This window comes from Rissa tridactyla, chromosome 5 (assembly GCF_028500815.1).
Source record: "Rissa tridactyla isolate bRisTri1 chromosome 5, bRisTri1.patW.cur.20221130, whole genome shotgun sequence".
Lineage (NCBI taxonomy): Eukaryota > Metazoa > Chordata > Aves > Charadriiformes > Laridae > Rissa > Rissa tridactyla.
Genome location: NC_071470.1, coordinates 1,630,122 through 1,759,545, shown reverse-complemented (window position 1 = coordinate 1,759,545; position 129,424 = coordinate 1,630,122). Strand labels below are relative to the sequence as shown.

General features: G+C 42.4%; 2 protein-coding genes and 1 long non-coding RNA gene across 7 annotated transcripts; 1 reads left to right on the top strand and 2 right to left on the bottom strand.

Annotated features, from left to right (window-relative positions):
- Positions 1-34,497: 34,497 nt before the first annotated feature.
- Positions 34,498-41,297, bottom strand: LOC128910178 (uncharacterized). Of its 2 annotated transcripts, none has more exons than XR_008466641.1 (4): positions 39,839-41,297; positions 39,573-39,660; positions 36,636-36,827; positions 34,498-34,596 (listed from the first exon to the last, which is right to left on the bottom strand). It is a non-coding gene; the product is annotated as an uncharacterized LOC128910178 (long non-coding RNA). The 2 variants fall into 2 exon arrangements; XR_008466640.1 differs by lacking the exon at positions 34,498-34,596 and adding an exon at positions 34,770-35,118.
- Positions 41,298-63,458: 22,161 nt separating this feature from the next.
- On the bottom strand, positions 63,459-78,526 carry CEP44 (centrosomal protein 44). Its single transcript, XM_054202294.1, has 11 exons — positions 78,403-78,526; positions 74,750-74,897; positions 74,001-74,148; positions 72,903-73,049; positions 71,868-71,975; positions 70,299-70,430; positions 69,705-69,914; positions 66,863-66,932; positions 64,687-64,811; positions 64,388-64,425; positions 63,459-63,618 (listed from the first exon to the last, which is right to left on the bottom strand). Exons 2-11 carry the CDS (start codon positions 74,836-74,838, stop codon positions 63,561-63,563), a joined length of 1,125 nt encoding a protein of 374 aa, XP_054058269.1. The 5' UTR covers positions 74,839-74,897; positions 78,403-78,526; the 3' UTR covers positions 63,459-63,560.
- A 53-nt stretch (positions 78,527-78,579) lies between these two features.
- On the top strand, positions 78,580-97,657 carry FBXO8 (F-box protein 8). Of its 4 annotated transcripts, none has more exons than XM_054202296.1 (6): positions 78,580-78,725; positions 83,279-83,615; positions 85,739-85,865; positions 93,079-93,197; positions 94,789-94,985; positions 95,761-97,657. In XM_054202296.1, the coding sequence occupies exons 2-6, from the start codon at positions 83,287-83,289 to the stop codon at positions 95,946-95,948; spliced, it is 960 nt and encodes a 319-aa protein (XP_054058271.1). In that variant the 5' UTR covers positions 78,580-78,725; positions 83,279-83,286; the 3' UTR covers positions 95,949-97,657. The 4 variants fall into 4 exon arrangements, with proteins under 4 accessions (XP_054058271.1, XP_054058273.1, XP_054058270.1 ...); XM_054202298.1 differs by having other exon boundaries at positions 78,582-78,725; positions 83,276-83,615; XM_054202295.1 differs by lacking the exon at positions 78,580-78,725 and adding an exon at positions 78,852-79,119.
- The last annotated feature ends 31,767 nt before the right edge of the window (positions 97,658-129,424 follow it).

Below are 129,424 nucleotides of genomic sequence, written 5' to 3'. Positions count from 1 at the left end.
TGATCTATGGTTGCCGTGACTGCTTTTCTCCGTCTCTACCTCCCTGCTGCCCCAAAAGAAATACCTGTTAAAGAGGTTGAGTTTTCCAAGGGATCAATGAAAGAATATATAATTTAAGATTGTTAGTAATAAAAGGCCAGAAGTCCAATGTATGCTCCCTGGAGGAATTAAACCAGAAAGAAATTTAAAGTGAATTAGAGGCAATCACTTTAGACATTGCACGATGAACTCGTGGTATCGCACGGGTACAAAATTCTAATTCTGTGAATTGGCAGTGTTCTAAGAATGGATTCCATTTATGTGGTATATCAATAGTCACACACGGCAAAATTTGATTAATGTGCAATTAGACTCCAGGACACCTGGAAAATCTGAGCCTATATCTGGGAAAGAATTAAAGCCATATCTTTCCTGTCGCTATAGGTCTTTTATTCTGGATTATTTTTGTAACTCAAAGACAGATGTTTTCAAATCAAAGCCATTCAGAAAACCTCGTGAAAGGCAGAGACTGCATTCACTTCCATCTGATAATCCGATAAGGAAGTCTCAGAATGCAATACATGCTCATTTGATCAGATAAACATTTATACTAAGATAAATCTCAAATTATTAGTACATCTGGAACCCACCAAAAGAAACAAGGAAGTAACAATGAAGTAAAACTCTTGGTGCAAATTCTAATAGGAAAAATAGCCATCAAATTTCTACTTTTTAATTAAAAAAAAAATGCCCCAAACCAAATGTTTCAGTTAGTCTGAATTAAAACACGTCTGTGGGTTTTATCTTCACAAGAAGAACAAGTCCTAAATATGTTTTGGAAAGGTTTCCTGTAAGACTTCCCTTCAACCTTTGGAGGGCTTCCAGGAAACGAGAAAAAGAGCGTATGTTTGATTTACGGACAGAAGCAGCCAGAGAAGCAGTAGGTAGAAAGAGGAGTTAAAGGGAGAAAGTGAGTTTCATTTCTGCCCAGGGATTGTTTTGAAATTTCGTCTTCAGTTAAAAGTCTTGACAGGATTCCAAGACTTCATTTATTTTGCCTGGGAGATCATCATTTTTAAGACAACTGTTCCAGTTTTGTAGGGAAACGCAGCCAAAAGGAAAAATAAATATTTTAAATGAGAGATACTGATTGCCAAGAACATAAAATGACAAGTAATAATCTAGACTCATCTAATGATCATTATTTGTAATGAACATTCAGTTCCGTGTGACCTGAGTTTACTTTTCAGCGGGTCTTTACAGTTTCGAATAGGAATCTTTTAAGGGGAAAGAATAAATATTCCTAGTGAAATCCATTTTTTCAGTGCTTATGATCCTACATGAAAGCCCAAATCATAAGGCATTTCAACCGCGTTGGGACACGACAGCGTTACTTGATTTGTGTTAACGCCTCGATTCAAGGAAATCTTTTTGAGAAGGTGCATAACCGCAGTCATCAACGTAACTATGTGGATAACACGTTGTATTCTGAACAGGTCAGAAGGACCTGGGATTGACTCGTATTAGGCGTATCATAAAATCGTACGGGTATCAATTTTAGTATTGAGGGGGTGACCCATGCAGTTACAAGTCCTCCTTGGAATTTCCTTAAATTAGGGAATAATTTACAGTAGGAGAGACTGGACCTCTTCCTCTTGTTTGGAACAGAAGTTCTGCAAACAGCAAACCAACAATAAACTTTCGTCTGGTTTCCACTGAAATCGTCAACATGAGCCTCATCTTTAAAGGACCAGCATTAGATACGTAACGCTAAGGCTTTGGGGCAGGACAGATAACGATTTCCTTCCTCCAGCGTTGAACTGCTCAAAACGTTCTACAGGATGATTCTCCAGCCTGAACTTCCCTTTTTGCTCAGTCTATTTGCTTTGCATCAAGAGATGTTGACAGTTTTCAGCTTTGGCTCCAGGAGTCCAGATGGTTCAATGAAAGTGAAGGATAACACCATATGACTTGGGGTTTTTTGTTATTTTTTTTTTTTTTCCTCCTCCTCCGGTACAAAAAAACCGAACAGCTTAATGTCAGGTCAAATTTGTAATTCAAACTGAGAGGGGCAGGAAACAAGAAGAGTTATGCTCTTACTCTGAAGAGGACAGTAAACAGGAAGAGAACAGGTCAGGTAAAAATATATAAGGTGCAAAGAGGCTAAACCTAAAATGGCTTTGAAATGAGTAACTTAATCCCGTTGTTTTTGTGGAAGGCCATTATTATGAACCGTGGACCAAATCTGAACCTGAATGTTGTATACGGAGACAGTCTAACACGCTATTCTCAGGGATCCAGAGAATTAAATGAGGATCTTCACAGTAAAAATCAACCTTAATGAAAAAAAATCATTAATCTATTTCAAGCAATCATGCTTTAAGCAGTGAAGCATTTGCAACAGTCACATATTCAGCTCCTCTTATTCTCCCCCAAACTCTGGGCTAATTCACTGCTGGCATCTGCTGGGCAAACCTTACAGAGGTGATTACCGCTGCAGGGGCAGAATTAAGTTTTTGCTACAGAATTGCACTTTTTCAGCTTTTACTTTCAGGGGAGGGTTTCCAGCCCCCCTGCAGAGAGGCCAGGACAGGACAAGCACCCTTATCACTCTCTACAGCTCCCTGAAAGGAGGGGGTAGCCAGGGGGGATTGGGCTCTTCTCCCAAGGAACAGGTGATGGGACAAGAGGAAGCGGCCTCAAGTTGCACCAGGGGAGGTTTAGGATGGATATTAGGAAAAGCTTCTTCTCGGAAAGGGCTGTCAAGCATTGGAAGAGGCTGCCCAGGGCAGTGGTGGAGTCGCCATCCCTGGAGGGATTTCAAAGCCGGGCAGACGTGGTGCTGAGGGACACGGGGTAGTGGGGGTTTGGGCAGTGTTGGGTTCATGGTGGGACTTGATGATCTGAAAGGTCCCTGCCAACCTAGACTATCCTATGATTCTGTGATCACCTGGTGACAGGTCTGACATCTTCTCCAGGATTTCTGGATGGTTTAAGGCTCCAGATTTAGCCTCATCAAGCGGAAATTCATTGTAGTGACACCCAAGAAGAATGCAAAAGATCCATTTAATTCCCTTACCTATTGCCCTGACCTCACCACCTTCTTCTCTGCATCTTTCCCCTGGACTATCTTAAACCCGAGCATTTCAGCAGTGACTTACACACCAGCTACACCAAAAACCCACTGTGCCTCTCCAGCAGCCACCAAGAACAAATTGACTGGAGTTATCGCTCATTTCACCGATTTCAGACAAACTGTGAGGCCAGTTTATTAGCTCACATGATGCTCCAGCTCCACAGAAGCGGCCCAAGCTATCTCAGCAGCATTTTTCTCTTTGCAATGCGAGATTTCCTCAGCAGATGCAATCTTGAAGATCAGGAAGAAATAAAGAAGTGTAGGAAATAAGGCTCTAAGTTACACAGCTTTGAACTCTTCACTATAGGAGAGGAGAGCGAGCACACTTCTGCCTGCTTTCGGAAAAAAAAAAAGCCCAAAGACAACTTTGAGTGCACTTTCCCACAGCTGTAAGCAAAACCCACAGAAGAGAAGAGGAAATAAAGATATTTTTGGAACGGAGGAACATAAAACTCTTCAGAAAAATAGTTGGAGTTTAGCTCATCTAAGCCATTCCTATTTACATAAATGACTAACGCTTCAGAATCTTGTACGGCGTTTGACCTTGAGGACGCGTTGCTGCAATTACCACTACAAGCAGTCAACCTCCCTTACACACCAACGTTCCCAAAGACCCACAGATGGGCAGAAAACACTCACATCTCCGCCACCGATTCTGGAGCAGCTGCTACAAAAGTGAATCATCTTCCTTGGACAAAGTGCTTCTGGCAAACTCACTTCAAACAGATCGAGTGTTCCTTTAGGGAGCTTTTTTTTTTTTTTTCCTTCTCCTCTGCATTTGAAAGGCTGTTTGGATACACAGCCCTCAGCAAGGCTTACAAATTAGCTGACACTTATCGAAGCCACTGCTGCTGTTTTGATTTAAGGGAGTTTCTTGCCTTGGTATATATTAACACAAGGCTAGAGAAAATGCAGCTAAACCTAGTTATTTGTGCCTCCCAATGCTACGCCAGCACTTCGTCTTACACTCACATTTCCCTCGAGGAAGAACAGTATTGACTTCATACAAGGACTACGACACTTTCACTTTTACACCCTCGGTACGTGACTATTTTATATATCTATACACACACACACACACACATCTCCACATCTATGTATCTATATATTTACACATACAATAGAAATTCTTTTGTTCTAGGCTATTATTTATTCTAGATATATAGATAAAATATCTGTTCTATTATTTATTCTTATTATTGTATTCTAGACTATACACGATTTACACATGTACCTGAAGCTAGTGACTCTTCTAAAACTCATAAAGCATTATTTTTCAGTGATGTTCATCTGCCAAAGATGTTCCGTGAAGCTCATGGAATATGCTTAAATCTATATAAACAACATTTCATTGAGCAGGTTTTACCTACTCTAAGTCCAATTTGCAATTTCATTTTTCTTCTCAGTTCCTGAATGATACCAAAATTAGATTTGCTTATATCAAAATTAGATTTGCTCTTTCATTTAAACACTCACACATTAAACGATGTAGTATCTTTAACATATTATGTATGTCTCAAATTCCACCTGCTGAGGCAAATCTATTGCCTAACCTGTGATAATATATACTATTTTATATGTTATCATAGATGTATCAACTTCACAGTCACTGAAATACTTGCGATTCTATGTGCTGGACATTTCCCAAATACTTCATGACAAAGTCTTTGTGGCAGGAGGAATTTACTTTTTTTCATATGTTTTTTCCTCCTCCTGGTGTCTGAGCTGCGAGCGTAATTTTTCACTCGTAGAAGGGGAGGGAAACAAACCAAAAACCCCAAACCCCTCCAAAGAAACAACTTCCCTTTGAAAGCTACCCATCCAAAGAATAATGCCAAGCAAAAAAAAAGCAGAAGAAAGCAAACATTGCCATTGCATTTAATGAACAGAACTGTTCACTGAGTGCAACAGTGAGTTCTGCCTTAAAAAATAAATAAATAAAAATATTGTGTTACAGCGTGGCCAAAACAAAACAAAAAAAATGTGTTCAGGAGGCCCATCTCTGGGACTGTGCTCCTTGAAAAGTCATCAAATATATCATCTCAGTAGCCTCATTATTCCTTGTCATTCCTCATTCTGTCTAATATGTCAACCATTCAAAGAAAAAAACAAACAGAGAACAAAACGTTTCCATAAATTACAAAGTTTGTCCTACTGAGCTGCACTGAAGATAAGGAGGTGTTTCTTCCAGTCTCGATGTTTGTCTATGGCACCTATGTGGTGCAAACTCTGTGGCTAAAAGAATAAGATTCATTTTACGAACATCGAAGGGTCTGTATACATATTGGTATGAATAGTAAGGTGGCTTTTGGCCACTAATTTTCCCTCAAGTTGTCATCACACCATAAACAGTTGGAAAAAAAAATATTTATACAGCCTAAGGAAGAAGAATGGTTCCGTAATCACTCTACACGCTGGAATGAAATTCAAACTTCTTTTCCAAAGAGAGCTTCTCAGAACGTTTGACCATGAAGACACATTGGGTGCATAAATTAAAATACTCCAGGGTGCCAACAAAGATCTGTGGGGTCTGTTCCACAGACACAGGGACTGAAAGCATATTAAAATTTGCTAATGGCATTTTCAATTAGTGATACCTTGAAAAGTAATCCTAGCTGTTTAAATGAACTATATATGTTCAGTTTCTATACATTTCAAGCCCTGGTGCTGCATTTACCTTGGTGGGAGGTGTCCCTGCCCAGGACAGGTGGTTGGAACTAGGTGATCTTCAAGGTCCTTTCCAACCAAAACCATTCCATGATTCTATGATTTACACCAAAATATTTTTGTTCTCAAATTAAATGGAACTTCGGCACGGAAACATTAGTCATTTTGCAGGAGCATCTGTATGTAAAGCAATAGTTGAAAACGCACACTTACCTTCAGGGAAACGCGTAGATCCCATCCACGTCAGTGAGCCAAACCGGTGTGGTGGTCGCCCAAATCCGAGTCCAGCTCAGTGCTATAGGCAAGGTTTTGAGACAATGTATAGCACTGAGGCATTAACCACATACAGGTCCTGTGGGCGCCGGGCTTTCCCTCTTTGCCAAGCTGTCCTGTGAGGAATAAGGATTTGGGGCAACTCTTGTAGTCAGGGAAGGCGAGAACTGTGCAAGAATCCCCCAAAGGCACCAGTTGGAATCTTCTGCCTCACTCCAAAGCCTCCTGCGTGACATTGCTCTCCGCCTCCCGGAGAAAAGTGGGCTGCATTAGCTGTCTTAGTTAGCTCTCTGCCTCCAGCTTCCCTTAATTTCTGGATATTCAAAGAAACATTCAGTTAAAAAGTCGGTTTTGGCCTGTCCCGGAAAACTAAAGTTCATCTCCAAATGTGTTGGGTCACAGGTTCTGAGCTGCCCAACTCCAGAAGAAATGCAGAAGAAAGTGTTAACTTACATGGACTTGGGCACTAACTAACGGTAAACGCTGCTCCAGAGCGTGTGACAAACTGTCAAGATTCACTAATGGGAGTTGAAAATATGCATAAACTGAGATCTCATGTGCAATTCCTAAATGAAATGCCAATGTCCAACCAAACTGACCACAAATACTCTTTCCCTCCTCTCCAGGGAGTGGTGACAGAGTCCCCAGTTCCGGAAAGTCAACAAATGACATTCTAGAAGAAATGAAAAGAGAAAGGAAGAGCCATCACGAGACTTTACAGTCACAGGTGCAGATCAGCCCAGATCTGCCTATAGAGAGTCCAGAATTTTGGTATAGGAATCATGCTAAGTTTTTTAATATTTATAGGGATTTGGTTCAGGGGGCTTGCTATCAATCAAGGAGGCAGTTTTATGCTAGCAAAGGTATCCTCAACAAATATTAACAAACACTTAACGCTCATTGCTATCAAACTTTGGAGTATAAATAAATTTTATACTTTTAGAAACTGGCAAATAGCAGTTAATAAGCAGCATCTCTTGGAACTTGACTACCTCTATAATGTAACTGTAAGGAAAGATCTGACCTGCAGAATCATAGCTATTGCTTTCTAATTATTTACTTTACTTTTTTTTTCCCCCTGGCACGCTGTTATTTTTTGTATATTTTAAAACACTCAGAACGTATGAACAGGCCCTTAATCACCCACAAAGCAACCTGCGCTACTGGATCCTCAATATTTGTCCGACATTCGAACTCGGGTTTTGTAGGCCATCAGCATCGCTGACAGTGGTGTTTGGCACGGGAGTCAGAGTCCTAAAGCAGAAACGTAAATTACAGCCGTACAGAAAGAGAATGTAAATCTTTGCTTTAGATTTAGCACGTATTCATGTCTGATTAAAACTCAGAGGCTGAAACGCAACCGTTATAACTGGATTCCTAAAGCCTCCTCTAGTTTTTCAACTCAATTAGTAATTCACGCGTTTTGATCACATTTTCACTCTCTAGTAATTCTTTAAAGCCGATCTTTGAACGTGAGCTGCGCAGCACGTCTTGTGATCAGACAGATCCGACCCAATTCAGTAGCTTTGTTTATGGGGCAGCTGCCAAGCCCTGAGTCACGGAGTCAGCCTGCGACATGCCCGCTTGTATAACTTGTATTCTTTGGCAGCATCTGAGGCCTCCGCATGCGTGGTGTTGGATGCATAACTCCACTCACGTATCAAAAAAAAAAATTAAATGGAGTGATAAATTTGTATGAAATTAGTTTTAAAACTGTACTCATCAAACCCAGCGGAGACCAGCGTATGTTTTTACATCCCGCACCACCCTCTTACCTGGTGGCCAAGGAAAGGAGGAAAACTTGAAGCTGGTGAAAAGCAAACCTCCTGCCAGGCACCGCGTTTTTCATTAAAAGAACAACTGTAAATTGCACCAGGACACCGCCTCCTCTCTGACAGCACAACCTGGCAGATACACCAAAAGTAAACTCAGTCAATTTATCACACGTACCATCGACTTCAGCCTGCTGCAGACCAAGAGCCGCCTCCACGGGGAGGGAGGAAGCCCAGCATCTGTCTCACGCTCTCTTTCCACCTATTTAACCGAATTTGGGCAAGGACAGGGGAAAGGGCTGTAAACATCAAGTACATTTGTCTGCTTTTTAAAAAAGCTAAAGTTGAATGCAACCCTGAAATCATCGGTCTCCGCCATTCAGAGATCTGTTCCACTATCGTGCTGCAGATTTCCTACCTCCACGAGTTGTTTCCCAAGTAAACAGCTCAAGAACAACAACAACAAACCAATAAATGTTTCGGGAGATGATTTGCTGTGCTTCCGCTAATGTCCAGCAAATAATTAGGCTTTTTAAACCATCACCTTTTAGTCACACAGACAGCATTTCAGTTCTGGATTAAAAGAGTTTCTAGTCTGTTATGTTTTTCCTCCTAAAACGGAAGTTTGATTTAACAGAACAGACAGATAGATTTAACAGAACAGAACAGATAAGAGTTAGTTGGAACAACCAATTCTTATCAATTTGATGACTCCAGCATCCTCTTTAGGTGCTATGGTACAATCCAATTTCATATCAGATTTTAAAGCTTGTCAGAGCTTGCTTAGCTGTTCCTATTTATCTTTCTCTGGAAAAGAAAGGAAATGTTTTGTTTGCTTTCTTGTCTCATTTTGCCTTTGAGGATTTCAGTGGCCCAGGTTGAAATCCAGAATATTAATTACCTTGTATAGCATTACATCAACGTGATCTGGAGGAAACAGATTTTTCTGGGTTTCCTGTTTTAAATGATGTGGGTTAGAGTCAGGCAGAACATGTGCTAGTTGAGGACGGGGGCCTCTACATGCAATCAGTTCTTCCTCACCTAACAAAGCATTGTTTTTCATTTCATGCTCTGTCAGTGGCGGGCTGAAATGAAATTACATTATTATTTTTCATATTTGACCTTTCCACACCTACAACTTCATGTTTTTGAACTTTGAGGTAGGGTGTCTGATGGTCAAGGATGAGAAGGTGAAGGTAGTCATTAAGGAAGGGAACCTGTAGAGCCTGAGGTCACATTAGCGGACACAGAATCGGAGCATCTCCCCCCATGTTTAGGATCAGACTGCTATTGGGCTAGTTTCACTTGAATTCTGGTAAAACGCAGTCACCAAATGACTAAACGTAGAAGAACTTGAAGAGAAATTTGTCATCCACTGGCTGGAGATCAGTTCAGAGCCTGAGAGACAAAGTGTCAAAACTCCTATGGGGGAAGAACATGAACCAGCTCCAGTGAAGAGAATAAAGCACAAGGAGACAGACAAGAATCCACCCAAGCCGCAGGAAACCCTTGTTAGAGGCATCTCCTCTTCAACAGAGGACTCTATGATGTTCTAGATCATCTAGATAGATAATCTCATCTAAGCTCCCTGTCCCATGAAAGGTTGGACAAGGTGATCTTTCAAGATGCCTTCCAACCTGGCCTGGTCTATGGTTCTGCACATTACTTTACTCCCCTCTACATGGCCCATACTATGGTGCTCCTGCAACTACTCACTTGCAGACCGACCACCAGAGCATCCCACCACCAGCCTGAGCTCTCCTCTGTTGACAAACTGCTCATGGCAAATGGCAGCAAGCAACGGCATAGATAAATATCCACCGTACAGTGGAGGGCTAGGAATTTCCTTCCTAAAAGAAAGTAAACTCTAGGCTTTGGGTTAGAAGGAAGAGAAGGGCAAAATGCCCTTTGGATGCAAAGTTCTTGCTTTCTCTCACAATCACTGAGTGTGGCTGCAAAGTTCCACTTCCCATGCCAGATCCAGAGGTTTGGAAATTAGACACAGAAGAATGGGCTGTGGGATTTTATCTCCTACCAAGTAACCGATAACAACGGTGCTAACTGTAGTGTAACAGGGGACAAAACAAAAACAGAGACAAACAAAAAAAAACCAACACAAAACAACACAAAAACCTGAAACCAGTTGTGAGGTTGGGCCGCTGCCTGAAACAGTAGAGGTCTTGCTTCCGTGTGCACGTCCTGATGAAGGAAGGTAAACTTCTATTTACGGTAGAAGAACACCCAAACGAGTGCTGGTAGCAGCATGAGGACACCACGCACAGTGTCGTCATTGTTTCCGAGTTACCCCTGCAGGACAGAAAGAACACATCTAATTCAGACCGACGTTTTTTTTCCTAAGCTGGCCTGGAATTGATGTGAAGGGGAGATATCTAAAGGGCTTCCTAGGCTGCTACATTAAGGAAACACCAGACTTGACAGATTGGAGCGGAGTAGATACCTCCAACATCAGCTCAGCCCAGGAGGAGGTCCGTGGACTTTACCACACCTGCCTTCCTCTCCCTTCCTTGGCTCACGCAGCAGCAGGAACTGATCCACCGATCTGGAGGATGGAACAAGTGCATCCTTGGCTGGTCCTACTTCTGCAGCTTGTAAATCGTGGTGAAAACACGGCTGCGAGCTCAGAGAGCAACCCAGCAAAAGGGGCTGAAAGGCCAAGGAGGGAACTTGCACTCACGGGTCCCTGCTGCAGCATTTACTGAGATACAGCACTTTCTGGCTTTGCAAAAGCAGACAACGTTCAAGATGGAAGGCCAAATAAATGAGATTACTGTAGTAAGGCAGCTTCCTCACATACAAAAATCAAATTCTCAATTAGTAAGATATTCTCACACCGCTAATTTCCTGTCATCTCATTTCTCAGAAGACACTGCTGGCTGCGCTAGCATCATGTTCAAAAGGCTTTTAATATTTTCTAGCATTAAGGGGAAAAGCAGACGTTTCATTTTATCCAAAAGATAAAAAAAATGCTCTATACAAAAATTTTATTGTCAGTGATAAACACAACCCTGAACTTCCTCAGTCTGTTCGAGACTGGCGGTACTAGATGCACTTAGGTTATTTTCCATGGCAGGTAGGGAGCTCAGGGCAAAAGCTCTATTTCCAAGACTTTTGATGCTGTAACACCATACATTGTATTTCCAGTGTTACTGGACCAAACTCATATCATTTATTCTCAAGAATCCATGACCTGTTTGGAACTGAAACTCCCTTTGACCCTGCGTAAGTGCGTGCTGCGACGACCCCATTGTGTAGGGGTAGCAATTCTAATTTTTTTAGCTAGTAACTGATATTCAAATATGATTTCTATTTTCTCCTGAACACTAGTTGTCACACATTCATCACACTATCGCAAACAGATTAGGCTTCAACATACAGTGTATTTTAGAAGGGAAGAAACTGATTGGGGAAAGAGTTGAAAGATCCTTTCTTTCTATTAATACTTAAAACCAGGTACATAACAGAGCACACCGTACCTTCCTTACGCTCTTGTAAACACTTAAAGTGGCCAGGCAGGTTTTTGAAGGTCACATTGCGCTATTATGGGAAAAGCTCCAGAAAAAGGCTGAATTACAATGTTTCTGCTATCATATGTGGCAATCTGTATTAACAAGCCTGTGACCTGTACCACCGACCCTCATATTCATAAGTTTTTGAAAAAAGAAACATTATTTAGATAGCTCCATGTGTGCATTTGTTGGTTTGGGTGGTTTTTTTTTTCCAGCTTACGCATAATCACTTTTTCTACACAGGCTTCAAAAGAAAAACTGGAACAAACGTGCGCTACCTCCTGTTTCCTTGGGTAAAACAAGAGTAACGCAACTAAGTTTATTGAAAAGCTACAGCTTTGGAGGTCATGGTTAAATCATAGAACTATAGACTGGTTTGGGTGGGAAAGGACCTTAAAGCCCACCCAGTGCCACCCCCTGCCCTGGGCAGGGACACCTCCCACCAGCCCAGGTTGCTCCAAGCCCCGTCCAACCTGGCCTTGAACCCCTCCAGGGATGGGGCAGCCACAGCTTCTCTGGGCACCCTGGGCCAGGGGCTCACCGCCCTCACAGCCAAGAATTTCTGCCTCAGATCTCATCTCAGTCTCCCCTCTGTCAGTGGAAAACCCTTCCCCCTCGTCCCACGGCTCCCCTCCCTGCTCCAGAGTCCCTCCCCAGCTTTCCTGGAGCCCCTTGAGGGACTGGAAGGTCTCCCCGGAGCCTTCTCTTCTCCAGGCTGAACCCCCCCAGCTCTCTCAGCCTGTCCCCACAGCAGAGGGGCTCCAGCCCTCCCGGCATCTCCGGGGCCTCCTCTGGCCCCGCTCCAACAGCTCCGTGTCCTTCCTGTGCTGAGGACTCCAAAGCTGAACACTAGACTCAAGGTGGGGACTCACAGACAGGGCTGAAACTTCGGATGACAGGTCAGGAGGGAAAAGGAAGCGGAATCTGTCTGTGCCCACGCTATACCCATTTGGTCACAGGCTTTCTCAACGAGCTGCTCCTGTAAACCAGCCAGATGCTGATAAAGCGGCACAAGGAATCCAAGAGCTCCTCCACAGCCTTTGTACCTCACAATACGTGAGTGACTCAACTCTCAGAAGGTTGACCCAGTTCACACCACTCACGAGCACTGGCAGGGGATGATGGAGGCAGGGGGATGACTAGCAAGCTCACATCATGGCCATGTGGGAAGAGAGAGGTTCATGAGTACATGACCAGGCTTGCACCTTCTGCTTTTCTGTCTTACACTTGGCCTGAGGAGGAAAGCCTCCCGGATTAACTTTTAATAATATTTAATTTCTAAACCACAGAGGGCACTTGCCAACATAGAGCTGCTGAAATTTTTTGGGAATTAAACTGTGCATTTATAATTTTCTCTCTTTTGGCTTCATGGGTTTTCTCTGTCGTCTAGCTGTGTGCTGCCATGTGTCCTTGGTTCCCAAACAACTTGTGATTGCTGGTATGCTGCAAAACTGTTAATAAATATGAATGTCCTCTCTCTTGCTAGAAACCTTGCACCAGCCAATGTTAAAGAAGAACAGGAAAGGCCTATGAACCAAATGTCAAAAGAAGAAGGAGAAAAGAATTGCAAGTAAAATGCCTTGTGAAATTTCTACTTCATGAGACATTTCCATGTGAAATTTATACTCAGTACAGTGGAAATTCAGTAGCCCTAATTTAAGTAAAAAACATTTGCTGCAGAAAAATGACATTCATTATACGATCTAACTTCCTGCTACAAGGAGGTTTGTAGACATGGGCTTCTTAGAGTGTGTTGGAGGGGCGGGAATCAGGGAAAACTGATGAATTACAAACTGGTTGATAGGCAGAGTGCCCTTTCTTTGTCTTCTCCCAGCAAGCTCTTCTCAGCAAAAGATAGGAAAAGAACCCAAAAAATGGTTTGTGTTTTTGCAGGCAGGTAATGCTGAACCTCATTCCTTCTCCTCCTCTTCTTTGCCAGACCACACTCAAGTGCCTTGTTCATCCAGGAGCTTATCAGAGCCTCTTACTCCCTCCTTGGGTCTACCAAACCCCTGGCCTTGATCCTAAAACTCTTTCTCAAACTGCCCACGCTGAAGAAGAGGAATTTTCAAAAGTTAAGAGTACCCAGCCGATTCTGGCTGGGATTGGCAAAGGGATTTAAAAATCAAACTGGAAAACTAAGAGTGAATAATGAAGGTCGTAATAAATAAAACTGAAATTCCAAATAACACAAAAAGCTTACACAATGCTTTCTGTTTTCATCTCTCTTACTCAGCTCTTGGTTTGACCTGCCCCCTAAACATTTACATGAGTAATACCACAGCAAAACCCAAAATCTTTCCCAAAACGCTTACCGAGAACCTCTCTCAGAAATAAGACTTTTGCTGAATCTGGGTAACGCAGGTGAGCTTCTTCTAGCAAAGGCAGCCTGGAGGAAAAAACCAAACCTTTTCATGAGAATTGTGGTGAAACTTGCAGTGATGATTTTCCAGTCCTGAGGCAAGTTACCCAAAAGGTAGCACCATGGGCTAGTTTTCAGAAGACTCCTCACTGCTTCACAGAATCACAGAATCTTCATGGTTGGAAAGGACCCTTAAGATCATCGAGTCCAACCAAACAACCTACAATCTCTACCACTAGAAGGTTTCAAGGATTCAAGGTCTTCCACAAGACCTTGAATAACTTAACTTTAAATTGACGTTGTTATAGCTAGCAATAGTCAATCTTGACTTAAAGCTGCGTTGTAAACTACATCATGTCCTTTAACATCGAGACCGGAATTACATTTTCCCCAGAGAACTTGAGAGGGCTAAAATGCCAGTATACTAAATGCTTGGAAAACGTGCATGAATTTTGTCACCTTTTTTCTTTGGAAAAACATTTATAAATTATGAAAAAAATATTGAAATGAAACTTTACGAATGTAAGTTTAAACATTTCCTTTCAACAAATCTAAGTTGGTTTTTTTTTTAATTTAAATGCTTCAACTTAAAATAAAACATTTTTCTTCCCTTCAGACAAAAATTGTCAACCGTCAGCTTTTGTTTATATTCTGATCAACATAATTTCTAACCACTAATGAAATGAAATATGCAATACTTAATTTGCTTGCATGCTTGCCTCCAGAGTCCGCTGTATGATTCTTGGAATGCTGATTACTTCACAGTTTTTCTCTGCAGTGACTATAATCCTGCTGGGAATTGAGACAGAGAGAAAATTAAGCAAAATTAAATAAATTATAGAAAGCCCAGTCTTGCAATCACATTCTGCGCTGTTATCTTACGTTTCACTAGAGTTCCCATTCTCACATTAATAAAGGATATTCTTCATTTTGAATGCGTGATCGTGCAGTAAAGAACGACTACAATCTACAAGGGAGGGGGTGAAACAGGAAGACATTAAAGGCCTGATCCTACCTTCAAGAAGTCTACCTGCTTTCACAATTTTCTGTAACGGAGACAGATTTTTGCGTGGCAAAATTCATCCAGGTGCTTGACACCTCACGGGCATTGAAAAGAACTTCTGGGTAGTTCTTTAACCATTTGTCCTTTTTATCCAAACCAGTGCCGCCCTTTGCATCTAGCAAGTATTTAATTAGCAGAGGAAAGAAAAAGAACGCTTTTTCTCGGGAACACTAAGAAATGAAACAGCCTGAAAGATTTCCACCAACCCCAACCCCATTCCCAGCTACCCCACAGAAGACTATGTCGCTCCAAGTGCTGAATTTCATATTCTAAGAACTTAGATTTGCAGATTGAATTTTAAAGGAAGAGTTCCTGTAACGTGCATACTCTGCTTATCTCACTAAACCTTCATTTCTGTTTGTTCTGGAAGGTGCTCGTCTGAATCTAAAGTGAAAGCAACTGGGTTTGCCCTCAGGGTTCAGTACAAAGCAAAGACGAATGCAGAGTTAGTAGTAAAGGAAGAATATTTGCAGGTAAAATTTCATTTTTCAAAACATTCAGGAAAAATCAGTGAACCGCAGGAAATACACAACTGGAAAACGAGTTGGCCAGATAAGCAATAAACTATATTTTTTTCACTGAACATGGTACCAGTCCAAATTTTCAAGAATTAACTGTGAAACGCAACACGAAAAACATGTGGTTGAGTCAAAAACCCAATAGCAAGATACTGAGCTAAACCTTAGCACCAAAAAAGTCCTTACAAAGAACACATTTGTAGAGGCGTTAAAGAGTATGCGTATAATGTACACATACAAATCTTAATGAAGTGTCCTGAGAAAGCAGTGAAAGTTCTGCTGGTTGAATTGCAAATAAAAGCTGTAAATTACCTATTGATCATAGAAAATAACACATATAGAGAGAAATAAATACTGCGCATGTAGAGATAAACATATACGCTATTTGATCCGTACTAAAGAAGGTAAAGTTCAGGAGATTAAATTGTTTTGATTTATTATCTCAGCACAGTTAATTTGTTTCAAGGAAAAACTTCTTTACGGTGAGGGTGACAGAGCCCTGGAACAGGCTGCCCAGGGAGGTTGTGGAGTCCCTTCTCCGGAGGCTTTCAAGACCCGCCTGGATGCAGCCCTGAGCAACGTGCTCTGGGCAATCCTGCTCTAGCAGAGGAGTTGGACTGGATGATCTCTAGAGGTCCCTTCCAACTCTGAAGATTCCGTGATATACATGGTGTTTATCTGGGGTTTTTAATCAATCTAGACATTTCTCCAGTTAATTATTAAAATGCCTAAAGCTTCCGCATGTACTTCTTGTAGCTGACATAATGGAAACAGAAACAAAGAGCTTTTCTACGCAATTCTGTGAACATACTGTTCAGAGCACAAGAACAGGGACATCCTACCACATTATTTGACTGTTAAGAAAGGAAGTGCTGATAAATTATGTAATTCCGTCTCAGATGCCGGCACATTAGCGGTAAGGTCCTAAAAGAATTAAGAGTTATGAATTCATATACATGCAAACAAAAATCACCCATCCTTTCGAAAGCTCTTGTTGTGCCAAAATCTGGGGATACCTCCACCCTCTGGCCCAGACCTTTAGATGACTTTCCAGTATCTCCCACGCACTGTACTACAGTCACCAGACTTTTATTTTGCTCTTATATTTAAAAAGGATCCAGGAGGAAAATAACTTCCTGCATTTATGGCCACAAGTCACAATAGCCCCGAGCTACGTTCGTCACAATCTTGGCTCCTTTTGTTTGCTGGGCTTTTTGGGAACACTTTGTATAGCAATTACTCTAATCTCGTTCTTTTTCCTAAAACACTTCCACATTAAAGAAAAATGGATTGCGATGCAGGAGAATTAATTTATACTATTAGAAACAAATCCAATAAACGAGGAAAATCTATCGATTTCAGTCACCGCAAAGAGGGCAGGTCCCGAACCCCAGTAAAGACTACAGTCGGGCAGACGACCTAAGTGGGAACGTTCAGTAGCTGGTTACAGTGTTTGGGTTTTTTTAACAGAAAAACAGGGATCAAAATGGTTATGAAAGCCCCCAAAGTGGGACAGCATAGCCTTTTCTGTTCCTTCTGCCTGCAGGGCAAGGAAAGAAAGTTTAATTAAAAAGTTACACGTTTGAAAGGCATCAGCTTCTCCTGCATGCGTTATGAAGTTCTGCTCTGGCACACAGGCTTTTCATTTCATCTTTTTGGAGCTGCTTTCTCCACTAAAAGTGAAAGCAACGTAGAGTGAAAGTATTTCCCTCTGCTTTATGTAAACAGTGAACGTATTGGAGAGTACACAGGAATTGTCAGCCTTCCATATCCCCTCTCTGATAGCAGCCACCATCGTGGCCAGGAGAAAGCAGGCGGCAGAAATGAGATATCCCTATCAACATGGGAAGCTGCTCCCACCATCTGGAATTGATTCATGCCTAGAAGATATCCATCCCCAAAATGACTGGGAAAAGTATGAATAATCTTGCTACCTCTGCAAAGCAGCAGGCTGTTCTTTAGTTTAGTCCTTTGCCTTTGAGGGTACATATAAATTCTTGACCGTCTGATGTATTTCCAAGAAAACATCTCGTTTCTCCACCCCAGCACAAGATCCCATCTCTTGCCCAATTCTGTTGCCTAACGACAGAAGACAGAAAGGTTCTTTTTCCCAGCCGAGACACGCACTCCCAGTGCAGGATTGCCAATGGCAGCAGAGACAATTTGTACAAGGTTTCTACTCTCAAGATACCTACCCTCAAGATATAGCAATGAGATTCAAATTATGCAACATGTTTGGTCATCATTAAAATTCAGAATAAATCATTACACAACTTCCTACAGAAACGTACCAGCCATATCAAAGTAGTTTCCCTCCTATTCTCTACCTTATCAGTGACTTTCTGCAGGCCTTTAGTGAACCTAGTGCTGCTTCTCAGCATCAGGCAATGTAATTTGGAAAAGTCATTCTGACCTTCCAAAAATGCCTCTTATTTTTTAAGGCATGTTGTGAAACCAATCAAAAGAACAATTTTTTTTTTTTTTTCCAGAGCTCAGTTTTGGGGCCAGTTTTGTTTAATATCTTTATTGATGATGTGGATGAGGGGATTGAGCGCACCCTCAGTAAGTTTGCAGACGACACCAAACTAGGTGAGAGTGTTGATCTGCTTGAGGGTAGGAAGGCTCTACAGAGGGACCGGGACAGGCTGGATCCATGGGCCAAGGCCAACTGACTGTATGAGGTTTAACAAGGCCAAGTGCTGGGTCCTGCGTTTCGGTCACAACAACCCCAAGCAACGCTACAGGCTTGAGGGAGAGCGTCTGGAAAGCTGCCCAGCAGAAAAGGACCTGGGGGTGCTGGTGGATGGTCAGCTTAACATGAGCCAGCAGTGTGCCCAGGTGGCCAAGAAGGCCAACAGCATTCTGGCTTGCATCAGGAACAGCGTGGCCAGCAGGAGCAGGGAAGCGATGGTGCCTCTGTACTCGGCACTGGTGAGGCCTCACCTCGAGTGCTGTGTTCAGTTCTGGGCCCCTCTGTACAAGAGGGACATTGAGGTGCTGGAGCGTGTCCAGAGGAGAGCGACCAGGCTGGGGAGGGGTCTGGAGACCAGGGCATATGAGGAGAGGCTGAGGGAGCTGGGCATGTTTAGCTTGGAGAAGAGGAGGCTGAGGGGAGACCTCATTGCCCTCTACAACTCCCTGAAAGGAGGGTGCAGAGAGGTGGGGGTTGGCCTCTTCTCCCAGGTGAATAATGACAGGACCAGAGGAAATGGTCTGAAGCTGCGGCAGGGGAGGTTTAGGTTAGACATTAGGAGGAATTACTTTACTGAAAGAGTGGTCAGGCACTGGAACAGCCTGCCCAGGGAGGGGGTTGAGTCACCATCCCTAGAGGTGTTTAAGGAACGTCCAGATGTGGCACTTCAGGGCATGCTCTAGTGGCAGAGATTGTAGGTTGTTTGGTTGGACTCGATGATCTCAAAGGTCTTTTCCAACCATGAAGATTCTGTGATACTCTCTTTACCTGTAAGAAGTCACGGCTTCTTCAAAGTAATCTCAAATGTTAATTCAAAATGAAAATTGAAAAAGGAGCTTTTCCAATGTGAGGGTTGAATATTCCCAGTGGGCAAACTGCCAAGGCAATTCAGCATAAAGTAAGCTTAAATAAGCTTTATAATAATATTGCCCTTTGGAAACTCATTTAACTTTCTCCATCAAAAGCTTCAAAAATGTTATTCTTTGGTATCTGAGGTCACATAAATCCAATTTCTTGTGAAAAATGTCATAGTTTTCAAAGAAGATAATGAAAAGTTACAATGAAAATGTGTTCTTGTATTGAGTGGGCAATAAGCGACCAAGTAGAAGGATTTAGATGAACCTTTGGAGTGAGTGTTCGTTTTGCAGTTCACCTTAATGCCAGCTTATGTTCCCCTTGTTGCTGGCTATCGTTACATCAGATAATTAGAACTTCAGTATAGGATTTCAAAGTTAACTTTTTTCTTTATCTTTGGCATCCCATCGTTCTACGCCATTCAAAAAAAAAACTAGACAGACCTGCTGGATTTGATCATCCAGTGTATCTCCATACAGGCTGCTCTTTACAGACAGGATTTGCTGTAGTTTGTTCTATAAAAATCCACCATGCTGGGATTTGCACAGCTTTTATCAGATGTCCCTTTCTTCATAGATTTCACTCTTAAGAAGCTTTCACATATTCAACTCTTAATTTTATTTTACAGATTTCATCCTGTTGTATTGGCTTCTAGCTCGGTGGATTATACCAAATAATTCCTTATTCTTTGTACCTGTAGATGCAAAAACATAAGCAACTAGAAGTTGATTTTTGCCTTTTTTCTTGGTTTTTTTTTTTTTCTGCCACTTTTCTGAACTAATAATATCAGGAACAAGACGAAGGCCACCTCGCAGCTGAGTGTGAAAGAAGAGGGACGGCAAAAAGTGAGGCCGCCAAGTGCTCTTAAAGTAAAGGGAAATAGCTCTCAGTTAGTGTGAGATACACAGGGAGCCAGCACAGAGATGCAAACTTCCAAAATAACTTACGCTGCCAACTATTCTGTTTAATAAATAATTAGCAACTGACTAATCCACTTCAATTTTGCAAACTGAAAACAATGTGAAGACTTATTACACAACAGAAAGAGGGGAAGTATAATGTTTACATGCTTTTCACGTAGCAATATCATTTTACGTACAGTGCGCATGCAGAATTAGATGAACCAAAATAGAAGACCATATAAAAAGAAGTTGAACAAAACTGTTCAATCTTTCAGGACATTGCATATCTGCATTATTTTCTCCGTAAGTCTTTTGATTAATTCAGGATCCCCACAAAGGAGAGTCTTGCTATGAATCACCTTGAGCTTGGCTGGCTTTCGCAAGGCCACAGGAATGTTCCCACTCTGAAACGTACATTTAATTGGAAGGAATTAATCAACTGTTTAGAGCAGAAGAAAAACACAATAGACTCATCTACTTGAGAGCTCAATACTTTTTAGGATACTTGGCTCAACAGCAAATTGTCTTGTAATCTTTCGATGAGTTCTTACTAAAAACTTGAAATACCTTCAGCATAAAGACAACCGGATTCTCACCGCTTTTCTGTTCTTCTTTCCCTTCTCTTCTCACTCCACGCTCAACAATGTCAACTTTGGTGTATATATAGAAGTTGCTAACTATTGTCTAAGAAATATTTATCCATAAATCCTAAAACAATTACAATTTTTCCCATTAGATTGTTCAAGGCGCAAGCTTTCCACCAAGGAAGGTTTCTACCACTGCCCAGAAGTGCAGTGGTACCTGGCAAACCCCATTCTTTCCAGAACGTGAATGGGTTAAGTTTTAATGTGTTATGGTGGGGGCCAGTACTGCAGAGCACTCTAGTCATCCCGCAATGAAAAGGAACACGGCATTGCAACACAAAGGCCTCTGAACAGCCTGTACAATCCGCAGTTGATATCACGTCAATGCTAATTAAATAGAGTTGACACAACTTTTGTAAGAAGGTATGAAGAAAGATGTCTCAACTTGGGAAAACTTGTATAGTTTTCTTGAGTAACATTCAGTTTTAGGAAGTATCTGATTTATATAATGCCTACCCGGGAAAGAGACAAATACAACGTGCGCGTGCTCCAAACTGAAAGGAAAGTTAATCTGCCTGAATGCCGTAGAAGCAGCATGTAGTAAATGGATACTGTGAGAAAGAAAAACAAAGCATTTGTACAAAGTAATTCAGCTTCACAGGGCAGAAAGATTCCCGGTGCCTGCGACGGACAGAAATTCGCTGAGATTACACACGCTGTTACAATAATACAACTCTCTCTTCAGAGGAGATAATAGATGGGACATAACTAGTCGGGTGCCTCATTGATTTAACAAAATCTGCAAGACAAGCACGTAAAAAAGATAGCAACACTTCACTGATCACAAAAGTAATGTTTTACCTTTCTTTTGAACAAAATAATATTCACGTTGATCTTAATTCCATATGTCATTTAGATAACTCCATTGTGCTGTCTTACGTGGTAGCTACCCACACAGTGTCATCTGAACGTTCTCCATACAAGCAGATTACTCACTTGAAGCCAAGGATTATCTGCTTTTGAATAGGTGAGGAGGACAGATGAATAAACGCTTTGCATGCAGCACAGTGCTCTTTCCCAGCCAAAACCAGCCCACTCTCATACACGCGCAAAAATCAGAACAAACAACATACTTGAACAAAATACAGGTCAAATGCGCAGAGTCAGCTCAGCCCAATTTATAAACCAGGTTGTTTTAAGCCACGAAAAGAGAAAAACCTCAAAGAGGAGGGATGGAGGCAGTCCCTCTGAAGCCACCATCTACTCAACCTTTTCCACTTAAGGAAAATGAAACATTATCAAAAGCCACAGGTGTGTACTATACAGTCTTTCTCTGAAATGATTTTTTCCTGTGCAAGCAGACACATACAGACAACAAAGCACCCAGCGCTCTCAAGCTTTTAAGCCAATCAGTTTTTGAGAGGAGGGATTTAGTGAGTATTTAACAGTGCGCGCGTTGAATTTGAGATACCTGAGCACTGAAAGAGACGGCAAACTGCAAAAGTACTTCTGACCTCACAGATACAAAAGCGTTTTTCCCATCGCACAGGAGTATTCTGTTAAAAAAGACAGATAAGAAAGCTGAGAAAAATGTTGGATGGTTGTTTGTGTGAACGGTGACCTCAAAGCCGGGCACAAGGTCAGTGAGAAGCCAATACTGCAGAAGATGCATCACAACGAAAACTACTGCACTTTTTCTTCTCGATAAAATTAATGAAAACCACAAGCTTTAGAGCACGTATCGAAAACACGAATTTTACAGTGCCCCAGGTGGGAAGAATGTATGGGTGTTAAAAGTGCCTAAGACTCTTTATTCTGGAAATGTTTGTGAAGTAGGTCTTGGCCCACTTAAACACCTGGTACTGGAAAAAATGAATAAATAATTTTAAAAAAAATCAAGGACATGAACAAACATGACCAGTAAAAGGACCCTTGGGGCTTTCTTTCCTGACTCTGCTTCTAAACGAACCATGAGCTATTAGTTTACACGATGAAACTATTTTGGCCGGGCAGAGGAAGAGCAGTGGCCAGCATGCTCCGAGGCACTGCCCAGCCAACAGAAGTGGCAGTTGTCGGTGCACTAAATACAGCAGGAAAAGGTGAGTGTCTGTGACACACCAGGCCAGCTCCCGCTTTGAGCAATGTCTAGGGAGGAATGAAACCCCCGGGGGCAGCAAGCTCGGTATCAGATTGGATACCGATGAGTTTATCACGATACTCTCCAGGCTGGCTCTGACCTCTCTCTCTCTCTCTCTCTCCTGTGACGAGAGAAAAAACAACCCAAACATCTGCAGTGACTCGAAAGCATAAAAACTCTCTTACGAGTGGTCACATCGGCAGGGAAGTCCAAGACATCGTATGGCAGCTGAGCAAAATAATTGTCACCTGAAGCGAGCGAGTTGTCCGCGAGCTGGAATCACAGGGAACAATGGTAGAATTCAGCACTGAATTGTGAAGGTGGTTTCAAGGCAGTAGGGGATCAGAGCGACTGTCACGGCTGGCGGAGTAGAATCATAGAATCATTAGGGTTGGAAGGGACCTTAAAGATCATCTAGTTCCAACCCCCTGCCATGGGCAGGGACACCTCCCACTGGATCAGGTTGCTCAGAGCCCCATCCAGCCTGGCCTTAAAAACTTCTGCCACCTCTCTGGGCAACTTGTTCCAGTGTCTCACCACCCTCATGGTGAAGAACTTCTTCCTAACGTCCAGTCTGAATCGTCCCATCTCTAGTTTTAATCCATTCCCTCTGGTCCTACCATTACCCGACAGCCTAAAAAGTCCCTCCCCAGCTTTCTTGTAGCCCCCTTCAGATACTGGTAGGCCACCCTAAGGTCTCCTCGGAGCCTTCTTTTCTCCAGACTGAACAACCCCAACTCTCTCAGTCTGTCCTCACAGGAGAGGTGCTCCAGCCCTCTGATCATCCTCGCGACCCTTCTCTGGACACTTCCCAGCACGTCCATATTTCTCTTGTAGTAGGGGCTCCAGAACTGGACGCAGTGCTCCAGGTGGGGTCTCATGAGAGTGGAGTAGAGGGGGAGAATCACCTCCCTCGCCCTGCTGGCCACGCTTCTCCCGATGCGGCCCAGGGTACGATTGGCTTTCTGGGCTGCTAGTGCACACTGACGGCTCATGTGGAGCCTCTCGTCCCCCAGCACCCCCAAGTCCTTTTCTTCAGGGCTGCTCTTGTGAGGTCCCAACTAAAATGATTTGGCAGATAGGCAAAAGCTACCGTAAGTTGGAGGAGCAAACACGTCTACTCTGTGGAGAGCAAATTCATTCTCCTGTCCAGTGAATCTGCTTTGGAGTGGCTTTCCTGTTAACCGAGTCACTTGACACTTTAAATACTATAAATCAAATGTATTTGTTGTTGATAAAATTCGCTTAACATAGAGTAATTCAAGGAAATGTCCAGCAAACCTCAAGCGTAAAACAAGAGCACTGAGGACTGGAAAAAGTCGGCTGCTGCAGCAGCAAAACCGGTACAGTTTGTGGCTGTATCTGGCAGCAGAAAGCGCTGGTGTCCACAGCAGCGACAACGTGCACCCACACCCTCACCGCTTACAAAGCTGCTGGCAGTGGGATATTCTCAGTTCCTGGTGCTGCTTCCCCAATATCGACAGCGAGCGCTGCAAACAAAACTGAAAATATCTATTAATGTTTATTAGCAGCTTCTCTTTATTTCAAAGGATGAATCACCTCTTGGCTCCCCGAAACTCTGAGTTAATCTTAACCACTCCTGCACTGACTCATACTCGCTAGTATTATTATTATGATGGGGACTCCAGTGAGATACTCCAGTCCGTATTACTGGTGCCATAACCCGTATCTGATTCATCCCAACCAGCGTATTGCCAGCGAACACAGTGCGACCCCAGGATGTACGGGACAATGGAAACATAAAGTCAGAAATCTGAAATATTGTTGTTAAAGGGTTAGGAACCGGATGAGGCACTTGATAGCTCTCAACAATACACTGCTGCTGGAGTGATTTGGACTGAATTAGAAGGTACAAGGGCCCTGCGAAGCCCTAAGGAAACAGAGAAGGAAATCATTCACTTGCGGGCAGGACATCATCGACTGGGAGCTTCCTCATCCGTGCTCTTGCCTCAAGACAAAAAAAGGGGAAACACAATCTGACCCCAGCGGACCTCTTTCATCATTCAGGTCTCTCCAGAATCTCGAGGAACCTATTGTAAATGCCTGCATAGCTGGTCATCTCTCCGCTGAGGGATGTTGGTATCACGTGTGACAATAATGCCCAGAGCACGGCAGGATTGCCGGGGCTCCACACGCACGTCTTTACAACTCCAGAACCACCTTACTAGAAACATGTAAGATAAAAGGTGTTATTCCCTAAACCTATTAGTTAAATACCCATTTGCTGTGGCTTTCAGAGCCAGTAAGAGGAACAACGCCGTAGCACGATCGCTTAATGGACTATTTAGCTGCAGGTTGCAAATATCTTCTGTGACTCCCATCAGTAGGGGGTCTGTACCCAGGTCACAGGTAATACAGCCACAACCTCGACCCAGCCCTACAGCAAATCGATGATGGGATCTGCTGTCCCTACTCCAAAGCAGCCTCCCTCACTCTTCCAGAGGTGTTTTTTGGGGCTGGATTTTTGTTTTTCCTTTAAGTGACATTCCCTTTTCCTCTTCCACTACCTCTTTCCACTAGGACACTGAAGAGGAGAATAATCCACGGGTCCATCAGTACCCCAGCTGGGGACGTCGTCTGCATTAAAACATACCCCTGAGCTTGCTTAGGTGTAACGCACAGACCCCTTGGAAGTGTTATTCTAATTTGAAACGATCTGAATGTAAAAAATATCAAACTAAACCAAAACAACCTCATTTATTTTTATTGGAGATGGAGTTGGGAAGGATAAGACAGAGAGAAGAAACAACTTCTTAATTACAAGAATCATAGAATCATTTAGACACCAACTCTGTCCATGCTCCAGGCCCTCTCAGATGTCACCTACCTCTGCTTGAGAAGCCATAAAATTAACACTCAAATTTCATTGAGCTTAAGCGAGAACATTCTTTGCTCACTACTTAGAATCACAGAACCATAGAATCATAGAATCATTTAGATTGGAAAAGACCCTTGGGATCATCGAGTCCAACCATCAACTCCACTCTACAAAGTTCTCCCTTACACCGTATCCCTTAACACCACATCTAAACGAGTCTCAAACACATCCAGGGATGGGGACTCCACCACCTCCCTGGGCAGCCTATTCCAGTGTCCGACCACTCTTTCTGGGAAGAATTTTTTCCTAATGTCCAGCCTAAACCTACCCTGCTGCAGCTTGAGCCCATTCCCTCTTGTTCTATCGCTAATTACCTGTGAGAAGAGACCAGCACCAACCTCTCTACAATGGCCTTTCAAGTAGTTGTAGAGAGCGATGAGGTCTCCCCTCAGCCTCCTCTTCCTCAAACTAAACAGTCCCAGCTCCTTCCATCGCTCCTCATCAGATTTATTCTCCAGGCCCTTCACCAGCTTCGTTGCCCTCCTCTGCACTTGCTCCAGCACCTTGATATCAAGATGCTTTTTTATAAGAAGATGTTTTTCCCTACTTCTCATACCTCCCTTTAGTGAATGAAATGCCAAAAATTTGCTACGGAATTTAACACAAAGTGTGATTACCAGACAGGATGGTTCACCTGTATTATTACACACAATATTTACAAACACAGTTATCATAGAGGATAAACCTAATTACTAGTAATTAGCCCTCTTCCCTCTCATGGTCAAAACCAGACTTAATTTTATTTTATTCTAGGAACTGACATGCTTTTCTGTGGGAGGACCATAAGCACACCCTCTCGTGCTCTGGATCCCTCAATAATCATTTACGTTCAATGTTCCGTACAGTCTGCCAAAGGCTAATCCAGATGGGAGAACCGTTTCTGCAGACTTTTTGCACAGCAAATTTCACCTTAGAGAGGATGTCAAAAAGAAACTACAATATAGCAAGGTGTAAGTTACGTCACAAGTTCGCAACCTACACAATAATTAATCCTGTTCAAAGGAGAGAATATTTCCATACTCTAAAGAAGTGCTGCTCATGAAGTCTCAGGACCTTGGCTTTTTCTGTTATTATTTTTAAACCCTTTTTGGTTGCTATAACTTATCCATAACTGTGTCTGCCTTTCTGACAGTTCTACTCTGCCTCTTTATCCTCACCTGCTCCTGCCATACGCCGTAGCTGATTTTTTCTGAAAAGGCTCCAAGCCTTCCTTCTCCTCTTTTTGCCCCAGTACCTACTTTTATTAACTCTTCTGATCTTAACTCCTTCTACTTACCAGTTTTTAGGTTGTTTCCTTTTCCCTTTTTAAGTTCACAACTTCAAAGCTCCTGATAACACCAATCTTCTGGGTTTTTTAATCCAAAATTCTTTTTTACGAGGTCTTGGGACTGGGAAGATTACTGCTTCTCTCCTTACAGCACACAGCTTCCCCCTTCACACTTTTCTCTCTTATTTTCCGACAAAGCTTTTGCCACGTGAACAAACGAGAACATATACAACGCTGTAGAATAAAAATGAAAAGGGCCTAATGAAACAAACCAGCAAATGTAATGTAAACTCAGCCAACTCTTGCAATAACGTAGCACATAAAAGTGAATACAGTTCATACAGAAAAATTAAATAATAAGACTCTTAACTGATGTAAAAAAGGTGTAAGCATCCAGACCACACAGAAGCTGAATAAGGCAAATCAGGATTTATTCAATCCATCTACCTTATCCATCTTCAAATTCAAAATTAAAGAAATAAATTATTTCTCGTGTTTTATTTGTCTTTTCCATCTAACTGCACACAGCCAAGACAAATCTGTTCAGGAAAACTGAGTGAGGATCACGGTGACCTTGACGATGGGTGTGTAACAATTGTGTTACAGAGATAACCATGGTTTTACTGACAAGACATTCAATTTATGGACAGCGATTCTCTGGTAAGCGATAAAACGCATTGCTATCGCTGTTAGATGAGGTAAGAGAGGACAGCTTTAAGTTTGATTAAAATTCAATGGCCTATTATAGCACACGACTACGCAGGACTCGCACTCGAATGCTGGGGGAAGGACCGAGATGAGAGGATCAAGTGGTGTCTTGTGAACCAGAGCAAACAGCTCATCTCATCACATCTTCAAAAGCCTGAGGAATAATTATAATACCACCTGAAAGGAGGTTTCAGCGAAGGGGAGTTGGTCTCTTCTCCCAAGGAACAGGTCATGGGACAAGAGGAAACGGCCTCAAGTTGCACCAGGGGAGGTTTAGGATGGATATTGGAACAATTTACCCGGAAAGGGTTGCCAAGCATTGGAAGAGGCTGCCCAGGGCAGTGGTGGAGTCGCCATCCCTGGAGGGATTTCAAAGCTGGGCAGACGTGGTGCTGAGGGACACTGGGCAGCATTGGGTTGATGGTTGGACTCGATGATCTGAAAGGTCCCTTCCAACCTGGGCAATTCTATGATTCTATGAACTGAAAATCTTCCAGGATTAAACCCTATTTCTCTCACCCCAACTTTTATATACAATACTGAAGGTCAACCCTTACTGGGCCACTTTTCTATGAAAACAGTTTGCACTGAAGAATAAAATAATCCTATCTCCAACTTCCATACCATTTTTGAACAGAGAAATCTACCCCTTTTAAAGCTTTCACTGGGCAATGCAAGTTACCTCATCTTCCACCACATTCCTCCCATCCTGATTCCAATTTAATTCCTCCTGTACTTAATTTACACACAGGGAATTATTTTCCCCGGCTCGCTTAACACTGGAAGGCAAGGTGTATGATACCTGTCATACCCGATGTGTCACGTTTGGCTTGGCCAGCGATTTTCAGCCAAGGAAACTCAATGCAGGTTCGTTATCTCTACGTTATCTTGGATTGTAAATTCCTCAGGGCAGCGACTGAGACCTCAACACGGGCTGAGTTGTACTAAACACACTGGAGTGAACCCGTACAGTAAGTTTCCATGACTTCACTGCTTGCCAAACACTTCACTGCAATAATTGCCAGCCAACAGGGGAAGGTCCTGAACACTCTATCGGCTTCAGAAGCTGATATATATTTAAGCAGTGTATTGAAACTGTGCGATAACCCAGGGAACATAACACAAATCCTACTGGGCTCCAAAATACTAATGGATTAATGGGGTTTTAAAGCAGAGTTGAGTTTCTGTTACACTGACAGATTGCGTTCTGTAGCAATCATCTGATTCCCATCCATTCCGAAAAAAAACAAAAAACCAAACCATGAAACTTTCTATCGCTTCTACTTCAACAATAATTCTACAAATTGAAATCAACAGAAATAATCCTCAAAGATTCAACATGCTCTTAATGCCCTATTTGGGCAAGGCACACTGACCATGGCTTGACTTTTATTCTTTTCCAGCTGTACGTTTGCCTTTCCAAAGGTACTTGGGAACATGGGTGGGGGGAGCATTTTTCAATCAAAGTCAAGAAAATTAAATAACTGTTAAACAGATCACTTACCTCCACTGATAACTCTCAGGCACTGTGTGCAAAAGCCAGCTGGAGCACACAGCAGTGGACGCTTTTATTGTGCTGATTAGATTATTTATACTGATACGAGTGAGATATCGCTGGGTGCGGTACTCAGAAATTCTTAGATACCAGAAGAGCTCATTGCTGAAGGGTAACGGCCTTTGCCTCCTTTTGGGAAGAAAAATCAGCAAATCTAGTTTAACTTCAGAAACTTTCCCTGCCGTTTATTGACCCCTGACGTGTATAGAAGAGCATTTATAGTTCCAAAACACACTTAGATACCGCTTGACGAGAGTTTAACCTCCGCTCTCCACCGTCCTTGTTTTGAAGTGCTTTCATTATTTCTCTTACAATGAGACCATTAGTTTAGGCAGAACCAAGTTAATTCCAACAAATGTAATAAAAAACCCCAAACCACGGTCGTGGAATATCTGTAAATCACAGTTTCTATTATTTAAGAGCATAATCCTGCCTTGCTTCTAAACTTGTAACACAGACAGCAGTTAATAACGAGTAGAGGATTGAAATTGTACAAACACGCAGCAAAACAGGTATCCCAGGAAAGGCCCACGGGTGTGCGTACACAGAAATTCCAACTATACGCTAATGCACAGAAGTCCGTTTAAAAACATTTGGTCACCCCAATTCAGACAAAACGCGGCATTAACTAACTGTCTAGTTTGCAAAATTCTATTTTATCAGTCCAACGGTGATATTTCCAAAATATAATACTGCCCATATTCCTCCTTTGTAAGCCATGAAAACACAGCTGCTGGCTGCTTATGATTAGTGGAAGTGCCCTTACCGTTTTCCAAAGAACTGGGATAATGCAACTACGTCTAATTTGCAGCTTTATATTCTTATAAAATGTCCTTCCGACTGGAAGAATAACTTCTGTTTTCTGCTTTAAGATACATCAACATGTTATTAGCATTAAATATACAGTGTGTTACGGTAATTTATTATTTTATGATATAGACAGTGAGCTAGAAAATGTCTTTCAAGTCCCTAAAGATCATAGTGCATCTCAACTTTAATTATTTCCAAGACTTCCAAATATTGTAAATACAAGTACTTTCAGGGTCCTTCATTTTCTTTTGAATGTTTGCACAAGTTTTGCACAAATGAAAACGCCCCGAGCTTACAAACAAACTAACAAGTGGACAAAACTACTGCTCTTTGGCCACAAGAATACGCATAAAGGTAAATCCCTTAAAAGAATAACAAAGATGCAAAGGTTATTTCTTGACCTAAAAATGTACCATTTAATTGAAAAATATACTAACCCAAGGGCACCGATATGCTGATCTTCATTGCCCCAACATCTAAACCGCCCAGGCAGACACAGGTTATCCACAGACCCCCGCTCCACACGCCAACGCAAGGCAGAAACGAGCAGAGTTTTGTCCCCAGCTCCTCCCCTCCCGGCACCCACAGGACAAATCCCTTCCTGTTTGGAATGTCCTGTAGGAAACCTGAAACTTGGAGAACGGCAGAGAGTTTCTCGCAAAAGGGAATATTTTAGATTTCTTCTCCCAAGAAAGAATCAGAAGGCGGGAGGGGGGGGGAATTAAAGTTACCGCAGGATCTGTGTTGATATGCCAATACTTTTTTTTTTTTTTTTTTTGCTTTAAACAAATTAAGAATAGTCTCGTGTAATTCCCTGATATTCGCTTTTGCTTGCCTTCTCAGTGTGGTTCCATAAAGCCTTTCCTTTCCCGGGCGGCGTCAGCCAGCCCTGCTCTTTCAGGACCTCGCAGAGTTGCAGCTGAAGCCCAGGTTGCGTCACAGATAAACCTCTTCTACACCCAAAGGTGCAAATAATACCTTCTCCACTAGTCATACGTGGGTTTTTTTGGAAGTCTGAAGATTCAGAGTAAGAGGAGAATACAGCATTACATAAAAAGTTTGTAGGTAGATTAATTTATTTCTTTTTGTATTTAAAAAAAAAAAAATAAAAACCAAAATGGTTATTCCTAATTTTTCTGGCTGGGGTTAAACCACGACATCCCACTGGACAGTCAAAAGAAAAAAAAAAAAAAAAAAGCAGGCTGGCAGAATATATATACGTTAACGTTTTATAATATCAAAAAAGGCACATGTTCAAAATTCAATAAATCCCCCCCTGCGCTGTGAAAGCCCGTTTTGGGATGCCCGGCCTGCAGAGCCCAGCAGCCCCTCTGCCCGGACGGGTGGCCAGCAGGGCTCCAGCCCAAGTTCTCCGGGGGCAGCTGCTGGGGACTCTCCACCACCTACAAAACGCTGCGGTTTTGTCACAATACGGGTTTGTGATTTTGCTGTTCTCCCAGCCACACCGTTACGTGAAGTACAGGCTTCCTAGTATTTCCCTGTGAGATTTGGACTGTGTCTCCAGGATTAAGGAGTTTCAAAAAAAAATCAGGCGTAGGCGCACGTGAAATTCCAACTCCCAGCGATCCGCTCTGCCGAACGAAACACGCTGCCGCGAAATTCATGCCTATACCAACAGTCATGGAAGGCACCTTGTTAAATTGAGCAGAGGCATTAGTTAAAACCATTAATTAACTTCTAAGGGGGAGGGAGGGGAACCCAACCCCCAAAAAAACGTATCAGCCTCATCTTGAAGAAAAGTAGGACAACTAAAACACAATATTACTGGGGGGGGGGGGGGGGAGAGGGGGGGCATTTTGTTTCTTAACAACAAACCAAAAAAATGTTTTTACTCATAGAAACTTCTACTCTACTCTTTTTCCCTCATAGAAACTCTTCTTCTTCTACTCTTCTACAACGTTTTGATGAGAAACCTCAGCCCTGATTTCACCTTTGGGCGAAAAGATGCAAAGGTTTCCCACCGTCTGTGGTGGCCCTGACTGTACCTTATCTCAACAGCCACCTTGCTGCTCAGCATGGCTTCTAACCACAAAACAAAGGGCAAGAAAGCAGTTATATATATTTTAAATAAATCATATTAAAACCCAGAAGTAAGGGAAGCCACCGAAGTTCTGTATCACTCAGGATTTGACTAATTGTAATGATAAAACACTCAGTAACTACTTACAGTTATAAATGGCTGGGTTATCACAACACTGGTTTGGTTTTTGCAGAACAATTTGTTTTAGCTCAGAAAAGTTAAAAAAATGCGCCTCCGCCGCCATCTTGTGGAAAGTACCCATTTCGCATTGGCTGGGCTTCCTTCGCTGCTTCAAACACCACCTCAGAAGCAAACTGCCTGTTTCTTTTACTACCCTGCTCTTACCTGTTACACATGTAAACGTTTTTTTAATAGGACAGTATCAGCTTCACTTGAACTCATTTTCCTACTCTATAAGATAAAAAAGATAAGATAAAACTTGCAGTTTAAAGTGCAACTCGGCTAAAACCAGTAACAGAGAGGAAAATCCATCCCGCGCCGAATGCACCGCAGCGACCAACTTGCTGAATGTTCGCATTTTCCAGAGCCAGCTTTGCAGAATCCCCCTTTCAAACGCATCTTCTGCCCTATAATTTAACTTCTACGTGCTCAGCAGCTCCAGTAAGGCCCGCAATAACCCCTGGACAACATGACCTACCCTCAAATAACCATCGCTGAGCAGAACGCATGGCCAGACTGGGACCAGCTCCACGGTGAACCTGAAGGAAGCACCTGTGTGAGAAGCTCTTCATCACAGGTTAAAACTTGCTTCCTCCCCCCTAGAGCCTGTAAGAACCACAACGTAGGTATTGTTCACTCAGGGCTGATAAATAACCATCACTCATTTACAATTAGTAGGTAAGAACTTGTCTAATTTTCTGTTTCCCTACATTGAGATGGATAATGTTGAAGGAACCTCCCATAAAAGTTAAAAAAGCAGAATACCACGACACAGGGTACAAAGCTTTGCAGCATGAACTATAGGTTTAGGATGGATATTGGGAACAATTTCTTCCCGGAAAGGGCTGTCAAGCACTGGAAGAGGCTGCCCAGGGCAGTGGTGGAGTTGCCATCCCTGGAGGGATTTCAAAGCCGGGCAGACGTGGTGCTGAGGGACACAGGGTAGTGGGGGTTTGGGCAGGGTTGGGTTGATGGTTGGACTCAATGATCTGAAATGTTCCTTCCTACCTGGGCATTTCTATGACTCTACAATTTTACAGTAACTGCAGTAAAACTACAGCTGGGATCAAGTCAAGTTTTGCAAATGTGCTCTGGTGCCTCTTTTATGGGCTGCTGTTTCGATATCTTTAACAAACATCATCAAGTCTTCCACACTTTCACCTGGACCTACTCTATCTTCACATTAATCTCCCTGATTCTTCTCCCTTATCCCTCTCTACCACATTTTCAGAGGCCACTACGGGTACGAATGTATCTTGGTGCGCACTCCATCCCCAAAAGAGCTCTAAGAAAATATCGTGTTGTTCTGAGGCGATGAAGATTTTACAGCATTTTCTCAAGATAGCGTTACTTTATTGTCCCCAGCAGGAAGACCACTGAATTCTAAATCCTGAATCCTAAAATCCATTTGGGAACTGTTTGCCCCCAAACCAGAAAGAAGCCAACCTTTGTCCATCATGTATTGGGCAGAAGCAATTGCTGGGCAAAGGGAGGTGAGAGACCAACAGTAGGATGGAACACCTTTCACTTGTGTGAAAACGGCAGCAGACGATGAGACTGTCCTTGGTTATGACGAGCTACTGAGAGAGAGAGACAACCACTATGTCCACTCCGGACCATAAATACCAGTTACCACTGGAAGAGCAAAGAGAAACTAGGTGTTGGTAATCGGAGAATTCAAGTATGTAGCATAAGAATTAACTGCCATGACATAGTATTTTACAAAATATACTTATCAGAGATAAAGAGACCTTGAAACTTAATAAAATTCTGTCCACCTCAGCGTGGTAGGCTTCAGAATTAGACAAACAACAACAGCTTTTCTGACTGGAAGTTGAACCACAAGCTGCCACGGCTTTTGCAATCAGAGTTGAACACAAAAATAAAGTTAGAATCATCCTTATGACATATCGGAGCATGTGCCTGGAGAGGGGTTCACTTTCCAATCACAAAACCCAGCTATTTTTTATCACAATCACGCATTTAAAAAACAAAACCCAAAAAAGCCCAGGTAATTCTCCATCCGCAAGTGGGTAGTTGGGCAGGGAACTTCAATGCAGTCAGCTCTTTCACAGCTCCCGGGCTGAGCTGGAGGTTGCATTAGCAAGAAGCGCAGTTCTATCAAGAATATGCTGGTTTTACCCTGCAAATATAAGATCATCTTCTGCACAGCCTAATAAACCTGCCTGGTTTTGCACATCTGTTGAAATGGAGAAGTCGATGTACTTTAAAACGGAGTGAAAAGGTAAAACTTCTGCTTCCACAGAGAAGTACTCTATTAAAGTTTTTAAAAATAATAAGTAGGAAGCTGCTTACATATTTCGGATTACAGGAAACAACTCTAAACCTTTACTCATCCAAGGATGTGAATCAGTCCCTACACATCCGGCTCTTCTCCTCTCCTGCCTCCTCAGGTTCTTTCTCAAGGACACCACCACCACGTTCTTGGCCCAACTCAGAAACCCTCGTCGCCACATGCTGCAGTTCCAGTTGCGAGAAACGAGAACAAAAGTGGTAAGAAAGTTGTATGGAATAGATTTTTTTTTAATAAATAAATATTATTCAACAGGTTTGATGTTCTTCAGCATCTCAAGATGGTGACGTTATCTTCTCAGAGACCTTCTGGGGAACATCCAGGCCAGGTTAACCCTCCAAACAGCCTGGGACTTCTGGTGTGAGAGAGGAAAGAGATGGGGAAATAGAGTTTGGGGGAGTTTCAAATGAAGATGGAATAAATCCAGGTAAAAGTGTGAGAAGCTCCGAAAACACCCGTTTATTAAATTTCAAGAAACAATAACAAACATGAAGATAATTACTTAACAGAAAGAGTCAATCTTTTCAAACGGGTGCACACAAAAATGCATGTGCATGCATTAACTGCGGCAGGTCAAAGACCAAGTATCCATTCTGCACCTTCCCAGGCCAGCTATCCCTCTGTCTTGGCCAACGTGTGACGCCCTTTAACAGCGTACAGAAATAAACCTTCATCAGATCATTTCCACTTCAAACATAGAACTTGGCACAATGTAAGGAACGTTGGTAAAGAGCTAGACACTGCTGTTTCCTGGACATGATATGAAATCTATCGGATACTGGCCTGTCAAACAACTCCAGCCAGCACATCATGCCTCGACGGACGGACTGGGACACCTCAGACGTTTGCAAAACATTGTCATGAGCTGATTTTGTTTCTATAAAATAAATTAAACAAATACATGTTGTCGTATGTGCTACCTTCTCATTGCATTATCACAAAATAAAGGACATTTTAAGGCCGTTCCAAATATTCATGATGAAATTATAAAAGATCGTTCTAGTATTTTTGTCACAGATCCAGCTTTTAGAAAAATAGGTATCTATCATGGGAGGAAGGACTGGATTAAAGTGCTCAGAAAACCAAGATCCTCTCAGGTGAAATCCGAGGACAAATAACCAAAATATAAAATGCATTAATCTTAATAAATCTAGAAGGGAACCGACTCAGTTCTCAATGAAATCCGACTGGTAACAGGGAGATTTACACTTAACTATTTGTGCCTGGTGACTTACTCTTTGAATTAATTTTCTTTATACGACATGATTACTTTAGCAGAACCACGTATGTCTGTATTATACTGCAGGGTTAGATAAACCCATAGATACATAATATATGCACGGAATTAATCTCCTTGCCAAATATTTCATATTAATTCTCAATACTAACAGACAGATATCTAATCGGAGTAACGGACGTCTGGCTTTGTGAAGAGGTATGACCCAGTTTCACATGCTTTAGGGCCATTCGGTCGATTCTTTCGGTGCGGTTGAATGTACAGAAATATTTCGGAAGTGCGCTGATGGTAAGTGTGCTGCGAGGTAATTATCACCTGGCAGATCCCGAGAGCAGAGCAAACCTCAACGGTGCCTCCCCAACTGGGCTGAAAGCAAGTTACAGCTATATAGCGCTGCTGTGAAAGGTGTTGCAATGAAAACAAAGAAAAATAATAATTCTGTTCTCAGAATTCAGTTAAAGCCAAAGAAATTCTGTCTCGAATTTAACTGGGACAAATTTGCAGACCTTCAGAATTCATTATCCGCTGGAAGTATAGACACATATGGTGCTTCTTAATACATTTGATGGGAAGCACAAGACTGGAATCTTTCAAACCTTAGGGACAGGCATAAACTTAAATCCATTCATGAAGTATCGGAATTACTTCACATGCCTAACAAAAAAAAAAAAAAAAAAAACACAAACCAAAAAAAACCCAAAACAAAACAAACCCCCAAACCCTAGTGCTCTGTTATTTGTTAGGCAAATTCTGCGAATTCTGCACTTAAAATCACCCCGCGGCAGAACGCCGCAAGAATAGATTTTACTTGTCTAATTATATGTGAAGTCCCTGACAGCTGCACTCCATCACTTCTCTTGCAAACTGATTCTTCTAAATGAAGACAGGAATTTCCTCCTTACATACCATGGAATTAATTATTTTCCCATCTTTCCAATACCATAACTGGTTTTACTGTTAGATCTCCCGGTCTCAGGAAGTACGTATCATTCCACAAAATACTGCAGAAACCATTATATAGGTGTCACACAGGGGGAAAGACTAATTTAACACAAATTACCTGCATTTATTAGGAAAAAGATAATCTGATCTGTAGATGACCATATATTACTTATAAATATTACCATCTGCCTTTCTTAAATATTAGATTATTTTACCTATTTAACTGCAGATGGAAGTACTCCATTCTGTTCAGTGCAATCCAGTATCTCATCGCTCGTTTGCTGATATGAATAGACTTGCCTCTTATTTTATTGAATATATTGATAAAGTTGTTCTATACGTGCTAACGCCAAGTATCCTAGATGCTTTGATTTGGAGCTCCCAGGCACTAAGAGGAAATCAGCGACCTGGAAAACCAGAGCGACAGGACAAATTCACCAAACCTGGCTCCACTGACAATTCTTTATAGTTTTCTAATTTCCTAATACCAAATGAGTGATGATATATCAAAAAGCAGAAACGACGTTTGCCGGCTTCAACTGAGACCTGTTGACTCTACGTCAGTTTGACTGTAGAGAGCTAGAACCACCCAAAGGAGTATTTTGAGAACGCAGTTTAACTCTCTCGTCACAGTACTACTTTCCGCTGACTCAGGTACGACGGTTACCAGGATAACTGCACAAATTGGAATTTACAGGGCAAAGGCATTTGGGCCCTTAATAACGAATCATTTGTAGGACACCCCTAAGGGCTCTGCTGTGCTCCATAAGCCTCTTTCAAGTCTATCAAATACCTTGCTGGGCTTTACAGAATAATAATTATTTTTTCAGGGATTGCGCTCTTCTGTAGTTGCCTGCAAAATGTATTTAAAGAGTAGGTGAGAAGTTTAATTTTCCTACTTTTATTTCCCAATGTTTTTGTCAGACTATAAACTGGAATGCTGATCTTACGTAATGAATGGAAGCTGAAGACTAAGTGTCCTTCAAAAATCTTCTTGTTTTTTGCCTTTTTTAGAAATAAAATAATTAAAAAACAAGCCAGAAACAAAACCAAAGAGCAGCCTTCAAGATTTTGACAAAACCACTTCCAATTCAAAGAAGGCTTCTCTACCCTCATGCTATTTTTATTATTATTTTTTTAATTCATCATTCATTCATGCAGAGCTAACAACAAGGTGGGTTTGCCAGGGAAGAAATCTACTCTTAAAAAAATAACTTTAAAAAATGAGCAGTTCTGTCTAGTTTACTACATTGTTCGTCTTCCACAGATGTATCAGCCAAGAATGAATATCGGAGAGCAATGCCACCTGTTACGATAGGTCTTTCTGTTTCCTACTTTTAAACTACTTCAGGACGTCTTTAACAGAAACATCTGGGCAGCACTGACAATGGCAGCTCCGCAGACGTGCAGCGTCCTCCTGATGGCCGTTATTATTCCATAAGCCCAGTTTTCATACATAAAAGTCTGAAGATCTATTTTTATTGCCTTAGAGCTGGACGTCAGAAATCACTTGAATATTTGAGAGCTATCAACTCGGTGTGGCAGAAGAGACCACGGCTCCATGCTCTGTTCAGTAAGGATCTGATATTAGTTCACAGTTTCTCTGTATCATTTAAACATCCACCTTTCAGGGACTTTGTGCCCCTTTTCCCCACAGTGTACTTGCATAATTTCTCACAGAGCCTCGGGAACTCGTAAAAGTTTTATATATGCGCACCAAGATGAGAATAACCACTTCCAGGTAAGTAAAAGTAGGATCTATTCTGAAAAGCTGTAGACATCAAGAGAGCTAAGAGTATTTCTGGGCTGCTTTAGGGCCTGGACTTCGTATTTATTCATATGTACATCTCAGGAAAATTCCTACTTTCTCCATGTCGCTGATATTAGCGGCAACTCACAATTCCCTTAGTGCTGTACTCATGGACACTGAAGAGTTTTTCAGGATGCAGAAATCAGGGACCTTCTTGAAAGGATTTGTTTTTAAAGCATTCCTTCTACAAGTTATGATTTTGTTGTGCTCAGGTCCATCAGTATAGCTTGAGCCTTCAAATTCTCCTAAATCTGAAATGACTGCGGTGCCCTTTCAAAGAGAAATTGTATGGTTTATTCAGGGAGTCAGTGATTACGGCACAGGAGAGTGTTGCCGCAGATTTAAGTGGTGCAGCATCAGGCCTTAGAAGAGCGGTAATGCCCGCCTTTTCTGTGACTTCTAAATTCAAATTATTGTACTGGCAGTTTTCCCACGAGAGACTCATTTTTGCACCTTACTGAACATTTACAGTGTTCAAAGCATTCACTAATGCAGTAGTTAAGTATATCCTACAATATTTAGTTAGACACTCTTTAAAAGACATAAAATCACGTATTTTATGCTCAATCCATATTTAAACTGTCTACCTAAGACGGAAGGTTTTTATCGACTAAAGTGATTATTCTTTTCATATATGATTCTTTATTCTTTCTACATATGCAAATCCATTTATCCATCTCCTTCTCAGTGCAGCTTGAAACAACCCAGAGAGCGGTGAATGGAAGAGACAAGAACAGACCAAATGGCAGCGTTAATTCTGAATCACCATCAACACCCCGAAACAAGTTTTCCCCGCGCCCCACCACCTCCCCCGGTTGTTGAATGTTGGTTATAATTTCTGCAGGTGGCCAAAGAAACGTATTGCACTGAACACTTGCACATCTGAATCCCTGAAGGAAGTTACAAACACGCTCGCTCCCCTGCTAATGCTCTTCCTTGGAGCCAAGGATGTTCTCACGCAATAGCCATACGCGTATCGAACGAAAAGATTAAAAAATATATATAATAAATTAGTTGAATTAAGGACTGTACAAGAGCTCCAAGACTTTAAAGAAAATTCAACAAGCCATTTCCTCAAAAAACATAACTTTTAATTAATATCCTCTTAGATACCGTTCACTTACTGTGAATGACTGACCTGCCACAGACTTCTTTACACGTAATAAAAGAAAGAGTTAAACTTGTGACTATTGGTACTTAAACATCCTTATAAACTTGTGCAAGACTGACATGGCCGTAAAACCTCTGTTCATCACTAATAAATCACTCCCTTTCTTTGTTTTAATAGCACTAGCGTAAATCCAAATGATAACAGTTACTGTCCAGATTTACAGCGACGTACCTGAGGTCAGCACCTGGATCCATATGTTTTAGTGCACGGTTGTTTCTAGGCATATTTCAAACTTTGGAACCGTACAGAATTAATGAGGCTGCAAACAAAGGAGAGTAAAGTTCGACTTATAATTTTTCTGTGCACAAACAGAGAAAACAGGTCTCTCTCTGGCAGAGCTACGTGAACTCTTATCTTTATAGTCACATATTCAGCAGGGTAAAGGCAATGCAGAATATAACAAGAGCAGCAGTTTCGCAAGCCACCCCCAAACTGACCTTCACCACTGTCCCGCTCGGTTTCTGCAGAGCGATCGCTCGGTTGCACGACAAAGAAAAATGTGTTGTTTCTAGAGGTCTATGGAATAGGAAGCAGAGGACCCTGTAACTCGGTTCCGGAAAGAAAATGAAAGAGTCCCATTGAACACAGATCAATTCAATCAACGCCTCAAACTACAAAATGCCTTTGAACACGCACCAATCGATTGCGGAAATCCTATTTAACTCATCTGGGAAAAAACCCTCTATTTGCTGTAGCGCTGCCTTCCACTTAACCACAGAATCGTTTAGGTTGGAAAAGACCTTTAAGATCACCAAGTCCAACCATTTACCCAACACTGCCAAGTTACCACTACCCCATGTCCCTCAGCACCGCATCTACCCATCTTTTAAATACCTCCAGGGATGGCGACTCCACCATGTGGAGGAGAAAGGGGACAAAGGGAAGACGACCAGAGTCATTTTTCTGTCCGTACTCTCTGGCAGGGACCTGGGGATGTGTTCTCCGTGCTGCTGATGGACACGGTCAGATCACACGTCCTTGAAAATGCTTCTAAGAAGATGCTTGTGTCAATAACTTATTTCACTGCCCGGCATTGTACTGGAAAGCACTGTAGGGCAGGTAGGCAGAACTTAAAAGGTTTGGTTATCAGTTTGGTTTCATTTAAGTTCTTTTTTAACTTCATAGAATCATGCTGGTGTGCCACTGAGAGGGTCCTACTGCGAGTTTCCAGTCCATTATTATAACTCACAAATGGAGATAAAGACCACAATGAAGAATGTACCTGATTTTATTGTCTCAAATCACCTGCTGGGTTGTAAGCTTGTTTTGATAGCATCTGCTTTCTTTTTTTGTATCCACAAAGTACATCAGACAACAAAGCCTGGTGCATTTAATGGCATCTGAGAATACTCCTGGAAGGAAAGGAACGCACACAGAATTATGATTTCTCGAGGCCTTATTTTTGTAACCAACTTCCCTGCATCCTGTTTAGAGCCATCTTGCCCAGAAGTTTCTTCACACATCTAGAAAAGTCTCTGTAGACACAAGTCTCGCACGGGGAATGTGTCAGAGAACAGCATCAATTGTTTTCAAAAACATCGTTCAAAAAAGATAAACGCCATTGCTTTTGCTCTCAAGCTTACGCAGAGGATGATGGTATTTTCAACAGGTTTTGTATGTCTCAGTACCACACCTCAGACTCTGCAGAAAATCCCTCTGCCAAATGGCATTTCCAACCTTTCTTCCCAAAACGGATTTTGTTTATACAGGAAACCAAAACCACCAAACTCCTGGCCCTTCGGTGCTCGCCTTCCACAGCAGATCCCTACAAGCTGGAAGGATTCCAGAGAGTCTCCAAGGACGAGCTCTAGGAGGCCCTAGTCAAAATATTGGCAGGACATAAATTTGTCTTTTGAATGGCAACCACTTTACATTGTTTAGCGCGTTTAGCAGGATTTAAAGATGAATCTAATATAGTCACAAACTCTCAGGAAAAAAAAAAAAAAAAAGCCAGTGGGGTGGAGAGGAAAAAAAAGAAATGGTGAGAGATGAAATACAAAGTCACAGCCAACGGGTCTTGAGCAAGCACTGCATGAGCAGGTGAAAAAAAATCCGGTGACTGTGAAGAGCCTGATGACAGCTCTGGGTCCGCTTCCCTGATTCAACTGTTTCCACTTATATTCACTTCTGCATCTGGTATATATTTAGGGGTGTTTTTATTAGTAGCTTTGGATCCATGGAAGCAGGTGAGCATGTGTTCAAAAGACAACTAAAAAAAAAAAAATAAAACGAGACGTTAAAAAGAAAACACGAAATGGTTCAGAGAAAAAAGTGGGTGAACAAAGCGTGCTCTCTGCAAATAAAGGCATCCGCGGTGCAGTTGGGTCTATGCCATTTCAATGGAGACAAAATGAATAAAACAGTTTAATTTTAAAGTAAACCAGGGGAAAGTAATTTGATGCAAATAATCTCCCTTGGCAAAGACTGCCCAAGCTGGATAACAGCGAAAATACGCACATACCGCAGGCAAGTATCTGTCCCACAGAGATCTTCCCACCCCTCTGCTTTAAGATATTATTTAAAACTCACTTTATAATCTTACCTGTTTTCCTCTGTATTTATGTGTTGACAGAGGCCCCCAGTCAGGAGAGCACCTGGCGTGCACTTGAGATCCAAGCGCATAGTGGCCGGGAGACGAGTTAATTCCCCACAAAACGCCTTTCCTGAATAGGAATTCTTTGGCCAAAGGTGACGAATTTATGCTTTTGTTCTCAAGCTATTCTTGGGGCGGGGTGGGGAGGGGGGGAAAGCAACACGTAGACTTATCTCTAAAGTACTTATCTATGGGTTACATTTAAAGGGTTTGGGTTTGTTGGGGTTTTTTTACATATAACTTTATTTTAATACCATAACTGCTGGTTAGGACAATATGCAGTTTATGTTTGGGGCTCTATACAAAAGTATTAAAATAAATCATAACAAATAATTCTGACAGGAACTGTGAAGGACTCCGCGGTCCAATAAATTATAATTTCACGTCTATAAAGTTTAGAGGTGCTGCAGAACCACTTAAGCACTTGACCAGCCCCTCCCTCCGAGGAATCCAAAGGAATCCAGAAATCCAAACATCTGTATTAAGGCGTAGTTACATGATACGTCGTACTGTCTTCAGGCAGCAAAGCCGGTCTAAGACGTGCCCCTGCCTTTCCTCCCCGACGCCAGCCACTCCTCCCTTCCTTGGGGCTGCTCCCTGAAACAAGCCAATTCTAGGAAGCCCTTATTAGAAAAAGGCTTCTTCGGTTGGGCTGGTTTGAGACACTGACGGGGGGAAACGCTCCTCAGGACTGGTTAGGACTGGGCACAAACAGACGTACAAGTCTGTGGAGCTCCAGACTTTCTGAATTTTTATTTTCATGTTTCTTTTGAATTCTGGTGGCCTTTGAGAGACAGCTTTGTACTTAGGCATCCTAATTTAAGTTGATGCCAACTTTCTTCACGTTTAGTTTAACAGCTCCTTTGAATGCTCCTGTTATTCTAAACTATAAGGCAACACCTTTGTTCCTATCCCAAAAAGGAGATAAAACACCCCTTATGTTACTAAAATAAAAATAAAATTAAATGGATGCTGTCTTAAAAATAATCATATGGAAGAGAACATATCATGATCTAATTTAACCAGTGAAAACAATTCAGTTCTTGACAGATGTATGAATAATAAACACATATGCCAAGAAGAGCAAGGCATCTATAAGTGTAGAATTTTGAGAAACCGCAGAAAATATTTCTCTCTGAAGGTGTTTTATAACAGTCCGCAATCCTGCAGGTTAGGCCGATGCTCATCATTTTGTCCAAGCTACAGTCATGGTGTAAGATTTAAAAGTACAAACCGGGATAAGATGATAGAGCATTTATAAGCAATTAATTTGCTACTAACTGCGCGCGGGCCTCACAAGAACCACCAGATTTGTTTTCATTTTTTGTCACGCATTTGGAAAATCTACAGATAGCTCTGAAATGTCAAATCAGTCAGATTTAACAAAACTGGGGGGCAGCTGAAACACTGGAAGTGCTGGTAGGTGTCGAGCCTACGGGGCCGGAGCAGGGCTGACCCGAACTCAGGGACAGGCAGTACGCGCTGTCGGCGACCCCGAGTCCACATTTCCAACTGTTTCACCCCCGAGATCAGCCCCACGGCGCTGCAGTGCTTGCCAGGACAGACACAGCTTTGCAAAAATCACCTCTCTCCTCAACACAAGCCTTCCATTTTTCCTGTAACATACTTCCCAAAACCCATTCGCTTCTAATGCCATGATAATTACCCTGCCCAGTGCATCTACCCTCATCTTACATCTTCCGATTCCAGGCCAAACGACCAGGTAAAAGCCACTTATAAAAGACTTGTATTGGGCACAAAATTGATTATCCTGCAATCCAGTATCCAATATTTACACAAAATTCAGGGTGAAATCATCCATAAGTGTAGGGGTTATTCAGCCGGGAGAAGAGAAGGCTCCGGGGAGACCTTCCAGCCCCTTCCAGTCCCTAAAGGGGCTCCAGGAAAGCTGGGGAGGGACTCTGGAGCAGGGAGGGGAGCCGTGGGACGAGGGGGAAGGGTTTTCCACTGACAGAGGGGAGACTGAGATGAGATCTGAGGCAGAAATTCTTGGCTGTGAGGGCGGTGAGCCCCTGGCCCAGGGTGCCCAGAGAAGCTGTGGCTGCCCCATCCCTGGAGGGGTTCAAGGCCAGGTTGGACGGGGCTTGGAGCAACCTGGGCTGGTGGGAGGTGTCCCTGCCCAGGGCAGGGGGTGGCACCGGGTGGGCTTTAAGGTCCCTTCCCACCCAAACCAGTCTGTGATTCTACAACTACAGTGTAATCTTCAGATGGCACCACCGCGTGACGGTTACGCATTCAGAAAGAACAACAGAAAAAAGCTCAGTGGGGAAACGCCCCACTTCTCTGAACGGTGCCCAAATAACCTTTTTCAATAGGTTTTGAATCAGTGCCCTGAAGGGGGTAAAAATGAGCACTGAAGGTTTTTTTAAACATAACAGTACCTGAAGACTTACACATTACAAAAAGCATGAAGGAAAAAAAAAAAAAAAAAAAAATATTTCTTCGGTGAATAAAATAAGGTCTAAAACATATATCAGCTCTTTAAGCTGGAAATAGAGCTAATGTCACATTGGCTGCAAAGAGAATAAGCCCAGGCTGAGTGGAGAAAAGGACACAGGGCAGGGAGAGAACAGATGTATGAATTATTCCTGGGGATTTGGGCAGTAGAAAAGAATTTGGAGACAGATTTGTCGATTTTCATCAGTTCCCTCCAAAACCTGAAGAAATTTGGTTTTCTCCAGGACGTATCTAGGGAGGCAGACAAAAATAATGCATCACTATGCCATTATAAAAATTAAATTAAAATGATGTGGTTTAATTTTTCATTTTTTTGGTAGTGATTTTTATGGGAAAAAATTTACCCTCTTCAAGAGAGTTACAAAAACAACTTTTGCTGACAGCCGTGACAGAATTTGCTTGCCCCTTCTGTGAAACCATAATTGATCACCTTTATTTTCACATGCAAGATATTTCACACAGCTGTAGAAATACTGGAAACACTTGATGCTTTCAAGTTCCTGACAGTATTTTAAGCAACTATATCTCAAAATCCCATTTCATAGAGAAAATAGCTTGGCTAGAAGAGATTATCCCAAGAGATATTTGCTTCTCATTCAGGAAGCAACCCATCTTTCTTGGTTAAAATATCCAAATACACGAATGGACACCTCTAAATGGTGCTGTTGTGATTAAATCTTCAACATTCTGCTGCATGGCAAGCCCAGCGTTATATTCTTAACAGATGTAGCGTTGGAATGGTTTTATGCTCTTCAGAGAAATTGCAGGGTATGATTTATCACCCTACCCGAAGTGAAAGGATAGTGAATGGAGTGCCGTCAGCCACGAATGACGATTACAGCTGATTGGAATTTACCAAAGAAAGCAAGAGATGGCATCCTTGCGCTATTTGAAAGCTTGGAAAAGCAGCCTGGAGTGCTGAAACCTGCCGGAATTTCTATACCTGGTGGCCTTCCGCTACCTGCTCTAAGCAGGGGCATTTCACAGTGTAGATTCCAGGTCATTTTCATCAGCTCCGGAGAAGGGATTTAAACATCAGCACGGCTTTAGGCAGACACGAGTTTTCCAATCGATATAGCATCGCTACACAAAACCACTCAAAGTTAGGCGTTTTCAAATCCTTGCAACCTGAAACCTGGCTTTCCAGCGCCTTGGGCCTGACTCTCTCTGCTACAAGAAAAAGCCAAGCGTGAGGCAACTTTCAATAAGAATGAGATATTTCGATTTTTTGAGAAATAAATCAGTTTCCAAGTCTCGGAGTGCTGTACATCATCTGTGAGGACTGAAAATCTGCACGTACGTATTACAGTGAAATAACTTTCAGGAGGACCTGAGGCCTTTGTTTTCAATACCAGAGCAACAGAAAATAAAGCAGCAAACTTTGTTCGCATTATACTAATGCCCCTCAAATGCCTTAAAACTTGACTGATTTTTTTTTTTTTCCAAAAGGAGAAAGAGTAATTTCCTTCATTAAATATCAAATATTTAAACTTACTGAACCACACCCCCCCCCCTTTTTAACATTTTAACATTAATATTTGGGTTTTTGAAGTTCCAGTCAGCATTGCATTAACTGTTGCTCTAACAAGTGTTAATGCAGTTCCTGCCTTTCCTCCGAAGAGCTATAAAAACACAGTGCTTTCAGAATTTAGGTAAGGATATAAATCTTGGCTCCAGGTGTTTCTGAATCACTTTCCATAATGTGAAGTGAAACTAGGCTTGACCAACTCTGAGTAAAGTCTGAACGCTGTGTAGGTTTGTACCAAGTTAAACTATCTCGAGTATGTAAAATAAACCAAAACTTCCTGACATATTCGCTCTCTGGAAGGCATGTTAAATGAACTTTAAAACCAAATTTGAAAAACCCAGCTGTAAAAGGGGCATGCAAGAGTGATAAATGAGGGCTGAACGCCATCCAGATCGCGTTCTTCGTTGTAAGAACTACAGTAAGCAAGCAAAAATTCCACCCCGATGTAACCATTCAGTTTAAATCAGAACTTGCACTTACTCTTCCAGTTGAAGTCAACAGCCATCCTGTGGTGGCTGCGTATCAGGAAAACACGCTCAGCGCGAGCGGAAAGCAGCTCAGCGTAACAAATATAAACGATCACCTTTTCAAACGTCACTCCTGAGCGCAGAGCGCAAAACTTCTCGGCTGCCAACCCCAACACCCCCCTCCCCAGCCCCGTCCCACTCCTCACGTTTCTCCCTTCAACGAGGTCCTGAACGTCTCCCCTATCCCCCCTCGCTAGAAAATCCTCCCTCGTTATCTTGACTGATTGCTTCGATTAGCAAACAGCTCGGTCACTTGCTTCATGTCCCATGCTTCAGTTCCAGGAAGGGAAGGGTTCAGCGATATGCTTCAGGTTTACTTAATTAGAAAGAAAATTATCTTAAATGCTCTGTGGACACAGTGCTGGTGTGGCCTCCCTGAATAACGCTCATATACTGACTGCACCAGCTGAGCCCTTCCTCGATCCCAGATTGCTTTCTCTATACAGAGACGTATATTTCTCCTTATATTTAGCTCAGAAGAACAGATGGGTAACAGAGATTTCCACTAGAAATTCTGGGAGTTTAAGATTTGTTGCCAGTAAAACATCCACTATTGGGTAACTCAGTGAATCAAAACAGCCCAGTTACTTTTAGAGTGATTATTTTCTCATCGTTGTGATTTCATCTTGGTAGGTAACTAATAATATTTATTTTGTGAATGATTCTTTAAATTTGATTTATTTCTTTTCCTTAAGTACTTAAAAACAAACACTAATTTGGACCTTTTTTCCCTTTAAATTATATGAAATACTGTTTACATTTTATCTGCCCGTGCACTTTTGTCAGCTACCACCGGTTCTATGGGGCATTTAACCTATCAAATTCCAAGTCTGGAGTTCAAATAATTTAATCAACCGATTTTCTTACCGCCTTTCAGATTTTTTCTATCAGCTCAGGTTTTCTAGCTCTGGAAAATGGAGTGGGGCGCACAGGGACACGTGAGCAGGCAGCGGTACTTTCCGGAGTTGCCTCTTTCTTCACAATTCTGAAAACCAGTCAGCAAGACTGAGACCTGCCGTACGCCGACACGGCGCGATCACAGGTGTGTACCACAGCGAGAATAACGTCTTCCAAATCTACGGGAAATACGTAAAATACGCTCTTGAGAACACGAAAATAGGACTAAACGTTAAAGGGAGAAAACCTGTTGGAGTATCGCGCAGCAGTGATTTGGCTGGCTATTACCAGTCTGGTTATTTTTCTGAAGGGAAAAATAGAGGATAAAAACAGGAAAAAGGGATTTTGTAGTTTTGGGGGTTTTTTTAAATTGTAACACAATTACATGAACATGTTTATCGTAGCCAATTTTGAGTCTTCAGTCTGTTCTGTATTCAGAAATGGATTTACAAACCCCTCAGCAGCTATCAGAATTTATGTTTTCAGTGAGAAAAATATTTTATGTTGAAAAGTGATATTTTTTCCATTGCTTAAAATACAACTTTATTAACACGTGTGAGGAAGATGACAAAACTTACATGCTACTGAACTTATTTTGCACCGTCTACAGGAACCACCAATCAAAAAAGAAGTTTGCCAGACATATCACAGCTACGATCTGTTTTCTTTTCTGAATATAAGGGAGAATTGCAGTAGCTCGTGTGTCATTAGGAAGTCAGTCAGTAAACGCTGTCAAATTTTGACTAACAAGCCAGCATAAGACGAGGTTGCTGTGAAAGTGAGGGCTGGAATAGTTCAAGCTACTTCATCAATAGCAGAACACCACAAGGCCCCTCAGCACACGCAAGTACAATTCACACGGATTTTAAATCTCGTGCAGCTTTCAAGCACGAAAGCCGCACAGAAAACGTAATTAAAATTTCAGTAAAGCCAAAAATCTGTGCAAAAGCCAGAGAGGTTTCTAAAACACTTTTAGAGTTTGTTAAAAAAAAAACCAAAACAACTCATACGTCGGGCTTGTTACCAGAAGTCATACCACACATGCTAAGAAGGGTAACCTAAAACAATACCTGGAGATCGGAAAAAATGAATTTAGGGTTGGAGGCACTAAAAAAAATAAAATAAAATAAAATAATAGTCATCTATCCACCCAGTCAGTCAACAATCCTCAGGGTGGCTTCTCCATCAGGGCCTCAGCACCCAGAAGATGGCCCTTCTATGGCCAACTCGCCTTAAAGAGGTAAGAAACATCGTGGTGTGGACACACATTAAACAGGGTCCCTGGTGTGGTCAGGTATTACTCAGCGTTACACAAGATTTTCCACACCAGCTACCCACTCTCCATCTACAAAAAAATAAAAACAAAAAAAAAAAACCACAACCAAAAAAATTTTCTACACCTTCTTCAGGAAGGTGACACTTACGTAAGGCAGCTAATCTTGACCCTACCTTGGCCAGGATTTCTAACTACAAGGTTGAGAAATTAAGGACTGTGGTTGTATATACTCACGTTCCAAAAAACATCCTGCCTTGTGATACCACCAGAGATTCACTCTTAAAGCACCTGAGAATTTAAACTGTTCTCAACAGTTTCTAGAGAGCGTTTGAAACAAGGAATCGGGGATCCTTTCAGGAAGGCTACAAAAGAGAAAACACGGGGGTTTTGCAATGTAAGAAATCCACAAAAGGCAAATTTGAACAGCAAAATGACCAGCCGTGTAACAAAACCTTCAGGTTCAGCAATAGCTTTAGCTATTAGGTATTTATTTTTAAGCTTCTTAACAGTAACATCACTTAAAAGTAGAAAAAACAATGAGGAGACAAAGATCCTGTGTTCTGTGGGACTTGGGCTTTTCACCCCCCACGACAACGCAAGGCTTCTGGTTATTATTAGTAGAATAGTAGTAATTATAAGATGCTGTCATGCACTATGAACTATTGTTAATGGCCTTTCTTATGCTTTTTCCAAGGAAATGAACTGTCCCCTCTCCAGTCAACAGCAGCAGTAAAACTCTCTACTGAGGTGGCAACGATTATACACGATTTTGTTAAAAATAGGGTAAAAGCAGGAAGGCGAAAAGGCTATTTGGAAACGCAACGTGAAATCTTAGTTCTTCTTAGCTCTCAATTTTTAGATCACCCTGAGCATTGCAAAACCTCTGGGAGCATCCGAGTACCTAAAAAGAAGGTGAATCTAGAGGAAACCAACCCAGCGCTTTGAGAAGAGGCTGGAATAGCAAGTGCACATGATAAAAGTAAAGCAGAGGAAGACAACATCCATAATAAATCCATAATAATCTATCCAATTACGGATAAAAAGAGGAATATTTACCATTTTAGAAAAGTGGGTTCTGCTGGCTTGCTACAGCACGGGGATATGGAAAGCAGATCAGAAGGCTTCTGCCTATCCCAGAAATTACGAAATACTTAATTGCTTTACAAGTAAAAACCAGCACAGCAAGCACGAGCAGCTTGAAACAGACACACGACACGTTTGGACGCAGAGCATTTTAAGAATCTGAAGACAAATAACGAAGTAGCCTGACGAAGAAAAGTTAAGCAGACCGCATAATTTATGTCGGACAGGTTATTTCTAGGAAAATGGTATTGTCACAAACGTGACCCACCGATACATCAAAGAAGTGCTGAAGCCTCACGCAAGCAGAGGCAGTTTGGCCCAGCTGGGCTTCATTAGGGGCTTCCAGCCGAGCAGAGGGTTAGACCCTCACGGCTCTGTTGACAGATGGTTGAGTAATACTTGATTTGGTTGCTTTTCCGAGGAAGGGCTGAAATGAAATGCCGTTGCTGACAGGAATCTTCCCTTGGATTTGCAATGGTACCTGTTTCTCGCAGGTCATCGGACGCGATTCCAGCTCTGTCAGTAAGTAGCTTTGAATCTTCCTCAATTTCATCAGGCTTCTGAGTTGCCTTCAGGTCTCCGGCCGACACGCTGTTAAAGCTCAGTACCAGACAGAGGGCCTCAGAAACCTAAATAAAGAGGAAAAAGATGCATAAAGTCTTTCATACTGAACAGACGCCATGGTTAAGTGAGCCGAGTGCTCAGTTTAAAGGTGTTTATCTTTTTAATGGGAGTTTAAATGCAAAATCATTACCCCTCAGTTAAAGCTGTTATTAAGTACCAAGCAATAAGTTATGTTCCACCACTGACAGTATGAAATGAAGTTCCCTTTGAAGGGAACTCGGTTTAAAGTCGCAGTTTCTGCAGGCGCATTCCTAAGAATCCATCAAGTTTATCTAGATTGTCTTTTTGCGCTTTTCCGTGACAAATGTCTAATTTTCTTCACGTCATGTAAACATTAGATATGCAATGCCATCAAAGGATTGAAAAGGAGAAGCAGAGCCTTCTTCAGCTTCTTCATTTTAGAGGGATATTTAGGTGAGGTTTTGCTTAATACTATGCTTCCAATATTCCCCATTAAGGATCACAGCCCATACCGAGCTAACATGCAACAACCACCCCAATTTTTGAGCCAAAAACAGTAAAAAAGAAGTGAAAAGATAAAATTGATTTGCTTGGATAAATCAAGGGAACAGATAAAGACATGGAAATATGTGGATATACAAAGCTGTAATTTGGAAAAGGTGCTGAAGAGAATAGACATTCCTGGATTTTTGGAATTTTTCTTTCAGACAATTCTCTGGAATTTCTGAAGTGACGTTTTGTTCAGGGTCAGGTAACGTACCGATAGGCTCACTGTTAAGTAAAAACTTGAAAAACTAGCAGGAAAAAAGTGTAAGAGACAACAAAAAGCTGAAGTAAACTTACAGGAAGGCTGCTAGGACCAAGATTTAATGTGCAATATCCTTTTCACAGATTTAACTGAGCAATTACTGCTAGAAAGTGGAAGGATCAAATCCAAATCTATTCATAAATGTTCTGGAAGAGGCGATTATCTTGTGATATGACAATTTTGCTGGTAATATTCAGGTTGTCAAGATGAGAAATACCGAAAAAAAAAATAAATACTACCTGAATGAAAAAAGTTGCTGACAAAGTTCAATGCTGACCAACATTAAATAAAACACATGACAACTCTAACTTTGCGGTGATGGGTTCTGAGTTGATTCTCCCTGTCCAAACGTGAGACATTGGATGTACAGATGCGTCCAAGAGGCAAAACAGGCCTTTTGGAAAATCTCAGAGACATTACATTTTGCTGTGAAGAATTCAGGTCTCAAATGATAGAAAAGGGAAGATTAGAATACAATTTATACGGAATCCCAGAATAACACCTCTTCAAATAACACAGGAAACACTCGCGCTTGTTTCCTGCTGACCTCTTTATGTTCTGCAAGCATTATTTTCATACTTGAAGTTTACTGACTGTGTGTTTTATCTGTATTGTTTCTCTCCAGTCATGCAATCTATAAAAAAATAGTCCCAATTTTACCAGCATGCTCAACTACAGCTTCCCTGGGGTGTTTCCCAGTGTTACCTTTTCTACACCATCGTCTCCCTCATGGTTCACATCCTGCAAGAGCCTGCAGAAGGTCCACACTGGTCTCGCTTTTCTGAGAAATATCCCAAGTGGCCTCAAATCTTTACGGATACAGCAGGACGAGGTAACAAGAGCAGCACGTTTGCTGTGGTGTTTGACTGATCCCATTTCCTTACTCCCTCCGTTTCTTGTAGCTGTCTCTTTCTGAAATGCAAGGCATCAAGGAAAGTATGGGCAAGCAAAATACTCACATATTCACCTAATACAGTAACAAATACCATTAATAATTTCTTCCTTACTGAAGGAGAGACAAACGGATCAGCTTAAGCGCGATGTTATTCAAAGAAGACAACGCAGAGGCTCAGGGTAACAGGTATCCTCAAAGCTGTGTTAGAATAACAGGGCTGGAAACAGCATTTCTGGCCTTTCCTAAAGCTCTTGCTTTTGGATTCTTTTTCTTTCAAATAATCACAGAGTAAATTCTGTTTGTCCTAAAATGCAGGCAGTGCTGATCTTTTTCTGTGTTAATTTTCAACAACAGGAAATCGGAAGATAAAACTAGAAAGGAGAATCAGCTTTAGCACTGACAGCAGAAGCAAGGAGCGCGTTGTTCTTCTCTTCTCTCCCAGCCATGCGTTCCAGACATTAAACACAAGGAGCAATTTCTGAAAGAGAAAAGCAAAGTTTCAGTTGTAAAGAAGGAAAACATTAGCAGGTCGGGTACGAGGGAAGTAGAGGAAAGAAGGACAAAGGGGAATAAAGCTCCTTTTTGGCTAAAAAAAAATAGTTTACTGAACTTAGGATAAGGACTATGTGACATAGCTGCTAATAGTGATAATAAGAGAGCTGGAACTAACTGGGTCTGTCCATCGTTACGTGCAATTGTGTATTCATCGTCGACATCAGGAACATCTCTCTTATCGAGGGAGTAGCTAGGCATTGAGAGATGCGTGAAATGCAAAACAGTGATTTCTATAGAGGTGTTAAGAAAATACTCTTGAGCATCTTCTTAAAAGTTAGAAAAAACTAAACAAATTATAGGGATTGTATCTGCAACGCAGGCTCAGAGGTACAAATAAGGGCCCACAGGAAGAATAAAAAGTGAAAATAAAATTTAATTTCTCTTAAAAAGAAAACCCCATTACTTGGGAATACTCTCTATATTGCAGACAGCTTTATAATTTTAAAGTTCAGGAATTTAAGCTTGTTATGATAAGCTGTATAATTCAACATGGTTATCTGAAGTTCATACTTCTAAGCTACTTGAGAATTTTTATGCGGAAAAAGGGCTGATTTTGTCAGCTTATTGGGAAGATCTTTAGTCTTTAACCTTTCCCCAAACACAAAGGCCTCGCTGCAGACTCGCACCATCGCTCCATTATTCAAAGCTGTTCTTATCTTCTCTGTGACGGACAGAACCGCAGCCAACCTTTTCCTGATAAGACAATGTCAGCTACTGTTATCTGGGAAAAGCAGCAAATGTCAGTCTTTTGGGGGAAAAAATGTAGCTTAAAGACTAAACTGTTTATATTACAGAAGACATGTCTGTCTACGTTTGCCAATAAACTACATTGCAATAGAAAACACGTATCATAATTTCCATGCTTTGTTTAGATGAACGTGCTGGAGGTTCTATTTGCGGTAAGAGTCAATTATTTATTTTGTACAATGAGTAACACCGGAGCAACAAAAAAAGGATGTTCCTCTCATAAATTATCTGACTTGAGTTCAGATTTAAAAGCATTATTTTTGCATGAATAGTAGGCTTACTTCACATGGAAGAGGATACTGTTCCTTAAATCACTCCAAACACAACTTACGTTTTTAACAGGAAAGCACTGAGCCTATTTTAAAATAGAAACCTTGAGTTCGGGTAAATTCGAGCTTAGCAAAAACTCGTTAGCTTTTGTTATGAAAAAAGTGAAAGGTAGGCAGGTTTTATTTCAATGGACTTAGAGTGAAAAGAGGAAAGATGAGCTGAGCTAGCTCACTCTGCTGAGTACGCCTGGGTGGGAGCGTCTGCATTAAAGCTCGCTCGGGTGGGCAATGAAAACCCTCCAATCATTCCCCCCCAACATTAAATACCTAAGCATAACAGAAATAAATACTGATGGGACTCGCTGCGAGGGAGATGCAGAAAACACTGCAAATGAAGAAAGAGCTAAATGAGTGATCAACTCAACTGAGGAGGATTTCTTTAAGGTTAGCTAAGTGCTGAAGTCTGCTGCTGCACGTCAGCACGGGTCTGAAAGGTCCGTCACCTAAAGCCCCCAAACCCTCTCTGATATCTAAGCAACTTTAAATTACCTGGCTAATTAAGTTGCCTCCTCTCATTTACAGGCCCGTGACTCGGACAAGATTGAAGGTGCTGACTGTCCTCCAAGACTGAAGGCACCGACTGTCACATTCCATCCTCACATTGACTAAAGGTCTATGGAATCCTTTCCTGCAGTAGAATTACTGTTCTTTGCTGGGACAGTAGGTGTGAAATAACCCGCAGCACTTTAAAAGCCTGCAAGAAAACACAGAAAGAGACTTATAGAGTAGATAAGGATGGAGTAGAAACGGCTGGAACTCCTTTTGCTCTATTTCCCAGGCTTGAAAAGAATTCATTTTGCGTACTAACCACTATTTTGGCAGCCTGCTTCCTACTGTGCCAGCACTTGGTTTTCCTTAACGACCTGTTTATTTCTCCTTTTTCACCCCATTACAAAATGAAACAGTTTAGAAAGCATTGGAAAGTATTTAAAGATTAATGAAAGTGACTGAATGTTACTAATTCACTGATCAAAGGAGAGTGTTTCAGGTGCTTTACAGAGCTGGGAATAATGACGGTGTTTATTAATTGTTACGCTTATTACTACAATGGTTTATTATTACACGGCTGTGTAGTCAAGGCTGTCTTCTTAAGACAGGAAAAGAAAAATACAGACATATATCAGAACACACAACTCCAGCTGGCCAGTAACACCTAAAAAAACCCACCACACCAGAAAACCCAACAATGCTTTAGTTCTCATTGTATTCAAGGTGACTGTGATATCTGTGATCCCAGGTCTGACCTCGGATATATCCGAAAACGTCACAGCACTCAAAAATCACCGCAGCAGACCTAAAGAAGGTTGGGAAGAGCCTCTCTGAGGAGGCACTCGAATAGGAGACAAAGTGCCAAAGTATTCACTCACCTCATAAATCACAGAAGAGGCAAATTAAGCTGTGCAGGCGAGCTATTAACGTGGAAGTCCTTAGCAGTGAAAGGATTTCTAGCACCCAGAAAGCTGAGGGTGACGCGCAATGAATATCGTATTTATATCAATCTCGGCAGATAAACCCAATTAGAGACAGACCCGTGCGCGGGGCAGAACCTCACGGGAAAGAAAAGGGCTGCTGAGTTTGACTTACCAAGAGTGATGTCCCTCCAACAAGCTTCTGCAACGGTGACTGTCCGATTAGCCGAAATATGCCCAAACAAGGCTAGAAAGCAAAAAGGGACTTCGTGCAGCAGAGAAAGTAAAATACTGGAGATGTTTCACACTCCATCTGAGAGTCAGAGGGGACCTCACCCCGAATAGCTGCCAGTAGGGGTGTCAGCAAAGGAGGAAAAACAAGGAACGTTAACAATGAACATTGGACCATATATTTTTTGAGAAACAAAAATCCCATTCCACCCCCGCCAACCCCTCAATACACCTCACCAATCACGCCTGTGCTGGACACAAGCCCCTCCCTGACCTCCCTCGCTATGTTCGAAAGCAGGAGATTCTGATAGTTTTGTTTTAACCGAGAGCTGAAGGTGTTCTGATGGAAACATGGAGAACGCAGAGGGGGTTACCTAAATCCTGGAAGCAGAACAACAAGGAAAAAAAGGCTTCGAAAAGAAGCACCAATTCAGATTCCAAGCCCAAGCACCTCCCTCCAAAGGGATCCAGCCTCATTTGTTTTCCCTTAGTCCAAAACAGAGTTACGTCAAACATCTTCATTTTCACGCCACTACTCCCCACTCTCCCAGTTTTAGAGGGGTTCCTGGGTGGAACATCACCTTTGAAGATCAAGTTGTAATCATCATTTTGCATTGGTCATGGAAAGAGCTATTCCACTGCATTCTCAGTATGACCATCACGCTACAGTGTATTTTCTCCACTCCTTTAAGCTGTTTTAATTTCAAATTTAGCTTCAAATGGTTCTCAATATTAGCATACTTTTAAATAAATGCACGCCCTTTGTATTTGTATCATGTTGCTTGATTGTCGGACACATTACATTATGAACCTAACTTTTTAAGCATCATTTAAATTAAATACATCCTGCTGACACCTGCTTTTGGTTCATACAGAGTCTTCTCTTCCTTCGTAGTTCCATTTCTATCTCATCCACAAGTGTCTCCTGCTACGTGGGTGTTATTCCAACAACCGGGAGAGAGACCTCTCTGTTCTGGGCATACATTTTTTGAGGCCATAAACATCCCTGCTAGGACTTCAGTTTGCTCTTTACTCGAGACCGCTTCTCTCCTTAAGCAAGACGCGATTCATGGGTCATGACGATGGGCAAGACCACCAGAAAGCTCACTAAATCAAAATCCAGAAGTATGTCATAAGCCATGCCCGTAACAACATACGTTCACTCCAGGCCAAAGTCATGAAACCAACTATGAAATAACTAAACACATTAATCTATTTCAGCGCCCTCCCAACCACTAGAACAATCGCTTTTCTTTTTCCATGCTAAAATAACGTATCGATTGTATCCCCTCCCTCCGGAGAGGTAAGAGGTTATTTTATACTGAAGACAATTTATGATCAGTGCATCAACGCGGTATTATGCAAGCCAAAGTCAGCTTCAAATTAGAAGTTTTAACAGTTTTTAATATGACCTTCAATCACAAAATACTTAGAGCAATAAATGGCTTGCTGGTACACCTTCGTGTAATATAGAGAATACAGAAATGTTCCAACAGGGATGTACGACAAAATCTACAGAAAACCCAAGTCATTGGCCTTAAATTGTTATACCACAGCTTAAAAAGGAATTTGATAAAGTATTCACGTTAGCAATCTCCCACCATATCAGCACCTATTTTTCTGTAGTTCACACAAAAGCACAACTACTTTATCTGAAATTATCACAGCTGTCAACTACTTTTATAACTACAAGAAGCCGGAGCTTAAGTTACTACTAATACATAAGCTCAAGCAAGTTCATGAACTTACCCTTTCGTTCCTTCCATAGGTTCCAATGGAATGGTTTCAATTAAGAGAACCCTTAAAACCAGACTACATTTTTTTCCATTAGCTTTTTTTCCCCTAAGTAATTCTTCAAATAGGCATAAACACTGAGGGGAACCGCGTCATGCTCCCAGGAGGAAAGCAAGGGGAATCGCTTCACGTTCCAGTTGGAGAAAGCAGACATAAAGAAGCGACTCTAAATGACAGATGCAACGATACGGGGATAAACTCTGTTTAATCCCAGATCCTAAGTGAGTCCGATAGGACAGGCACAGCACTTGCAGCTTGATCAGCCACAGAACAAACGAACGTGCACTGCTAATGATAACTGGAGTCTTCACGTATATTGAAACTCATTTATACCGAGAGCAACGAAACGCTTTGAACTCCATTAATGATATTGTCTAGCTTATCGCCTTACAGTTAAACTAAGGTTGAGAGGAGGATTTGTCCCATATTTTTATAATACAGCGTGATCACCTGCATAAAATATTTCAAATGCCTCACATGTGCATACACGTTTATTACGCAATACCAAAGGTTTCCAAACATATTCCCCGAGGATTGGTTTTGCATTTGCCTGTATGCTTTATGGTCATTTTACACAGTAGCAGGGGAGAATTTTTTATTATTTATTTATTTTTTTTAAACACAACAAAAAATATGGTTCTAAATACACAAAAAACGACCGGGGGGGAAGAAAAAAAGATCAGAAGCACATTTAATAAACAGAGCTATTTTAACACTTAAAACTGACCCAATTCCAAAAATGCAGATTCCCTTTAATCCTGTTTTCCATGTTTTTTCAGACACAGATTTGCCCCTTCATTCAGTCGATTCAAGCATAAACTAAAGAAAGATGCAATAAAGAATTTTTCACGAATACGTACGACGGGACTCTGCACAGGACCGTCTTCCCTCGCAGCCCACCGGGAGCTCAGAGAGCACATCCTTCACCAGTAAAACCCAAACTTGCGCCGCTCTCTCTCCTGCTGCCCGGTGACACCACAGCACGCCGCTCCGGCTGGACCTTCGCACACCAATGCCTGTGTGCAGTGTCTTGAGCTGGATCAGAAATGACGTGGATGGAAAAGGAAAAGAAAACAACCAAAACACCCCCACACACACACCCAGTACCCTTCGGGATGTACTTTCAGAAGTTTATACTCACGTCCCATCAGCTACGAACCGCAGTTCACAGCACAGCCAGAGGGGAACGAGCAGCAGTGGGAGGAAATCCCTTAAGCTGCCAAAAACTTCAGCTTTGGGAAACTCTTCTCAGCATTCAAGGAAAATATTCAAGGCGCTCGAACGGCAGCTCTCTTAATCCCACTTCATATTTCAACAGGCGCTCCATGAAGTGTGGCCACACCAGGCAGGATGAGAAGGGACATGCAAGCGGGAAAGTTTACGAAGACCTTGCAGTATGTTTTAGAAATAGAATTGTGTCTTTGATTGAAATACCCTGGGGCATAATATTCTTTGATAACACTTTGCTAAAAATTAATCATTATAAACCTAACATCGGCAAAGTTATATTTCTGCTGATGCCGGAGCCTGTCATCAAAAGTTATTTTGCTTTATGGCATGTGACATTTCCTTTGCAATAACTAGAAAAGGTCAAGGGGAGGGGAAACCCAACACAGGTTGCTGTGTTAAAACATCGGTGCTCCACGCTACTGCTTCTTCTTGTTAACCCAGAATTACAGCAGTTTTCTCCCAGATAGTAAAAAAAACCCTCACTACTTCCAAATCAAGCATCTGCTCTGGATAGAGTCTAACGAGGATGAGGTTTGTAACCACAGATATAGCATCTTTCTCTCTTAGATAAGGTCGTATTGAATAAAAAAGCGACTAGGTGTACTACGTCCCATGAAAGAAGCTGTAGGATGCTCAAGTGAAGGAATATCAGTTTCAGTATCACTTCTTTTCCCCCTTCGGAATGCTCAGGTTACGAGTGCTTTAACCAGTACCCTTGTGCTGATTGCATCACCCCCATTACCCTACAGAAACCACAACAGAGGCCCCTATCGCACACAAATCTGCCCAGATACCACAGAAGCAACGTACTACCAATAAACAATTTTTGCAGATTTAATACCGAAGAAATGTATTTTGCTGTCTGAGGGTTGTAAGTGAACTACTTTGGTTTTCCCTACGGAGAGTTAAAAAAAGATCCTAGAAAGAAACTGAAAAGGAACTATAGGTGGCATAAAGTTTTTTGGAAAGATAACTGCAATGCCAAATAAATAATTTTAAGGTGGAATATATTACAACTGCAGCTGCTCAAAATGATGGCTAACTTCCAGTGTCAGTACAAGCAGCTGATAGGAAAAGCTGTTTTAACCCTTGTTCACTGATGATTAGTAAGGAATTTTAAGCATCTCTACTACACACATATTAGTAGCTTCTCATACATTTTGATCATCTTTCTTCTTTCTCCAGAAAAACTAACCTTTACAAGCCAAGAATTCACATCTCAAACTTCAGTGTATCCATATCCTTGATTTTAAAATGCATATCCTTGAAATAAAAATGGATATAATAAATCCAACAAAAATGCCAATGAGCAAGGGAAGGGGGAAGAAAAAAAAAGGAACAAAATAGCCATGAGAAAAAATGTGGGTTTCGTACGAGCAATAGGCTTTTAGGCTGGTTGTATCGCAGGCTGTAACACCAACTTCAGCAACACGTAAGATTTGCTGCGGAGCCATCTGGGCAGCAGACAGCTATCCCCACAACTCAACACGCACTCTGGCTTACGGCGTTGTAAAGAATGGCTCATCTGAAAAGCTATCACCTATTTGATCTTCCGCGGGGAGAGAAGCCACTTGCATCGGGTTCAGCTAAACCGAAGTCACAACGCTACGTGCTACCAGCGGCTTAAGCTAAAAAGAAGATTTAAAAAAAATTAATCAATACACAGTATTTTTCACATTGGAATATTTCTTCAAAGCTCTATAATAAATATATCACATTGCCAGAAAATAAGAGCAACAAAATTATTTTTATATTAGAATTTAAACAAGGTGGCTCTACTAATCACTGCTAGATTGATGGGGAAGGAAAACCAAGTAACCTCCCTCCCCACAGTCTTGAGTTCTGCTAATTATTCTGCTAATTAATTCCATGAGACATGCTCTCTTTATCGGAACTGATTTCAAGACTACAAGTATTCTGTATCAGGCAAATTTAAAAGAAAGTAAAACTTGAAAAAAAAAAAAGAAAAAAACAAAACACATTTCCAGGCTAGGTTTCTTCTGTACCAGGTTTGCTGTGGGACTGGAATCTGAACTGAGCCTGGCACGGGACACGAGACTAAACCGGGACAGAAACACACGGAAGAACTCCAAGGACAAGTGTAAGAAAACTGGGAAGACATATAAGGACACAGGACACGCTTCGTAATTAACGCGTCGAGCTTTGAATACCCTTCTGATGACGCAAAACAATTCCAAGTTGGCCACAAAGCCTGAAGCGAGCCCGTCCGGGACTCAGGTGCAGCCAGACCCGAGTCATCTGCAAGGACCAGATCTTAAACATCAAACATAACACCATAAAAATATATATACATTCCAGTGCGATAACTGCAAGCATTTTCTTAGCATTTATGACTCAGCACTAGCATTCCGCAGCACGTAGCAGCATATACATGAGCTGAAAATATAACTAAGAGTTTATCAGAGTGCTTTTCAGTATGAGAGATCTGGGGGGAGAGAAAATCCTTCTGTTTTCTATAGCATGTTTTAATTTCGGTAATTTAAAGTGCATACTGACCTTAGATACGGCAGAGAAAAAAAAAAACTTAATGGGAATCCTCTAAGTTTTAACAGATTTAGAATCTTGCTAAAAGAATTACAAGTATGTTTTTGTAGAAGCTTGTTTTAGCATTCTGCTTGAATGCAATTATGCTTCATCGTCCCACACACTGCATAAATACTTCCAGTTCTAGAAGGTGGAATTATTCTATGGATATTTAAGGAAATGGAGTTGTCAGAACAATTCTTAACTATAAAATTAATAATAAATATTTTTAAACTAACCATTAAATTCAGTAACTTTAAGAAGTTCAATGAATGATCTATAATCCTAGAGCAACAGGAATTTTTCCCGGCCATTGGCTAGAGCTAGGCCTGATAGAAACTATAGTGAGGAACATTCTCTGGATTTAATTTGTGTTTCGGAAGGTATCTAACGCTTCCTGTCACTCAGCAAGATCCACCCATCCAACTGTTTGCACGCGTAGGATGTCAGCTCTGACTGCTGTGACGATGCTGGATGCAGCACTGCACCAGGAATTATTCAAAATCGTCTATTTTCAGTCTTGAGACGCGTATCTCCCGGCTTCGCTGAAGTTTTGCTGTGCCATAGACCCTTACCAGCACTGTTTCCAATGACGGAACTAAGTAAAAACAAGTTATAACTCACACATAAAGAGGGTCTGAATACGCTATGATTTTTTCTCTTCCAGAAGATGGCCCTATCTTCCAAAACCAAATTTAATTTAAAAAACAAGAAAGCAAATGTGAAAGACCTTTAGAAAACCAGCTCTGCTGCGCCGGCAGTGAAACACCCCTGGGCTTCAGTCGGATCAACTGCCTGGGCCTGAAAAAAGAACAAAGCTTTTAATTACAAAGCCTGAATCCTGTCCTGCAGAGACAAGTGCCACATTTAAGCCTCCGGAAGAAGAAAATAGCTGAACAACTCTGGATTTTCCATTTTGCAGTACAAAATAGAGACGATATTAAATCACACACTCACAGAAAGACCTTTTTCTAACACTTGCTGCCTCAATCAGATGCGTTCAATGATAAATCCCTGTAACTCGACTCATTTATATTGACTCACACGCCTCCCCTTTGTCATAACATCGACAAACAGACTCATTGCTCTGGCTCCCGCCACAAACATTGTCAAATGTCACACAGAATAATTATCTCACCTCACATAAAAGCCTCCTCGATTCCAAGGCAAAGAGGAAAAATTAAAGAGAAGTACTATTTCAAAATATTTGATTGTTACTGGTTTAAAGCAGTAACTTTAACTATACAGGAATATACTTTTTCCCCTCCTTTGGCAATTACTTTATATAGATTCCCACAAGATGGTGCTGTAGTCCTATTTTCTGCTGAATTGGTCAAACATTTAGAAGCAAACCTCATTTAATTTGGTTGTTAGGATAACGAACAGTGATTTGCAAGGTCTACTTTCAATTAAAGATCAAAGTGTGTTCACATCATCTAACCGTCCAATTTTTTATTTTTGAAACAACTGGAAAAGTAAGTTCTATTGCAAAAGTCCAAAACGCCTCAACTAACATTTATGTAACTTAATGGATCACCGTATGTTCTTCTGTTTGTATGTAAAATAAGAGTCAGTTTATATTCCGTATGGCTATAGAAAAAAATATATCATAATTACTGTTAAAACATATAAATCACTTTTTACAGCATAATGTCAAACAGCTGCTTTCGCCTTCATTTGCAAACTCTGCCAAAAAACCCCACTGGTTTTGTGATATTAAAACCCCCAAAAAATCGTTTAAAGTGAAGCGAGTATTGATAGCACAAAGAAACCTTGCTGGGACAGGCTACCAATTTCCAGAGCAATAAACAAATAAATCTTATCAAACCTCACACATCTTGGGTTTGATTATATGGTTATGGAAGTCTGACATCTACTTGGGTCTCTAAAGAGGAATTTTAATACGGCTTCAAATCATAAAGATGTTGTGCATCTTTGTGTACTGGATGGTCTCCATCTGTGCTGCTGGTCTTAAAACGTGTTGGGTAAGAGCACTAAAACACTCAGCACATCTCCTGCACTCAAAGGCTCCGGACTTACTTGCACATTTTAGCATTTAGGATCAAACTGACCCTCACTTTGTCAGTGTTAATGGAAGCCATGATGTTTTGTGCCAGCTCAGCATGAAAATCTATATTTAAAAAAAAAAAAAAACAAAAACAAAAAAACCTCAAAAAAACAACAACAGCAAAAAAGATACACATTTGAAATTGCGTATTTAAGTTTTCATTAAGACTTATTCAAGGGTACAGATGGTACGACGGTATGTAAGAAAGCCTCTTGGGTCTAATATGCAAGTCCCAGCTGGAATGTTTCCAACAGGATGTAAACCACGGTCCTCAAGCCTGCACTTTAAAAAACATATTACTTAGCACACTGCTAACAAATGTCAACACAAAAATACACCGCTGTAATGACTTCACTTCACAAAGTGAGGGGGGAAAGCTATTTGAACAGTTTTTAAAACCAAAAATTAAGGGGGGGGGGAACGAAATTAATACACAGATTCATTAAAAAATATTTATTCAAAGGAAGAAAAGCACTGGTGATCGTTACAAATTTGATATATTAAAAATTTAATGCTGTACAAACATACATATTAGTTCCGATATCCATAAGTCTACGGAGAGAGGTCTGCAGACCTGTGCTTTCAGGTCTTCTCGGAGGTGTTGCTTGATGTTTTCAACAATTCTGAGGTTTCTTCAATTCTGAAAATAAAGTTTGTTTACACACACACACACTTATTAAAATATAGTAAAAAAAATAGCTGACTCACCTTTAACTTTCTAATGAAGCCACAATACTAACAAGCAGCATGAAACCTTAAATTTCTTCTCATCCCTCCTCTGCAATCGGTTTGCATTTAAATGCCTACCACATCTCAATGAATTTTATGTTTACACAAAGAAAGAAGTAACCCACGCAATAAAATTAAATCACAAAAAAGGCTACAGCTTTTTTCAGGCCGGGCAAAGAAACATTATACAGCATTGCATTTCTCCAAGTCTAACAAAAATATTTTTACTAAAAAATGTCATTACAGATCTCGGGACTAATAGCAAATACACCTTAATACAGTGAGCACAATGCTTAGGCTGAAACTGGTTTTACTTTTCCCTAAATAATAAACAAGTTAGTTACTGCAGTTATTTTTTCAGGAAGAAAAGTTCCAGGGAATTCCTATCAGAAGATAAATAATATTCCTATTCCTGGTCAACCAGCTTCTGAACACTCTTTAATCTCTAGTTAATACTATTAAGAATGCTTTCCATCGCTTTTTAGAAACCAAAACAGTGACTCATCCCACAAATCCAGAACTGTAAGTGGATTTATTATCCAGTGGGGTCATAAGGAAATGCCACACCTGATGCGGAGACCTTTGAGGTTTGGAACACATATGTACGTTCTCTCTGTGCCTTAGTCCGGTACAACTCCCTCCTGGGAAATGAATTCCTCCTGCTCTTTCCTATTACTTACATTTTACTTATCCTTTCCATTCTTTGTCTTGTTGTCTCCTGCAATTTAAAAGTAACAAAGTTAGTGAACTCTTCAAAGCGAACATTCTTCAGATGGACTTTCAACCTGAAAAATTCGTAGAGAAAATGCGACTTTAAGCACTGTTTACATATCGAAAGGATTTTTATGAGACAGACCTAGCTGTAGTTTTGCACAGTTCCCTTGTTTTTCTCTAGTAGTATATACAACTACAACTAATGCTTACTTGTTCTCTTGACCTCAGAAAGGAAACCGACTAAGCATTTGCCAGTTTTACGTACCTTTGAAATGCCTGTCAGATCACGAGAATTAATGGTCGCGGCTTTGGGAGATGGGTCTGTGGATAACAGTGAACTGCATCCAGCCGACTGATGGATCTCTGGCATCTCCTCCTTCCTCTCCCGATCTGTGGAGAAATACTCGGGTTTGCCTCACCTTTGCCTTTTTGCTCCCTTATTGCAAGGTCAGCTATCACATAGCTTGATTTACAGGATGTAATAACAGAAGAGAACGCATTGTTTAGAGAGGGGAAAAAGAAAAGCTACCGGTGAGGGTCCAAAATAGGCTTCTCATTTTCTTAAAACAAGGTAAGTGCAGTATATTATGTATAACGCACACAAGACAAATTCCAAGAAGATTACTGGGAATGCTACCTTTATCCTGATTACAGTAAAATCAACACTTACGAAAGCCTAATTACTGGGTGAAACATTTTAGAGTCATTTCAAATAGTTTACATGATTTTTATTGTAAACTGCCTGTTCAAACACATCTTTAATTTGTGCTAAGTAAACTGTCTTACAAGCAGAAGAAATATAAACAAAATAATCACCTTCTTGCTTAGCTTAAAATTTATATTGAGCTCTTGCTGTTTCCCTAGCTCTCCTTTGGGATAGGTTTAGCATCCACGCAGCGGAAACACTTTTCTTTTACATTGGGAAGGCTTTGATATTCTTTGCAAGTTTAAAATACTGTTGTCAGGGAACATTTAAAATACTACTGTTAATATCTAGAGAGAAAAAGTGTTCCCATACCCTTATTCTTAGTGAGGTCACCATCTATGGATCGTACCTTTGGAACATGTTTAACTACATTACTCTGTATGTAAAAATCAATTAAAATTAAAACTTGTTTCCTCTGTACAGCTGCGATTCCTGAAGAGCACTACAACCAAAAGGAACAACGAAGCATTCCAAGTACCGCACATCTCAGGTAGAAGAGTTAAGCTTGGCCACACAATTTGTATGCCTAAAATTTCCTGAATCATATTTTAGAAATGCAGCAATATTAAAATCAGAAAAATTCTAGAAGTCTGAAAATATGGAAATTCTCTTTTAAAGGCCATCAGCCTGCTTGCTGACTATGAGGTCCTCAAGCATCAGTAACACACCACTGAACTTCGGAAAGGCAGTAAACACGTTGCAAGCTTTCTAAGGTCTGTAAAAAGAAGGGCCCATTTCTGGGACTTCAAAATTAAAACAAACTTTGATATAACCAAGAAACTGCCTTCCTAATTTCCATGGAAACCGGGTTACTGACACTCCCTTTTAATTTCAATGCAACAGCCCAACACTGGACAAAAACATCTGATAAGTGAGAACGGGAAATAGAATATCCTCCTCACTACTGGTGGTAGGAATAACGGCTGCCATAGGGAAACAGGCCCAATTAATAAAGATAACGATGTAAGGTAAGGGCTATAGAGCTACCATCGAGGAAGAGAGAAGAATTACACATGGTCAGGGGAATGTTTTTAATTTCTTTCCCGCTTAAGGCTGTTCCATCTACTTCTTGTACGTTATCAAACTTAAGTTGGAAATGGAAGAAAAAGATTTTGTCTTGCTCTTCAAAATAAGAAAGTTTAGCAAAAACACTTGTTGGATAGCTGCTAACTGCCTCTAAAGCGATGAGGCTACAGAGAACGTCCAGCACTGATTTGAAAAGCAACATGGATTATGAATGAAAAAGTCCTGATTTGTCCTGAGCCCCATTACAGAAGTAACAAACGTCATCATAGACGTGACACTGTTTTGATGATAACAAACGTATGGTAGCCAACGTAAGTCCTGCTGTGCTGTTGAATAGCTTATTTTTAAAACATCATGATAACTGCCCTGAAGCGCAGATAGCAGTACCGGTTTTTAGAGCTTTAGCTATAGCACCTTCATTAAATCTGCAGCTTTGAGATTTTTAGTAGAGTTATTTGTAACTATTAATTACTATTGCTATATATTTTCATTAATGCTTTAAAGACTATTTATTTCAGTAAACAAAGCTTCTAAAAAATAAAATACAAGCACGAAATGACTAGCAGGTTAATTTCTAATTTGCAGCATGCATTTAAATTCAGAGGTCACTAAAATTGCAATTGCCTATTTAAAACCCACTATTTTAGTCAAAGTCAGCAAGAAATGTTTAGTATACAATGTAAATAAAAAGAAAATCATTAATACTCACCAGGAGAAACTGGAATCCTACTACAAGTACATTCTTGACTTATATTGCTGAACTCTGGAGGTAAGTCTCTCTGAAATGCAAATTTACTGCACTTTAGACATACAACCTGTTTAAATCATCTTTTGATTGAACAAAAGTATATTTAAGTACTAATTATGTATGCATTTGCTACACCATCCAGGTATGGTGGCACTGCACGAATGTCTTTACAGGACTACAAGAATCCAAAATTTCCATACAGCTACTGCATTAAAAAACTAGTTTATCTTATGGGGGCCTTTTTAGTATCAATATTGCTGTTCATAAACAGGTCAAAACTTGGGTCCAAATATCTATCTAACCTGGGTGTGAGCAGAATGAACAATCAGACTGTTCTTGGCCTGTGCTAACAATTACATCTTGACATTGGCTGCCATTAACCTTCACAAAATAAGCGTACTTTCTACTTCTGGCTGATATTCAGAAACGTACCTCCTCGGTCCTAAAAAGTTAGCCTATGGATGAACTGAAATTCATTCCATTTAAACGCGTAGAAGTCAAGAGTCTATTTTAAGCTAGTTTCCTGGGGTCCTACATGAGAGCGGGCTCTTTTAAGAAAGGTTCTCAGTTTAACTCAATCTAGCTTAGGAAAGGTTAATCATAAGGAATGAGATAAAACTAACGTCATACTAACAATAAATGTTTTTGACTGCCGTTTTCTAATTTCAAAATAAAAAAATCCAGACTTTTTTCACCAATGAGTCATCATTACAATTTGAAGTCTCAGCCTTTGGTAACGTATATCACTTTATGTACTAGAGTAACCATACCAGTTAATGGGAATATTATGCCACGTACGTGAATGAGGGAGAAACAGAAGGTATTGTGTGGGAATAAGCTGGAAAAAAATGTAATAATGGATACGTCTTTTAAAAAAAAATTAAAAATATAGATATCTGCACTGACTACTTCTGCTCAGTTCCTTTCACTGAAATGGATTTGGTAGCTTTCAGACTTTCCCAGAGCTAAACGCACAGCTGCTGCTGCTTTGGCAACGGTGCAAGACAGATCTGAGGGTGTTCCCGCTACGCTGGCCAGAGGCCAAAGCTTCCCTGAAAAACGCAAGAGGAAGAAGAAAGGAGTAATTCTGAATTGCTTCTCTATCTGGGGAAGCACGACTTGGATGGAATTTCATGAAACAAAGAAGCAGCAATTCTCTGGCCCAAAGGATTATTTCTTGGCAGTTTTCAAATGCCTATTGCAAAAAAGTTAGGGTTTTGAAGACTTTTTTTTATTTTAATATAAAAAACAGCTTATTTTGCTTTGAAAAAAGACAAGCAACAATGCCACACACAAACTACATTTAAACTTGTTTCTGCAGATGACTTCTTTCAGTAACATGCAGTACAGAAATATCTTAACGTTAATATCACTCAAAAATTTCCAGTAAGTATTTTCCAAATACTGTTCCAAACCTTTGAACAACTGCAATAAACATGTTACTGAAGTAATAATAACCCAAATTTACAGGAGTAAAAGAACAAGCTTGGTCTAAAATACAAGCTTGAGAATGTCAAACCTTATCATTTGAGCTCCAGCCTTTAGAAATAACCTAGTGCTCAGTCTGAACCCTTCTCTATGGCAAGACTTCGCACACCCAGCATGCTTTCAGGGTACACAGGGAAAAAAAACCACGCGTCTTGCATATAAGTATTGACGACATTTTCAAATTTACGGGGCCAGCACCACACACAGAGCTCCCGGTTACAAGTAAATTCAACATTTTTACAACTACAGAGAAAAACACAACACGGATTAACTGTTTTCCACAAGGGCTGTCGACTTCTAGAAAGCATCTGAAAGTATCTGAAGGGTACACGAGATACATATGCAAGTGTCTTTGAAATTAAGCGTGTGATCACAAAGTTGATGCGATGGTTCACTGCATCTCAAAATACTGACACATGTACATATATGAAACTATATAGTGTGCATACAAGGACTTTTCAACAGCATGAAAAATAATAGAGTCTTAACGCAACAAAATACTTGATTTGCTCTGACAAATATGCCAAATGTAGCCATATCACAACTGTAGGACTTTCACGCATTTAAAAGTGCGACGAACATCGCAGACAAGAAATAGGAAAGCAGGGAGGGGGGTACAAAAAGGAGAAAGACCATCAGTTAGGGTAGAAATTTCAAAGAGCCACAAACTAAGAATAGGACTAATATAGAAATTCACTTTTCCATTAACCTTGTATTTTCTATCAAGCCTGCCATCTATGATTCTATTTTTGTCAATGTTAGTTATATAGAATGAAGACGTAATCTTCCAAAGGGAGTATCTGTATCTGATTAGAGTCTGGAGAATTAAAAAAATTCAACTGTATCGACAGCAACAACACTTGCAGGCCAGTAATTCAGAAATTCAGAATAATGCAGACCAGAATAAGGAAACCTTTAAATGTGTCACTTGCATGATGAAACTCTCAACTACAGAAACATTAAGTTTTCAAAGACAGCGTAATTAAGAGTCTTCAAAAGCTTCCTCCTACAAGTTCACTAGGAAATAACAACACACACAGTCATTACTAATGAAAATAGGCTTAGCTAAACCTGCTGTTTCTGCAAGGAAATGATTTCCAATGGAGAGCTTTGCTTCAGAGAGCATGAGGAAAACAACAAAACTTAACAGTTAAGAAAAAAAAATGCCACCAACTCCTCAAACAGCTCTTCCATTCAGATCATGCCTTTAAAATAGCGACAAAGCACACATCAGGAGGCAGGAACAGCAGAAACAGGCTGAGAAAATTGTGTCTGGGCAGTTTTTGGTATAGAAGAAAGCCCGAAGTTAACATACCTTTTTGGATTGCAACAACAGTTGCGTTTCAAGAAGCAAAACTCGACTCAACAAGTTATTCCAGTCCTTCTCATCTATGATCACCTTTCCCTTCAGCTTCTCTTCTAAACTGTGAAGTTTATCTTCCATCCAATCCAGCTTATGAAGCTTTTCCTGGCAATCAGCAAGCTGACTCTTTAGGAACTCAATCTGAGAATTATCTTCTGCGACCTGAAAATATGGATAAGAACACCTGTCCTCTACTTTCAAACAGATATAATTTACCATTTGATCAATGAAATTAAGTGGAATCTTCCTCAAGTTCAGTAACCACATTCTGCTACATTAGAAAATTGTTTTACTTTCAGAATTGCCATAATATGCCAATTTGTGGAACTCGGTTTTTAAAAGAAAGTGTTGAGAGAACTGGCTTTTGAAAGGACAGTACAATTTAACTGACTTTTTTCAACTCTTCCAATACATTTATTATATATCTATTGGTTATACTTAAGGAGCATCCAGCTATCTTGTTAAAACCTTTATATGCCTTTAGAAAACTCCTCTAAGAGAAGATAAGAGCACATACAGATGGCATCTTAAAATAAAAATTCTTACTTGTTCACATTTCACTTCCACAACATCATGATCTAGGTGCAATTCTTCTTCTCTACCTCCCTGTGCTGGAAGGGGTAGTGGATGAAGGTCATCACCAACTTCATTTCCTGAGTGCCGTTCTACTAGAGGCTTCTTTTGAGTACGTTATGGAAAAATAAAACCACTGATGTTACTCATTACAAGAACATTTCAATTCATCAGCCAAGTAACTGACAGAAAAGACCTACCATTTTAGTATTTATTTATTCAAATCTGACAATCTTATCCCAACTAGTTGCAAAACACAGAAAGTAACAGCAGGCGGCTTAATTTAAAAAAAAAAATAAATCATGTAGACATGAAACCGTAAAACAAACATGCACTGACTTTATCACATGTACCCTGGTTCCCTTCCATAAAGAGTAATGAAGGCATTAATGTCCTCTCTGTTGTAAGGCTTGTTAGATTTCTAAGCATGAATTAGGAGGTATGAATCTCACTGTATGTATTAACATATGTACGGACAGTTCCAACACCAAAACCACCACCCAAACATTCAGGGGGAAAAAAAAAGTTTAACCAGGAAGATTAGAACTCTCTCTTCTCCTTGACAATTGTTGGCACAAAAGCCCTACTAACTACACATTTCATTTCCTTTGAATGCTTCCCTTAGAGAGAACAAAATAAGAGACAAATTTTTCCTTTCTTTCCAGGTGGATCAAGTCCTGTGATCACTGGCCGCCACAAACAAAAATAAATTACCTAATGATTAAGAAGCCACAATTACCAGTTTTGTGCAGCATCTTTACACTTACAGATTCCTAGATGCTTTAGTGAAGCTCAAACTTTCCACTTCTACAGAATTCTTAATACACTCACATATACCCCCCTTCAGTTCTACCATTCAGCAACCAGAAGTGCCAGAGAAGTCATTCCACATATTTTCTTTGTGAAGTTTTCCTTCAGTATTTTCCTTCTAAACAGAAATCACTGACATTTAATGGGCAGTCACAGTCCTAAAAGTTTTGTGCAATTTTACTTTGCATCCTTTTAGCAGAAAATATTAGGAAAGCTGTCTCTTCCACAGGCCAAGAGTAGCATAACGCATAAAATCAAGTGTTACTCTTGCAAAACTGAAGCCAAGAGGAATGTTACATTAAGAAATCTTTGCTGAACAGACTCAGACAAAAAAGTAGAGAGTGTTTTGAAAGCTATGTTGAAAACACTGCAATGTTAGGCCAAACACATCAATCTCCAAACAGGATATATATTCTTTTTCCAGTTGAATCTTCACTTTCCTCGCTGTCCCTTCATTTGATATAATTCAAACGGCAAACAACAGTACTAGATCATTCCCAGCAAGACTTTGAGATCAACTACTCAGCATAAGAGAAAAGCAATATCCTCTGTATTTTAGCTGCTATTTCGGTCAACCACACTTTGAGAGGAAAAAAAATTAAGCAAACAACAGAACAAAACTGGTCTGATCAAACATTAAAACCTAAACAAAAGCAGGTATTCCAGAAAGAGCCTGACTTGGTACAAACAAGATTAACCTTTAGACATACAACTTAAAAACTATTTTCATACCTGTTTGGAATTCAGAGCACTGCCATTAGGAAGAGTAAGGACATTATCACAATTTGACCATACTTCACATGTAAAAGATTTGAGTTTTTTCCTTGTTTGGGATTTAACCTTCAAAGTAAAGAGAAAATATTATATATTACGCTTCTACCACAGGAATATTTTCAGGGGAGGGGGAATGGGATGACACATCCCATTTTCTGCAATCAGTAACAGGCAGGAATATTGCATGGCGCACACAAACACATGTAAACCTCTGCAGCATAATAATGTCTAAAAATATTTAGGTATGACCCAAATTTACAGAGAAAACAGATCTGGAAGTGAATGACATATTCATACACTCATTAATACCTAAGCAAGGCTACATCAAAGCTAGTCCTAAAGAGAAAAGGCAACTTGCACCAGAGTTTAAAGAAAAACAAATATGAAAAAATGTGGTTATGCCCCCCGAAGCAACAAATTAAATATACAGAAGTCCTGAAGACTGTTATAAACTCAAACAAAATCCTGTAAAATATGAAGACTGAAAATTCCCTTTAATAAAGCATACACTGATACACAGCATACACTGATGAAAAGTAATGCCTTAACAATGAAGACAAATATGATTAATGAAAATAATCATATTTGAGATGTATACCACTGAAACACGAATACAAGTGTCACATTTTAATTAAACTTTACCAGAACTTCAACGTATCAGACGGTTTTGCTTTGTTTTTAAATCTATCTGAAGAGTTTACTGAGTTACACAAACATTCACTATGTTAAGAAGTGTAAAAGAAAAGATACTATGTATTAGATTTATTTTCATTCTAATATATTTTTGTTTATACTACAAAGCATTGGCAGCTTCCCATCTTTTGTATACCTGATAGCGCTCAAGCTTGCAATGGAACTTTACACTCATTTTCCCCCCATTTTGACTATCAGCAACACCACACCTTCAAATAAACAGGTCATCAGCCTTCACCTGCAGCACCAGGCGTGTCAAAAGACACTTATCTCATAACAAAGTTACTACTTAACCAGTACCTTATTCGAGTTACTTAATTCCTTATGTTTTTTCACCACACAGTTGATGATGTCACAAACAATCTGCATTTTTCTTTCTGCAAAGCCAAACTGAAGAAACTGCTGTTTTGTTAAAATTGGTTTATATTGAAATTGATCTCGAAGAACCTGCAACAAGGTAAGAGTTTGCTTCACTTTCAAAAATCACCACGCAATTTGTTGTAGAAATGGCATGCTCACGTTCTTAATTTTCTACAGTCTTTTCTTTCATTCTGCACTTCAGCAGTTAAACCTTTTCTCATTTGGTTATTTATATATTCTCAGCTGTTTCTTCCGACTAGACTTTCAACGTTCCTCTTCCAGAAACATTTCATTCACATCACTCTTCTAAAGTTTAACTCACAGTCTTAAGATTCATGAAATAAATGACTGTAGACATTAATATTTAAAAAGTTAAGAAGTTTCCGAAGTGAACACACAATAAGAAGATGCGTCAGAGGGCTAAGCAAGGCTCCCACTGAGCCTCTTTGCAAAGGAGTCTCTGTCCTCCTCGGGTGGAAAATGAGTCTAAATAAAACAGTATGCGTTAAAAAAGCAAGTCACCTTTTATAAAAATGTGCTTATGGATATTTTTAATAATAGTTCAAAATTCTTTTCATTCAGTTAAGAATTTGATTCCAGTTTATAAACTGTTAAATATTATACTTTATATATTAATATGGCATGGTATTTTAAAATAGCTCTATTTCTTAACTGTACTTTCACTACAATTATTGAGGTTTGCTGTGATTTTTTTGCTGGTTATTTCTTCTAAGGTCACATCTATAGAAGTGTAATATAATATTTCGGTATTGTTCAAAACTAACATAAAACAATGTGTTTCTGCAAGCGTGTCAAAACTGAGATTTGGCTAACAACATCCACCCTTATTTTCATGAAAATCTAAATAAAGAGTTGCCACACGGTGACTTACTACTCATCTTAAATCCTATCACAATTATGATCCACATTCACTGCCAAAAGTTTTCCCTTTCTAGTAATACTCATACTAAATGTTTCACTCTTTTGAGGCCATCCTCAAAACTCTGTCTCCTCTGCAAAGAGCATGAAGGGAGATACCTTATAAATAGCTTCAATAAAACGCAAGTCACTCTTTGCTGTGAGTTCCACATCGCACTTCACCAGAAGTTCCGCGATATAAGTTGAAAAAGATGTAAAAGAATAGCTGATGATCGGTAAAAACGCAGCTGGATCACCCTTTACTAACCTATTGAGAAACAAAAGTATTTTACACAGCAGAAGATAACAAAAGCCTTTCATTACATGAATTCAAACATTTAACTTGAAAGGTGTTTTAATATCGCAGAGTGTTATATGCAAGTATCTCCTTCAAGTTTTTTTCCAGGCATATCTCATTCAGCAGCCTTTACTGTTTTCTGTAAAATGCTCAAAACAACATTTTTGTGACCCTCCTATAATTATAACATTGTCAGGTCTAAAGCCTACCAGCATTTCCATCTCAAGACTCGATACCGTTTTTTCTTAATCTTTACAGGATGAGGTGTCCTGAAGAAAATTTTGGTAGCACTTACAAAGAAATTATAAGAGAGATTAATCAAAGAAAAGAGAAAAACAGCAGAAGAAAACAGAGCAAGATAATGATACGCTTCAGGATTACTCTAAGGACTGCTCAGCACAGCAAAACTGCATCTTTTTATCTTCCCGTTCACACGTATCAAACCCCAGCTTCCCCAGACATATGCTCTGCTTACTCAGCACTGGCTGCAAGGCTCATATTTATACATATCTTGTTTACACTTCTTGCTGTCATCATGTATTAGCATACATTTATTCACACTGCCGCTTACACTGTATAATCCACATCTCTTGGATAATTTAACAAGCGAAGTCCTTGTTCTATTTTTCTTAAACTTCCTTTTAGGTCTCCTGTTGCCATTGTTCCACATGCTATTCTTCTTTCAGATTACGAAATGTGTAATACAGTACATTCTCCTGCTTTAAAAAAAAGATATACACAAAAATTACAAAATGCAAAAGAATTATCACTGAAATTCAAATGGTTTTGCTCCTCTTTTCTAGACACTACTATTTCCAAAGTGTTACCATTCAGCACAGAGCTAGGGCTCGATACTAATTAATATCAGTCATCATTTTCATTCATTCTAAACGGGATCAAGTAGTAATCCTCAATCCAATCAACTATCTAAGATCTTTATATTTAAAGATATCTGAAAGCTTATTAAGAATTTAGGGCTGACTAAATCCACTAAAACTGAGTGAAAACAAGTTTCTTTGCTGTTTCAAAGGAGCAGAAGCTCCGCAAGCAGTGAAAACCTATTGTGTTTTTCAGTTTAGAATGCCTCTTACTCTTTTCTTCAGTTGGCCCCAAGCTCAGTGACCAAACCAGCAATGTTTGGGTGTGTAAACATCAGAAGGCAGGACTAGCAACTCATCACAGACGATACTTATCTATTCAGATGATCCATTAAATATACTTAAAATTGTTCAGGGGGGAGGGGGTAATGGACTGTGTAGATACTTCAAAATAGGTGCAAATTTATTTGGATGATAACCAAAAAGATCCTGTTTAACTTCTACACTGTAATATACAAGTTGAGAACCCACTTTTAATTTCTTGGGGGCTTTGATTCACAGAAGAAAGAGACTCATCTAAGGACTCGGTGCAAACTAACAAAGGGGAGGGGAGGGGAGGGGAGGGGAGGGGAGGGGAGGGGAGGGGAGGGGAGGGGAGGGGAGGGGAGGGGAGGGGAGGGGAGGGGAGGGGAGGGGAGGGGAGGGGAGGGGAGGGGAGGGGAGGGGAGGGGAGGGGAGGGGAGGGGAGGGGAGGGGAGGGGAGGGGAGGGGAGGGGAGGGGAGAAAAAAAAAGAGACAACAAAAGAGAATCAGCAAACCATGAAATCATCAAATTGGTTTTCAGATCTATCAATGGGATAAATAAGAACTGGTTAGTAAATTCTTAAATGGAGGAAGAGGAGACTGGGGAAAACAAAACAAAAAAGAAATTGTCCTAAGAGATCTAAAAATACTGGCAACTCCCCCTGGCTGGTAGACAGTAAAAAGACAGACCTGAAACAGTACCTTCAAATATCAGTATTAATAATAATCTTAAAGAACCCTGTCTCTCACTCCATTGCTTCAAAATACATCTATATTTAGAGATAGCCTAAGAGTACTATTTACTGTATCTTGCACCTGTTTGTTTATAAGCAACCACTATTAGTTCTTCTCCAACACAAGTTTTTAAAAGCACAGACTGGATGACAGTCCAGCTCTTAAGTCACAACTGAAAACAAGCGGCCTGCACCTTAGCACTCTGGACAGACTGAGAGAACTCGAGAAAGTCCATTAGCAAACTGCCAAACTCAGTGTTTTTCAAATGGTTTGTAGAATAAACAAGGAAAAAAAAAGAAGTATGGAAGTACAGAAAGTTGACACTTCTCACAAAAAGAGTTCTCCTTCCTCACACCCTTGAGATTTGCTTGTGACTGGCTTAATCCTCTACAGTATTTCCCATAAAAACTGCAGTAAAAGTAATGATTTCAGCTATAAAGCCTTAAAACAGACATTCGCTGTTGAATTTTCTGCTATAACCTGGGAGATAATTGCCTGCCACTGTCTTCGCTGAATTTCTTTTCTTGCCAGAAAACAAATATGTTGAAGTCTACCAGTCCAAGCAGTGAAGAGGTATTGCCTGAAAGCCTATACATGAAGAGACACTCAAAATACAGAATTTCATGTCATTTCTCTTGCTGAGACATGAGATTCAGAAAAAAAACCCAAAACCAAATGCTCCAAAGAGATTATGTCTAGCCTTGTCAGAAATCAACTCTGATGGGTACTCCAATTTGCAGCTTTGCTATTTGATCCTAATCGTTAAAGCAATGAGTCTTTTTGAAAGGAACTTCTTGACCACACACTTCACATACAGTAAAAAAAACAAAGTTACAGTTAAAGCTTGCACTCAAAATAGTCTGGGTTTGTGCATTTTTTTCCTTCTGTCTCTATGGTGTTTAAATCAGCAAGCTTCAAGATTAACATCTTCACATGTGTTCTGCCCTAGTTAAAGTATTTTCTTCCTATTAATTATTAGGTTCTTCCTCTTTAATCATTGGATTCTGAGTTATTAGCCATGCTAAATATAAATACACAACAGACACTGTTAAAGGCTAGGGGCAATTTAACCTCAAATACTTGGAAACTGAGGCAGCTATTCTTCCTGCATTACCTTATGAAGTGATCCACCCTACAGTTTTGCCAATTTAACCAGATCTCAAGACTAGTTTCAGAGTCTGACATAAAACTGAAGCTCTAATCTGCAATGCAAATATTCATAGAGGACACTCTCACAGGAATTCATCTAATCCTATAGGCCATTTCCCAAAAGTATCAATAATCCTTTCTATATCAGACCTCTGGATGCAAAAACCGGCAACTACCCTCACTACAAACTGAATCATAGAATGGTTTGGGTGGGAAGGGACCTTAAAGCCCACCCGGTGCCACCCCCTGCCCTGGGCAGGGACACCTCCCACCAGCCCAGGTTGCTCCAAGCCCCGTCCAACCTGGCCTTGAACCCCTCCAGGGATGGGGCAGCCACAGCTTCTCTGGGCACCCTGGGCCAGGGCCTCACTGCCCTCACAGTAAAACATTTTTTCTTAATATCTAAATCTGAAAGGAGATAGCTTAAGAGATCATAAAAATAACAGAGTTAAGTTTGTAGAAAATACTTTAACATCTTGGGAAGGTAAACACTCTAAAAGTGGCACAAAATTTTTGCCTGTGTGAATTCATGACAGAGCAGTTACAGAACACCGGCTACCCAGAATAAAGTCAGGTACAACAAAGGTTTAAGAGATAATAACCCAGAGCTGCAAATGGTTTAAAGAACAAATCTCAAAATTGCATATGGTATTCAAAGAACTAATGAAAAAAAAAAAAAACCAAACCAAAAAAAAAGCATGCCAGTTACCAAGTATCTCGGTATCTCATGACCAAATGGAGAGCAGGCCTCCCCGGCTTGACCCCGGGGCTCAACGGCACAGAGGGGGACGGACAGACTGCCGGGCCCTGAGGGAGAAGTGGGGGGATGGAGAGACCGCCGGGCCCTGAGGGGGAAGGCGGGGAGACAAACAGACCGCCGGGCCCTGAGGGGAGCAAGGCGGGGGAACGGGCAGACCGCCGGGCCCTGAGGGAGAAGGGGGTGGGGGGAACGGGCAGACCGCCGGGCCCTGAGGGAGAAGGGGGTGGGGGGAACGGGCAGACCGCCGGGCCCTGAGGGGAAAGGGAGCCTTGGGCACCGGCAGGCCCTGAGGGGGCGGACAAACTCACAGCCCTTGATGGGGGGCATAGACTGCCGGCCCCTGAGGAGTCGGGTGGGCCCTGAGGGAGGGGGACAAACTCCCAGCTCCTGAAGGGAACGGACACAAACCGCCGGGCCCCGAGGGGGTAGACGGGGAAGGAGAGAGCCCCGGCGGCTCACCCGTACACCCCCGCCTCCTCAGGCGCCCGCCGCCGCTCCCGGGCTCAGACCGAATCTGCCGCCGCCGCAGCCAACGGCCTCTTCCGCTTCCCGCGCCGGCCCCCCTCCGCGTGACGTCACTTCCAGCAACAACAGCACACGTCACACCTGCCAGGCAGGAGACGGGGCGGCGGCCTCCCTGCGCGCCGGAGGGGCCTCCCTGGCTCCCGCCGCCTCTCCCCGCCGCCGGGGGCTGCCCAGCCCCGTCCCGCCCGGCGAGGCCCACACGCACTGACCCAGGCCGGGCTCGTCGCGGCGGCGGTCGGGACCCCCAGCTCGCACAGGTACGGGCCGCCGCCGGGGCCTCTCAGGCGGGTGCGGACGGACGGGCGGCGCAGCCAATCAGGAGCCGGGGCCGTTGCGGGATGACCAATGGCGCGCGGGGGGCGGTGCCCGCGGGTCAGGCCCGCCGGTGGGCGCTGAGGGAGGGCGGCCCGGCCCCGGCCCCGGCGCGGCTCGGTTCGGCACGGCTCGGCTGCCTGCGGCGGGGAGAAGCGGGGCTCGGTGAGGCGGCGTCCCCTCAGCTCCGGAGGGGGTCGGAGCTGTGCCGCTGGAACCGTCGGCGGGGTTGCCTGGAGCAGTGTGAGGGGGAGCGGCAGGCCTCGGGCGCCCGTGCAGCTGCCATGAATGGGGGTTCAGGCGCGATAAGATCGAAGGAAGGGACGTTTTCCTCTTGAGGTACTTGTGGTCGCACAGCAGCAGGCGTAGGGCTCGGCTGCGTGAAGTGTTTCCATCGAGGGTGTGTGTTGTGTTGCGTTTAACACAGAGCCAGGGGCTCACCACCCTCACAGCAGAGAATTTCTTCCTCAGATCTAATCTAAATCTCCCCTCTTTCAGTGTAAAAATCTATCTTACATTTAGCTTTTAGGATCCTATCGTGCTCTGACAATAATGTATTATGCAGTAACAACATAACATGAAGAAGACATGCTTAAAATTGAAATGAGACTCTTGACAGATATCTGACAGAGCCAGAGAAAATCAGCAGTTTATAAGCAGGCTTGATGTTATTTCTACTGTGATAGTTATTACAGCCAAACTATCAAGAGGTTTCAATTATTAGATGAAGTTACGTGATTGGAAGTTTGGAAACATACATTTGAGTGGCCTATTGAATCTGGAAATTGAAAATGTATGTTCAAAATAATTTAAAAAAATAAATGCTGGACACCATTACTTAAAGGGCTTTATAATAACAATGAGTTTACTCATCTTGTTTTATGAGTGAGTTCTCAAAGCATTCATCATGGATTGCTACAAAGCTATAAGTAATTGCGTGATGGGGGAAAATAAGATGTGATTTAACACATGACATATGAGCTGCTGAATTGCTACACACATATTAAAGCTTGTAGATTTCTGTCAATTGGAAAATTTTCCAGTTGGGACTATATATTTTTTTTATCATTTTTTATCTTTAAAAAGACTTTTGAAATGATTTCTCCAGTGCCATCATCTGTATAAGTATGTGAATACATTATGAGCAGGCTGGTTTCTTGAATGATATAGTATTTTTTTCTCTCTTGGAGCAACTTTCTAGTGCTAAATAATTTAGAAGTGATTATGTTGTTGGTGATGTATCGCAATTAGCTTTTGCATGGCTAGAAAAACCCCTTGAGCGCCAACGAGAACTGTTGATATTCTTGTTAGCTCAGTATTCCTCAATGGAATGTATTTTGTGAACAGGAACTTCTAGCTGAATATTACAATAAAGATATTAAACTAGCAACTAAAATTTGCATATTTGATTTAGGGCTAAGTAGCCCTAAGTAGCAAAACTTGGTCCTCTGCAACCACTACAGAATTCTTTACAAGTAATGCATATGGAACAGAAAGATAATCTGGCTTTGAAAGAGGTTTGAAAGCTATTATAAAATTGCCAGATGCTTATCTGATAGCATAAAATTCACTTGATAATTCACTAGGCACAGCCTTTCTATGAACTGTATCTGATAATGCTGCTGGTCTTTCTCTCTAGTCTTTCTGGTGTATTATGATGATGAAACTTGTCACAATATGATTCCTGATGATCTTCAGGGCCTTGAATTTCCTGTTACTCCTTTTTTTTTCTCTTTTGTTTAAACTGTGCCCAGATAATTAGTATTTTCAGAAGTTTTTTAACACTTGTGAGTTAACAAATGTGTATAGAAATGTGGCTCTGTTATGATATAAACTAATGTCAGAAAAGATGGCAAAAATGCTAGAAAAATTAATTCCTTAATTTATCTTACAAAAAGTTACTTCAACAAAGAGATTTCTACATTTAACAGAACTTCCGTTTCTCTCTACTTGACATACACAGTTTACGTAGAATAGGTTCTCTCATTTCATCTTTTGTAAAATGTCAGGTTTAATACTGCAACGTTGTCATATTTTTTGTTGCTGATTTCTATTGTTTTAGTGATTAAGGACTCAAAATAATGATGAGGAATTACAAGCTGGTTTTACTCCTGGTTCTCTCTGTCCCTGAAACTAGTATTTTGCTGTTTGGCTATTTTGTCATTTTGTTTAGAGTCAATGCTGTATTTTCAGGCAGATTTTATTTTCATTTTTACTGAGAAAGTGTGCAAATTCTATTTGAGTTACAAGTGTATGTATAAATTTACATCTTTCAAAACCTTAGATTTTTTTACATAGTTGAATTGAGAGATCATTATTATTACGTCATTCAGGATCATCTGATATCTTCTGAGAGTGAACGCAGCCTCTAAATTTGGCATCTCCGTATTTGAAAGTGTAATGCTTTGTTGGCAGCGTTCAGTTTACCCACAGGGGTAAGGTCAAGAATTGGTTGAAGCCTCTCAATATATTTGGAGATATCAGTTTACTAAGTACTGTACTTCAGTAATTAACAAGCTTGCATACAGTGCCTAGCAAAATGGGAACTTTATCTTAATCAAATCCTCCAGTGCAGTGATAAAGCCCCTTTTGAAATGTTGTATTTGCTCAGGAATATTCCTTATCTGCTTTTTTCATCCTTTAGGACAGTCTCCTCTCCTCCTTCCAGCCTGTGGCTGTTACTGCCTACACACACAAACTCCTTTTTAGCTTGGTGCTAAAAAAAAAAAAGGTGGCACTGAGCAACTGCAGCTGTGGGAATATCTCTTTAAAAAAAGTTGCTACCTCTTACTTACATCTAGCTAGATGATGAAAAATAAAGGCAGAGTTCTTCATCTTGTGAAGAAATACGCTTTATCTACATCCAGAAGTTTCATAAATTACTTGCAAATGCCAGCATGAATTACCTGTTTCATCTAATTGCTCATCCTTGTCTTGCCACTTTTTAAATGTGGGATAACTTTCTCTTGTGAAGCAACTTTACCGGTAGTCCTAAGGACTTTTAAAAATTTTATGCTGGTCTCAAGAAAATGAGAATACCTTCTTTATGCATACATTCCTGCAGCCAATTGTATATCCTATTTATGGCGTGACTCAGTAAGCTTTTTTTTAAAAAACTGATAATTATAGCAGTTGATCATTGTTTAACCTGCCTCCGTATGATAAAAAAAATTAAGCCAAATATATAACTGTACAAGAAATGAGAATAAAAATAATGATGAATCTATGTAAAATCTTGTATATAGATAAATTGAATATAATGCATATGACTACAGTTTCTTCTCAGCTGTGGCCTTATCTAGAAATTAATTCCTGAACGTCCCCTGAATGGACGCTTATGCAGATAACTGCTTCAGCAGCCACCTGAACCTGGCTTTGGTCTACTACCACCTCGATTATGCTTTTTTTTTTTTTTCCCTGTCATTTCTGTAATTTCTCCATTTTTGTCCTATAATCACTCATTGCATCCATGGCTTGCTTCTTTCTGCTTATATAGAACAATTTCCATTCATGTCTAACCTTTAACAGTTTTAAAGCCCATTTTTAATTCCCTGTGCTAACAGAATATAAATAATTTCAAATACATGTGAAATCCTATCAGACCAGGCCGTAAGGGTTTCTTTCTTGAAGTCAGCATCGCAAACCTGCAGATTCCAAGTATGATCACTTTAGTGATCTGTCATCACAGCAAAGGTTGAAAAATAAGATAGATCACCATATATACACTACCTGTGATGGGTTTAAGATTACATTCCTATACTGAATTAATATGATTTATTGTACTTTGATTTTCCCCCCGTGGTAAATACAGGCAGTTCCTGAAATTTGAGTTGTGGCATTCAGAATTCTTGATAACTGTCTAACGTTCAGGATATGTTCTTTTATTACTATCTGCAGCAAAGTTTGACAAAAAATAACAAGCACGGTGATAAGTAAGATACAGAAGCCTTATCATGAAGCTTTTATGCTGCTGTGCAGGAAAGCTTGACAAGATATTTTGGGTGTTCAGAAACAAGAAACTGAATCCTTAAGGCATTATCATTGAAGTCACTAAGCTATGTCTTAATGTCAGTCACAGCCTAATTTTGTGTGCTGCCCACTACTTAGGACATTTTCATTTCTCCTTACATGTTACAGTGCTTAACTGACTCCAGATAAGTTATTTATATTAAAGACTGAAGATAATAATTCCAAATGTTCTGATGGTTAAGGCTTCTTAACTTGCATAGGACATAGATACATTTCGTACTGCTTGCAGAATGGTGTTGTTAATTTTGCATAGAAATTTTTGAAAAAAACTTCAAGGTTTTTTTATGGGTTTTGTTTCCAGTACTTATTCAGTTGCTCCATTAGAAACAGATTACATCATCAGCGTAACTTTGATAAAACTCACTTTTTTTTTCTATTCAAGTCAGTCCTACAATTTTCTTTTTCCAGCGTGTCTTACAAGTATTTATAAGTAGCTGTCAACATTTAATTTGGATTTTATGTCCAGCAGGCTCGCAGATGGGTCAGGGACTCTGGAGAGTTGCTAGGAACCAGCAACTACAACACCAAGGATACGACGGACAAGGCTACCTGACCAGAGAACATGGTAGGAGGATAGCTACTAACAACGTTCCCAGTACAAGCCATCGCAAACAAGCCCAAGGAGGCATCGACATCTACCACCTGTTGAAGACAAGAAAATCTAAAGAACAAGAAGGATTCATTAACCTGGAAATGCTGCCACCAGAGCTTAGTTTTACCATTTTGTCATACCTGAATGCAACTGATCTCTGTCTAGCTTCGTGCGTCTGGCAGGATCTTGCTAATGATGAGCTTCTCTGGCAAGGGTAAGCAAAAAAAAAAGTATCACCTGGACATAGTAAAAATAATTATTAGATTTTAAAGTTCTCTCAACATGTGTTTTTTGTCATTATAACCTTAGCAAAGGTTTCCTAAGTTAAATGGGATTTGACATGAATATAGTTAAAAATGTGTTATTCTGGATTTCTAATTACTGTCAGATATTAGTTGAGATTACTACATACACAAGTGTGCTTGGTACGAGTGTGTATGTGTGTAAATACACACCTGTTTGATATATCATGGGGAAAAAACCCAAGGACTTGTTTTCACTTTTGTATTAGCTCAAAGCACATCTCAAATGTTTGTATTATTACTTCTCTGAACTTCAAATGAATATCTGGCTTGAGCAAGCAAACCTGTTCAGCTGAAGCTCCAGGCAGAAAGGGATGAGAACTCATCTGGCTGTATTTGTCTCAGAGCAAATTAAGTGTATTGTTTTTCGAAGATGGTGATGGAAGGGGAAAAGGTCAGCTCCTCAAATGTGTTAAGTGGAGACACATTTATATATAACATACAGATTTAGTTTGTCCAGGCAGTAATTTTCTTTGGTAATTGGTGTTTTACCGCATTAGGAAAGACTCATGAAATCATACTTATTTTTAGAGTAGACGACCAGCGGAACTTGTATCTTCTTTCACAACATATTCTTTACCCCTTAACTTAGCAGACAGCGAGCAGTATTGCTGTAATAGTTGGGTGGTTGTACAGGTCCTGTTTCTTTTGCTTTCATTGTGCTCTACGTCTCTTCCTTCCTCATCTATTTCTTTGCCTCTCTGCATTTGAATTAAGCAGCTTCCCTTCCTATTATGCTTCGTGAACTCAGCAATAGCATAGTGCAGTTGTAACTTCTTAATCACAATTGTTCTGCTGTTGGGCACGGTTGCCTTGGCAGAACACAGGAATTCTAGTGAAGATCCTGCTAAGTTGATGTATATCAGATAGCTTGGCAGTTGAGTATGCGTTGTAATGTACTCAGTTCTGGGTATAAAAACCACAGTAAATACAAATAAATTCCCTGGGCCAAAGCTTGAATACTAGAGCTTCTTACTTGTATTCAGTATATATTCTTAACATACAGGAGGAAAAAAATAACATATTTTCCTCAGAGTTCATCTTGGGAAATAGCTCAGTCATTTTCAGTGAGATCTTCCCAAATAGTCAGTTCAAAGTATACACTTTTATAGTGAAAATGTGTCCTGATTTAGCAAATTAATAAAAATCCCAAATTGCATAATCTCTGTAGACATCTTAGTTTTCAATATTCCACACGTATCCGATGTGTTTGAGTTTAGGCATTGGCAGGTCCTGTGGCTGCAGTTCTGAACTCAGTCCGGGTAGGACCCACGTCTCTCCCATGTCTTCAGTGGCTGCCTGCTGGGTCCTAAGCGTTGGGCCTAATTATTTTCAACACAGATGTGTTGAAGCAGAGCTACCAGTTCTATAAGGAATCTAGGTAACAATCGGAGTGCTTAGAAAGAGCAAGGTCAAGGGAATTTCAGATGGTGTCATCAAGGAGACTGATGAAACTGAGACAGGGAATCAGGGTGGGATAGAAGGGAAAGAAACTGAGAAGTGATGGGAGATACAGAGGGATGGGGCTGGATCAAATAATTACGACTGGTGAAGACTGGAAAACGGACAGTCAGGTGGAAGAGGACAGACAGGGAAAGCAGTGAGTTAACGGCATCATTTGTGCCGTTGTGGTGTCCCACTCGCTGCACTGCTGGGGCACAAGAAAAACACAATTTTTTATCCTGTCGTACTGCTGCAGGAGAACAACTTGTCCCAGTTACCCAGTGTTCAGATGCCAGGAGTGCCAGAGGTCTCAGCTGTGTGGATGTCGTTACAATGCCACCTACTGGGATATGTTTCGAGATTGCACTCAAATACATCAAAACCCGCATGAGAAGAAAACGATAATCATATAAATTAAGACTTTAGCAATGCACGTGCAAAACGCTTATAAACTAAATGTTACGAGCAACCTGGATCTAACTTTTCCTGTAGTTTGAGTATTTGGCTTTGCACTGTTGATTGCATTTTGCTTATGTAAAATACATGAAATGCAGAAAAGAATTTTGATAAGAGACTAATTCTGTTTTCATAGGTTGTGCAAATCCACTTGGGGTCACTGTTCTATATACAATAAGAATCCACCTCTAGGATTTTCTTTTAGAAAATTGTATATGCAGCTAGATGAGGGCAGTCTCACCTTTAATGCCAACCCTGATGAGGTAAGTGAACTGTTGTTATAAACAGTTAAAATAATTGTGATTGTTGTTTTATAATTATAGCCATATTAAAAGCCAAGTTTTAATAGGTGTTTGTTTTACTGTAGGAATGGTTAATACCCAGTTACAGCCCTATCCTGATCTTTTTTTGCATATGCCACCTGTGCACATCATTTACATGGCTTGCCTCTTAATTGCTTTGTTCAGCGGTCTGACCTATGGATGCCAGAAATTCGTAACCACGTATTGACTTAGGAACGAGGCAGAGATCCTAACCAAAGAGACAATGGTGAATTTAAAAAGGACAATAATACGCTCACATAAATTAAAATGCTAAAATGCTTCTGCGGAGTATGAGTTTGATCCCACTTCAGTTAAAGCAGGATGAGGTATAAAATAACACCAATTAATTCTATGACAATTATGGTTTCTTGTAAGGGATTTTTACATATGTCCACTCTCAAGGAGCAAATCTTGAAATATTATGAAAAAGATGTACTGCTGAACTGTCCTAATGATCGGTATGATTTGGTTTCTGTGGATGGTTTTTATGCATAATATATCTTCATACTATATAACAACAAATATTTATTTTCAAAAAATACCCCATGTCAAACTAAAAGGTTTCCACTTATTAATTATTTTAACTAACTGGAAAGTCAGTTTCTGCTTTCATTCTGTCACCTTGCAAAGAAGAAGAGAGTTTGAGAGTAGACAGCTTTTGCCTGGGAGATATGCAGTTAACGCCCAAGAGAGAGTCTTTTGTGTGCAAAACCAGACTCCTGCTCCATGTTTCCTAGCAAAAGACGGTACACGGTACTGAACGAAAAGTAGCATTAACTTCCTGAGTTATTTATACATACACAAGGAAGTGGTAATTGAATAAATCCGAAGTAGGAAAAGGATTGAGAGACATGAAAAGATACAGTTCTAGGAGCCAACAGTTCGCTCTGCTGATAAACAGAAAACATGAACTCGTGGCCACGGGTGAAATAAATAAAGCAGTCTTGTGAATCATTACAATAATGTGATTTTTGTTTAAATTCTTGCTTTATCTCATATTCTGCTTGATAAAGAAACCCACTTCTTTTGTTAGTCGCAAATTACAGTATTTTGTAATTTCTCTGGTAGAGCTCTGGCTTGAACTGTGATATGTGGTGCTGAAACATCAGCACCTTGCCTCTGGAGTGATTAGCATGGATTTTCAGCAGGATTTTAGTGAATTTAGTAATAAATGTAAAGCTTTTCAAATGAAACACAATACTTCGGTAACTTAAATGTGTTTTCAAGAATATATTGGGTTTTAATTGGTAATAGCTTTGTCCACCCAGATTTTTCTTTGTCTTCCAATTTGTTTTAATGTAGTTTTTCACTTACTGTCTTAGTTAATAATATGTTGCTATATTCCAACGTAATTTAAAGTAGTCTTGGTAGGTTTAAAGCATTTGGAGCCATCACAAAAGGCACTGAATAAAAGTTCTGTTATTTTTAAAGGAACTTAAGATCTGCAAATTAGAGCTACTTTACAGTATACCTAAATTAGATATTAAATTTATTGTGCGACACTTACTTCTTCTGGGTTCATCATGGTTATATTGTACAATAGTAGTACAAACCGTCTGCTTCAGGCCTAGTGAGAGACGAGAACCTCAGGGTATCTCCTAAGGGCTTCTGTTCCTCTCTCCCTGTGGAGCACCATAGCCTGGCAGGAATCACTCAGGGCCTGAGTTCCAGGAGAATTCACAAATACTATTGCTTTTCTTGTTTACCACTGTGATATTGGCAGAATTATTCTTATAAGGACACTGTGACTGGAATTTATGATATGACATTCCACTATTACAAATTGCGTCTCGAATTTCCTGCCAAACTCTGCTTTACATTTGATAACAGACCTGATCAAATTACTGTAAAAATAGGAATACTTACAGCCACAGGAGCAAGATTCTCCAAAGGACACGTCCCATGTCATGAAAATGGGTAACCAGGCTCCACAGCAACAGCTCCAGAGCTAGCGGTGGCTCACGGGGTAGGGAAGAGCATCTACACACTTTGTGGTAGGATTCTCTGGTTAGCCATTGTTGTGTGCATGGTGTTGTGATATCTGCCGTAACTTCATGTATTGGTTGTGTGCATGAGCTTGCCTAATTCATAGCAGGGGCTCACATTCTGCTGAAAGGATGTGCCTAATCACATTACACGTAATCTGAGAAAAAAATACGCCAGTGCATGTTTGGTTTCTCATTACTTTTTTTGTTTGTTTTGTTTTTTTCCTATGGCAGCACCATTGTAGCCAAGATTTTGGAACTTCGTTTTTGTTCCTTTGGGGAAAGGGGGTGATTTAGTGTTAGTGTTAACACTTGAATATGAATATTATGTTGTTTAATCTGCCTACGTGGTCTCTGCTGTATTTTATTCTAAAGAGCGTATGGTGTATGTGAAGCGTTTCTCCTGCAGTGCTCATTTCATATCTCATACGCTTATGACTCAGAATTTGTAAGCAACCAGAAGTTATTTCCCACTGTTTTATATGCTGTTTCTAACTCCTACAAAATATTTTGTCAAGTTTATTACATGGAGCTATGCTATGTAGTTAAAATTGGAACTTAAGGTGAAAAGCAGAATCCTTTGGTTAGGAAAAATGATCTAACTGTTGTTTTATTCCTATGGTAATGATTCTGACTGATTCTGTTTAATAGCATTTATTTTTATGGATCTATTGGAATCTGGACTGGACTGAAATTCTGAGAGTTTAATAAGGTCAGGATTTCCTTTACATAGCATAATAACAATAAAGTACAGTAAGACAGTGCTTATACTAAGCACTTTCCGCTCTTCTGATTGTCTCATTCGTTACCAACTGCCCATACTTTTGGCCAGGGAGGTCAGTTTTCTGACCTTCTCTTGATTATAAATTAATTGTTAACCACTTGCATAAAGCTACCTTACCTGACTTGTAATTATAGATACTCTTTAGAGGATGGAATATTTACCATGCTGTGTATTTCTAAGCAAACTATTTCAAAGTGATATACTAAGCAAGACAATTCTGAGATGCATTGATTTATCTGTCCTAAGGATATTAAAAGTATGTGTATGTTGTAGAGGGAAGTTCTTTTGTGTGATCTATCTAAAACGTTGGAATGGACCAGACAGCTGAAACCTTTTGAAAACACTATTAAAGCCAGAAAACTTTAATCTTGTAAATTATTAGTTATGGATTCTAAGCAACATGAAAATATTTCTATGTTCTACTTGTGATTTCTGCCATCATAAGCGTGTATCACTGAGAATGTATCTTAAAGACATACAGTGAAAGAGACACTGTTTGAAATGTGTTTTGTATCGTGTCCACATTTGTCACCAAATGACTTGATTAATAACTTAGGAAAAGAATCTTAAAAACTTCTGTTAGAAATATTAGAAAAAAATTAGAAAAAACATCAGTAGTGCTCATTTTGTTCCAGAAGATGCACCATGAAATATATTAACATACTGCATTTCCCTCAAAAAATGGGAATAGTAGTACCATACATGTCTAATTATTATTTACTGATAATGTTAGTGTTACCTAAAAGCCCCAATTAGAAATTGAGGCCCTACTATGCCGGATACTGTATGTACAGAATAAAATGACAGTTGCTGCCCCCAAAGAATTTATCTCAATAATTGAGCTGGTATTTAAACTTGAATTCCTGTATTTCATCAGCTTTTGTTTAAGAGTGGTTTAATTTGGTTGATGATCAAAATGGTCTTTTTTTAATACAATACAGGCTAGAAAAAAAATGAGCATTTTGTGTTGATACCTATGTAATCCTACCAAAATGTAAAAGCATGTAACTCGTAGAATTATGAATCGCCTAAAAATGTTAATATGCTACTAGTGATTTCCTTAGTCACCTTTTAACACGATTAAGGTAAATAAATAGAGTGTGTGTACAACCATTTATGTGAAATTCGAAATTTCAAATATTAAGTGAAATTTGTCTTTATTGACAAGTGTATTTGTCATTTATTTTCCTGCATTTCTTTTAAATGCGCATTAGGTAAAAATCTTAATTGTCTCCCAACTCTGACTTTGCAAACAATTCCGTTTAAATATTAAGAAGAGAAATCACGTATATATGTAGAAAAATACTGATTCTAAAATATCTGTGCCATTAACTTGGAATATGTGGGGTTTGATTTGTACGCATATCTAAACAGATGTCAGAGGCAACTACAAAAGGTTTAATATTGACTGTGGTACTGAAAAGCTCTGAAAGTACTCTTAGAAGGGAAAGAAATCAATGCAGAAATGAAACCAATACTAAAAAAGAAAATTTTACGGTTTTGGCTCTCCCGTGTGGATTAAATGAATGGAAAAGCTCTTGGGAACAGGTGGAAATGGAGCGAGGAGTGTCAGGGCTGTAACAGAATAGGTTGGTAAAACAAGCGTCCTGTGACTGGGAAGAAAGGAACACTTGTCAAAAATAGCATGTTGAAATACAACGAGTGGCTTTTGTTGTTATAATTAGTCTATAGTTATGATTGTTATTTGCATATATAATTTACACCAACACTTTCATACGTTAAGATTTTATCCGGAGCTGTCTGAAATTCAGTGGTAAGGTCTGCCTTCAGACAAATCTTTCCTAAGAGAACCACCAGACGACCGATAAATAATCTCAGCCTAGACTTCAGTAGCGTGTAGGACTACTTATTGCAGTTAGTATACCTGCCACAGGCGACCGTTTTAGCTACCAAAAGGGATTTATTTGAAGTGCAGGTTCCGAGAGGAATTCAAGGCAGTGTTTACCGTGTTAGAAAAAGCAGATTCGATGACATGCCATAAATAAATTTGATTTGCTGTGAGCCAAAATTTAAGAATTTTACAGAGAAATCAGGTTTCTATTGCTGCAAAGTATTTGTGGTTGCTTAGGGGGAAATAAAAAGCCACTAAAAATGGTGGCATGTGCTGAAGTATATTTTATTTATATCCTGTTTATTTGTGAAGAAGATGGGGAAAATGAGTAACGAGGCTGCAGTCACAGAGAAAGAGGTTGTCAAGCATTAGGCGTGGGGGCGGGGAGAGAGAAAGGGAATTAGAGACAGGGAATAAAAATGCTTTGCAAAGGCTTGGTAGTCTGTCAGGTGAAGATCCTACCTTGAGTTGAAATCAAGCGCATGAAAGAAGTTGTGGCATTTACTGTCAGAGAGAAACCAGCCCATTGTCTGTCTCAAAAAAAGGTTATTTTCAGCCTGCCTCATCTCTGGCCTGCCAGGTGTTTTTTGGGTGTGTTGTTAAATAATTGCGGCAGGAATGCTATGTAGACTTCTCACCAGGCGTCAGTTTGTATTACCTTAAGCAGATACTAATCACTGAAGCAAGTGCAGAAATCTCATTAAGTCAGGATATATGCAAAGGAGAGGTTCTGCTGCTGGTCTTCTATCAGGTGCCAGAATACTTGAGGAATTAATGGGCAGTTGATGTTCATTGTGGTCTCCCGTTTTTAGTTTCCTGTTTAGCTCTAATTCAATAAAGTACTTAACCTTGTGTTGTCCGTCTATATTATGAACAAACTTAAATATGATCTAATTTGGAATTAAATGCCAGCTTATAGTGCAATACATGTTTCATTAAGGTCCTAAATAAAGAGTCTTCTTAAAAACAGGACCTAAAATTGCCAGGGGGTTGTTTTTTTTTTTTTTGTCTTACCTGTATAAAACCTTTGTAACTTTATTTATTTTATAAAACATTAATTTAACAAAAAAAAAATGCTGATTAACTGCTATTTTCTATAAATATATAAGCAAAAACTATGGACTGGTAAAACCAGCTAGATAACGTTACAGATGTTTGTTGGCATTTCACTCGTGTTATGGATATCTTAAGCATATATTCTAATTTTTTTTTGCTGGGTGTAACGGAGACTTTGCTTTACCAATCCACTTCATAAAACAACTCTCCAAACCTGCACTCAGTCCTTTATTTCTTTTTTAAGCAAAACTGAAGAGCACTGGGAAGTTAGTTTATGCACTGCATGACAGGTGGCCCCTACATCTTTATAGAGGTAACGTAAACTCAAAGGGCAGACTTGCAGAATATTGTGAAGTCTGGTAGCAGGAGATTAATGAAAAACTGTTTCAGAAGTATTTTAAAGGTGATTTAGGTTGTGGCCTCAGTACATTATCCTATGCAGGAATGCACTGTCCTACACGTTTTGCAGTATTTGGACGTTATGGTGTAGCCAAGAGCTACTGGACTTAAGTATTTTGACACTTCTCTGGAACGAGAGCTCAGAGCCACTCCCAGCCCCCGACAGATTGAGTTGAAACTAGTTGCTTAGTTATTCTCAGGTTTAGATTTTTGTTGTTGAAAAACGTGAACTTTTTTAAAATCCATTAGCTTGGGTTTGATTTCTGAGGTCACAAGGAAAATAGTTTTATGCTTTGGGATGCTTCAGTGAACAGAAAGAATCCAGAATATCACTGAAATATTTTAAAATGAAATTTGGCTTCTGTATTCTGTAAGAAATCGGTGCTTGGCAAAGTGTGGAAAATTCTTGAAATTGTAATAGGAATATAAAATACACACAATTGTCCTATCTTTTTAAACTTTTTTTTGTGTGTTAGACACAGTGTTTTTATTTATGTGTATGCATATTTATATATGTTGATATTTACCTCTGCTTTGAAATCAGCGTGCTTGTGTTTATTTGCATTATTACACATTTAAACAAATGCATTTAATGCATCTATTTGAATGTGATACATCGTATCCATGTGAGAGCATTAGTGTTTTAATGGAAGATATTAAAGACTAAACACATTATGGCTAAGATTTTCTTAATTACAAAAGTTACGAAATTGAAAGTTATGGTCCCCGCAGCATTTTAAAGACTATTATAAAGTATGAAAACCAAAATACTAGCCTACACTGTAAAGAAATTATTAAAGAACCATCATGCTTGTGATGGGGTTCATAATTTTAAATTTCCTCCTATGAGTATATGTAAAATCTCAACCATAACAATAAGCTGTTTCTTTGCATTTGATTTATACTTTTAGAGTGTATTGTGCATGTTGAAATGTGGTTTTGAGGAAGAGGAATTATTCTGAAAAACAAACCAACTAATTTAGTAGGATTATGTTCCTACGTTGCCAAGTACGATACTTGTTCCTAAACACATGATGAAGATTAAACATATTTATACGTACGTGTATTTTATCTCAGGGAGTCAACTACTTTATGTCCAAGGGCATACTAGACGATTCGCCGAAAGAAATAGCGAAGTTTATCTTTTGCACAAGAACGCTAAATTGGAAGAAGCTGAGAATCTACCTTGATGAAAGGTAATTTGAATTTCTCTTGAGACATTTCCTCTTCGTTTTCAATGTACAGCACCGTTCAACAATACTTTGCTTGTATTGATGTCATTTTGAAGAGGTAAAAATGCAAGAAAATGCAACTAAGTAATGCTGCTGCTGAATCTGAGCACGTACTCAGTTCAAGTATTTATGTGACTATCACCCTTTATGAGAACCCCTGAAAATACCACCTATAACTAGTCAGTCTCACATCTGTGCTTTTTCTGCATTTTTGCTGTTCTGGGCATAAATTGGTTTGAACTTACAGTGAAGTTACAGTGCTCGGGATAATCTTTGTGCTATATGTTATTCAGATTTCATAGATATTTTGCTGCTTCTTTTTTTTTCCTATCTTGTATGGGTGTTAATCAGAAAAAGCAATTATCGCTTTACCAAGTGATTGTAGCGTTTTAACTAATGTTGAATCATCTAATCATCACTTGGTTGATCTTTCTCAAATGGAGGTCGCAGCCACCTCCTAGGGTGCTGTAGAGCATCCTATGGGAGATGGCACGAGCTGCAGCAGGGAGCCTTCTCCCTGCTCGAGCATCCTCTTCTGCCTCCACAACGCTTTCTCTCGCCCTCCAGGATACCTTCAGGTTGGGGTAGAGCAGTGTCAGGAGAGAGGAGCACCAACACGGTCAAGCCAAGTTGAGAGAGGAGGAGAGTAATAACGACCTAAATAGGAAGAGCAGAGGGACAGCAGCGCTGCTAGCAGGAATCCTCTCCTGCATCCAATCCTCCAGTACCACTAAAGGAATAAAAGGAGTCGTTCCGTAGTGCTATCACCACTGACAGTCCTGGGCTGTAGAACTTCAGATTATCATTTTTTTTTGGCAATAGAAAAAATTACAAAACCATTTAACGCATGAGATTACAAGTTAATAGTAGCAACCCCTACTGCCATTCGTCTTCCCTTCATAAACAGTGTAATCAGGCACTAAAAAAATAAAAATGAGGGTTCTAAATGTTGAAACTCCCCTTTTAGTACTGAAATGTTTAATAGAAAGAGTAAACACACGAGAACATTCCTTGGTTCACTTCACATTTGCTTCCAAATGTCCTTCAGATGTCTCTTGCACATCTGTTCGTGTAGACTAGTCTGAATCCCTTAGATGTTTCTGCGTTTGGTGGCAGAGCATCGCACCCTGAGGGACTTAGACTTTAAAGCGTTTTTCTGAGCCTGGTCTTAACAAGATGCTCCTGTAACAGCTTCTACTTAGGCACCAAAATGTGTGGCGCACGTGAATCTGTTCCCTTTACTGTCCTTTTTAATGGCTTTGTCAGGGAGTTTAAAGGAAGCGAAGCTTCTATGTAGACTATAATTGAATAGGCACATAAAGAAACTTAGAATTCTGATTAATGTATATTTTTATAGTTTTTGGCTACTATTGTAAGTGTCTGAAGAACGTGTGTTTCTGTTACCTTTGTGCCATTAGTGATTATTTGTCTTGCAGCAAAAACAAAGCTCATAAGCTATTCTAAAGCTTTCCTTTTTATTTTTAAAACCTACGTTTTCATATTTAAAAGGTTAAAAGAAACTTCTCTAATGGTGTGGGATTTTATATTCTACCAGGCGAGATGTTTTGGATGACCTTGTGACGCTGCACAACTTCCGAAACCAGTTCTTGCCAAATGCACTGAGAGAGTTCTTCAGACACATTCACGCTCCCGAGGAGCGTGGGGAGTACCTGGAGACTCTCATTACAAAGTTCTCCCACCGATTCTGCGCGTGTAACCCTGATCTGATGAGAGAGCTCGGCCTTAGCCCTGGTAAGCAAAAAAAGAGCTTTGATTTAGTGGATTGTTTCTTTCTGGATGATGCTGCTGTTCATGGTCGTTTTAAAATCAGCACCTAAACAAGTATTTCTGAAAGAACAGCCGTGGCTTGGGAGGGTTCAGGATCCAGGCACCATCCCACTCGGGTTGAAAAAAACCTAAAAGTAACATACAGATTCTTTTCTTAGACCTAGCTGATAAGCGGGGTTTATTTTCGTGTTGTCTTTCCTTCGCTTTTGTCGGTGCTTAAGCTCTGTAGTGTCTCTAAGTTCCCTCTTGCAAAGACTTGCGCACTTAACGTTTTACCCTGTGGACAGTCCTGCAGAAAAGAGAGGGGATGTTGGGCCTCCCTCAAGTTAACGAGCAGTTCTAATTGAGGGGGAGCCGGGTTTCGGCAGTGGGACTGCTTACATACTTAAAGATAAGCTCCAGCAGGACGTTGGCCTTGGTTTACAAGAACTTCTAAAATCTGTTTAAATGATGCGCATAAAGCCCTGGGTGACTTGGGATAACATCGAAATATGAAGAGATTTGTAAATACTCATTTGGCAATGTGCTGACATTATTACTTGGAAAGTTGCTGTATTAAATTTTATTTCACTGGGATACCCTTTTGAGTTGTTATATATGTGTGTGTATATATATATATATATATATGAAATTATAAACCCAGATGATGAAGACCATAAAGGTTCTTGGACAGGGAACAATAATGATCACGGTTTCCTTTTTAATTTTTTTTTAATTTTATTTATTCTCTCCTGTCTAGATGCAGTTTACGTACTGTGTTACTCTTTGATTCTCCTTTCCATTGATCTCACAAGCCCTCACGTGAAGAACAAAATGTCAAAGAGGGAATTCATCCGAAATACACGACGAGCTGCACAGAATATTAGTGAAGATTTTGTAGGGCACCTTTACGACAACATCTACCTTATCGGCCACGTGGCTGCCTAAAAGCACAATTTGCTAGCACTTAAAATTTGTAATTTTCAAAAACTACATCAATTCAAGAAATTAATTATTTTGTAGAGATGGGGGTTATTTTAGTGCTGGTCATTCTAACCTCTGTATGCAATCAGAGTTTGTGTGTGTAAGTGTGTGTATGTGTAAACTACCTTTTCTATCTATTTACTGTGGGAATGGAAGGATTTGGAGATTTGTTTTTCATAATTTTTTTAGTTTTGCACAAAACAATGCCATTAGTCTGACACGGCCATTTACGAATGTTAAACTGACATTGCAGTCTAAGCTGACAAAGTGGTGAATCTGTGCGTTAGACCCGCTTGAAACTTTAATAAGTTCATTCTTTTTAGAATACCGTGTAATGTGTATATATTTAACTAAAGAGATTTATAATCATAATTATTTTATTGTAAAATATTTTAACTAAAATTTCTCCTTTTATCTCTTAAAATAGTGGTGTAAGTCTTTCTTTTGCATTATTTTTTTTTTTTTACAATGCTGACTACCTCAGGTGTGTAATTTAGAGAAACATTGGTCTGAATACTGCAATAAAGTTCATTCTGGGAGGTGACAGAACACTTGTAAAATATCTAAGCTGATAATTAATACTATATTGACTAACTTATATTAGCATATTGCCAACCTGCTGTTCACTCAACTGTAAAGAAGATTACAGCCTCTATTTTAGATGAACCCCGATGTCGCATAGGGACAGCCTAAGGAAATGGTGCAGTTCGCGTGGAGAGCGCGAAGCGATGTTGCAGCCACGGGTTACTGGGGACAAGAGGACAAAAATGGTTGCAGTCAGGTTGTGCCTTTTGTTTTCTGAAGCGGTAGAATATTAGTGGCGCAACTGCTGTGCGTGTGGAGGAGTTGAGCGAGCATTCGCCTGGTTTTCGCGTTACTCGTAGAGCAGTGCTTTTCTTAAACTGACATAACGTGTCGTTGAAATCAGAGCTGTTCCTCGTGATGTTTGTTTACATAATATTCAGCTATTGCTATCGTGTGGATTCATCACGGTGACGAGGAGATTTATCCTTTTTCTCTAACACACCATGAGATGAGGCAGGAAGATATTCTTAGCTCTGTTTTACAGATTAATCTGATTTTTTTTGTAAGTAGGAAGCTTATGGCAGAGCCAGGAATTGAATGCAGGTCATACCCCTCATAGGCATGTGCTTTGCCCGCGCTGCTGCTTTCTGTTTGGCACCGAGGGGGGGTTACATGTATCTTAGATAGAAAAGCGCTGGCAATGACAGTCCACATAAGGGCTACATAAAGGACAGGGAGAAAAAAACTGTAGCTACTGCTGCTACTTCAGCTGTTTAGTACATTGTAGCTCTGGTCTACGTGCAAAAATGCACCTAGAAAAAGTTGTATTTTTTTTATTGCCTTTAATTACCTTTATTACCTTTAATCAAGTGTAAATGCCCTTTGTATTTGTGTAGCAGCCACAACCAAAGCCAGGAATCTTCCAGACAGGTTTTGCGCTATCGCTGCCCTCTCCCAGGGTGACTTCTCACCGTTTCACCCTCTGTCATTTCTTACATTTCAGAAAGCCCAAGGACGCGTTCCGCAGCGGTCACTTAGTCCCAAACACAGCTAAAGAGCGTATGGCATGCTGGGGAGCTTTGGTTAAGGCGCGGGTATCTGGTCCTGCAAAAAAAAAAAAAACCAAAAAAAAACCAAAACAAAACAAACTACAAATTGGAACACATTTTAACATAAATTGTAAAACTAACAGTAAGGCTGAGTGTCTCTGTGCTCCTTAAAGTGATTTTTCGGGAAGACTGCAGGATATCGCTTTCTAGAAAATGCCCCTCAGAATGTATACACTTAAATAGGAGAATCCAGTGCATTTTGAAATTACTCCTAATCTTATCAGGAAATGTTTTCTTCACAAACCACAAACACAGAGCGAGGCCTGATTCTCTTCTGACTGGTATTTGCGGGGACATCAGGGATACTGGTCGTGATTTTGCACTGATCGGGAAGTACGGGTTGTTAATCTGCGTTTCTCTTCATTTCCAGTTGCCCTCGGCTCCCATCCTCAAACAGATGCAGAACAAAGCCTCCGGGCAGGCACAACGTGGTTTCTGTGGAATAGATGAGTACATCACTTCACAAAGTTTAGAAAGCTTCAAGGCCGGTGTAACAGCCAAGACAATAAATTAGAAACAGGGTGATACAGTTAAGGTTTCGGTAAGATGCAAGTCCAGGGGAAGAGAACAAACCCAACCCAAACCAAACTCACGTGCAGACGGCAGCCTCTGATCCTCGCCCAGGGTTCTGCAGAGCGTTGGATGATGCCCAACGTTGTGTTACCGACTCGGCAGCAAACGCGGCACGCCAAGGGTGAGTTCCCATGGATGTAACCGAGAAACAAAAAATGCCAATAGACACTTCTTCTGGCCTTTTTTCTCTTGAAGTAGTAATTTATTTTTTTTTTGTATTTTAAGAATCTAGACTTTACATTAATTTAGGCAATTTTCCATTTTTTAAAAAAAAAAACCAAACCAAAACAGGTTTTAAGCAGGTGTAACAATACTCTTACAAAGCGAGAAGGATAAAGTTTGAATTCTCCTAGTCATCCTCCAAAAGTCCTCTAAAAACGAAGTTTTGGGCAGTGGCTTCTTCAATGCACTCTCCACGTATGTTTTAGAAGACAATAGTGGTAGCTAGTTCATTGACCCGAGTGTCACCAAGGGCCCTCATGGGCATGGTGTGGAAATTGTGGCTTGACCAGGCACCTGGGAAGTCTTGGACAGAGGATCCCAAGCCTTATTCTGGTCCTAAAAGACGCTAAAGCTGGTTCCGAATGGCCATTTCGGAAATGTCACTGATTTTTGTATACACAGATGTGACAAAGTCAACTGCCCTTTGGTCACCGGGGGGTAACGGCGGTACCCGTGTCCATACACAGCGTCACGTCATCCAGCCCGCGTGGGGCTGTGTCAGTTCGGAGACTCATTGTGTTTATTTGAGGAACGTGGTGTATGTTACGTATTCGTGTGGCTTAGTTACAGTCGGTGTCCGATATTCTTTGTTTTCTCTAAGCTCTATTTCTGCCTTGAATAGTTTCCATTCAGACTCTAAACAACAGATTTATGCAGCGTTGGCTTTTTCAAATAAATCAAAGCCGCTCCAACACACACAAACCCAGACAATTGTAATTTAGAGACACGGTTGTCAATTTTTCAAACGGGCAAGAAATTCTCATTCAGGAAAAAAAAAATCAATTCGTTCTCGTCATCGTTTCCCTCCCACCCCCCCCAGTGGAAAAAAGAAAAATTATAAACAGTTTAAAAATACAGATTTAGGAAAATAAACTGTCTAGCTGGGCAAATAAATGTTGCTGCTTCCTCTTCAGTGTAGTGCAGTTCCTTAATGTTCTTTGCATAAACAGCTCTCTCAACAGGAGTTGCTCTGTCTTGAAGCCGTACCAGTTTTGTTCTCTGTGTAAGGGCGTCGTTGTGCAATCCGATACTTTTTATAGTTCGGGTTTTAGAAAACAAGTATTAAATTATTTTAAGTGCCCAAGCAAAACTGAGGTCTACCTACTTGATCATGCTAAAATGTCAAAATAACAATATTAAGTGTTTAGAAAAGTCAAATTTAGTTGCCTTACATTGGGTTGGGATTTTTTTTTTTTTTCTTTTCACATATTTCACGGAGGCATCAAAACTAATAAACATTAGGGCTGATGACTTGTTCTCTGCCGTTGTAAAATCTACCACTGTTAAAATGGACAAAGGACAGACTTAAAGGATTTCCTGTGTCTCCCGTAGGCACGGTACGGTTTCATTTTGCCTCAAAGAGAAATAGTGTACAAACTTTTATAATCTACTTATGACAGTGATTTTAGCAAGACGAAATTTTATGTGATCTTCTAGTATTATTTATCGGATGTTAGAAGTTAAGACTCGCCATACGATGGGTGTAATTAAATCAAAACGGGCGAGTTGGGATTAGGTACAGAAATGGACGTCTACAGAGACCAGGCTTTGAAGAGATCCCGCTGCTCCCTCGGCATTTCGCCGCTTTTGCTGGCGGAGATGTTAGGAAATTTGCGGTTTTCCTTTCTTATTCGTAGGAGCAAACTCGGAGAAGAGATGGATGAGAAAATATTAACCCGGAACAATTTCAGTCCCTTTGTGAAATTTTCTTCCGTTAGAAATGAACTGTCTGTATTTGTTTTAAAATTCAAAGCAAAAAGCTGCAATTCATTGGAAGGCCGAAGAGGTGCACGTTTTCAGAGATGTGGCTCGCTCAGAGCTGCTGTTACAGAGCAGAGCAAAGCAAAAGGGGCTTTTCACATTTCTAGCAATCCGGCAAACGCATTATTTTTTAAGCTGAAAAATAGTACTTACTGCACGCGTGACAGAAATCAAGCGTATTTATCTCGAAAGCAACGTGCTCAGGGTACCAGCTCATTTCGGAGAGCGTATTCGTTTGTAAAAGTTAGCTTTCTTCTTGGCAGCGGTGGAGAGGAATGTTGGATTTAATTTAAAATGATTAATGAGATTTTGTCAGGCTCCCTGCCTTCCCCGCCACTGCAGTTTGTCAGCACAACAACCTGGGAAACCCGGACGCCGCTCTGTCGCCCAAAACAGCTTTCCAGGAAAAAATAAACCCGAGTAACTAGTGCCAGGTACATGTCAGTGGTATTGTCTTTCAGCTGCTGACAGCTTAACTCGAAGTCGGGACATTTACACATTCTGAGGAAGTGAGGCTCATTTGTTATTTCAATAGTTGCTTTGACAGTGGGTACCAGCGGCAGCTGCAGTTTTCAGAGCAGGCACAGCCTGTACTAGGAACCTCGTGGAAAATCCTATCATCCGTGGACACCAGAAATTCTTTAAAACGGGGGGAAAAAAAAAAAATGTCAAAGCTGGTTCAGGTAAGTTTTTCTAGAGAAAGAGCATCTCTGCCACCCGTCTGGGTTTTGGCTGTATTGCTCGGTGGGACTGGGGACAGGGACACGTGTGCCAATGGCCAAACGCGGCCACGCTTGCAGTCCTGTTCCTGTGTAACCGTAACATCGGAAAATGGGCAATTCTTTCAAAATGTCACGTGGAGCTGTTGGAGCGGGTCCAGAGGAGGCCCCGGAGATGCCGGGAGGGCTGGAGCCCCTCTGCTGGGAGGACAGGCTGAGAGAGCTGGGGGGGTTCAGCCTGGAGAAGAGAAGGCTCCGGGGAGACCTTCCAGCCCCTTCCAGTCCCTAAAGGGGCTCCAGGAAAGCTGGGGAGGGACTCTGGAGCAGGGAGGGGGGCCGTGGGATGAGGGGGAAGGGTTTTCCACTGACAGAGGGGAGACTGAGATGAGATCTGAGGCAGAAATTCTTGGCTGTGAGGGCGGTGAGCCCCTGGCCCAGGGTGCCCAGAGAAGCTGTGGCTGCCCCATCCCTGGAGGGGTTCAAGGCCAGGTTGGACGGGGCTTGGAGCAACCTGGGCTGGTGGGAGGTGTCCCTGCCCAGGGCAGGGGGTGCCACTGGGGGGACTTTGAGGTCCCTTCCAACCTAAACCATTGTAGGATTCTATGATATTGAAAAATATGAATGATTTGCCTTTTTCGCTTTCCTTGTTGAAATTTGTTCTCTTGGGCTACAGCTGGAGCATTGTGTTCTCTGTACACATGAAATGCACACAAACTGAAAAGAAGGCTTTCATTTCAAAAGCAGCCTTCCCCTCCCAAGAAAACACACCTTTAGGCATCAGTTCTAGCCACTAAAAAGGATTAAAAAATCCTACAAGGCATCACAGAGATGTAGATGGTGAAAAAGGCTTAGTACTGCCCTGCTACACCAGGCAGAACATCCTCCTTAGCACAGAATGACAGAATCCCAGGTTGGAAGGGACCTCAAGGATCACCGAATCGCAGAATGGCTTGGGTTGGAAGGGATCTTAAAGATCATCTCGTTCCACCTCCCGCCGTGGGCAGGGACACATCGTCCGGTCCAACCTTTCTTGTCACAAACACGGTCTAGCCGAGATGGCCCAGCACCCTGCCCAGCTGAACCTTGAAATCGTCCAACGATGGGGAACCCACCACTTCCCTGGGGAGATTATTCCAATGGCTGATTGTTCTCAGGGTCAAAAATTGTCCTCTTGTGTCCAGTTGGAATCTCCCTAGGAGTAACTTGAAGCCATCACCCCTTGTCCTTTCCGTGTGACTCCATGCAAAAAGGGAGTCTCCATCCTCTTTGTAGCCACCCTTGAAATGGGCACGTGGTGACAAGGTCTCCCCTAAGCTCCTGGCGGGGCGTGATGGCACAGGTGTTCTTGGCAGGAGCTATTTCTTACGTGGTGGGAAAAGTACTGTCACAACTGCAGTTTCCCTGTCTTCCCGTCCGGAATTCAGACTAAAGGTCATAATTACGCGTACCGCAATTGAGATATATTTCTGTAACTGGAGAACTTCTTAAATGGGCTTCTCGCCTTCTGCAGCGTCAAGCCCCTGCGTGACAAAAACAAGCAAGGAAGTCAGGGCACTGCTTAGAAGCGCTCGAGAAGCGCGTCTGTGTGGGAGACGAGCAGGAGCCTCACATTAATTGCACATTCGGTGTGAGGTATTTCTGTGCTCCGGCTGGGAATGCGTGTCAGCAATTGTCCTTGTTGCTGTTGCAGCCGTCGAGACTGTGAGAGCCCCTTCTGACTTGTGCCAGCAGAAGGTGGCTTTGGGTCTGGGTGGGTTTTTTCCCTGGCGTGGCAGTAAAGTTACAGCAGCCGCAAAATGTTCATCTATCACAGTAAGAATGCGGCAACCGGCGCTTGAATCTTTTTCCTTATATATAAGGTTTAGATATGTAATGAAATATAGAAGTCACATGGTTAGTAATCAGCTTTCATTCTTCTTTTTTTTTCAGGTTTTTCAAAATAAATGTATTAATTTATTATTCCCTTTTCTTGACATTAAGTGTTCCCAGCGTGCATCGTGCTGCATAACATATACTGGAAATCACAGCACTTAAAGGCCTAATTTGAAGACTTAAATAGTACCTAGAGTGACATTGTGCCGACTTCCTATATAAAGTAGATTTTATTTGAAATAATAAAGACCCTGAAACGTATTGAGAATTCTTTTAAACGAGTAATACTCAGTAATATTAAGTTAAATTGTTAAACATAAATCAAGATGTATGGTCTAGGTCTGAAGACCCGAATTAGCAAAGGGGGAGGGAAGCCAAAGGGAGGCATTTTCTTTGTTAAGGCTTTCCATTAAAGGTTTTGTTAGAACTAAAACTGCGTTAATTGTCGTGCGGGTCGGGACAGGAGTTTTGAAGAGGTGAGACTTGCAGTTTCCGTAAGAGGAAATAACAGAAGTAGGTAACAGAAGCGAAAGGGATGGGCAGTTAAGGTGTGCTCTCAGGGACAGCCCATGTTTTTGAAGCACGGTTGTTCAATTGCACAAAAGGAAGAGAAACGGGAGCCCGTGTGGCCAGTCCTACAGGTTTGTGTCAGTAGCTTCAATCTCATAATTGTTCCAAAACCGTCCTCAAATTAATGCCATGAATGTTGATTAATGATCTTCAGCCACTTTCAGGAGGATTTTACATAGGATAGGAAATAACTCCGGGGAGGCTCGGCTGCGTTATCCGTACAACGCACCCAACAAGACTCACCCCAGCAAAAACCCGGCCCCACCGCTCTCAGCAGCACGGGGGTGACTCCTGGAGCAGAGCCAGGCTGTCGCTGCGGTTTGGAGGGAGTAAAAGCTTAGAAATCTCTTTAATGCCTTCCCCCTCTGACAGAGCCGTGGCCTCGGCGCTGTGTTTTAGCTGATAAATGTCTCTGCGTTACCACCTGTGACACTGCCCTCTTCTCGAAGCCAACAGGTTTTGGCCAACCTGCTCCCGGAAAAGCAGAGACACGGAGGCGGGTTGTTTCTCCGGAGGCTTTGTGCCTACCGCAAGTAGCGCAGTCACTTCAGCCGAGCGCCGCTTGCGGCAGAAAGCATCGAACCTCGGAGAAAAGAGAAATAGCAAAGTGCAATGCCCCTGGCGCACAGGAGATGGGTACAACGAAGCGCAGGGTCCCACCTCTACGGGCAGGGCAGAGCCCTGGGCTAAAAGAAAAGGTGTCTTGGTGTTAGTGATCTGTAACTGAATTTCCTCAAGTGCCCTTTCGGTTTCACCCCCTGGTAGCCCGTGTGGCCAGCAGCCTTTGGCGAGGCAGCGGCATTGCCTGCAGAAGTAACGTCTTCCGGCTCCAGAGGGATTTGTCACCTGCCAAATCAATACTGGAAGTTCTGCTCCAAGGCTGGAGAAGACCAGGTTGGCCGGGGGGCGGCGTGGGGTTTTTAAAGTCAGGTCTGTGTATTCTGTGTATTGTGTACTTCTCCCCCCCCTTTTCCTCCTTTTTCACTTTCTTCATTTCAAAAAAAAAAAAAAAAAAAGCTTGCTTCTATCATTCTTCACAATCATTTATCTTGGGGGAAAAAAATTAAAAAAAAAAAAAAGGACAGACTGTGAATCTTTGAGAATAAAAAAAATGTATGAGCTCTCGCAGCTTTTCCGTAACTTTAAAATGCCATTCCTGTGGTTGCCGAGGGTTTTGGCCAATAAAGATGGTGAACTTCACCTGAGCCCAAACTGCTCCATCGATATCCGAGAGCAGAAGAAACTCACAACTACCTGCCCCAGAAGGCTGGAACTGGAATTGGTGCCACTGTGCTTAAAAAAAATACCACATCAAAGTTATCAAATATTTACCGAATTTTTACCTGCTATTTTAATTATTGTGATTTTTTTTTTCATGCACTCTTTTAACTGGAAATTGTCAGTTAATACTTTTATCCCTCGTTGTGTCAGCGTTACCCGCCATGGATCGAGGCGAGTTTCTGCGAAAGGACACCGCGATACGTCTCCGGGGACGGTAACACATCGGGTTCAGAATAATAAAGCGGGGAGTGATGGAGCTCTCCCCGACACGGTGGTAAGGGTAAATCGTTATATAAAAATTAAAATGACCTTTAAGCGAGCAAGTGACGCGGTCTCTTCTGAACACCAGTCCTTACAGTGCGATGTAAGCAGACGAATAACCCCGTCCCTATTCTGCTGACGATAAACATCTTTAAACGCGTGCTTTTAAGCTCCTGAGAAGCCAACGAAACCAACCGCCTTCGCTAATTGGGTCTGTCACCAACTGCCGTCGCTAATTGTGTCTGTCAGCCCCAGGCAGCGCGGCCCCAAAGCCACCCCCGCCCCCCCCCCCGGGAGCAGGGTTTGGCTCAGGCTCCTGCTGTCGTTCGCTTTGACAGATGACAACCGCGGGGTGAGCGTCAGTTTAACACCAAGTTTATTCCTGATAGGAAAACTGGCGCAACAAACGCGGGAATTGCACCAAAACGAGAATACGCTTGGTAACGGCTCCGGAGGGGCAGCGCAGCCACGCCGCCTTCCCTGAGCATCCTTCCCCCCTGCTCCGAGCATCCTCCCCCTCTCTGAGCATCCCCCCCCTCGTCGAGCATCCTCCCCCTCTCTGAGCATCCTCCCCCCGCCTCTGAGCATCCTCCCCCTCTCTGAGCATCCTCCCCCTCTCTGAGCATCCTCCCCCCGCCTCTGAGCATCCTCCCCCCTCGCCAGGCATCTTTTCCCCCGTCGCTGCGCATTCTCCCCCCTCTCTGAGCATCCCCCTCTCCTTTGAACATTCTCCCCTCCTCTGACCATCCACCCCCCTCCTTGCTGAGCATCCTGCCCCCACCCCCCCTCCCGCCCCGAGCATCCTTCCCCCTCGCTGAGCATCCTCCCCCCATCTCTGACCATCCTCCCCGCCTTTGAGCATCCTCCCCCCTCACTGAGCATCTTCTTCCTCCCTGGGCATTCTCCTCACCTTGCTGAGCATCCTCCCACCTCTCTGACCATCCTCCCACCTCTCTGACCACCCTCCCCCCCTCGCTGAGCATCCTCCCCCCCCCCAGCCAGAGCAGCCCAGTGCTTTCCTTGGAGCCCAGAAGAAGGGTCCCAGTGCCGGGTCGCGGCGACATTCGAACACCCCCCACCATTCCCGCACCACCAGCCTCTTCTCTGCTTCAGGGAGACTCCGGATTTCCACCACCTCAGAAGCTGCCCGTCTCTTCCCAGTCTCGAAACTGGATTTTTTCTCCTGAAACTGGGTTTTCTCCTACCTTGACTCGTCGTTATTCTCTCTGCGGCTCCTCTGGTTCACACGCGTCCTCCCGCCAGCAAAAGGCTGGTGTCAGAGAGGGGCACAAGCTCCCTGCTGTGCAGAGCTCTCAGCATCAAAACATCATAAAAAAAAAAAAATACAGTGCATTTGCAAGGACCTATCCCTGGCTACAAATATGTTTCAAATTAAAGTAAGACTAGAAATGACTGCAACATAAAGAAGACTCTGCTGACTAGAAAAATCTGGGAAACTCATGTCTTTTCCAGATCTCTCTCTTGCACTGTATTTTAAAATGAGCAGGTTTCAGGTTTTTCAGCCGTGCATTCTTGAAAGCGTGCCCCTGACTGTAAGCATAATAGCATTTTTATTTTTTTTTTTAAGTTTTCAACTTGCTTAGACACTTTTTTTCCTTCTCTTTTTTAACATTTCCCTTGCTGGTATTAAAACATGCAACGTAATGCGTCTTCCTAACAAAACCTCCTACTTTTTCCCTGGGATTTCCTGACTTTGTGGGGATCTTTCTAGGTACAGTTGCTTTTAGAAAGGCTTATAGGAAAAAAAAAAAAAGAAAGAAAGAAAGAAAAGAAGTGTAAATATGACAAAGTTGACAGGGTTTATATGTATATATGTATATAAATATGTGTATATTTATATGTCTGTATTTATGCCTGTGCCGCTGGGCTGCTGCTCGCCAGTGTGATTGATTGATCGCCCCCGAAAGGTGTTTATAAAACCCGGCAGGTCCCGAATTTGTGCAGATGTGGAAACACCCCAAGAAAACCCAAAGCGCCCCGTTGGCTCCGTCCCTGCGGGCTCCCGGGCGAGTCCCGGGGCCGCGGTGGCCACAAGGAACAACGCCGAGCCCGGCCGGGCTCCCAGGGGATGGAGTCCCCCTGCCCCGACCCCCCCCCCCCCCCCCGGGGGTCCCATTATCATCATTTGCTCCCAGCGTAAGGGGGATTAAAGCGATTAATGAATGAAAATAATTTAATGATCTTTCAATTTCGTGCTGGTTCCAAGCGGGAAGGGCGAGGGGACCCTCCCCGGAGTAACGGAGACGGGGGTTGTGGGGGCTTTTTGAAGGGTTTATTTTTAAAGGAAAGGAAGAAAAGGGAAAGGCGGGGGGGGGGGGGGGGGAACCCCCGCAACTGTCAGTTGTTTTCCAGACACTAGATTAATGCTGGCCAGACCTTTGCCGGAACGCGACTGTTTTCCAGTGTGTTTTCCGACCCGTAATGGTTTGTTAAGTCTCAGCGTCGAACAATGAAAGCAAAATAAAAAAAAAAAAAACCTAAAGGCTCGGGTGCTCTGGGGTTTTGTTGCTATTTCGGAGGTGAGAAGGTGGAGAAAGTGTTCTGTGGGTTTGTTTGCGTTGTTTTGTTTTATTTTGTTTGGTTTTTCCTGTGACAAGCAAAATCCCTTTATTTCATCATTTGGAATGAAGCCATAATCCTGCCGAAAGGATTTAAATATTTAAAAATAGCAGACGGGTTTTAATCTGATAAAGGGATGACCATTTCTTCCGTCTCTTTTCTTTTTCAAGGAAAGTGCTCTGAACAAGTGACAAAACATTTTGGCGTGTGTGTATATATAGAAATATGTCTCCATATATCTATACGTGCACACGCTACAGCTACACCGTCATTTATGGATCTTTATGAATCCGTACCTCAGTCTCTCCTGGTTTCCTTTGCACGGATAAAATTAAGAGCTTAGAAAAAAGGTAAAAATTCAGAGGTTAATTAGTCGCAAGCACCTCCGCGTTCTTTTCTTTCCTTCTCTCTTTCTCTCTTTTGTTTTTGGTTTTGTTTTTTTTTTAGGTGACGCGGACATTAACTATACATCGATACCCAGCCCCCCCCCCCCCCCCGCCCCGCCGTGAAATCCGCACGGTGGCGGCTCCGCGACAGAAGGCGGCCGCCGGCCCGGAGCCAGCGCAACCTGCGCTCCTTCACCCCACGCTGGCCCCGCCGCGGGGGGCGGAGGGGGGCAGGCAGGGCAGGCAGAGGAGAGCAGGCAGAGCTGAGCAGAGCAGTACTGGCAGGGCAGGCAGGGCAGGCAGAGGAGAGAGGAGCAGGCAGGGCAGGCAGAGGAGTGCAGGCAAGAGCAGGGCAGGCAGGGCAGAGCAGGCAGAGTGCAGGCAGAACAGGGCAGGCAGAGGAGAGCAAACAGGCAGGGCAGGCAGAGCAGGCAGGGCTGCCAGAGGAGAGAGGGGCAGGCAGAGGAGAGCAGGCAGGGTGGGCAAAGCGGGAAGGCAGGGCAGGCAGGGTACTACTGGCAGAGCAGGCAGGGCAGGCAGAGGAGAGAGGGGCAGGCAGGGGAGGGAAGGCAGGGCAGAGCAGGCAGAGGAGAGCAGGCAGGGCTGGCAGAGGAGAGAGGGACTGGCAGAGGAGAGCTGGCAGGGCAGGCAGAGCAGGCAGAGGAGAGCAGGCAGGGCTGGCAGAGGAGAGAGGGGCTGGCAGAGGAGAGCTGGCAGGGCAGGCAGGGCAGGCAGGGGAGGGCAGGCAGGGCAGGCAGAGGAGGGCAGGCAGGGCAGGCAGGGCAGGCAGGGGAGGGCAGGCAGAGGAGGGCAGGCAGGGCAGGCAGGGGAGGGCAGGCAGGGCAGGCAGAGGAGGGCAGGCAGGGCAGGCAGGGCAGGCAGGGGAGGGCAGGCAGGGCAGGCAGGGGAGGGCAGGCAGGGCAGGCAGGGCAGGCAGGGGAGGGCAGGCAGGGCAGGCAGAGGAGGGCAGGCAGGGCAGGCAGGGCAGGCAGGGGAGGGCAGGCAGGGGAGGGCAGGCAGGGCAGGCAGAGGAGGGCAGGCAGGGCAGGCAGAGGAGGGCAGGCAGGGCAGGCAGGGCAGGCGGGGAGGGCAGGCAGAGGAGGGCAGGCAGGGCAGGCAGAGGAGGGCAGGCAGGGCAGGCAGGGGAAGGCAGGCAGGGCAGGCAGGGGAGGGCAGGCAGGGCAGGCAGAGGAGGGCAGGCAGGGCAGGCAGGGCAGAGCGGGAGGCTGCCGGCAAAGTCACTGGAACCAGTCTGTTCGTTTCACATGGGCAGAGAGGGCGACACAACCCGCCCGGCACAGCCCAGGAACACCGAAATAAACCCCATTTTCCCCCCGGCGGCTCCGGCGCTGGCGGGGCAGGAGGAGGAGCCGCCGCCAGAGACGGGGAGGCACCGCGCCAGAGCGCGTAACGCCTTCTCCTAATTAAGCTTTTGGCAACGGGCGGATCAAAAAAGGAATCCTTGTAGGAAGAAGTTCAGGATCCGCAGGGGGGAAAAACGTTTCCCCCCGCCCCCCCCCCCCCCCCACGCAGACGCGAAAATCCCGACAAAAATAAGGTGTCTGCTCCGCTCTGCGCGCAGGCAACGCTGCGCTTCGGTTTGAAAGGTTCTTCTGAAGCCGCAGACGGGCCCTGCGGGGTGCTGGTGCTTTTGAAACGGTGGATCTCTCGGGGTGAAACTTCAGCGTGGAAGTTCCTTCGATGCAACGCGGAGGGAAAACCCTTCGCGTCAGGAGTTAGTTTTCGGCTGCAAGAGAAGTTACTGACTTCAGACGTTTTTTCTTTCCTCTCACAAAAAGTCACCGCCCTGCTTCCCTGCTTACCGAAACGTTTATCCCGGCAAATCCCAGCCTAAATCCCGGCACTCATTTGCGCCTTTAGCAACCACTCGTTGTCCCGCGCAGCTCCCGGTGTCCGCGGGGGTCGTTCATGCCACCCGCGGGAGGGGCCGCTGTCCCATTGCCGGTAAAACCAGGGAAAACGGGCTTTTTTTTTTTTTGCGACGGCTTTTTGCCCGCCTGGGTTCCGGATCCGCCGTCCGCGCCCTTTTGGATCTTTACGGACGGTAAAAGCGCTCCGGGGCCGCGGAGCTGCGCGGAGGGAGCGGGGGGGGGGGGGGGGGGAGTTCGTCTGCCGCCATGGGACGGACGGACGGACGGACAGACGGACGGAGAGCTGCGGGGTAGGAACCGACAGACAGACAGACGGACAGCTGCCGGGGAAGGACGGACAGACAGACAGGAGCTGCCGGGGAAGGACGGACAGACGGCCAGGAGCTGCCGGGGGACAGCGGCGCTCCCCGGGGGTGCCAGAGCCGCCCCCGGCAGGTCCCTGCCCTTCAGAAAACGCCGCGAGGAGGGGAAAAGAGAAGGAAACCCCCCCAATCCCCCCCCCCCCCCAAACCCCTCAAACAAACAACCCCCCCCCAAACCAGCCCCACCGACCCCCCCGACACTGCCCAGACCGGCTGTACCTCTGGTGCCGCCGCTCTCCTGCCGGCGGGGCGGGCTCTCCGCGGGGCTGTCGCTGTCACCGCGCCGTCACGCCGTCGCCAGGGACCGGCAGAGGCTCCCCGGGGCCCTCCCCGTGTCCCCCCCGCCCCGCCGCCGCCACCTGCGCGACAGCCCCCGGGGGGACCCGCCGGTGCCGAGCGTCCTCCCCGCGTCACCCCTTAGGGGACACCCTCCTCCTCCAGCGGGACCCCGGAGGGTGCCGAGGGGGGTGGCCTGTCCCCCCCCACGCCGTGCCGGCGAGAAGCCGCCCACCCAAGTGGGGGTGCCCGGGCCCAGCCCCGGCCCCGCCGAGGGGGGGTCGGACCCTCCTCTGCCCCGAAGGGTCCTTAAACCCCGCGGCTGCGGCCGGGGGCGCGGGGGGGCGCGGCTCCTGCCGGGCACCGGCGAGGAGAGAAATGCAAATAACTAACTGCTTCGGGAGCAGGGGAAAAAAAAAAAAATAATAATAAAAAAATATATATATAAAAACCAGCACCAAAACCAAAAATCCAAAAAAGCAAAACCCAAACAAAAAAAAAAAAAAGGAAAAAAACCCACCAAAACCCAAAAAGCAAGCAACCAAAAAAACCCCAAAACAAAACAAAACAAAAAAACCCAAAAAAACACAAACAAAAAAACCCAAAGGAAAAGAACCACAAACCAAAAAACAATCAACTAAAAAAAAAATCCCCCAACCAGCCAACAAAAAAACCCCAAAAAACAACCAACCAAATAAAACCTCCCAAACAAAAAAAAAAAGGAAAAAACCCACCAAAACCCAAAAAGCAACCAACCAAAAAAACCCCAAAACAAAAAAAAAACCAAAAAAAAACCCAAACAAAAAAACCCAAAGGAAAAAAAACACAAACCAAAAAATAATCAAGTAAAAAAAAATCCCCCAACCAACCAACAAAAAAAAACCCAAAAAACAACCAACCAAATAAAACCTCCCAAACAAAAAAACTCCAAAACAAAAAAAAACCAAACCAAAACCCAAACAAACAAAAAACAACCAAAAAAAAAAACCCACAAAAAACCACCAAATAACAAAAACCAACCAACTGAAAAAAATATCTCCAAAACAAAAAAAAACCCACACAACAAAAAGCAACCGATAAAAAATCTCCAAAACCAAAAAAAACCCCACACAACAAAAAGCAATCAACAAAAAAGCCCAAAACAAACAAACAAAAACAGAATCAAAAAACAACTAAAAAAAAGGAAAAAAACCACAAGCAACAAAAACCGCTCAAACTAAAAAACCCCCAAACCAAAAAACGTCCAACCAAAAAGCAACTTAAAAAAAAAAAAGGAAAAAAAAAAAAAACCGAAACCCATCCAACTAAAAAAAAATCCCTAATACAAAACCAAGAAAACCCAAAAAACAACCAACCACAAAAAAAACCCTAAACAAAACAAACACAAAACCAAAAAACAAGCAACCAAAAAAACAACCAAAAAAAAAAAAAGTAAAAGAACCCCAAAACCAACTAAAAATAAAAAAAGAAGAAAAGAAAAAAAAAACAAACAACCCCACCCCAAGAAACCCAAACCCCCCCAGAAACCCAGCCCAAGCCCGGGGCTGCAGACGGTGGATCCGCGGGGGGGGGAAGAGCAGAGAGCCACAGATACGGGCACAGACGGGCCGGGGGGGGGGGGGGGGGTGTCCCTGCCCCCGGGGGGTGGGGGACCGATGAGGGGATCTGCCGCCCCCGGGGGCTCCAGCCCGGCCCCCCCCGGAACGCGAAAAACAGGAATATTCGGAGGAACCGAGTGGCGGGGGGGCGGGGAGGGCTGCGGGGGGGGGGGGGCGGATCCGGCTTCGGTGGTGGGAAACCTGCCGTGGAAAGCTGATGAAAGGAAGCATCAGGGGTTTTTTGTCTTTCTTTCTTTTTTTCTTTTTGTTTTTGTTTTTTTTTTTTCCCATGGGCGGCAGCGGGGGCAGCCCGTGCTGCCAGCTGGGGGCGAGGGGCAGCCAGACCCGCTCTCACGGCGGGGGGGTGTGTGTGTGTGTGGGGGGGGTGTGTGTGTGTGTGTGTGTGTGTGTTTGGGTTTAAACTGGGGGCTTTGGCGAGTGTGTCCGCACTCGCGTTTCTCTGCGTAAAAGCCAAAGGGTCAAACGGGGCTCCAGAATTCTTCACGATTTGGGGCAAACTCCGCAGCTGCCGAATTCTGAGCCGCTGCGACAAAGGGCTGAAAATGGCTCTCAGGAAAGGGCTGTTTGGTGTCTCTCGCCTGCGCCCACGCATTTTTTCTCCCTGTCCTTATAATCCCCCCCCCCCGAGTAATTGCCCAGACGCAGAGGACGACGCGCACGACCCAACCCTTCCACTGGCACCATCAAGCGGTTGGCGCTGATCCGCGGAACCAGGCTCTCGCTCGACGGGGCGTCCTGGGCCCCCGCGGGCGTTCGATCGGTCACATTGAAAGTCAAACGCGAATCACCTCCTTTCCCTTCCCGCCATCCCTCCCGCACCCCCAGTAACGAGTAACAGCTGCAATTAACAGCTCCGGTTTAATGGCCGATGGTACTCTCCCAGCGCTCTCCACCGCCGAGCTGCCGTTTGCAGGTTTCGGTGTTGCTACCACACGCGGAACAACTCGCGAACGTTTCTCCTCTCGAACGCGACCGCCCAAGCTCCACTCTCCCGGCCACCACGGGGAGCTTTTCCCCACCAGTCCCAAACCAGTTGGCAACTGGACAGGGGTTACAGCAGCCTCCCCCCCCCAAACCCCCCGGCTGGTGGCTCCGCGGGCGGTGAAATCAGTCCCATTCAGTTGTTTCGGTAAGTAAAAAATCAGGCTGTTAACAGACCTGTCCTAAAACTGACTTAAACGTGCACGTGTATGTATTTCTAGCAAATATTAGTGATTTTTCTGATACCTCCCCTGTGAACATCTGTATATCGTGGACGCGGTCAGAAGCATCCTTATAACTGGTGTATAATATTCTTGGCATGCAGGTGCACGGCTGGGTTTTCCAGGACCGGAGAGGCCGCCGAGGCTCTGTTTAACGTCACCGCCACTGCCCAGCGTCGTTTGCGCGCTCCTAATTAGACGGCGCCGTGTCAGAAGAGCGATGCCCCCTCGCCTCCCTCCGGCCCAGCACCGCCGGGGCTGCACAGAGCGGTAAGAAAAATGGCTGTAACCGTCGTCCGCTGGCGTCGTTTCCCACCCCTCTCCGTTTCCCCACTGCCGGGAACCGTGTTTTGAGAACGCGGTTTTCGTGTGGAAATACGAAGCTCGTCGGAAAAAAGTGTGAAGCTAATTTATTTTTATAAAAAGATGCGACCGTTCGTGAGGTGTGCAAGTGAAAGCGTTTAAGGTGATTGCTTTGAAAAAGAAAAAAAAATAAAAATCTTCTTACTCAAGTTCTCAAATTCCCGTTTTTAAAAGGAAAGCGTGCGTTTCATTTACAAGTTCACTTCTGAGGTTTACCCGTGGAAATGGCATTGGATAGAATCTAATGCAAGACACCATTTAAAAATAGTTATCACACCTGTCTGTTCTCCCAGCCCCATTCCCCATTCTTGGTAGGCACGGGCTGGAAGTGTATTTCCCATTTTTTAACAAGTGGATTGTTTGCTGCACCGACAACTATGGACTCAGGAAATGGGAATTTTGCCCCCAGAGATGCCACAGGAAAGGATTAAGTTCACGTTTCATTTACAGGTTCACTTCTGGTGCACTGAGTAAACGGAGGTTTGCTTACGGCAACGCTCTGGGATTCCTTGCTGTGCAGGCAGCCACGGACTCGCTGAAACGGAATTTTGCCCCGGGAGATGCCGTGGGTGCCCCCCTGCCTCCGGAGGGATCCCGGCGCTGCTGCTCCATCCTCAGCAGCATCAATCCCGAGCCCAGGTCCTGCGGTTCGGGGCAGGGACTGGGTACGGCGAACAGCTGTAAATCCCGACGGCTCGGGGAGGAATCCTGGGGGAGCCTGTCCTAGGAGAGGCTGACAAAGCAGGCGGAGGGAGCCTTTTCTGGCTCTGCCATCGGAATGGGAAGTTCCCCGCTGGCCCTAGTGCTGGGGGAGGCACTGGCTGCCGGGGGGGGAGAAGGAGCTCCTGGGGCAATGGGCAGGGCCAGCAGTTTGCTCACAGGAGAAATGTCATGCCTCATAGAATCATGGAATCATGGAATCGCCCAGGTTGGAAGGGACCTTGCAGATCATCGAGTCCAACCATCAACCCAACACTGACAAAACCCATCACTAAACCATATCTCTAAGCGCTATGTCTACCCGTCTCTTAAATACCTCCAGGGGTGGTGCCTCAACCACTGCCCTGGGCAGCCTCTTCCAATGCTTGACAGCCCTTTCCGTGTAAATTTTTTCCTAATATCCATCCTAAACCTGCCCTGGCGCAACTGGAGGCCGTTTCCCATTGTCCCATGGCCTGTTCCTTGGGAGAAGAGACCGACCCCCACTACATGTAGGCGATTACCGTGTTGGTCTGGCTCTCCAAAATCCGTAGGTTGCCTTCTGTTTTTCCAAGAGTCCGGTCAGAGGGACCTTCCTTCCCCCCGGGTGGCCCCAGCTGCTGCTGCTGGGAGCGGGGCACGGGCACATCTGGGCCCGCCGGGGGGTTCCCCGAGGCTCTGGCAGGGCAGGAGTGTGTTTTGCTGCCCATCGCCCTTTACCGAGGCATTTCTGATGGGATCTGCTCCCTCACCTCCTGGGGTGGGACCGTTGTGGTTCCTCCTCTTGCGTCTGCTCGGCTGGAATATGCAGAAAAAGGGGGTGGAAATTTTAGAATAAGGATGAAAGCCATTTTCACATATTGAATTCCGACATTCCTGCTTTTACATGCTTTGGAAACATGTTCTGTGGGCCTTGGCGTGAGCTGGGTGGTGAGCTCTTACCCAAAGGAGAACATGAGCTGCTGAAGGACCGTCCTGGGGGTAGCCCATGCCGAGCTGGGAGGACGGCGCGGGGATGGGAGCTGGTCTGCGCAGTCAGACGGCCAGAATCACAGAATGGTTTGGGTTGGAAGGGACCTTAAAGGCCACCCACTTCCAAACCCCTGCCCTGGGCAGAGACACCTCCCACCAGACCAGCCGCGAGTCTCCCTTCGCCTAAGCCAACGATCCCACCAAACGCCTCCGGAGCCCTGGCTGGAAGGAGCACGTCTTCTTATTCAACGCTTATTAATTTGGCCGTCTTGCGAACCGCCGCTTTGCGACAGTGACTGTGCGCCTCCGGAGAACAGCAGGGAAAGGGGTAACGCGCCTAAAAGCCGCACAGTTGGCTGCTGAGCTCCATTCGGTTCCCCCCCTGCCCCCGGAGATGGGCTCAGTGCGCACGGATTTAGGGACAGCCCTCAGAGGGGGAGGTGGCATTGGGACAACACAGGGCACAGCTGAAACGGAGCCACGCTTTGAAGCGCTCGGTTTCTTTTTGCGTGTACGTTGCGGGATATTTTTTTTTTGAAAAAGCAGCGTGAGTACTGCCTTACTGCCAAAAATGAGATATTTCGTTGTTACAAAGTCGGGAACACCATTAAAATTAATCCATATCCCAGAGAGGCTCAGGTTTCGGCTCTGTTTCACTTAACAATGACTGATAGGAGATCCAGCCCCCCTCCCAAAGCAGGGTCTGGGTGCCAAAGCCCGGCCCCGCGCCAGACTTGCTGTCCAGGGCTCTCTGCCCTCTCAGACACCCCGAAACGCAGCCACGGTTCGAAGTATCCAAACATTCTACCTACCCTGAGCTTGGCGATTCTTTTTCCTGGGGTACCTTGACCCGTCTGTTTGTCCCTCGCCACCAGAGTTCCCCCGTGGCGTGACAGCGAGGAGAGGAGAGAGCTGCCGGACTTTTCCTGCGATGAAATACGGGAGTATCGTTAGGGATGCTCCGGGACACCTGCCGCAGATAAATCAGCCTTTTCCTCTTCTTCCCGAAGGCAGAAACCCTCTTGATTTGGTGCAACGCTCACTACCCAGATACTCCGGGGCGATTCCTAGGAGGGTAACATAAGAATTCACAAAACCACTAAATTTTGTGTGACTTGTTTATGGCAACTGAAACCTGTCTGTGGGGACAAAAACTAAAAGCCACAACTATGGACTAAGCACAACAAAAGTTTTAGGATTTATGAATCACAGTTCCGGTCTCGGATGCTTGATTCTGCTTTCAATTTGGGTCCGTGTTACTTCAGTTCCATAACTGGGTATTTTTTTGATTCTGAAGTTTCCTGCGTACCTTGAAATTTGACTCTGAATAATCACAACTCAACCCTGAGCCCACCCGGGACTGAGAAAGTATCAATTTCTCTGCAGAAATTCGCCACGGTGCTGCCTCATCCGAAAGACATCTTCTGGTCACTGCTGGATCGAGTCCCTCATCAACTGCAACTGGGTTTCTCCCAGAAGGACCGCGCGTGGTCCTGCGGTCGTCGCCAGAGACCCAGGGACTGGGAGAGAGAGACTCGGTGCCTCTGAAAACTGGGAAGGCACGAATAAAAATTTAAAACTTTAGGAGAAACCACAATTTCTGTATTTAAAATAAATTTGAGATACGGAGTAGAAGCCACAGAGTTACCTGGCCTCTCCGTGGAGTAATTTGGCTTATGAATCATAAAAAACGGAGCGGTTTTGTCCATCCCCAGGCGAGGCGAGTGGAAATAGGTGGGGTTAAAGACCCGGCCCTGCCCCCCCGGGCCCCGCTGGCCGGCGGGTGCTTTGGGATCCTGGAGCTGCACCCCCACAGGGAACGTGGGCGCAGGATCCCACCCCATGGCCCGGCTCCCGCAGGCACACGCGTGGCTCAGCCCCACCAAGACCCGAGCGGAGAGACGCTCCTTACCCGAAAAGCATCTTGCCGAGAGACCCAGAGGTGGCTATTCCATGGATCGAAAATTCCTGAGGGTTCCTTCCACCGGAGGAGGGCGGAGGGAGCGGTGAGGAGCTGGGTGAAGGTTCCGGCAGCACCACAGTGGCTGGAGAAACTGTCGTGGTCCTACTTTGGGAGAGAGAAGGCAGAGCACCAGATGGCAGCCGACCAGATGAGCCGAGGTCAAAACAAAAGCCCTGGAAAAAAAAAAAGGAAGAGAGAAAAAAAAAAGAGCAAAAAAGAAAAAGGCAGCAAAAAAAAAAAGAAGAAGAGAAAAAAGAAACAAGAAAAGAAGAAGAAAAAGAAGAGAAAAAAAAACCAAGAAAAAGCAAAAGAAGGGAAAAAGAAGGAAAAAAGAAGAGAAGAAATAAAGAAAAATGAAAAAAGAAGAAAAAATAAGGAAAAATGAAGAAGAAAAAAGAAAAAGGAAAAAGGAAAAAGAAAAAAATAAGGAAAAAGAAAACGAAGTAACAGAAGAGGCAAAAAAAAAAAAAAAAGAAGGAAAAAAGAAGCAAAAAGAAGTAAAAAAATAAAAGAAAGAAAAGAAAAAGCCAAAACCCTAAACAGGGAACTGGTCTTTTAAGGCGACACAGATTTCATTGAGAGGCGTTTAAAAAAACCCCAAAGCCCTCCATGCTGTCCGCTGCTTTTCCAAAGGGCACGTTTCCTCGGATACCTGCCCCAAAAGTCCCGCGCAGCGTTACCTACCTTAAAGAATAAAGAATGAAGAATAAAAAAAAAAAAAAGAGTTTTCTTCCAGGGGAGTTTGATGTGCTGCTTCGCCGGCTCTGTCATTTTTCTTGTCTCTCTTCATAATCCCTACGTAACCCAGAAACGGGCAGTAAAAAAGGGAGACCCTCTGCTTGTTTAATTACTTCCTGAAAATTTGACAACTACTACTTCGGCCTCATTGGATAATCTACTTTTAAATTGCCTGGTCTTTCAAAGACAGCATAATTATTTGAGTACACTTACTTCCCTAGCTATACATCATGCCTATCAAAATTAAATGCTTCCAACATACCATTGCAGCGTTTTACTGTTTCACTTCTGTACTGCATTGAACAGTAAATTGATCCTCTACTTCCTTTTTAACAAATTTTCCTACCTTTTGCAGTAAAGCAGAGTTCCAAGTTGGATTTTTTTTTTTTTTTTCTCTGATGAGGGAATAAAGTTATTTAAAGAACGCCAGCAAGATTTATAAAACGCAAAGCTTGGCGGCAATGTTTGTGAAGTTTCAAAGTTATTTCCTTTATTTCTGGTTAAAAAAAAAAAAAAGGCTATTTCATGAACACAACATGAATCTTACAAAATACGTAAGCAGATGTAACTTTATGAGTTTACAGTTTTGCTCTAGGTGTAACCAGAATAATAACTGTTATCTTGAAAGAATACGTGTGATTTTCCTCTGAAATTTTGTGATTTTTTTTTTTTTTTTTCTCTGAACAATAAAACGATTTCCAAAAATGAAGAATAAACAATTTGGCGTACTCGTTGAGCAGCCGATTCCACCGGCATTTCAACTGGCGAACGCGCCCATTTTTCAGAAATATTTAGAAATGTTATTTCTAGAAATGTTATTTTTTCTGGCCACCAGAAAACCAAAACTGCCCTGAGCGATACGTATCGGTCCGTCACCAAAATGCGCACGAAGCGCATGTTCCAGGGGCCCGTGGCTGCAGTGTGTGTGTGGGGGGGGGTCGTGTTTTTCAAAGGGGAAGGTTTCCCCAGGCAGCACGGGGAATTTCCCTGGGGGGAAACGGGAGGCGACGAGCACGAACGCAGCCCTCGGCATCGCTCCTCAGCGTTCCCCTCGCAGGATACGCGGGATCGGGGGGGGGGCGGGTTGTTGGGGTTTTTTTTTTTTGTTTGCTTGCAGCGAGAACACGTCGCCAAGCCCCGTTTTCGGCGGCGGGGGTGGTGGTGGTGGTAGGGGGGGGGGTTTGTTTGCAGGAGCGCCGGCGGGTGGGCGCGGGTGGAAGAGGCAGCACATGTGCGCGTTGGCGTGCGAGCCAACGGAGCGTCTCCGGCACATCTGCGGGTCAACCCAGCCCCGGCAAAGCCAAACGCAAAGGAGGTAGAGGAACGGCACGTAAAAAAAAGGAAAACGAACTGTACCCCCTTCCCCCCCCCACCCCGTCTCGGTTCTAAATCATCACAAAGACTGCAATATCCTGTTATCTATTGGAGTAACATCATATACAAAATAAAGAAACAAATGTTGCCCTTCTGTGACGGGAGATGATAAAAGATTGATTCATTAAAAAGAAAGAAAGAAAGAAAGAAAAAAACAAACGAGATAAGAAATATGTTGTTTTAAGCCCTACTCAAGAAAAGCGCGGGCTGACATAACTTTCAAGCAGCCCAAATTTCTTCATATTGGCCCTTCCTGATGTCTCGCGGAGCACACGGCGCAGGCGGGAGATGAAAGACGAGCCAAAGCCATTGGATGGCCCGTTGCCACAAACCTGTTTCTAAACCGCGCTGTTGACCCAGCGGAGAAGAGCTTTGTACGCCGGTTGGCGATTATTTGTTCCTACTACAGACCTAAAAAAGACTAAAAAACACCAACCGGCTGCGTTCTTGGGGAGTCGATAGCAAGCGCCTTTCACCCTAAGGCGAGCACACCGCTCACTGAGGATTGGTGTTGATGTAAAACATCTATCCAGAATGCCTCTTTACTTCTGTAATTGTGACTACCTAATGGCAATTAGGTAGATATTCGGACAGCAAAAGTGTCAAGTTATAACATTAAATGATAAGAAAATAGTGACACCACTTCAGACACCAGCATTTTTTAATTTAATGTTAAAGAATTAAAACCAGTTGCCTACCTGTTTCTAAATTTCTTTTATTCCGGATTTCATTGATTCACCAGATCAAGTTTCATCCTCTCTCGTACCCTAAACACACTTACAGGTTCAGGAAATATTCCAAATGGCAAATCTTACTAGAACTTATGAAACCTTTGCAGAAATAACATATAAAATAACAAATAGTATGCATAAATAATTCCTACCCCTTCCCCTCCTACAGGATCGAGGCACAACGACGCATGAAAAGAGAAAACTGACGCCCAAGAAAACATTTCGGCACGACCTACGGAGCTCCCAAGGACAGGCTCGAGGCCAGGAATATTTGCAAGCTTGGGGAAAAAGTGCCATTAATCAACTCTGTGTACGTTAAGAAATGTTACAGGTTGCGGCTGCCGAGCCAAAGCAGAGTCTGTGCCTACAGCCGGGCTCCGAGGGTCTGATTTCCCCACCTCGGCCAGAGGTTCCCACTGGTGCCCATGGGAAGCGTCCCGCGCGTCTGGAGATCACGGTACTTAGCAATGGGTTGAGTAAGGAGTGTGTTAGGCAGAAGGCACGTTAAAGGGAGGGAACAACCCCCCAAATCCCGAGACCCCAGGGCTTTCGGCAGCCTGGGGATGCTGCGGCCACCCATCGTTGGTGGCCGTTTTCCTGCGGGTGGCCCAGGAACAGCTTTAGCTCTTACCCCAGGGTTCAAGGGCGCACTCAGCTTCTCGCCATTTCCCGATTCTGTATTTTATCAGCAGCTTAGGGACGGCATGTGTAGATTATCCTAAATTCTTATGGAAAAAAAAAGCAAAGCTTATTTCAACTAAAAAAAACCTGTTTAAATTTAGGTGATTTGATTGTAGTTAGTTGTTTTTGCTTAACCATCAGCAGATTTGGAAAGTAAAGACATCTCAAATTTCTGTAAAAAACATTGAATCTAAATGCTTTTATTCAGAAGAGTATTCCATAACATTTTTCACCGCACATCCCATCCTTGCTGAATATTCAAGGTCAGAATAGTCACAACAGAATTAAATCACTGCTCTGAACTGAGTCGTGCTCATACAGTGATTTATAAAAATGGATTAGATCTTAAAAATCAATCATTCTGAATGAAAGAATTCCAGGTGACATCCCACCTGGAATTAATATCTAATTAAGTACAACAATCTCTAAAGGGAACCAAAAAGCGCCCTTCTTCAGTAACTTAGGCACATGCATCTTGTATTTCCAGCTTTTCTTAAATGATACAGGAAGCGTTATATGGTAGCTGCCAGTCAAGTTCTGTACTTTTGTTTCTGTCTCAGTTATAAAATTCCTGTTACACTGAGGTGCCATTTAAAATAATAATTAACCACTCCTAAACATCTCATCCATCTCAAAAACCTTGTACTAAAACCAATTTTCAAATAGAAGTTTGGCCCAGAAGTTCTCGAAAATACCTGAAAAAGAAGTTGTTCTGACAGTGGTTTACGGCGTACAAATTTTTAATAAATAATTTTTAAAATAAACACATTTTTAATTTTTTACTTTTTTCCAAACCAACATTCGCTTTCTCTTTCCCGGTTTTGTATGCTCTTGATTTGTTCTTGAGGTGGTAGAATGTTTTTTCCTGTCCTCCCCTCACACCGCTTTCCTGTAACGGGGCACGGCAGACCCACGGCACCCGTCGCCTTCCCGACCCGCCGGAATCCGGCCTCGCTCCAGGCAACTCCTCGGGGCGAGGCGGGGGGAATCCTCCCTTCCGGGCAATCGGCTTCCCGACTCATCCCGACGGAGCCGGCAGTTTGCAAAGCAAGTGCTTTTGTGAGCGCTATAATGTTCCGCTAGAGGTAGAGTGCCATGGAAGGAGAAACGCAGCTACTGCAGTCAAACAAGTTATTTCCTTATTCTTAGAAAAATAAAATAAATAAAATAAAATAGCTTTATAAGCAACTGTAATTAGCTCTTTCGAAGAATGGGTGATTTTGTGACAACCTGCAATAAAAAAAACCCCCAACGGGCCAGAGACTCCTCTTCCCCTGAAGAGATTTCCTTTTACTCATTTATTTTTGACTTTGAAGAAGGGTAGGAATTATTTCCTTAAGAAACCGAGCGCAGATCAAAATTAACACCGTACATTCCAATTATTATCAATTCATCGGGGAATCAAAAGAGTTGGTATCTTTTTAATTAAAATATTTTTTATCAGATAACCTAAGCCTCCAAAGCCATATATTTGATTTTAATTAAAAAAAAATTCTGGTTGTGATCATTGCTCAGAATTAATATACCAAATAAAATATGGGAAGAAAGGAGGTAAGGGGAGGTTATATAGTGTTACCTGATAAAAGGAGACAGTAATATTTAAAATGAGGTAAGTGTTACACCGATTTATGATGTATTTTATCTTCTGGAGAAACCCTAGTTTATCGTAGTGTCGTTCAGCTTGAAACGTCAGCTGTATATCTTTCTGCTTTTGAATGGAACTCCAGGTTGAAAGGAAAAGGCTTGCAGGGATGTGATGTATAAGCAGATCAAAAGCTTGGCATTTTTTCCGGGATAATTCACTTTTATATTGAAACGTTTTTGTTGTCATAAATACATAAACGTTATAAATACCTTCTAAATATCCTGGAAGAATATTAATTAATAACACTTAGCGTGCCTCCCATCTCCATGGCGCTGCACAACCAGCTATTAATCAGAAAGGCTGAAAACGTTCCTTTTGTTTTAGTCCCCGCTCAAATTATCCTGTAAACATCCTCATCCCACCAGCGCCAGGGTTTGTATTTTGTCCTTCCTTTTGAAAACAAAACAAAATACCTTCATTCATAGCCTGCTTTCCTTTGCGCCCCTGGCATATTTATTTGTACCAGGACTCTCGCCAGCATGAAAGGGATTTAGTTTGTAAGCAAAGAGGAACGCTTGTGTGGTGGCCTTGGAAAGAGAGGGCCCAAGTAGCACCGTATTGATAACGGATTTAATTTCAGAATATACTCTCGTAAACTGTAAATCAGACTCTGCCTCCGCTGCGGATGTTTAAACAGGGCAAAATCCTCCTAGATCTTGTGCTAAAAAAAAAAATAATATACACACAGAACAAAAATAAAAAGCTCCCAATACCAATACCAGTTCCAATTCCAATACCAATACCAAACCAGCAGGGTTTGGTAAAAAATTAAAAAAAAAATAAATATCCAGAACAAAAGAAATCTCTGCACATGAGATAGAAATGCTCCAGCTTTTAACGATGGTATTGAACGTTGTGTTTATTATTTTTTTTTTTTAAACTAAAATTATAAGCCGGCCAGGATCCAAGAGTTGCTATGGCTGAAGGAGGAAGGATGGCACCAATCTGCGGATGAGCCGAACTTCTTTTCTTACCTCCCACCGACTTCCAACCACCGAGGCAGCAACACAAGGTCTCTTCGTGGTGACGGCTCTCTAAACGTGCCGTTGGTTCCCAGCTCCCGGGATTATACCAGCGGACCATTTGATGCTCAAAAAATCACACCAAAATCGTGAATGGCTGATCCCAATGCTGGAGGGCATTTATCCCTCCCGTTTCTGCCTGCACACCCATACATCCAATGCAGAACATATTTCTGATTTGGATTTCGTGGATTTAGTAGTATATACACACACTTCTAAGAATTAAATGATGGGAAAAAACCATGATGGTCTTCATTTGTAGTCGCAGTGGGTTATTTTGCTCTGTGTCGGCTAAGCCAGTCCCCCTGAGCACCACTGTTTATTTCCATTTACAGCAATTTGTAGGGTAATGTATAGTTGCAGTCTAAGGATTATAGTTGCCTGACACAATTGTCAGCACATTTTGTTCAAATAGTGCCAGCCAATGAAAGACAGCCAATGAGACCTTCCACTTCTCATCTTTAGAAAACAACTTTTGGTCTAGGTTACAGTAGTTTTATCCGTTATACCGTTCGTTTTTTGTATCTCATAGCTTGTTCCCAGAGTAAATAGGATAATAGCTATTGTAATCCATAAACCATTAACATATTTGCCTCATGAGAATTCAGTGTCTGGGCTGTATACTTTAGTGTCAACATCTCGGATGTAAGTAAGTAGAAGAAAAGAAATCGCGACTAAACCAGAAGGATTAATTTTTATTATTATTACTCTTTTTTTTTTTTTTTTAAAAAAAAAGCCAACTTTTTCCAATTAAGGAAAAGAAGAAACTTGCATAAATCTTCCAGGGACCTCAGCTCACAATTTAAGCTCGTTATGGCGGATAAGGAATTAATGGCTGTTGAGCACTCGTGTGCGTTCTGGGGATTTAAATGAGCATAATTCAGACATGTAGGACAGCAGGATTTCATTTGCGCATATGCCATCACTTAGCTTCTCATCACAGCGACTCTTGGATCCGTTGGGCCCGTTCCAAATCAAAGCAGCGCAAAAGGCATCTCCGACTGACTTTGGGAGCTTTGGCTTTGGCCCACTGGAGCAGGCAGCTCTCGAAGACATTTTCCGACCTTGTCTTGGCCAGAGTCCTAAACACATCAAGAGCTTGGAACAAATTGAGAAGTGCCACTCGGGGCTTTGATTTTTGTCTGTTAATCTTCTGCCGAAGGGCTCTCAGGTTCTAATCGGAGTCGTCGAGGCACACACCCGGGCAGATGCGCACACATGGATGCACACAAAGATGTAGAGTGTCAAGTCTAATTTAGGAAATTAAGTGTATGCTTTTCTGAATCCCTTACTGGATTCTGAAAAGGAAAAAAAATACTTTCTTTGAAGTCTTCTCCAGACAAGAAAGATCCTTGAGAGACCCAAAACAGAGCACTGACCTAGTTCGTCACTGAACGGCCAACGAGAGAGAAGCGTGTAGGGATCCCTCCATCCCTCCGGCAATGGGTCCCGTCAGAGAAGCATCTCTTTGTCTGCTCTGTGCTTAGTTTCCATCAAGCCAGGAAATACACAGAACTTTGCAATATTTGACAGTGCACTGGCAACACGTTACAGTTTATGAAAAATACTGAGAGAAAGCAATTATAAAATAGGTATTTGTACAGGAGCCCAATTACTAAAGCTTTCCCTTTCTTTTCCTCTTTCAGAGAGAAACCGTATGCATGTCTACCCCAATTAAAAAAAAAAAAAAAAGAAAACAAATACATAATCAGGGTCTCTTTTTTGCCAACAGGAGCAGGGTGGGAGGCAAACGCGCAGGCCAAATTGCTCCTTCGTAATTAGTCAGGCTCTACAAATTATGAGGCACTCCAACGTGCACAGAACGGTCAAAAGACACCACGGATCACCGGGGAAATGGAGAATTTAGCCCTGCACAATTCTGAAAGGGTTTTGATCTCACTTTTTTTGCATTTTGACATAGCGTGCTTTCTCTCCTTGGTTTTTAGTAGTCGTTTCTTCATCACCCCCCCAAGCCCAAGCCCAAAGCCCCGACATTCAGCACCAGGGTAGATGTTGTCAGCCCCGGCTGATGTCCCCCATCACCAGTGTTTTACAGAAGGTGACCCCGGAGTGGAGAGAGACGCTGCCATTTACCCCGGGCAAGCGGGAGAGCAGGAGACCTAAAAACAAACCCAATTCTCACGACTCCCCTACCCAGCGGCCGAGGGTCTGCCTATATATCTGTATTTTTCCAGTCGTATACTGTGTCCTCAGAATCCGAGGGCAGAAAAGAGCCGCCTTCATTTCAACCCATTTGGATTCCAAGGAAGAGAGACGTTGCCGTGTGTTTTCTGTGCCCGCCACGCTGCCTCGGGGGCGACGCGCACAATGACCTTACACAGCAGTTCACATCCATCATCCATCACCGCGGAGGGAAATCAAAACAACTGACTCTCTCCCGCCTCCTCTGAAGGGCTGCCCTTGTTCTGTGCGGCGTCCTCAGGAAAGAACCGGTGACCACGCCAGATTAGAACTAAAAAAAAAAAAAACCCCACAAAACACCCTCCCTCCCCCTCCCTGGCCAAAAGCCCCAACCCTGGCAACGTGCATTTGCAAATCAGTTGCAAGAATGAAGTGGCTAAAAAAATGAATAAATCGACTTTTCTTCAAGCTCAAAGGCCTATCTAACGCCTTTCTGACACCAGTTGAGAAAGCCCACTGAAATACCTCAAGTATCCTATTCAGAACAGATTAAGTATTAATATATGCACACATTATGCCCTTTTGCGTGTAAAAGTTACATTTTTTTCAGTGAAGATGGCATTTAATACAGATTTCTTTCCCCTTCCAACTTCTCTCTTCACCTATCAATATAATAGTCCAGGATCTTGCAAAAGAATATTATTACTTACCAGCACAGGAGAAATCACGCCCTCTCTCAACTTGCAGCTGATAATGAAAACCTCCCTCAGTCTACTTGTCAGTCCAAAAAAAAAACAACACAACCCACCCCAGAACCCCAAGTATTTTTTACTCACCTCCCAAAGTGAGTGAATAAACAAATACGACACAGCAGGTTTAGCGATAAGAAGTCAACGAACTGATAAAACCCTCGAATTCTGAAGTACTGTTGCTATCACCAGATCTAAACGGGTTTTGCTAAAGAGCTCCCCTCCTTTGGCGAGAGACAGGAGGGTGGAAGCTTTACAATAGCCTTCAGTGCTCCTTGACAAATAGCAAAAAAGCTCAGTGGAAATGTTCAACTCCTTTATGATTAAAAAACAAACCTTTAATGTAGTTTTTTGTTTACTGTGTCATAAGTGCAGCGTTGGAAGTTGCTGCCAAGGAATCATTGGAACAGGCATCGCTAAAGCAGTGTCAGCCAGCCAGCTCTTTGAAAACGATTCAGTTCCTCTAGCCTTATGACTAAAATAATATCCAGTGGCTCCAGCTCGAAGCCTGGTTAATACATCTGTCCAGAACACATAATTACTCGGTCATAACATTCCCCCGGCCACCAGCCAACAAACCAATCAGCGTTTCTCCCTAACTCACTAGAATTTTTGCTGTGTCAAACTGTTTGATCTCTAGGTAGTAAAAATGCAAAAAATGGAAGGACACTGCACTGGAAGGTTTTAATTTAGCATAGTTTCTCATGGAAATTAAATCTGAAAAGAAACATGTTTTTGTTGACATTGCTGAAGTCAAGACCTTCGTTCTGCTTCGGGAATGAGATTGCCGTATCCGTCTTGCAGTTTGCTGCTTATCTCTTCACCGGCTAATGTTCTGCAACGGAATCTCACTTTCATTAATTGCTTTCACAAGGAAACTGGTGTTTATGAGAAAAGTGAAACGATACCAGCAAATTTAAAAGGCCGTTCCATGTGTAACTCCCACGGAATACGCCGCGTACACCGTGCGTGGAAATGACGCTGAAAGAGGTGAAACACGGTCTGGATTCACACAGACACTCCTCTCCATGCTCCTCTAAGCTTTGTTTGCAAGAGTACAGGTTTAATTTTCTGAGGCTGAGTTTTGGAAACTCTGATCCAGATCCTGAGGCGCTGGAGTCAATAACAGCTTTCTATTGATGAGGACACGGGATGGAGAGAACCGAAGCCTTATATGCACTTCCCATCTCCTGAGCCAAAACCACAGCCCGGAGAGCACCCCGTGCACACTTCAGAGCAATTCAGTCTTTCCTCTGTACAGGTACAGTAGTTCTAAAATGACAAAAGAAATTGCCAAAAATTCTAAAGTGAACCTGGGCAACACCCTCAAATGCGCAACCTCAAAGAACCCACATCGTTTCCAAGACCACAGTATATTTATTGCTCACGTGCTGTAGTTTTACACGGTAACCTTTTTCACGGTGTCTGTTGACCAACAAACACCTTTAGCTCACGGACGATATTTAGAATTTAAAGGCACTGCAGGAATACAACTAAAGAACGACACACCTCCCCTGTGCACGCTGAATAGTCGTCATTTGTTATGGTGGATAGAATAGTAGAATCACAGACTGGTTTGGGTGGGAAGGGACCTTAAAGGCCACCCAGTGGCACCCCCTGCCCTGGGCAGGGACACCTCCCACCAGCCCAGGTTGCTCCAAGCCCCGTCCAACCTGGCCTTGAACCCCTCCAGGGATGGGGCAGCCACAGCTTCTCTGGGCACCCTGGGCCAGGGGCTCACCGCCCTCACAGCCAAGAATTTCTGCCTCAGATCTCATCTCAGTCTCCCCTCTTCCAGTTTAAAGCCATGACCCCTTGTTCTGTCCCAGGAAACAAACCATTTCCCTAATTTCCCTCACAAGAACCACCGCAGACAGAGACACATTGGCTGTGTCCAGACCGGAGCAGGGGTGAGGACAGTACAGTGGCCCCACTCATCCCAAAGAGGGAAGGCTGGAAGGACGAGGATGTTGGGCTCCCCCTGGGTTCTGCTATAGGTTTTCTCTCCATAGGTGAAAAGGACACGGGAGGATCCCTCTTTCAGATGGAGCTAGGATGTGGTTGGAGTTGACTTTCAAAGGTGATCGGAAGCTTTCCTGATTTGGACTTTGCTGTTTATTCCTTATAAATACCAAATCTCTCCAATTCAGCACCTACTCCGTGCAAAACTGGAATTCGAGGGATCCAAGCAGCATATTCTGAATGTTTAGCCTGCAACAATACAGGGATAGTTAAATATTTCAAAGGTCCCTAGATTTCTTCCATGAGCATTAATAATAGTATCACACATTTCAATATCGACAAAGATTTTACGCACTTGGGTGTTAGAGAATCTGCGGCAGAACTGCAAAAGGGTTCGTTATAACCACAACGGGTGCCAAGGCGTGACGGGCTTCTTGTCACATACAGCAGCTCCTGCCTGAAAGCACCCTCCCTTCCCTGAATCTGAACGTTCAAACTATTACACCTAAAAGCAAAGCCAACACTTCCCAGCGCTTTGCGCAAAATGGGAAAACATTGTGTAACTTGTGTCCCCCAGGGGATACTTAACAAATATTAGGGCTGACGGATTAAGTTTGGGAGCGCCAGAATGAGGTCGCCTGAATTCATGCCACCGACCCCCAGCAGTTGCCTCTGTGCAAACGCACTTTTATCCAGCTTTAATTCTAGGATCCTGCCTTAGCTTTTCAACAGGACTCCTGTCGTATTTGGTGAAAGCATAATACTGCATTTTTAATGTCTTCTGCATTCACTGTATGCCTAAATATCACATGGAGGCACGTCATCCGAGCCCTGCTTCGAATAAAAAGCTAAGAACTTCATGTTTTTATACCCACGTCCACCTTTCTGCCTCCCGCCCAGTTTAATGGAGTGCTTTGATTTATTTTCACACCACCTTACAGCTAAGACCCATGAGGTTACTGTTATTTTTATCCTCACAGAGAAACCAAAAATTCAAATCAGGAGCGGTCAGGAACTTGTGAGACCATCTTAACGTACACAGTAGCGTGAAAAACTGGACTTTAGCTGGACAGACTCTGCAAGGCAGCACTGAACAATTCCAGCAGCAGTCGGGAAGGCTCAGTCCCCCTGGAAAGTTGACCACAGGTGTTTCAAATTAGAGTTAACATGAGAAATTCTGAATACGAAG

Bases quoted from the DNA above. Each gene is read 5' to 3' on its own strand.
- CEP44 (XM_054202294.1), bottom strand. From the start codon at position 74,838: ATGGCAACAGGAGACCTAAAAGGAAGTTTAAGAAAAATAGAACAAGGA. The intron at 66,933-69,704 runs GTATGTTAACTT...TTTGCATTTCAG, and splicing joins TGTTGTTGCAATCCAAAAAG to AGAGACTTACCTCCAGAGTT. The intron at 64,812-66,862 runs GTGAGTATTAAT...ATTTCTCCACAG, and splicing joins TAGGATTCCAGTTTCTCCTG to ATCGGGAGAGGAAGGAGGAG.
- FBXO8 (XM_054202296.1), top strand. From the start codon at position 83,287: ATGGGTCAGGGACTCTGGAGAGTTGCTAGGAACCAGCAACTACAACAC. The intron at 93,198-94,788 runs GTAATTTGAATT...ATATTCTACCAG, and splicing joins AGAATCTACCTTGATGAAAG to GCGAGATGTTTTGGATGACC. The intron at 94,986-95,760 runs GTAAGCAAAAAA...TCTCCTGTCTAG, and splicing joins AGAGCTCGGCCTTAGCCCTG to ATGCAGTTTACGTACTGTGT.